The sequence below is a fragment of the Muntiacus reevesi genome, chromosome 5 (assembly GCF_963930625.1).
Source record: "Muntiacus reevesi chromosome 5, mMunRee1.1, whole genome shotgun sequence".
Classification (NCBI taxonomy): Eukaryota; Metazoa; Chordata; class Mammalia; order Artiodactyla; family Cervidae; genus Muntiacus; species Muntiacus reevesi.
The window spans coordinates 107,464,845-107,607,384 of record NC_089253.1 but is presented as its reverse complement, the minus strand read 5'-3'; the positions used below and the strand labels follow the sequence as shown (position 1 = coordinate 107,607,384).

General features: G+C 47.6%; 3 protein-coding genes across 5 annotated transcripts; 1 reads left to right on the top strand and 2 right to left on the bottom strand.

Annotated features, from left to right (window-relative positions):
* Window positions 1-15,315: 15,315 nt before the first annotated feature.
* On the bottom strand, window positions 15,316-34,094 carry LOC136168546 (major histocompatibility complex class I-related gene protein). 2 transcript variants are annotated; one of them, XM_065936161.1, is made up of 6 exons: window positions 33,942-34,094; window positions 23,232-23,501; window positions 22,299-22,574; window positions 20,995-21,270; window positions 20,294-20,395; window positions 15,316-17,514 (listed from the first exon to the last, which is right to left on the bottom strand). In XM_065936161.1, exons 1-6 carry the CDS (start codon window positions 33,994-33,996, stop codon window positions 17,474-17,476), a joined length of 1,020 nt encoding a protein of 339 aa, XP_065792233.1. In that variant the 5' UTR covers window positions 33,997-34,094; the 3' UTR covers window positions 15,316-17,473. The 2 variants fall into 2 exon arrangements, with proteins under 2 accessions (XP_065792233.1, XP_065792235.1); XM_065936163.1 differs by having other exon boundaries at window positions 23,241-23,501.
* Window positions 34,095-42,051: 7,957 nt separating this feature from the next.
* STX6 (syntaxin 6) lies at window positions 42,052-89,645 on the top strand. The gene is made up of 8 exons (XM_065936160.1): window positions 42,052-42,282; window positions 58,924-59,093; window positions 60,914-61,008; window positions 70,500-70,562; window positions 73,588-73,713; window positions 74,936-75,042; window positions 79,179-79,273; window positions 83,941-89,645. Exons 1-8 carry the CDS (start codon window positions 42,248-42,250, stop codon window positions 84,015-84,017), a joined length of 768 nt encoding a protein of 255 aa, XP_065792232.1. The 5' UTR covers window positions 42,052-42,247; the 3' UTR covers window positions 84,018-89,645.
* Window positions 89,646-97,947: 8,302 nt separating this feature from the next.
* Window positions 97,948-140,513, bottom strand: KIAA1614 (KIAA1614 ortholog). Of its 2 annotated transcripts, none has more exons than XM_065936159.1 (10): window positions 139,775-140,513; window positions 137,159-138,105; window positions 136,242-136,305; window positions 125,042-125,185; window positions 113,521-115,007; window positions 110,773-110,899; window positions 108,894-109,152; window positions 105,491-105,618; window positions 104,634-104,818; window positions 97,948-99,106 (listed from the first exon to the last, which is right to left on the bottom strand). In XM_065936159.1, the coding sequence occupies exons 1-10, from the start codon at window positions 140,095-140,097 to the stop codon at window positions 98,913-98,915; spliced, it is 3,858 nt and encodes a 1,285-aa protein (XP_065792231.1). In that variant the 5' UTR covers window positions 140,098-140,513; the 3' UTR covers window positions 97,948-98,912. The 2 variants fall into 2 exon arrangements, with proteins under 2 accessions (XP_065792231.1, XP_065792230.1); XM_065936158.1 differs by having other exon boundaries at window positions 110,773-110,929; window positions 139,775-140,512.
* Window positions 140,514-142,540: the final 2,027 nt, after the last annotated feature.

Sequence of the window (142,540 nt, the reverse complement as noted above, 5' to 3'; positions counted from 1 at the left end):
TGAAGCCTGCATCTCTGTGAGATCTTGAAGGCAGAGGGAGAAGCCCAGGGGATTAAATTAGCAGGCAGCCCAGGCTCCACCTGGAAGGGAAACAGATAATAGGCTTTAAAGACAGGAAACAGCTTGTGCTCCAAAATAATAATTTTCGAAAGCAACACATGATGGATGCTGGGAAGGTTTTCTTCCCACCTCACACCCCCATTTCATAATTTCGAAGCAAAATCTCTGTTTAAGAGGCCATTCGCGGTGAGTGAGTCAAGTCCTCTGGTATTCCTGTAATTCTGCTCCACGTCGCCCCCATGTTGGGAAAGACCATTCCAGCCAGCTTTTTTCTAAACCTGACTCCCAGTGACAAAAATTGCTCAACACCAGGTCTGGAAAGATCTGATTAGAACTGGGGTTGCTACTTTTTTCTTTTTTTTTTCCTCCTTCCTTCTCAGCCTTGTCCTCTTTTTTCTCTTTCTGCTCTCTCAGCCTGCCATTTTTACCTCTTCCTCATGCTTTTCAGTCAAAGATGACCTCTCCCACTCCCACATGTCAATTTGTCCTGCCAGCCGGAGCTCTCTGGGGTCCTGAAATGTCTCCTGTCATGAGTAGGGACGTGGATGGGAAGGGAAAGCACAAAATGCCCTAAACAAAGGAAACAGACTAACAACCTGCCTTCGACAAGGTCGGGAGCCTGAAGGTAAAGGAGAGAAGCAGAGAAACAGAAGGACCAAATATGCCCCCAAAGGATTAAATGTTTATACATATCAAATTGGATTCTAGGTTTTGCTGTTTCTAAATTTCCTTGGAAATATACCCAAAGGGAATTAAAACAGTTATCAAGAACTGTTCCATGAACTAACTCACAATCAGCCTCAGCTGCTAGAAGCCATGGGCTTGGTTCCTTTTGTGTTGAGTACATGCTTCCACTCTAACAGTGATGTTCCGGCTCATGGTCTGATCATACAACCATGTCCCTCTGGACTGGAACTTCCCTGAGGTTGTTAGCAGATGCGTGTGCATCCTCAGTGCCTAGTACAGCATTTGGTCCAAAGGAGGCAACAAAATGTTGGAAGTCTTGGGGTGAGTGGATGGACAGATGGATGGCTGGATGGATGGATAGGAGAATACATAGTAGAGGAAGACACTTGGAACATTCGGAAATTATCCCTTTTTTCTCCTGATACTTTAGAAAAGGGATTATACAATTGGCAAACTTTCTTCTAACAGATAAACAAAGCAGAAAGTGATGTGATTAACTTTGACCTTCCAACAAGAGTTGTTCCCCATGTATATTCTTCAGCACCTAGCACTGTACATGGCATGCACAGAGTTACACTCAACACACATTTGTTGAATTAATGATTTAGGAGAAAGACAGGTAACCTCCAGTGAGGAAAGTTTCCAGGGAAGAGGCTGGAGGAGCGGTATATAGCTCCATAAATGTAAAGTGTTTTGTGCCTTTATCTTTTTCAGCCTTGACTTTGTCAAACATCTTAAAGAAGAAAAATACCTTATGAAGAGAAGGGATATTCTGGAGACCAGAGGAGGGCTTTTAGAGTAAAGAGAGGAATATATGCTGTTATATTTCCAAAGGACCCTCCCACAAAGGCATCTGTGGCTGACTCAAATGTTAGATGTTAAGATCCAGAGATGCTTATGTTCTTTTTACCTTGGCAAGGACCCTGCCTGATGCAGGGATGTTAATTAGAGAGCAAAGTTAGTGCCAGAATTAACAGTCAAAATAGAGTACGTGCAGCTCAGAGAGCACTTCTGTGCTGACCCAAATTGGGTGGAGGGGAAGGCTGTGTGAATCCATAAAGGACTGGGATGATGCTAAACAAATATGTGATGTTCTGATATGTAACCAGGGCTTCCTTGGTACCTCAGATGGTAAAGAATCTGCCTGCAATGCAGGAGACCCAAGTTTGATCCCTGGGTTGGGAAGATCCCCTAGAGAAAGAAATGGCAACCCACTCCAGTATTCTTCACTGGAGAATCCCATGGACAGAGGAGCCTGGCGGGCTATAGTCCATGGGGTCGCAGAGAGTCAGACAGCACTGAAGCGACTTAGCACGCATGCAGTCAGTATTTGATATAACAACAAGGTAGCTTAAATTGGGATTTGTCACTCAGCTAACTTTTCCTTTTCCAACTCCTCTCCCACTCCCCAAGCCCTGCCAAAAAAACAACAAAAACCATAGGAGAGCTGAGATATACAAAGGCTAGGAGATTTACCAAGCTCTGAACACAGAATATGCCTGGGAGGTTTTAGAAAGAGCAGTTAATTGGTTGGCTCCCGAATGTGTTAATCCTGAGCAAAGCTGTGTTACTACCTCATTAGCACATTAATTCTACTGACTGTTCTCTGCAGTCCTGTATCACTTAACATCCTGGGCATTTCTGGAGGTGGTTTTACAAAATCAAGTTGAACCGACTATAACTGCAAATTAAGACTCTTGGCTCGAAAAACTTCCTTTAGGAACATTGTAGATTAAGAAAAGATAAGAACGTAAGTATGTGCCTGAAATATTGAGCCTGGTTCTTTCTTCTCTGTTCAGAAAACCTGTGGTTGGCCTAGACATTGTCATGGTTCCTGGCCTCTCCTGTAAGAAGACAGTAAGAGGTGAGCAGCGTTCCAACCCCACCAGCTATGCTGGAAATGGTCTCTGGGACCAGTGAAGGATTTGACGCCCTCACCTCCACACACCCTCAACCACTCTCCCTATGGCGCAGAGTGGGCACACACTTAAGATGTCACATTTGCTCCAAAGTCTTCTCCCATTCAAGTTGAAGTTTGTGGTCACATGGATTTCCATGCAGCCTATTTTTTGCATGTATTTTCTAGAATTTTCCTCAAATGTGTCTTTCTTTCCATTCATTTATAAAATTGTTCAAGGTAGGGACCTTTTTTCAACCTGTCTCTCCAGTAGAAACCACCAACTTACTTCTTGTATCTAATTGTTCAGCTGCTAAGTATCTGACTCTTTTGAGACCCCATGGACTGTAGCCTGCTAGGCTCCTCTGTCCATGGGATTTTTCCAGGCAAGAATACTAGCGTGGGTTGCCATTTCCTTCTGCAGGGGATCTTCCCAACCCAGGGAGCAACCCCAAGTCTCCTGCATTGGCAGCTGGAGCGTTTACCACTCAACCACCAGGGAAGGCCTTGTATCTAATAGGTACCCCCCAGAAACATCTGTTATTTTGAATTTTTGAGAGAGAAAAACAGCACAGGATTGTGGAGAGATCACTGGTGAGGAGTTAGATTCTCACAGGGTTCTGCCACTAGCTGGTCAGGTGACCCTGAGCAAGCCATGGGACTTCACAGTCTAGGATCCTAATCTATGAAACGATGAAGTTCATCTAAGGTCCCTTCCAGCTCCAACACACTAGAAAAGGAGGAACAAAAAAGACTTCGCATAGCCCAATTTTATTTGCTGAGTTAGTGGTAGTGGAGAAATATTTTAAGGAAAAAGGAGTTGAGATGTTTCCTGAATGTTTCCAGCATTTATTAAAATCCCTGAAGTTCGGGTTCTAAACTAACAAAATATGAGAGAACAGAAAGAGCCAACACAATATTCTAGTTAACTCTTAAAAATATTTATTTGACATCATTCACCCAGTGAAGAGGCACTGTAGACTCATGCTGGGCCTCATACTGGGCCCTGGGAACACCTGGTTTGTCACCATTCAGCCCCATGCAATATATGACATGAATTAACATCACTGAACATACTTTCTTCCTTGAAATCGCCTTTCTTGGCTCCTGTGATGCCACTGTGTAACACTCTGAACTGATGGAAAAGTAGTTAGGGATAAGGTGATATAGAGGATGAGTTTTAATGTATTCTTTTTATTCGTTCATTCAACAACTATTTTTTTGAGCACTTCTACGTGCCAGCTACTGTCCTCGGTGCTAGAGATACCTCAGTGAACAACACAGACACCTGTAATTCCCTGTTTCGGGGGCAGTTGTTGCTTTGTTAAGGGTTAGACAGTGGCTGGAACTCTCCTACTCACTCCTATCTTATTGTATATTATCTTCTTCGGCAACTACTAGAAGAAAAAGCAGCTCAAGCCTCTTTCTATGACACCATGAGCCTTGGTCCCCAGCACTCCCCTTGCCCCGTTCTCAAAGAATTTGCCGTCTTCGATCCTTCCTTTGTCCTATGGGAGGACCAATCACGATGAATTTCTATTGTGCCCTTACCTGTCTGTCTCCCCTACGAGGAGATGAACTGCATCACACCTAACCACGTATGCAGATCAATTCCACGAGGATCTGCCCCTTAAGGAACCATGCACTTAACTGAAGTTCATTCATTAGGTTGACCAGGACAGTCATAGTGGAGAGCATTAGTCATAACTCTTAGGTCACTAAGAGCCACAGAAAATGGGTGATGTATTTGTAGACTCAAGGTACAGCTGTGAGCAACTAGAAAACAGTCACTGCAAGGGAACTAACTTAAGAACCCAACAGTCAGAATGGCTGAAGGATAATCAGTCTTAAGACTGTGCAAAAAGAGGCTTAACATTCAAATCATCTTGAGCTCCTCACCACCAAGCGTTGAGTATTGTTGGTCATATAAGTCAGTGACGCTTACCTTGCCTTGGGTGAGGGCGCCTTCAAATGGCAGCAAGATCCAGGCCCCAAATACCTTACACTTCTTCTACGGGGTTTTTAAACAGTGGAAATGTTCCAAACATTCCCCAAACAAATTATTTTAATGTTGTAACATGAAATTAACAAATTCTAGTAAGATAGCTTTTTCAGATTATTCCATTGTTAATGGGTCTCCTTAAGTGTCTTAATTTTACAATCTTACTGATTGCAAACACAATGGAATTTTTCGAAAGGAGTCTGGGGGTAGCTATGATAACAGGCACAGATCACTTTAACAAGCTAGGAGTATTAGTCTATTATCTGGCCAATATCTATGTGGAACTTCTTTCAAAGAAGCCAAATAATTATGAGTATCATAATTACAAGTGGCTTTCATTTAAGAAATATTTTATTTTGAAATAATTATAGATTTACTGGAAAGCACAAAGATAGTACAGAGAAGTCCCATGTACCCTTCACCAAATTTCCTCCATGGTTACAGCTTACATAATTATGGTCAATGTGGAAGCCAAGAAACCAGTACTTATACCATATGTGAGTATAGTTCTGTTATTTTATCACATACGTAGATTTCTGTGACCACCACTGCAGTCAAGACACAGGTCTACTATCTCTCACATGCTACAACTTTATAGTCACATTCAACCTCTTCTCCCCAACTACCTCTAACCTTGGCAACTACTAATCTGTTTTCCATCTCTCAAAATTTTGTCATTTTGAGAGTGTTGTAGAATGGAATTATGTAGTATGTGACCTTTTGAGATTGGCTTTCTTCATTTAGCATAATGCTTTTGAGGTTCATCCAAATTGTTGCATGTATAAATAGTTTATTCTCTTTTACTACTGAGTAATATTCCATAGCATGGATGTACCATTGTTTTATGGAGGGACCTTTTGGTTGTTTCTAGTTTCTGGCTATTACAAATAAAGTTGCAATGAGTAATGTGTACAGATTTCTATGTGGACATAGGTTTTCATTTCTCTGGAGTAAATTACTAGGAGTTTCACTTCTGGGTAAGTATATTTTTAGTTTTTAAAGAAATGGCTGGAGAAGGAAATGGTAACCCACTCCAGTATTCTTACCTGGAAAAGTCCATGGACAGAGGAGCCTGGCGGGCTGCAGTCATGGGGTTACATGACTGAGCATGTGTGCACAAGGGTGGAGGGAGATGGGTTGGTAGCAATAAAGTGGTAGAACTAAAAAAAAAAAAAGAAAAATAAAGAAATGGCCAAACTATTTTGCTTTTACCATTCTGTGTTCTGTAAACAATGGGTAAGTGATCTAGTTTCTCTTTCTCTGCATCCTTTCCAGCATTTGGTGTTGTCACTACTTTTTATTTTAGTTCTTCTTATAGTTGGGTACTGATAATCTGTGGTCTTAATTTGCATTTCCCTAATGACTAAGTGATGTTATGTTCTAAAGATATAAAGTTTATAATTAGTTTTAGCATTTCTTTTGTCAAATCATTTTATTCTAAGCCTCAACTTTCTCATCTGTAAAATGAGAGAATTTAACTGTATAACCCCTAACCTGACATCCCAGTTTGAAAATCCTTTGTATCCCTAGATCTACCCTGGATGAGTTTGTTTGCAAGTTTTCAGTTTTCCCTTTGTCCATCAGCTCTTCCCATCTGCCAACAATTGCCAAGGAATGAATCTTATCCATGGCCTTCACTGACATTTCCATGAAACGCACGACAATCCCTATGTATTTCATTTGGCCCTATTCAGCATTTAAGTCACATCACCAAAGGCTGAGCAAAAAGATCCAGACTTTCACAAATTTATAAGGAACTTTATTAATTTTCTGATTCATTGTAAAGTTGTTTTGATTCCTTTGTTCCCAAGATTCACTATGGAACATAGTTTTTTGCTTTTTTTTTTTAATTTTCATTTATCAATTTTTGACTGTATTAGGTCTTGGTTGCGGCTCTCTCTAATTGTGGCGAGTGGGGGCTGCTGTCCAGTTGTGGTGCTCAGGCTTCTCACTGCAGTGGCATCTCTTGTTGTGGAGCACAGGATTTAGTAGTTGCAGCAGGCAGGCTCAGTACTTGCAGCCCATGAGCTCGGTAGTTGTGGCACATGGGCTTAGTTGCCCGATGGCATGTGGAATCTTCCCAGACCAGGGATCAAATCTATGTCCTGCATTGGTGACCAGATTCTTTTTTAAAAAAGCTTTTTATTTTATATTTGCATATAGTTGATTAACATGTGTGTATATTTACATACATATACAGGTATCCAGGCTGGTAAAGAATCCGTCTGCAATACAGAAGACCTGGCTTCAATTCCTGAGATGGTAAGATCCCCTGGAGGAGGGAAAGACTACCTACTCCAGTATTCTGGCCTAAAGAATTCCATGGACTGTATTAGTCCATGGAGTCGCAGAGTTGGACATGACTTTCACTTTCACTTTCACAGGTATCCATTCTCCCCCATAAATAGATATGTATCCATTCTACCCCAAACTCCCCTCCCATCCAGGTTGCCACATAACATTGAGCAGAGATCCTTGTGCTATTTCATAGGACCTGTTGGTTTTTCATTTTAAATATAGCAGAGTGTACATGTCAGTCCCAAATTTTCTAACTATCTCTTCCTCATATTCTTCCCCTAACCCCAGCAACTTTAAGTTTGCTTTCTAAGTCTGTGAGTCTGTTTCATAAATAAATTCATTTGTAGCATTTCTTTTTATATTTCACATATAAGAGATGCCATATATTTGTCCTTCTCTGTCTGACTTGTTTCACTCGTCTTGACAATCTCTAGGTCCATCCATGTTGCTGAAAGTGGCATTATATAATTCTTTCTAATGGCTGAGTAATATTCCATTATGTATATATTTACCACATCTTCTTTATCTATCCCTCTGTTGATGAACATCTAGATTGCTTCCATATCTTGGCTACTGTAAACAGTTCTGCAGTGAACATTGGTGTGCATCTATCTTTTTGGACTGTGTTTTTCTCTGGATATCTGCCCAGGGGTGGGATTGCAGGATCACATGGGAGCTCTCCTTTTAGTTTTTTAAGAAAACTCCATACTGTTCTTCATAGCGGCTGTTCGAACCCTCATTCCCACCAGCACTGTAGGAGGGTTCCCGTCTCTGCACATCCTCTCCAGCATTTACTGTTCGTGGATTTTTTGATGATAGCCATTTTGACTGCTGTGAGCTGTTACCTCATTGTAGTTTTGATTTTAATTTCTCTAATAATTAGTGATGTTGAGCATCTTTTCATGTGCCCTTTTTTTGGCAGGTAGATTCTTTACCACTGGACCACCAAGGAAGTCCTAGAACATAGTTTAGAGTAGTGAAAGTGAAGTGAAAGTGAAGTTGTTCAGTCATGTCTGATTCTTTGTGACCCCATGGACTGTAGCCAACCAGGCTCCTCTGTCCATGGGATTTTCCAGGCAAGAGTACTGGAGTGAGTTGCTATTACCTTCTCCAGGGGATCTTCCTGACCCAGGGATCGAACCGCGTCTCCCGCATTGTAGGCAGACGCTTTACCATCTGAGCCACCAGGGAAGCCCTTAGAGTAAATGATACCTTATAATTTTCATCAAGCATCAGTTGAATGCCTACTATGTGCAGATAGGGTGAGGTACTGAAAAGAGCGCAGCTCTATATGGAGAAGGACCTGGGTTTGAATCATGCATCTGTCATTTATGAACTCTGGCCTCATCAAGAAATGTAACTTATCTGAATTTCAGTGACATGGAGATAAGACCTGCTGCTAAAATTATGAGGAAAAGAGATCATACATGTAAAGTGCCTAGTTCATAGTAAGTATTCCATAAGTGGTAGCTATGATTATGTGGGGCACAAGGAGTAGTCCCTGGAGAAAACCTAGAGGAAGAGACACAGCATGTGGCACGTGCTGTGCCAAGTGCTTTCACACACACACACACACACACACACACACACACACACACACACACACATCTCCTATGACTCCCACACTAACACCAGGAAAGAGGTACTTAACTGTTTTTTTGAAACTGAGGCTGAGACGATAAATAACTTCAAGTCCCCCTGATGCCAAGCAAAGGAGGTTGAATTCAGACTGTGTCCTTAAGCGGCGTCCAGTCTAGCCAGAGAGATCAGCTGTGCAGAAACATAAATTTCAGCTCAGAGGAGCCAGTGTCCTTTGAGGGGCAGAGCCAAAGGGCACTGCGGGGCTGAGAAAGGGAGTGGACTCTGAGGACCGGCCGGTTGGGGAAGGCAAAAGGAAATTAGGGGATTAGAGCTTCCTCTGGCTCACTGGACATCTCCTGGTTCCTCGATGTCACCACCACAATTGCCGCTTGACCTTGGAAGCCCAGCACAGCTGCTGCGGCAGGGGGAGGGGGGTTGAAGGGGGGGAGGGCAGCCCTGGGCTCTTCCAGCCCTCCCCTCTCTCTCGTTCCTCCCCTTCACTAAAGCAGTACTTATATACAAGCCTTCCTATCTCCATTAGGCTCTGGAGTTCTATCCAACCTGTGTTTTTCTGCATTATCCCTAAAGGTCATTGTCAGAATTGTATTTCTTCTATTAACATGAAGCCCAGGGGCTATTTTACAGAAATACATTCCAGATTATCTTCCCTAGAATCATTCTCTATCATGTGAGCTTGACTTGCTTATAAGCACATGTTTGGGCCATTTCTGCATTTGATTTTCAAAACATCATTGGGTTCCATTTTCTATATAGTCTGGCTCATAGTAGGTATTCCAGAAAATCATTTAGTCAATATACACAGCTATTGAATGTCTACTATGTGCTACTATGTGTCTACTATGTGCTACTATGTACTACTGGCGTCTTGGGCCTCATGGAACATACATTCTATGAATGACTGATTAACTAATGAAGGACATATGAATTTGACTTGAGTGTCAATATCCATGGCAGATTATTAGTGAGAAACTGGAATAAATAAACTCTGGCTTTAATGAAAGTATGGTGTATGCAGTGCCACACAAAGAAATGACTAATTCATTGTGGCAGAGGCCAATCCTTGAAAATGGCATCACTGGGCCTAGAGACTTGTCATCCTGTAGATGTAGACGAATTTCTGTTGCAAAGACCTAAATTGGGTTAGAGCAGTTTGCCTTTCATCCTCAACCCTCCTTGCTCCTCAGGGATCAATGACTAATTCAGTTTTTTAAAAGTCAGATGGCAGGCAGCCCAAGTTCTCAGCCTCTGGGGGTTACATCTGGTTTGGTGACTTCCTGTGGTGCGTCACGCAAGGGCCACATATCTGTAGCCATTATGTCAGTGACATGCAGAGTATAAGCATTGGAATCTTTTCAAGTACGTCAAGGGGCTGTATTTCGGCAGCTGATGGGACTCCAAACGTTTTATTTTTTATTATTCCAGATTTTTCTGGAATCGTCTCACCTTTTGCGTTTGTGTCATCTCTGTGTGTTCCCAGAATTCTTTATTTAGGTTACTGTCATGTTGCTGTTAAAAAAAAAAACAAAACAAAAAAAACATAGAGAGAGCTTTTACTCAGTTCAGTTAACAATGTCACCTTAGAATCTACACTGATTCTTCAAAAAGGGAGAAAAGCAGGCTGCTTTAGCTTGGGGTGAATGTCTCGTTTCTCCCTTGGTTTCACTTCCTTTTCCATTCTGGTGGCTTCCCCTTTCCTTCTGGAGTCTCCTGTTCCCTGAATTTAGTTTCCATTTAAGAAGCTATTTTCTCAGAACCTGTTTTTCTCCTTATTGTTGCCACTTTCTGGCCCTGGTTTTGCATCTTCGAGGTCGGGCTGCTGCCGCAGCACTTGCCTTAGCCCGAGCCTCAGCTTGCCAGGGCCAGGCCAACTCAGCTTTCCTGCCGCTCACTGCAACCGCCAGCTCCAATGGACTCAGAACCTCCTGGTCCCAAACATTCTCTCATACCCAACCCCCACTGCGGAACAAAGGCAGACGCTCCTCCTGGGTTCCGCTAACCCTGAATGGGAGGAAGCAGGAGAGGAAAATACAAACATGACCAATTCTCTCTAGCACTGTTTCCTATACTTCACAGGTGATGGGGAGGAATGGATGGAATTTGTATTTCAAGAATCTTCATTGAGCTTCCCTGGTGGCTCAGTGGTAAAGAATCTGCCTGCCAATTCAGGAGGCATGGGTTCAATCCCTGGTCTGGGAAGATCCCACTTGCCACAGATCCCACTTGTGTAAGGCTGTGTGCCACAACTACTGGGCTTGTGCTCTAGAATTTTGGAGCCACAACTACTGAGCTCGAGGTCCACAACTACTCAAGCCCTTGTGCCCTAAAGCCCGTGCTCCACAACAAGAGAAGCCACCTCAGTGAGAAGCCTGCACGTTGAAACTGGAGAGTAGCCCCTGGTCACCACAGCTAAAGAAAAACTTGCACAGCAAAAAAGATCCAGCACAGCCAAAAATAAAAATAAAATAAATTAATAAAAATTTTTAAAACTTGCATTAATAACTAAATACTTCTGAGTGATGGTAGGAAATTTCAGAATCCTTAAGAATAAAAAGAAACATATTAAGTATCAGATATTTGGGTCCCCAAGATGGCTGAGTGATAGCCACAGATTTTTTTTGTTTAGTCACTAAGTCGTGTCTGACTCTCTGTGACTCTGTGGACTGTAGCCCGCCAGTCTCCTAGGCAAAAATACTGCAGTGGATCACCATTTCCTTCTTCAGGGGATCTTCCTGACCCAGGGATTGAACCCATGGCTCCTGCATTGGCAGGCAGATTCTTTACCACTGAGCCACCAGGGAAGCCCCCAAGATGGCTGAGAACTCTTTTCTCAGCACCTCTTCTCGGAACCTTCCAGAAAAAGGTGGCTGAAGGTAAGAACCTCTGAAATCTGTCCTTGTCCCTAATGTGTGTAGGGGGGGAAGAGAAGTGTGGTTAGAATGTTTGGGATACCTAATCTCACAGACAAGGCAATAACAGGATAACATATTCAACAAAGACTGTTAATGCTGATGAAACCTTTGAAGAATTCAGATGAATCCTTGGCGTGTTCATCCTGGGCCCCTTGAATGTCATACAATCCTGAGTGGGATATTTCCTCTCTATGACTTCATTTGTAAGATGACACTGTTCTTTTTCACCAGTACATGTGGACCAGCTAATTAAAATACTGTACTGGTTCATTCAAGAAGTATTTACTGAGTTCCTACTACATACAAGGCATCGTGCAAATGGACTGTCTAATATGACATAGAAATTTAAAAATAGATTGCCATAAATAAACTCCATGATAGGGTTATGTAAAACCTTTCAGATAATTTTAGCTGTTTGTATACACAAATAGGACTTCTAATTCTACCATTTGAATGACTTAACCTGTATTTTTCCACCATCACCCCTCCCTTCCAAACCAGTTCATTCATCTTAGTCTGCAGCCAATTTCCATCCATTTTCTAATGGTAGGATTAGAGCTGTCAAGTAAGATTGTGCCCTCTATAGGGACATCTCACCAAAGGGCAAACAGGGTAGAAATACTCTATGTTCCACTGGCTAAGCCATTAAGACCTGGCCTTGGTCAGCGTTCACCCAGAGGAAGGAAATAGTTTTCTGATTTGCACGAAAGTCCCTTATATTTTAATTGTGGCCCTCCTCAGTTGGTTCATGGGCCAGAGATGGAGTAAATGGACAGAGTTTAATATTGTAATTAAATAAGATTTACAGTAAAGATACATGTAATGGCATAAATGGTGTCTATCTAGCTACGTGGTAAGTCACTCATGTAGGTGGCTATATTTGGTGTTCTTTTTACTCAGCCAAGCCAACTATGGGGAAGCAAGAGAGAAGGAGAAGGAGGCCACAGTGAAAGCTTGGTGAGTTCCTCTGGAGCCCCAGTTTGGGCTTCTTCCTCAGCAGAGGGTCCCCATCAGCTCAGTGTTTCCAGAGATCTTGTGTCCAGGGATCTGAAGGCATAGGTAACCTACTGAAAGACACCAGCATCTTCCCTCTGAACCAAAGAGAGCAGGCATCAGAAGCCTCAGTCTCTAAAGGAGAAGCTGTTGGGCAAGTAGATCAATGAGCAGCTGCTTTCACCATCAGGGATGAAAGCTGGAGGCCAAAAATACCTTTCCTTGTCATGCAAAGGTTGGGGGGAATGAGCCTTATAAATGAAAGAAAACCAAGTGGTATGATTTAAAGAAAGGACAGCAGTCCCCCAAACTTCCCCAAAATCATATGCAAAATTCTGCCAGATTCATTTGACTTAACTCCTCTCATGGCAAGTTAAGGTCAGGTGGACTGCTTACGAGTCAGTCTCACTCTGGGGAGAGTTCATTTAATTATTTTGATTTCCTAAGTGCGAGCTGATTCACTGGAGCAAAAGGAACTTTTGCTGGATTGAGAGGAGCCTGTAGAGGTTTGGCAGAGGTGTGCTCTGGGCTAAACTGTGGATACCCCCAATTCAAGTCCTAGCCCCAGTACCTAAGAATGTGACCTTGTTTGGAAATGGAGTAGTTGCTAATGTAGTTAGTTGAGATGAGGTCTTATGGGAGAAGCATGGACCCCTAATCCAGTACAACTGCTATCCTCATAAAAAGGGAAAGTTGGACACAGAGACCCACACACAGGGAGAACACCAAGTGAGGACAGGAGTTACACAGCCACAAGTCAAGGCACTGCCAGCAGCTGGGAGAGAAGCCTGGCACAGACTTCCCTGGTGGCTTCAGAGGGAGCACAGCTCTGCCAACACCTTGATTTTGGACTTCTGGTCTCCAGAACAGTGAGATGGAAAATCTATTGCTCCAGAAGCCACCCAGTTTGCAGTGGGTTGTTATGGCAGTCATAAGACACTAATGCATTGTGAATGGGGAGAGAGTGGTGAGACATAGTGCTTGTGATGGGCTCTGGCTTTCCAAAAGCGACCACAACCGTACCTCCCACCCACATGTTCTTCCCACAACGTGACTTTGCCAATCTTCCCATTGAGTGTTGAGGTCTCTATACCCTCCCCTTGAACCTGAATAGGATTTTGTGACTTCTTTGACTAATTAGAGTATAGCGAAGGTGACATGATGTGGCTTCCAAGGCTAGGCCACTTCTGCCCTTATTTCTTGGGACACTTGCTCTGAGGGAAGCTAGCTGCCGTGTAAGCGGTCTTGCTGCCCTGAGGCCACCATGCTGTGAGGAAGCCCAATCTAACCCACACAGAGAGACCACATGGAGGGCCCCGGAGTCTACACAGAGAGAAAGATGTCTGATCCTCCACCCTGAATTGCTCCAGTCCTTCACTGTTTTAATTCCAGTCACTATCTGACTATAACCCCAAGACAAAACTGCCTACCCAAATCCCCAACCCACAGAAACTCTGAAAGATATTAATGATAAAAACAATTGCTGTTGTTTTAAGTCACTAGGGCTTGGGGTTTGTTACACAGCCTGCAGGGGTAACTGGAAGATGAAAGGACTTTGGAGAAAGGGAGCCCAAAGGGAAAGAGATGCAGAGATGTTACAGTGAGATCAAAGGCTAAAAGATGGCAAAAGTTCAAAGAAAGAGAGATGGTGAAGGCATTTCAGGAAGGACAGTGGTGGCTTTTTCTCCAACAAGGGCAGTGCAGTCAAGTGGAAAACATCTGGGCTGGAAGACAAATGACCCCGCACCCCTCCAGTGCTGCTGCCCACTGGCACTTGGAGCAAATGCCTTTCCCTCCCTGGAGAACGTTTTGTGAACTCATGGTATGTGGAAGAACAGCTCACCCTGGAAATGTGGAGCTAAAGAGCAAGAATTGCACCCCCCCACACACCCGTGCATCAATTCTGGGGCCTCCAGGCACCCTCTGACTGTGATGGGTTGTTCTCATTGTAGACTCTGCTGCTGGAAGATGCACTGATCAGCCGAGACAAGTATCTGACCACTTGGCAATCACAGTAAGTGAATCCAATGACACTCCAGTTTATGCACCCACAGGGATGCTTGACCTACACCTGTTAGGGCAAAGACCCCAGACACAGGTGATGAAAACAAGGTGTGACCACTCGGAGGGACCCTGCCCAAAAATGATCAACTGGCCTCCCTAGAGGACGACTATTCCTCAGGGCCACAACTGCAAAAAAAATCTCTTCTTAGGTTAAAAATAGAAGAGGAAAAACCAAGTATGTAGTTCCTTGGAAATAAGGAATGAGCCAGAAGAACTTGAAAATAGTGGGAGAAGCAGAGGAGGCCAGCTCTCTGATGGGACAGCTCATGCATACGACAGAGGAGCCTGGGCCAGGAAAGCCTTGCCTGGCTTTCATTCTGCTCTTCAAACCGCTTTCCTCCCTTCCCTCATACACTGTCATTTAAGTATGCTATATCTTGGTCTGTATGTGCTTAATGAGAAAATATATAATAAATAGAGTTTAAAAAACAAGATGAATAAGAAGGGAACTGAAGATATTTCTCATCCAGTATTCTTAACCCAAATAGTAGTCTGCCAGGCTCCTCTGTCCATGGGATTCTCTAGGCAAGAATACTGAAGTGGGTTGCAATGCCCTTATCCAGGGGATCTTCTCAACCCAGGGTTGAAACCCAGGTTTCCCACATTGCAGGCAGATTCTTTACTGTCTGTGCTACCAGGGAAGCCCAAGAATTCTGGAGTGGATAGTCTATTCCTTCCCCAGGGGAATTTCCTGACCCAGGAATTGAACCGGGGTCTCCTGCATTGCAGGTGGATTCTTTACCAGTTGAGTTACAAAGGACGCCCAAGTAAAGACAATCCAAAGTCAAAAGATGATTGTGGTGATAGCACAGTTGTTTTTAATGTTTAATTAGGTTATCAAATATTTCATAGATTCCAATAGCTGAGCATCTGTAATCAACAAACACGAGCTAACGAAGCAAGAAGTCCAAAATTATCAAGAAATAATGTAATCTTGAGCCACTTGTAAAACAAAGGTACAAAATCATCCCTTTATATTATATTTATATGATAACTCTCTTTATGTTATAAAACCCCCAAGGGAGAAACAGATATTGCAAGTACGTTACTGGATGTCTCATCACCACATCCTTGCCCTTGCCTCTGCCTTCTCCTCTTCATCCACACAGACATTTTTATTACAAGTGAAGTGTAGGGCAAGGCCCTGGCAGCACAAAAAGGCTTTGACTATTAACATCTTTGATGAGAGTACTGTGCAGTTGGAGAGACAAGACATTTATATAGATATTAGCACCTGAATCACTGTAAGTATTGATTCAAAAATATACTAAGTCCCTAACTATTCTAATTGTAAGAAGAAACCATGCTAGAAATAAAGCTGCTCTCTTCACAGTGCAACACTGCTTAAAAGATGGTATGGAAATCACCCATGGCAACCCTAAAAGCAAAATAAACAAACACAAATGTACTCTTATGCAACTCAGCTGGCGCCAGGAAAGAGATGCGGGGTGGGAGCTTCATCCATGGAAGGAGGTGGGGACAGTAGAGCAAGAAATAGCCCTTGCACACTGAGAATGTCTATACCTGTGACTGTGATGATTAAAGTCGGAGGGCAAATGTCACGGTCAAGAAAGAGCAAAGGTCAAGTCTGATGTACACGCTTAAAGTCAGCTGTCAAAGTTGGGTCTGCCGAAGTATCAGGGCTGAGGTGTGTGGTCAGACAGGGTCAGTGAAGTGGGACAGATGAATATAGAATTGACGGTCAACCAGAGGACCAGTGGCTGCACAGGGGCAGGATGAGAGGAAAGTGATGGTGAGGATTTTAAGAGGCTGAAAAGAGTAAGGAGGATCAAGGGTATCTTAATTCTCACAGTGGGACTTCTGTTTATTTCCAGAGCAGATGTATGGAGAAAAAGCATATATATAAAGGTGAGTTGAGTCCATCTACAACCTGTAGAGGAAGGGTAGAAATTAGAACTGAACCCTCTTCTGAGACATACTATCATTTTTACATTAAAAGATGGCAGTTGGGTTCATGTTTTTGTATTTCCACTGATGGTGATAATGTCTGATTATTATTTTTCTTACTTTCCCGTATAAGGCAGAAGGACAGATCTGACGAGGTATATTTCCAAGATGCCCAGCTACCAGGCAGAGCTGCCACAAGAACAGGGCACTTTTGCTTCCTCTTAGGCCAGGAAAGGTGTGAAATGATCCCACCATTCATAGGCTGTTGTAGGAACTTGCTGACTGCCCTCATGGAAAGATCCCACCTGTCTGTAGGGTCACAGTCATGGCACCCACAGCTTTTGCATAGTAAACATTTTCCTGAAAGAAGAGAAAAGCCTTTTATGATATAGTGAGGTGCCCATCATTGGTGGAATTCAAGTGGAGGCTAGATGCTCAAGGCAAAGGCACTGGAAAAAACATTTTTGGCCTTGGATTGAAGGTTTCTTCCAGTCCCGCGGTTCTCTAATCTACCTGCAAACCACTGTTGACAAATGGGATGTAAGGAAATGTTGTGTCAGAAGAGCAGCCGTATTTAGAGGAAATGTAATAAAGGATACTAGTGGTAAAGAACCCACCTGCCAATGTAGGAGATGTAAGAGAGATGGGTTCAATCCCTAGGTGGGGAAGATCCCCTAGAGGAGGGCAGGGCAGCCCACTCCAGTATTCTTGCCTGGAGAATCCCATACAGAGAGGAGCCTGGCAGGCTAAAGTCCATAGGATGGCAAAGAGTCAGACACGACTGAAGCAACTTAGCATGCACATTCTAAAAAATTCCATCAAAAGAGCCTGATACCCGACAGTCTTTTTAGAGCCAAAGAACAAATAACATTTTGTAGCTCCTATTTTTCTCTCATGTGTAGAAATGCACATAGATTACAAACGCGTAATCCTGTAACATCTGTGTCTGCTGTGGCTGTGGTCAAGAGTTTTGAGTGGTAAACTTGAGTCCATATGGGGCAGAGGAGGCCATGGTTCCTAGAGAAGAGACAGTTGGAAAACAGCCATCTCTCATCAGTGATCTGGTGTAGAAAGGTAGATGACTTTGTTTTTCCCTGAAAGAAAAAGAGTTTGTAGTCAGATATCTGTGCATTTTTCCTTATAGCTCAAGAATAAATTATACAGTGTTCAATAAACTCTGAGATTTAAAGGATTAGATCTGATAGAGTGCCTGAAGAACTATGGATGGAGTTTTGTGACATTGTACAGGAGGCAGTGATCAAGACCATCCCCAAGAAAAAGAAATGCAAAAAGGCAAAATGGTTGTCTGAGGAGGCCTTACCAATAGCTGTGAAAAGAAGAGAAGCAAAAGGCAAGGAGAAAAGGAAAGATATACCCATTTGAATGCAGAGTTCCAAAGAATAGCAAGGAGAGATAAGAAAACCTTCCTTAGTGATCAGTGCAAAGAGGAAAACAACAGAATGGGAAGGACTAGAGATTTCTTTAAGAAAAGCAGAGACACCAAGGGAACATTTCATGCAAAGGTGGGCACAAGAAAGGACAGAAATGGTATGGACCTAACAGAAGCAGAAGATGTTAAGAAGAGGTGGCAGGAATACACAGAAGAACTATGCAAAAAAGATCTTCATGACCCAGATAATCATGATGGTGTGATCACTCACCTAGAGCCAGACATCCTGGAACGTGAAGTCAAGTGGGCCTTAGGAAGCATCACTATGAACAAAGCTAGTGGATGTGATAGAATTCCAGTTGAGCTATTCCAAATCCTAAAAGATGATGCTGTGAAAGTGCTGCACTCAATATGGCAGCAAATTTGGAAAACTCAGCAGTGGCCACAGGACTGGAAAAGGTCAGTTTTCATTCCAGTCCCAAACAAAGGCAATGCCAAGGAATGCTCAAACTACCGCACAATTGTACTTATTTCACACGCTAGCAAAGTGATGCTCAAAATTCTCCAAGCCAAAAAAAAAAAAAAAATTCTCCAAGCCAGGTTTCAGCAATATGTGAACCCTGAACTTCCAGGTGTTCAAGCTGGATTTAGAAAAGGCAGAGGAACCAGAGATCAAACTGCAAACATCCACTGGATCATCAAAAAAGCAAGAGAGTTCCAGAAAAATATTTACTTCTGCTTTATTGACTACACCAAAGCCTTTTACTGCGTGGATCACAACAAACTGTGGAAAATTCTTAAAGAGATGGGAATATCAGACCACCTGACTTGCCTCCTGAAAAATCTGTATGCAGATCAAGAAGCAACAGTTAGAACTGGACATGGAACAACACACTGGTTCCAAATCGGGAAAGGAGTATGTCAAGGCTGTATATTGTCACCCTGCTTATTTAACTTATATGCAGAGTACATCATGAGAAATGGATGAAGCACAAGCTGGAATCAAGATTGCTGGGAGAAATATCAATAACCTCAGACATGCAGATGACACCACCCTTATGGCAGAAGGCAAAGAAGAACTAAAGAGCCTCTTGATGAAAGTGAAAGAGGAGAGTGAAAAAGTTGGCTTAAAACTCAGAATTCAGAAAACTAAAATCATGGCATCTGATCCCATCACTTCATGGCAAATAGATGGGGAAACAGTGGAAACAGTGAGAGACTTTATTTTGTTGGGCTCCAAAATCACTGCAGATGGTGATTGCAGCCATGAAATTAAAAGATGCTTGCTCCTTGGAAGAAAAGCTATGATCAACATAGACAGCATATTAAAAAGCAGAGACATTACTTTGCCAACAAAGGTCTATCTAGTCAAAGCTATGGTTTTTCCAGTAGTCATGTATATATGTTGTTGGACTATAAAGAAAGCTGACCACCGAAGAATTGATGCTTTTGAACTGTGGTGTTGGAGAAGGCTCTCAAGAGTCCCTTGGACAGCAAGGAGATCCAACCAGTCCATCCTAAAGGAGATCAGTCCTGGGTGTTCATTGGAAGGACTGATGCTGAAGCTGAAACTCCAGTACTCTGGCCACCTCATGCAAAGAGTTGACTCATTGGAAAAGACCCTGATGCTGGGAGGGATTGGGGGCAGGAGGAGAAGGGGATGATGGAGAATGAGATGGTTGGATGGCATCACCAACTCGATGGACATGGGTTTGAGTAAACTCTGGGAGTTGGTGATGGACAGGGAGGCCTGGCATGCTGCGATTAATGGGGTCGCAAAGAGTCTGACATGACTGAGTGACTGAACTGAACTGAACTGAACTGAATGTTTGTCAAAATGGGAAAACCTACTGAATTCTTGTAACAAAAGACAAAATCCTCTCAAAAGTGAGTAGTGTGGGATGATTTGAGAGATGAGCATTGAAACATGTATATTATCATATGTAAAATAGATGCATGAAGCAGAGCACTCAAAGCCGGTGCTCTGGGACAACCCAGAGGGACGGGGTGGGGAGGGAGGTGGGAGGGGGCTTCAAGGATGGGGGGGACACATGTGCACCCACGGCTGATTCATGTCGATGTATGGCAAAAACTACCACAATATTGTAGTTAGCCTCCAATTCAAATAAATTAATTTTTTAAAGGTCTGTAGTAATTAACAATAATGAGATCATTTGGAAAAAGACAAATCAATGTCACCATATCTTCTATGAACCAACTGCAAAAAGGACAGTCTACCTGGACAGGAACTGTATTACTTTGTAGACATCAGGCACCACTTAGGAAACAGACCACTCTCCTTTCAAGCATCATCCATGGTGTGTGTTCCCTATATGCTGAGAGGGGTGTTTCAGGTTCTATGGAACAAAATGAGGCCAAACCCAGTTCTAAATGGAGCTTGGAGAGGCAGGTGCAGAAAATAAAAGTCTGGAACTGTAGAGAGACAGTCTGTCATCCCCAGGATCCTTCCACGTGCCTCTTACCTCGGGGCCTCCTTCGCCAGGCTAGGATGCCAACTCCAGCCAGGGCAATGGCGAGGACAATGAACCCAACAGCTTTCATCACCAGAAGCATAGTTTCCGATTCTGAAAGTAAGCAAATAAGGGAGGAAAAAATCCACGTGTCCTCCTGCTCTTCTATGTTATTTTGGGGGACTTTTTTCCTGTGATCATCAAGAAGCCCAATACTACTTTTCTTACTGTGACTTCTTACTTCACCCCTCTGTGGAGAATAATCTGAAACAGGAACAGCTGTTCCCAAAGTATGGTCTGAATGCCTGAGGTGTCCTCAAGACCCAGTCAGAGTCAATGAGATCTAAGTCATGATTCCCCACCCCCCTTTTTTTAATCTCCATCTCTCACATGGGCACAGTGGAATTTTCTAGAGGCCACAGGATATGAGATGACATCATCACTCTGACAGCAAATAGAATGCTATGTTTTCTAGTGTTTACTTTTCTTTAAAAAATTTTAATTTGCAATACAGTAAATAGAAATAGATATAACTTACATAAACAAAAGCTCTTTGGGGTCCTCAAGAATTTTTTGAGCATAAAGGAGCCCCGGGACCAAAAAGTTGAGAGAACCTCTGTTTTAACAGACCCATTCTTAAGTACGCAGTGATCCATGGTTCCCACTCACCCCCTTTTCTCAGGCTCACTCCCCAATCACAACCCCAGCCTTACCCTGGGAACCCTGAAGAACCATGTGGACTCCGTCATGTTCCACGTGACAGGAGTAAATGTCATTGTTCTGAGAATCCAGCTCAACAGACACCCAAGTCTGATAGGTCCCATCCCCACTGGGAAGAATGCCTCCATACTCGGTGTCTTGGATTATTTCTTCCCCGTTTTTCATCCATTTCATGGAAATTTCTGGGGGGTAAAAGCCATGAGCTCTGCAGTAAAGAGCTGTAATCCCTGGGAAAGTTTCTTTGCGACTGACTCTGACTTTTGGGGGCTCTAGAAAAAAGAAGTTCAAGTTAAAATAGAAGTATCTTATGTACTGAGTGCACAATATGAGAAAACAGCAACTGCATTTCCCAATTTTCTTCATTGCAGGAAACATCTAAAAATAAGAATGACCCAGAACCCAGGTTCACCAATAACAAATTCTTTGATCTAAAGCCAGTTTGAGCAGATTTCTGTTACCTGAAACCATTAAAATGAAAATGAGTATTCAGCTAGTGAGTGGGAGAATTGAAACAAACTCCAGTCATCTGCCTCCAAAACTGATGCGCCTGAACAGAGAGTCCATATTCATACCTGAGGTCCAGGTGCGTCCGCAAGGGGCTGCCATAGCTCTGGAAAGCCCCACCATTAAACATCACTCCTGTGGGAAAAGGCACGTTGTGTCTGGGAGTTTCCCACAGCATGATACAGTCGTAATTCATTTTGAATAATGAGATCATACATGAAAAGTTCTGTGTTAACTAAAAGTTGACCAATTGAAACATATCTTTGATGTATAAGAGGAGTTTTTTACTGAAAGGAATCTTATCCTAGCCTCTATAGGAAAGCAAAGACCCTCTGTCTTTTTTCTAATTTCAGATTTTCAACTCATCCTGATGTTCTATGATCTCTTGGTTACTACATAGCTTGAAGAATTGCATTACCTCCCTAAGTATTGCGAAGGGGGGTGGGGGGGTGGCCGAAAAGTTCATTCAGGGAAACCCAGATGAATTTTTTGGCCAACCCAATATTACCCAACTTATCATTAACAGGAGATGGGAGGATTTATCTTACTGAATCCCCCAAAAGGAAGTGTCCCTGGACACACTCCATTCAAAACAAAGTAGAATTGCTGAGTGGTGTTAAAATGCTGATAAAAAGGTAGCTAGGGAAAGTTTTCATGGGGAGTTACAGGTCACTGTAACCCAACTAACAAAACAGATTTCAAAAAAGGATGGCTAAAAGCTAAATTAGAGAAATGTTATGTATGAAACCATTAGTTCTGAGGATGTGGGGACAGAGTCCTCCCTCCTGTTTACCTGTCCTTTGTAAGGGGTCTTTCCCATACTCTAGGAATCTCTTTAACCAAGCAATACATTCTTCTTCTAGCCAATTTTTCTGATATTGTAACTCATGCCGATTGGCCTCCCATGCCCGCCTGATGATGTCGCCCACATTATCCATGGCTATCCAGGAGAGGGTATCTTTATTGAAGATAATGAAATCCTGTCCATCATATGCATATTGGAGAAATCCCGTGGTGCTTCCATCCTCCAGTAACTCACAGCCAATCATTCTCTGGTAAGTGTGAACCCCTGGAAGATACATGAATGGCAGAAAGGGAGGGGTTGACATGGGGATGTAGAGGTGGGTACCCAGGTGATCTGACTGGGGGCATGGCTGGAAGCATCTTCGACCCCAGAATACATCACTGCACAGGCTTGGCATGGCATCACTGAGTCTCTAGAAAGTTCCTGTGATATAAGCCCACCTATACACAGGTATCTACAGAGTACCTACTGCATGTCAAAGGAGTATGATAATTCCTGCCTTGTGGAGTTATCCTATATTGGGAACAACTAACTGATAAACTTTTTACTGCAGTGGAGGAGGGAGAGATATCCAGGAGCCAGAAATATCCCCGGGAAAGTTAATGTAGTAAGTCATTCATTGCCCATAAGCAAGCACCTCATTAAGCCTGGAAATAAGACACGCAATGGCTAGATTTAGGAGAAAGGAGAAGATGCAGGTCAGCAGCCTGAATGGGGATGGGACAAGGACATGAGGGCACAGAGGTCCTGGGGAAGAAACAGACAATGTGGAAGAGGCACAGGATGGACTGCAGGCACTGAACCCCATCAACAAGATTGCCCGAGCTTTGCCCAAAGAATTTAGCTCAGCTCACAGTCACTGTCTGCCCAGGGGCCTCTCCCGGGTTGGGAGCTAGAGAGCAACGCGCCCATCCCTGCTGCCTTCACCACCTGAGTGGTTGTAGTGACGTTGCAGCTGCTTCAGCTCCACCTTGAACGCCTGCTGCCAGCCCCGCAGCAGCTGTGTGTACCTCTCCCAGTGATCAGGCGCCAGGTTCTCCGCCATCCATGGGGCCCGCGGCTCCTTCCGCTGGGAGACACTGTTGTACATGGTGATAGGATGAGAATCCACGTACCCAGCTGAAATAAATTCAGGGATCCCAGAACCAGGCTCTGAAACGCCCAGGCGAAAGTATCTCAGAGAGTGAGTCCCTGCGAGAGAGGCAGAGAAGGCAGATATTTAGAGTCACGGCTGATCCAGATCTATAACCTGCTAGATTCCATCTAAACCCCACGATAGTCCTCCGTGTTCACTTGCACCCATTCTTTCGGGGACGCAGCTGCTACTTCCTCTTATGGAATCACAGAACACCAGGAACTTCGACCTGGAAAGGACTTCAGAGCTTTAGCCAAGACTTGGAGCCTGTTTTGTTCAGGTTGGAAACCTCAGGTCGAACTTTTTTACAGGTAACTCAACTTGTAGGTGAGTGCTCTGGTCTTTTGGGGAGGGGCCCAGGACCACTCACTGGCCCCTCCAGGGAGATCTATCCCTGAGAGATTCTCAGGGTTTGAAAACCCTGATAACCAACCCCCAGGTTTCACCAGCAGAGGCTCTAGGGTGATAAATGAGGGCCCCTATCTCACTGCTGTGCAGGCACATGTACACACACACACACACACACACACACACACACACACACCCCAGGTTGGTTAGTCTGCTTGACAGACCCACAGTGAGAACCCACATAAAGACTCAGGCCTTCCAAGGAAAATTTTTAATTTTTCCTTAAAAAATTTAATTTTCAAATTTTAAAAAGCAGAATGCTTTGTCTATTATATCAAACCAACTCTGAAAACCATTTTCCTATTATTTCTCTACTTTTTTCTTCTAGCCAAACCTCACTGTAAGAATTGTCACAGTCCCTGATGGTCAAAAGCCAGATAAGATGTAGCAAAACTGCTTGACTTTCTCTGCTGCTTTTGCACTGAACTTCTCGTGTCAACCAGTAAGCTCCACATCTAGTGGAGACAGACAGCACAGTCTGGAAGGAATGGGATGGTGTCATAATAGGGTCAGTGCAGGGCGTGAGCCCTCAGGGAAGACTTTCTTAGAGAAGATATGTCCTAGGGGAGATCCTGGGACAGGGAGGAGGTGAGCAGGCAATGAGGCTGAGCAGGGACATAGAAGAGAGGACAGTAGGAGCAGAACAGAAAACAATTTGTACAGACAGAGGCTAGGAGAGCGGGGCTCACTCTGGGAACCAATGGCCTAGGATGCTGGAGCTTAGCAAGCGTCACAGAGGAAAGGAGAAATGATGCCTAAGAGGTAAGCAGAGCCGAGGCAGAAGAGACCAAGGGCCTCCATGTCCTGCCAAAGAGCTGGCGGGGAGAAGGCACCCAGCACGGTGGCTTTCTTCCCCTGCTCTGCTCACTGTTGTCTGGAAATGCCCATCTCTAGCCCTTTTATCTTGTTACCTCTTTCCATCCTGACCCATCAACATCCTCCCCAGTCAGCATCTCTAAAGACAGCCCCCAAGACTAGCCCTGACATTTGCAAGGCTGAGTCAAGTGATCAGAGGAGGCCCACGTGCCAGAGGCCCAAATATCTTACAGGGATAAATCAAGCTAACGAACTGTTCAGTAAGTTCTACCCTCCCTACCTTGCCAAATATCCCTTCAAATGACCTCAAAGTCCAAGTTCAAATTCAAAAATCTGACTTGGTGGCGGTGCAGAGAAAGCTAGCTTCTATCTTCCAGCCCCTGGGCCTTAGCCTGGACCTACCTCCTTCTCTACCTACCCCAACTCCACCCAGCCCTGCTTAGGGCCTGGTGCCAACATGTAGACACCCTGTTCTCTCAGACTCCATCTATAAACACTGCCTCTTTGCCACCTCTTGGACTTAGCATTTGGTCCAAGGCTAAGAGGCCTTAGGAGGCCTTAGGTCCATCCTCTGTAAATTCAAGCAGCCTTGAGTCATCTGGGCAGAGAGCTGCAGGTTCCAGATACCTGTGGTGGGGTGCAGACCCAGGGCAAGCACCTCTACTTGGCCTCATTGGACGCCTTGCTCTGCGGGGAAGGATGTGGGTAAGGCAGTTGTTGGAGCAGGGCCCTCTAAAAGGTGGGGCCACATCCACGGCTTCTCTTGTATGTGTCTTAGAGCTGTCCTAGACACTATTTCCCCCAGTTTTTTCCAGGTAGCTCATCCCATTGTTGTCCCCTTTGTGAATGCTCAGATTGTCAGGCACGGCCTTGGTCACTGTGGAAAAGCTCAGATGGGGGTCAGGCTGACCCCCAGGTTGAATGCCACTTAATGAAGTTTATTCCTTCCTCTTCATTTTAAATATATGTTTAAGAAAAAAGTAAAAAAAAAAAAAAAAAAAAAAAACAGTTCACAAAATAGCTGGGTTCATTTTTGTGCATGCACATCTGGCTATAACTTTTTCTAAAGCTGTTTATGAAAGAATCCATACTGTGCAGACTGTCTTTTAAAACAGGCCTCCCCAAGGCCAGGGAACCCTCACCTCAATTATGATGGGGAATAGGATTCCCTGAGGCCAAACCAGACCTACCCAGCTCTGGCCCCTTCCAACTGATTGTACCAGTTCTGTAACCTGCAGGTGCCTCCAATTTTCTTTTTTCTCAGTTTTCTTTCTCTCTGCTCCTCCAGCTGGGGTGCAGGCAGTTTTTGGCAGCACCCACTGTCCCATGGGCCCCCTCCCTGGAGGTCGTATGCTGCATGTCAGCTGTGGTGCTGAGCAAGATGGAACCTGGTCTCCCCCAGGCCTGGGCAGAGCATAAAGGCCCCATGGTCCCTCTGAACTGCTTTGACCTTTTATTCCCCACCCCTTTCCCTTCCTGTGGCAGTGGGGGCTGGAATGGGGAGGCAACCCAGTGCAAACCTCTGAGACTGGACATAAGACCATCATAAAAGTGTGATTCTTATGAAAACAAGACTGAGGGTAAAACAGAGGCACAAATTCTATCCCCAAAGCAATAATTCCATATTCTGCCTTCTATTCTCTTATCTTTGTTCACCTTCTACCCACTTCTCAGTCCTAAGATGCTTAAGAACTGGGATTGAGCTTCTTCCCTCTGTATTTCCTACAAGGCCTAGCACAGGGAGCCTAGCCCATAGTCAGAACTTAAATATTTGTAGGTATTTGTAAATTGTTTGTAAAACACTATTTTTCTGCTTTGAAATAATTAATTATGCTGGAATGAATGTGAATCAATTTAATTTCGATCTTATGCTTTATTTAAAAAACATTTTTGGCCTCACCACACAGGTATCTTAGTTCCCTGACCAGGGATCCAACTCAGGATCCCAGGAGTGAGAGCTCCAAGTCCTAACCACTGGACTTAAACTTTAAAATAGAAATTTTAATAAAATTAACATTTTATAAAATTAAATTATAATTCCCAGGGAATTCCCAGGAACTTATAGTTTAAAAAATACTTTTCATAAGGGGCAAGCTGGTGAATGGGAAGCAGAGCTGAAATCTAATTTACATCCAGCCTGGAGTCTGTAAAAGGTGAAATATGGTGGAATCTGCAACCCATTTTGCAAACGGTTCTATTTCTCTACATCTGGAAAGGTTTTGTGGTTCCTCCACAGATTATGCAACTGCTCAAAGATGGAGGCAAAAGGAAGAGCAAGTCATGAACATTTTCTCACACTTTCTTAGTCTCCATCTGAGTATTCAACAAACATGTGAGTACCTTCTCTGTGCCAGGCACTGTTCTGGACTTTGAACACATCACAGACAAAACAGATAAAAAACGTCTGCCCTTCTGGAGCCTACATCCTAATGGGAAGACACAAGGAAGGCAGACAATATAAAATAAATACATATAACTGGTCATTTAAAAAGTGCAATGAAAAAAAATAAAGGTGCAAAGAGGACTAAGCAATGTAATTCTAAACAGCGGAAGTTAGGGAAAGCTGCTCTGAGAAGACTTTGAATAAGTGCCTGCAGAGAACAAGGGAGCCAGGCAGATGTCTAGGGACTGCGGTCCAGGCAGGGGGATTTTGTACAAAGGCCCCAAGGAAAGGTCAACCCTGGCACATTCCGGGAAAAGCAGTGAGGCCTGGGTGAATAAATAAATTTAACAGCTGACGTGCAGGAGCTGAGTGAATAAGGGGAAAAGAAATAGGTAGGAATTGCTTCCACACTTCTGATAGCAAAAAGCCTCATAGAAATCAAATCCCAGACAAAGAATGAGAGAGAGGGAGGAAGAAGGAATTTAAAAAGAGACTATGTCATTGACATAGATCTTCCCTCGGAAACTGGGTTTCCTTCTATGACATCTGGGGTCTGCATGCCTAGTAGATGCCAACAAACAAAAAAATAGTATTACCAACTTGGGGTATTACTGCTCAATGGGGTTATTTATTCTAAATGAGTATCACTGACATCATCTCCATACATAATATCTACAACCCAAGTAATTTCACTTTCTTACAAAAATGTAACTTCATAAAGATTTGCATAATCCAGAGTTTAGAAGAGGTCAATAGAAAGACACATGGTCTGTTGCCAGCTGTCCAAGGACGGTGGAATGTCCTTTTCTCCAACCCCCATCTGAGTCTTGTTCCTGTTTTCAGAGCAGTTTTTCTCCACTAGCCAGCCCTGACTTCAAAGGTTGCTCTGCCCCTAAAGGCTGGCCTCCATCTGCCAGTTGCCTGCCCATCCAGTCTCGTGCAGCCAAGGTGTGGCTCTGCTCCAGGACATCACAGCCCTGTCCCCTTCCTCTGCCATGCACTCAATTACCCATCTGGTGTATCCATAGGTATGAGCCACGCTTGCTCCTTACTTGGGCTTCCAAAATGTTACCTTAACTGTGATGGGAAGTTGGTTGACAGATGTTAAGTCAGTAACTCAGAACAGGAAAAACAGGAGAAAATTCACGGTACCCTTTCTTTCATGATACGTTAGACCTTGTGATAAGTTATATTCCCATGGATTTGCTGCCTGGATGATTAGATTTCCATATAACTATGAAGGTTGAATCATTTGGAAAAACCTCTATTGGACTAGTTTTGATCTACCAAAATGGCAATTTCATATGATTCATTCTGACCTTCTGATTCTTTCTTCTTGCAATAATTACCAAATTGGATTTTTCTCTCCCTTTCCATGAACAGATTATTGGCATCAATCCACTTAGTGGACTGAAATCTACAATTTTGAATTTGGTCTTCTGTCTAGGCCAGTCAAGCTGCTTCTCAAAGAGGCTGCTCTGTTCCAACAGCCTCTGATAGGTATTGCTGAAAAGCCTGAACAACACAACTGAACAGCAATCAGACCAAATTCAGTGGTGACTTTATGTCCTAAATGAAGTTCCTTTTAGCCTATAGATGAACTAGCTGGACCATTTTGACAAAAGGCTGTGGAAATAACTGCTAAAGTATTTTCAGATAGTCATCCATGAGGGCAATTGATATCTGAGTTTCTACCATGTAAGAGGAATTATGAGGCAATGTCAGGAAGGGAAAGAGATCAGACACCAGTTCTTTTCCTCCCAGAATTTACAGTATTATTGGAGAGCCAAAGTGAAAACGAAAATGAAAGTCATTCTTCAGGGGATCTTCTCAACCCATGGATTGAAACAGGTCTCCTGCATTGCAGGCGGATTCTTTACCATCTGAGCAACCTGAGACGTCCTGCAGCCTTTTGAGGTAGATCTTAAAATTCCCAGGGCTTCCCTGGTGGCTCAGAGGGTAAAGCATCTGCCTGCAACGCGGGAGACCTGGGTTTGATCCCTGGGTTGGAAGATCCCCTGGAGAAGGGAATGGCTGCCCACTCCAGTGTTCCTGCCTGGAGAATCCCACGGACAGAGGAGCCTGGCGGGCTACAGTCCATGGGGTTGCAAAGAGGTGGACACAACTAACTGACTAACACTTTTCACTTTCTTAAAATTCCCATTTCACAGATAGGAAACGGGTTCAGAGAGATGAAGAAAATTGTCCAAGATCATCCTTAGAATCCAAAGTAGAGGGCCCAAGAATTTCCCTCTGACCTCTCAAGCAGGAAGCCTCTCTGCCTTAGACTGCCCAGCTGTTCAGAAGCAGAGTCACTTCCCCATCCCAGGCTCTGTTTCAGGCTCCTGCCAGGATCACCAGTGCTCTCTCCTGCCCCCTTGTGTCAAGGATCCCAGATTTTCCTGTCCCAGGGGAACCAGACTCCAGACCTTCCTAGAACTGGCCGTGGGTCCTGATTTATGACCAGTTCAACAAAGCCCCAATTATTTGTTGGGCCTCCCAAGTGGCCCTATGCCTTAACACAGTCAAAATGATTATGATTCCTGGGAACTATGCTCTGGAATTTCAGGCATCGTGGGAATGAGAGGGAGAAGTGGAGGGTGATATTTTTAGTTAAGAGGGCCTTTGGACACTTGTCCAACTATGCAGTGATGTGGGTGGCTCTATACATTTCAAGAACTGCCAGTCTCTCCTCACAACTCCTCTCACTACAGAAACTTGTCGAGGGCCAGGAAGTGCCGAATGTGACAGTTTGACTTTTTAGCTACTCTTTTGAAGCTACCCTTTGGAAGTTACCAGTGTCCCTTTTAAATTTTATTCTTTTCTGAACTTCCAGTAGGCACAGTCCTAACTGCTAGGAATACGGCAATGAACACATCAATGTCCCAGCTATCTGAATTCCTTTCTAGAAGGAAGACTGGCAGTAGGTAAGTATATAACACAAGATCAGCTGCTGATAAGGGTTTTGAAGAGAAATAAAGCAGGGAAAGGAAATATACATAATAGTAAACAAAATTTTTTAAATGAAGAAAAAGATAAGGAGAAAAGAAAATTTAAAAAGAGGAAAACTAATTTTAAAAAAGAAGAAAACAAGGAAAATAGAATGTGAAGACGGATGATTTATAGGTAGAGGGACCAGGAAAGGCCATCTCAGCAGGTGGCACTTGAGCAGAGATGTGAATGGAGAAAGGAAGTCAGCCATAGGAGAACCTTCCAGACAGAACAACAAGCCCAAGTCCTCCAGAAAGTTGCCCATTCCATGTGTTTGAAGAATAGCAAGGAGACCACTGTGGGCCATGTAGAGCTTCAGAGAATGAAAGAATGATCGAGCCTTGATGATTTTTACCCCCAGTACTCTATATACAATGATGACCACAGGTCTCCTATTTCCCAGAAGAATTACAGTTTTATGAATTCTATTCTTATAAAATGATTCACTGAAGTGGTAACAAAATGTGATTTGGTACTCATATTCTTGAAAGGTTTTCCATAATGAATATAAACTTGGCTGTCAGAAAGAATGTCCTTTATCATCTGTCTCAACTTGGGTTTCATAAAGCAAGTATTTAAAAAGTCATGTGTTTTATCTTTAACCTAGGCCCCTTCCTTTGAGACCTTGGCAATCCTCTAGGGTGAGAGGATGACCGAGGTCAATGGGTTTTAGTAAGAATAGACAAATATTCCCACTAGTCAGAAGAAAATCTACAAATTAGTTGAATTTCTCGGATTTAGATAGATTCAATGTCAACTAAGAAGAAGACGGCCTTAGGGGAGTAAAACAGTATCTTGGAGAAATTTCTACTGCATGTACCTTGGCAACAGCTCCATGGAAACAGACTGAAGTCTAATAAGGTCTATAGCAAGTGCCCATATTTTTTCATGTTAACTCTTGGAACTCAAGGTCATTTCTTAGCAGATAATTTGCAAGCCTGTCTCTTAACACTAGCCCAGTTGACAATTCAGGGGACTTATCTATCATCAGTCCTTGTCTGTGAAGGACTTCATGAAGCAGATTGATATAGAATATTGAAATATCCACAGAGTTATGAATAATATCAAGAGACTGACCTTGGTGTTTTTCAGGATCAACCATACAAACCACATATGGCTCTGCAAGAGAGATCCCATGCCTGCCCCAACCTGATTACACCCACCACGTCACCAGCTCACAGTTTCCCACAGACTGGAACAGGAGGAGTTGTAAAGCATGAAACCTCTTTCTTTTTCATAAGTATTCTGCAACCAGAATAAACCACAGTCATGAATTTAGTCATTATTGCTGCCCAAGTTCTCTATGGCAGCAGTCCCCAACCTTTTTAACACCACAGATTGATTTCCTGGAAGACAACTTTTCCACAGACTGGGTAATGACGAGGGGTGGGGGACGGTTTCGGGATGATTCTCCTAAAAAGCGTGCAACCTAGATCTCTTCCATGCACAGTTTGTGGCAGGTTCTTGAGCGTCCTATGAGAATCTAATGCTGCCGCTGATCTGACAGGAGGTGAGCTCAGGTGGTAATTCGAGCTATGCGGAGCAGCTATAAATATGGACGAAGCTTTGCTTGCTTGCTCACCTGCCTGCCGCCCACCTCCTCCTTTGTGGCCCATTTCCTAACAGGCCACAGACCAGTACTGGTCCATGGCCCCAGGGGTTGGGGACCCCTGCTCTATGGTATATGGTCAGATCCCTTCAATTTGTTAGAAACATCACCTTGGAACATAAATTCCAGGAGGTATTTATTAAGTGCCTATTGGTCACTAGAATGTACGAGGGAAACAAGAAAAATGGAGATCGCTCTCCCCGCTTTAAGTGGAGCCTTGACTGAAAGATTTTGGTAGATAGAAAATTATAAAACTGGGAGCAAGAGCTATGGGAGTACAAATGCAAGAGCAGTTTACTGAAGGCTATGGAGTCAATGAGAACAACATACTGGAAGCGATGCTGGAGTGATCTTAACATTGCTCTGTGATCTCACACACTCTGGTGTCTCCTCCCTGCATTTCCATCTCTAGAAGCTCCCACTCAGAGCCAGCATTAGGTCCAACTATCAAGTAGACCAAGTCCTTTTTCATAACCCCATCTCCCTTTCCTGTTAGCACTCCTCAATGCTCAGCATGCTCAGTCAGGGTCCTGGCAGGTAATAGCCTTCACTCTAGATGAGTCACATGAAGAAACTTCAGTGGAGGGACTCTACACAGAGCTGTGAGCAAGGTTACAGGAACAAATGAGGGATGTTGGGGAACCCAGAAGCTAGCAGTTATAGGAAGCTGTTACCAGCCCTAGGGTTGTAGCGATGAGAGGAGCAAATAGTGTTCCTGAACCCCAATGGTAGCTAGAACCATGAAGGGGCCATTCATGGAAAACTATATTGCGGAGGGACACAGCTATTATACTACCAGAGGCACTAGAGAAAGAGGGAAAAGAAGGTAATACCTCAGCCTCGCTTTGCTCTCTGATTGCTCTCCCCCAGCGTCTCCTACTGGGTGAACCCAAACAGAAATCAGCCTGTGAGAGAGCCTGGGTGATGTCGTCTGTAGCAGTCAACCTCCCAGGACACAACACAGGGCAGAGAAGGATGCAGCGGAAGGAGCCAAAAGAAGGAGAGCCAGCACAAGGTGACCTTCCCTGCCCTTCAGAGATGACTGGTTCTATTTCTCATCCCGCCAGTTATCAAAGCACCGAGCATCCACATCCAGAGACGCTATGATTTTGTGGGAAACCCCAGGACTGTGGCTGGGAAGACCTGCTGGTACTTCAGACTCTGTTCATTATGTGAGCTGAGTCCACCTCTAGGCCTGGATCTCCTCATCTGGAAATGCGGATATCATCTGAGCCACAAGGGTTAGTTAAACCAACACAAGAAAGATTATATTTAGGGGATATTGTGGCCATATTATTGGTGAGTTCCTTGAGAATCAAATACAGGTAATATATAGGCCTTTTACCTTCTAGAAATATCACTCCTGCCCTCTTTTTATCCTCTGTCTCTTACCTTCACCCTCAATCTTTCCCATTTCTGACTTGAATGGTAGGACTTTTCTGGATTAAGTTTCTAAGGAATTAGACCTATGTCTATCCTGTCCACGATCATGTCCCCAAAAGTGCCAGCACATAGTAGGTCGTCAAAAAACACACAGATGTCTTGAAAGAGCTCCTTCCCATCATGCTCACGCATCGTTGCCTATGGTGGTAGCCCAGACATTGTCTGGCAACCCCCTGGGAATGCTGGACTCTAGCTGAGAAAGCAGTTGCTTCGAGCAGAGAAGCCTGTTGCTTCCAGCCCATCATTCTTCTTGTGTATTTGGGGCAACAGAAAGCAACTGCTTCCCTAGTAACACAGGTTCCCCATAAAGTGAAAAACTTTTTCTACTAAGTTCATAACTCTTACACTCAGTACAAGAGTTCAGAAGCATGGTTTTATCTTTCTGGGATCTTATATTACAGGTAGGGCTTGTGGTGAGGAGGATAAACAAATACATGTGAACAATGGATCTGCTCTACTATTCAGTGGCCCCGAAACCCTGACCACGCCCTCATGAGACTCACCAAGCTAGCAGGGAGGAAAAACAAAAGTAAAAGAAAAGACATGAGCAGAAAAGAAAGGGAACAACGTTCAGAAGGGAAGTAGGAAGTGAGGAAGTTACTCAGAGGGTCTTTCCAGAATGGCTTCCAACCCCTCAGAGAAGGTGGGTAACATAAAGATCCTACACACAGGAACTGGAAAACTGTACAGCTTTCCAGTTCATCGCTCCGACAAGTCCTGGGTTGAATAAACACACTTTCCTGCCCCTGGTTTCTTCATTTCACCAGGAGTTTTAGGAAGACAAGCTATTTCCGAGAGGCTCCCTCAGCTGGGGAGTTTAGAGCAAAGAGAACTTGGGGTACTCACGAGCATCGCTGAGCTTCACCATTAATACAATGATGAGAGGCAATAGGAGCATCATCAGCCCCTCTAAAATCCTTCTCTTCTGATTCTTTTAACTAAAACACTGATAGGTCCCTGTTGATCTTTCAAGAACCTGTACTGTATCGGCTCTCTCAGTTTTTGGTGATTCAGCAACTGAGACATTCAAGGGCTCTCTCCCAGTCAAAACAGTGGAAATGTTGCTATCATCAGTTGCTAGGTAGAATAGAGAGCATGAGAGCCCTAAAGCACCGCCTTCACCAGTGACCTTTAACCCTTTGTTGGTCTGAGACTGTGATTGCTCCTTTTGCTGTTCCTATCTTGGTCCTGTTACCAACTTCTAAATATTTATGGAGCACAGCTATAAGAAAGACACAGGGAGCACAAAGATGAATCAGTTCTGGTCCCCCAGGGAGCTCAAAAGAAAAAGAAGCCTTTGTTTATTCCCTGGAGCTTAGATTTCAAGCAAGGTCCATGAGAAAGAGTCACACAAAGTTCCCAGGACTTGCTGTGGCTTCCTATAATGCTGCAGTCCACATGTCTGATATAATATGTATCCCCTAGACTATCCTGTCATTTTTAGCTTACATCTATCTTCCATGCTGCTCTAGCACCCCCAGCCCAAGAGCTCAAAAATGCTCACTGAATAAAGGAGACCTGGACCTTAAGATTCTGAGGAGCAGCCGGCTTGGATTCTTCAATTAGCAAACCTCAGCACAAAGCCACAGCTACATGGTCATCAGGAGAGCACAATGATGCGGGAAACAGAGGCGTAAGCGTGTTCAGGGAGCTGGAGGACAAGCCCAGACAGGAGAGAGGCTGCAGAGATGAGGCAGAGATGAGCAGGAGAGATGAGTGGAAGCAAGGCCACCAGGCAGGCTGGCTTGGGCTCCCGCTCAGGGACCTGGGATGTTTGCATCCTAGCTACTTGACCTTGTGCAGAATCCCAGATTGTGTTGAGGCTCAGTTTCCTCAATTTATCTATTTTGCTTTTAAACCTTTTTCTTTTGTATTGGGGTATAGCTGATTAACAAGCTATGTTGTGATAATTTCAGGTAAACAATGAAGGGACTCAGCCATGCGTATTCATGTATCCATTCTCCCCCAAACTCCCCTCCCACCCCAGACTGCCACATAACATTTAGCAGAGTGCCCTGTGCTATACCGTACATCCTTGTTGGTCATCCATTTTATTATTATTATTTTTTTTTTTTAATTTTTTTGGTCATCCATTTTAAATATAGCAGTGTATACATGTCCATCCCAAACTCCCTAACTATCCCTTCCCCCCATCCTTCCCTATCGGCATCAGTCTCCTCAACTTTAAAAGCAAATCCTGGCATATCTTTCACAAGGCTTGTTGAAGATTTAGATGAGGTTATGTTTACAGCGTACAAGGTAGATAGTAGAACATACCAGTTTCCTTCTGCGGTAGGCGGAATAACACCCCCTTCCTCACCCCAAAGATACCCATATTCTAATTTCTAGAATCTGTGAATATATTACCTAGCATGGCAAAAGGGACTTAGCAGATAAGATTAACTTTAAAATCTTGAGATGGGGAGATTATCCAGGATTATCTGGTGGGTCCAATCTCAAGGGTTTTATAAAATTGAGACAGTCTCTAGAACTGGAAAGAGAAAGAAGAGATTCTCTCCTAGAGCCTACAAAAGGAACACAACCCTGCCATCACTTTCATTTTAGCCCCTGAGAGCCATTTTTGGACACTTGACCTCCAGAACTGTAAGAGAATAAATCTGTGTTATTTTAGGGCACTTAGTTTGTAGTAATTTGTTATAGGAGCAACAGAAAACTACATGTCCTCCAACTCCCAAAAGAAAAAAAGATGCCAAATAATGAAACAATGATGATCTTTAACAACTCTCGGCATCTCCTAGCACCTTCTCTTCTCGGACCTTTGTGTTTCTTCCTTTCCTTCCTCCTTCCCTTCTTTTCCTTCCCTTAATTTTTCACTTAACAAATGTAGGGCACCCCTGTGCCACTCACTCTCAGAGCCCCCAACAGTCCCAGGGATCTCTCACTAGCACTGATGTCCCACAGCAGTGAATTTATTTCTTCCTTTGAATTTCTGTTCATATCTTGTTACAAAACTGCATACTGTACTGCAGTCTGCAGCATTTACATTAGAAAGTAGGTGTGGTGACCGTGCCTTTCATTTTTAAGTCATTTTATCCTAAGTGCTAACCTTTGTTATACTTTTGCATATGTGGTCTCTTGACCTCACTTTTCTTTCTTCAGTTTTTGTTTCTATTTTTTACTTTTTATATTTCTGATTATCCAAGTATATACTCCATTGTAGAAAATGGTCAAACTTTAAGTACATTTTCTTTTTTCTATGTGTAAAAGTGTTTCTTTATATAAAAATGAGCAGAATTGAAATCATATTATACATATAATATTGTCTTGCTGTTTTCAATATATGTCATTACACAATTTTAAACATTTTTGGTGACCATCAAATGGATGTTTCATAAGTCGTTAATCATTTTCTTGTGTTAGATATATAAGGAAAGAAAACACAACTTGCATGTGGAAATTCCCTATGGTTGGTACTGGGAAATGTAGACATAGCCAGGTCAATGGATGCCAACAAGAGCCAGTGTCTTCTGGAGTGCTCCAGAACAAGCACATGCATCTCAGGGCTTTTAAAAGATTGGGATAAAGATGAAGAATATAATACCTAATGTCTACATAGCACTTTTTTCCCTTACTCAATCTTGTTTCAAAAAGATGAATGCAACAACAAAAAGACAAACACAATTTTTAAATGAGCAAAGAACTTGAATAGACACGTCTCTGAAGAAGATATGTGCTGTGCCTAGTCGCTCAGCCAGGTCTGACTCTTACGACCCCACAGACTGTAGCCTGCCAGGCTCCTCTGTCCATGGGATTCTCCAGGCAAGAATATTGGAGTGGGTTGCCATTTCTTTCTCGAGTTCAACTGTTTAGGACCCCATAGACTGTAGCCCTCCAGGATGCTCTGTCCATGGAATTTTCTAGGCAAGAATACTGGAGTGGGTTGCCATTCCCTTTTCCAAAAGAAGATATACAAATAGCCAATAAGCCATTTGTTTATTTATATAGAAAAACATGTATTTAAAGCTTGGCAAAGGGATGCTGCTCAGTATTCTGTAATAACATAAATGGGAAAACAATCTGAAAAAGAATAGATATATGTAAAACTGATTCACCTGGCTATACACCTGAAACTAACACAGCATTGTAAATCAACTATATTCCAATATAAAATAAAATTTTAGAAAATTTTAAAAAATAAAAATCAAGTTTGGGAATTTTATGCAATGAAATATTTACATGAAACGATGTTCAATAGCACTAATTATTAGGGAAATGCAAATCAAAACCACAATGAGATATACTTCAAATCCATTAAGATGGCTACTATAGAAACAAAACCACACATAAACAAAATAATAAGTGTTGACAAGGATGTGAATAAATTGAAACTCTTGTGCACTCTTAGTGGGAATGTAAAATGGTGCAGCCACCATGGGAAACAGTCTGGAAGTTCTTCAAAAGATTATGATCCAGCAATTCCGATTCTGGGTATACACCCAAAACAATTTAAAACAGAATCTCAACTACATACTGGTACATCCACGTTCACAGCAGCATTATTCACAATTGTCAAAAGGTGGAAGCAACCCAAGTGTCCATCAATACATGAATGAATAAACAAAAGTGATGTATACATACAATGGAATGTCTGCCTCAAAAAGGAAGGAAATTCTGACACATGCTGCAACATGAATGAACCTCGAATACCTTACGCTGAGTGAAAACAGTCAATCAAGAAGAGACAAATACTGTATGAGATACATGTATTACAAATATTGTTTGAGTGCATGACAAACACTTATATGAGGTATCTAGAGAAGTCACATTCATAGAGGTAGGAAGTAGAATGGTGGTTGTCAGGCATGGGGGAGGAGAGACTAAGGACATGTTTAATGGGTACAGAATTTCAGTTTTGCAAATGAATGTTCTGGAGGTTGGTTGAAAATGTGACTGTAAACACTACTGAACAGTGTACTTAAAAATGGTTAAGATGGAAAATTGTATGTGTATTTTACCACAATTAAAATTTTCAAAGCTAATTTTTAAAAGGACCTAGGGGGACATAGAGTATTTTAAACACTTTGCAAAATGTAGTCACATTTAACATTCCAGTTGATCCTTAAAATGACCTAGTGAGGGAGTAGTTTAGACACCATTCCCAGCTGAGAATGGAAGAGATCCCCTTGTAGGAGTGCTATGGGACTCTCACAGCTTTTAAGGGGTTGGAAGTGGCCTGGGTTTATCCCGGCATTCTCAGCAACAGGGTGTGATTTGATCCTTTCTGATGCTCATCCTCATGAGCTCGTGATGGTGGCCTGTGCCGTCTTTCTGCATTGGCATTTCCTATTTCAGCACAAGATGCCTTGCAGGATACCAGTAGTATCCTCCACCACTCACTCTCCTAACTTTGGAGACTTGCTCAGAGACCCAAGGTTTTCACGGCTGACCACTCAAAATCTCAGAGTTGGAATATTAGCCTTTTCCTGAAAAATGGACAGAGTCTAAGTACTATAGCTTGACAAGTCCCGACAAATTCACATACCTGTGTAAACTACAATCCTGTCAAAATACAGAAAATCACTATCCCCCAGAAAGTTTTCTTTCCTAATCATACTCCCCACCCAAAGGCAATTACTGTTTTGATTTTTTTGCTCCATGAGAATTTTTAACTCTTCTTTTTCGGGAGGTAGTGGGGGGTGGGGAGTGGGTAGAGGAGATGACTTTTTGCTAAGTATCCTTCCTGAGTTATTATGTTTTTGTTTATGCCAGGACCTGAGCCCTGTTAAATTTAAAAGAATAGAAGAGAAAAAGAAAAGAAGAAAAAAAGAAGAGAAGAGGGAAAAGAAAGAGCTTCCTTTACTTTTCCTTCCATTTTAGCTATACTTCCCTTCCCCTGGGGCAGCAGAGGCCAAGGTCTGGGGTGGTTTGAGAGAGGGTGACATATTAAAGAAAGAGACACCCCTTTCATGGAATAGACAATAAGAGGCTATGTCAGGCATTGAGGTGGTAGTAACATTAGAAGTCTTCCTGCCTCCACGAGTTTACAGTTCAGTGGGGAAAACTGACATACGTGCTCTATCCCACAGTTGTGTCCGAGTCGTTGCTGCCCCATGGACTGTAGCCCATCAGGTTCCTCTGTCCATGGAATTTTCCAGGCAACAATACTGGAGTGGGTTGCCATTTCCTACTCCAGGGGGTCTTCCCGACCCAGGGATCAAACCCATGTCTCTTGTGTCTCCTGCATTGGTAGGTGGATTCTTTACCAGTGTACCACCCAGGAAGCCCTGGAAAATCAACCCGCTAGCAGTTAATTTATTTCCACCCTAAATCTAGACCTCCTATGTTCCTTTTCTCAATGATTGGAACTAACAACAACCCACTTCCAACTCCAGAACACTCCTTCTTCTTTCATCAACTCCAAAAACACTAAACGCTGAACCATTCACTCACCAAGCCCCTGGATGCTGCCTCTAAAGTATTTCTCAAATATATCCCCCCTCTCCATCCTAGCTGTAGTGAGCCTATCTCAGGACACCCTCATCCCTTCTCTGGACCATGACTTCCCAGCTGACCTTTCAGGCACTGCTGCATCTATGTTAAATGCCAGAATTATCCTGTCAGTGCTCTCAGCTGAGTGTTCACAGTTCTTAACATCACAATCAAGGGCCCCGAGAAACTGGCCCTGCCCATTTCCAGCCTTAGCTCCTGCTGCCACAATCCTATTCTGTCCGTTCCAGCAATGCCCCCTGCCACGGCTCCTCCAAAGGCTGCCCTGCTGTCTCCTGGCTGCCTCTAGCCATTGTTTAGAAGTCCTCCCCACCCTCCCCCACACACAAACAGACTGGTGGCTTGTCTCCACGTTTCTCTGGCAACATATGCCTTTCTTTCATTATGTAACTGGCCTTGCTCTCCTACTAGTCTGAGAATTCCTTGAAGTCAAGGACCCAGACCGTTCATTTCTGCATCCTCAGTGCCTGGCACATAGTAAGACTACAACACATGCTAGTACTATTCTAAGCACTTCTCAGACATTGATTCATTTAATCCTGATGACACTCTATGAGCAAGGTGTTATTACGGTATTGGTTTCTTAGCTGAGGACAGTGAGAGAATAAGCAGCTTGCCCAAGACACAATAGTCAGGAAATAGCAGAATTAGGATTTGAACTCAGGTAATCCGGCTGCCCAGTTGGCAACAGGGCTAGAGAATCTGCCTGCCAGTGCAGGAGACACAGGAAACATGGGTTCAATCCCTAGGTCAGGCAGATCCCCTGGAGTAGGAAATGGCATCCCACTCCAGATTTTACCTGGAAAATTCCATGGGCAGAGAAGCCTGGTGGGCTACAGTCCATGGGGCTGCAAAGTATCAGACACGAATGAGTGACTGAGCATAGCCTGGCTGCAACTATGGCTCTTAATCATTATCCTCATCTTCTCTTCAATTTCCATGTGTTTGTTGAATGAATGAAAAATGACTGATCCCTTTTCAGTTCCCCATCTCAATATGTTCAGAACCAAAAGAGTTCTCTTCCAACAGCTTCTTTTTCCCTACATCTGACCTCCCTCAGCTGCTCCTCCAGGGTCTCAGAGAAGCCTGGAGTCTGACTTTCACCTTTCTCCCCCTTAACCCCATTCAGCCTCTCATCAGGTCTAGGTGTTTTGTTTTTCCTTGAAAACATGTATCAGATTGTCTCCTTCCTCTCCATTTTAAGATTGCTGCTGTCCTATTCTGGTCCTCAGCCCTTCAGGCTGGACAAACACAGCAGCTTCCAGACTAGTCTCCTTGACTTCACTGCCTTACTTCCTTGGGGCCTTGGGGTTTCCATGCATTTTTATTTAACCCTCACAACAATCCACAAGCTAAATGTTATTATACACACTTTACAGATGAGGGGCTGATAACAGAACTCAGGTTCAAGCAGGATTTGTCTGGTTCAAAGGACTCTTCCATCTCCAAAAAGACTGGTACTTTAAGCAAGTCACTTAACCTGCAAGAGTCTCAGATTTCTCATTTGTAAAATGGGGATAACAACAGTAATCACCTCCTGAGAGCAACTGAAATAACACTTAGCACAGTGCCTGACATACAGGAAGTGCTCAAAGATAATCAGCAATTAATGTTCACAAACTCCATACATATCTAGCATATGAAGTTGATAACTGTTCTGACCAAAATGCTTTCTGGACGTCCTTTTGAACCATTTAGCTCAGAAGAAGTTGCCATATTTGGCCCCTCCTTTGTCCCTCAAAAGTTCTTTCTCCCGGGAAGCATCACATGCTGTATGAAAAAATTATCTTACTGGTCACTTTGAGAAAGGCACACAGCAAAAGAAAACACACCCGTCTGGTGGAAAGCGCCCAGATTCTCTGATTGCCCTGTCCAGACTGTATGAGCGCAGGAAATCTTGATGCCTCTCTGAACTTTTCTCATCTACTAAATGGTAATAATAATACCTTCCCCCAAAGAATACTGAGATAATGTACATACAGCCTTCAGCGCATTGTTGAATATAGTAAGACCTATATAAAGTTGTGCAAGATAGTCAGATAATCTATATGAGCAGGCTTTATTGTAAGTGGAGGACGAGATGGATTTCTAAATCAACATGTTATCAAAATCAAATATCAAAAGTAGAGGAAAGGTGAAAGGATTGTGCAAAGGAGATACTAATGCATACCTAGGACACCTGAATGCCTTTCCTGCGAAGGAAAAAGCAGCTCCGGCCCCCGAATCCTGAGGGGCAAGTGGAGAAAGAGCCGCCCTCTTTCACCGCCCCCAGAGCCCCGCCTTCAGGGTCGTGTGACAAGGTGCCCAGGACCCGCCAACGAGGGGCGGGGCCGGTTGTGGTCACGTGTGCACGGGTGCGGAAGTGGTGCGGCGGATGGCGTTCGTGATTGGTCGAGGCCGAGGAACCCGGGGGCGGAGCCAGGCGACCGGACGCGCCGGGAGGAGTCGGGGGAGGGGACAGCCGCGGGGCCGGCTCCAGAGTCTGGATTTGGTCTGCAGTGCCCATCGAGTGCTGGACCAGGGGTTGGCCGGTGCACCCCGCCCTGCGCGCGCAGAGGCTTCGGGACCCCCAGGCCGAGGCGCGGGCCGCTACGCGGGGCGGGTAGGGTGGGCAGAGGGAGACTTGGAGGGCGCGGGCGCCCTGTGCGCGGAGCAGACGTGAGGCGGCCGGGGGCCGGGACGCCATGTCCATGGAGGACCCCTTCTTTGTGGTGAAAGGGTGAGTGTTGCCGAGGGCTCACTGGAGGAGGCGGTGGCCGTGCTGCCTGCCGGCACCTCCCGCCTCTCCTCGCTGTAGGGGGGCTGGGAGGCAAGTAGAGGCTGGCGTGGAGACAGTGGGGACGGCTTAGCCTGGAGGGCCGTGATCAAGTGTCCAGAGACATCCCTTTCCCGTCCCACCTGGACTTTGAAACCCATGCCCCCAATCAAGCCCCTGGGAAGGGGGTCCCCTTTGGCCTGTGCGCTGCTCTACAACTTATTTGGACGGGAGGAGGGGTTCAGCAGTTCTGCAGGTGGGAAGGGAGGTTAGGCGTCCCAGACCAAACCGGGGCTCTAGTGGAGCACGGGGCCCTGCTTCGAAGGGGGAAAAACAGCATCTGGGCAGGAAAAGGGAAATGGCCCTCCTGAGCTTTGTAGTTGGCGTGGACGGGGGTGAGCTCCTATTGTCCATTGAGTTCGGAGCGCTGGCCCCGCAGACTGGTGAGACCACAACATGCCCAGAGGCGTCTGAGCACGTTAGCAGGCTTGGAGGCGGGGGCGCCTGGCTCCGGAAGACGACTCAATTCAGTGGGGGAGTTTTTACTGAGTAATGGGAGGGGAGGAAAGCAGCCCGTTCAAACTCAGTGATGATGTTGGAAGGAAAACAAAATGAAATCAGCCAAACCAAACTTTCCTTAGCTTTCTGTTAGCACCGGGTTTTTCCCACAGTGCTAAAGGAAATGAGCACTTGCTTTTTAACTCCCTGATTTCATCCAGGCTGTTTGACAGGTTTCCCCCATTTCTTCCTCTGCCTTTCAGACTAGAACAGCCTTAAACTTATTTTTCCCTGTGAGCTGTCCTGACTCCATCTTTGATTGCTCAGTTGTTTGCAGATACCCAGAAACTTTAATGGCACTGTTACATAGGCTTTGTAGCCACTAAACAAATTCAGGGAAGATGGATCCTGCTGTTGTTACAGCTTGTCAGCTTTTGTTTTAAATGTCAAACAAACGTTAAAAATCTGAGAACTGCGAAGTTCCTGAGAGGTCAGTGCTAATCACCCTGAAGTACCACTTTGCTTTCAACTAGTTCCTAGCTCCCTATTTCTGTTTCTGTAGGTGTAAAAGCTGACCAGCTGCTTGAGGGTGTATGTGATTATTTTTTTTTTAAGATTCTTCTAAGAAAATTTAAGTGATACTCTAGGTGAAATACTTTATTAATCCATGATACAGTAAGATACATTTATATATATTTTAACATTTCCCTAAAAAGTTTTGCCTTCACCTGACTTTAGATGTGAAAATCTGAGTTTAGATGATTAATAATACATGGATCTCTACCTGGAAAATGTTATTAAAAGATTTTTTTTAGGGGTTAATTTTTAAATGTGAAAGCTGTGTGTTTTTCCTTTAAACGTTCTTAATTCTTAGGTTTCAAAGGTCATGTCTGGCAGTGGAGGCTGTAGATAGTCAGAATTTTTTGTTTCATTTTGAAATGGAATTTGTGAAAATGCTAAATTGCTCTGCCATCTTGACTTTTTTTCCTGATAGTACTTTGCCAGGGCTTGCTCACTGATTAGATATCACTGCTTTATTGGAACATTGGCCAGGAGTCTTGTTTGACTTTTACATTGTTTTAGCTCATGTCCTTAAGCTATCAAAACCTTTTGCTATGGAAAAGTAAAATTAGCTACATGAGTGTCTCCAGATAATGTGGTGAAATATATGGGGAGCCATGTACCTCTGTTTATTAAAAGTTTTGAAAATATATTCACTACATGATGTGGAAAAATGAAAGAAGCCTAAATTGTAACCCTTAGCGTAGGAGCTGATAGTCTTATCTGAGAAACAAGTCACCCAATAATTAAGTATAAATGACGGGTAAAAATGATTAAGTGCTGAAGTGAATCCTACAGATGATTAAGTCCCCTACTAGTTCGGAGAAAGGCAGCCCATTAGGAAAGGTTACGATTGGAAAAGCTTTGGACGTAGTAGCACGTCTTGAATTGGGTTTTGAAGATGGTTATCACTTAGATGATTCAGTCCTGTGTGTCTTTTCTGGACTCATCAAGAAGACTCTAATTGGTCTTCCTGCCTCCAGTCTCTTTCCTCTTGCGTCTGCCTTGGTTTTGTTGGATGAGTGTTCTCCAGAATGCAGTATGAGCCACACATGCCATTTTACATTTCCTAGTAGACACAGTGAAAGTGAAAAACATGTAAAGTTAATTTTAATGTCATCGATAACCTGGTATAGTCAAAATATTTCAACATGTGATAATTATAAAGATTATTAACGAAGACTCTCACGCTTTTTGTACTGTCTTCCAATCTGGTGTGCGTTTTACACTTAAGCACATCTCAATTTGGATGCCGAATTTTCATCAGAGACACTTGATCTGTTTTTAGAATTCATTAAACTTACAGTTGAAAAAGTAGATTCACATACCCAAATTGTTCCAAGTATATTTTTAAAATTTTTGGTAAGTGAATTGAGTATCAGTTTTTAAATTTAAATTAATTAAAATGTAAAACTTAGTCCCACGATCACACTAGCATAGTTTGGCAGTCACATGTGGCGTCCATGTTGGGCAGGACAGGTGTAGCTCTTCTAGAACCCAAGCAGGAGTTCCCTACTTAACATCATTTAGTGGTTGCTTGTTGCCTGGAGGAAAGTCTCAAGACTTCCTGGCCTTGTGATGCAGCCTTCCTCTACTCTTTGCTCACTGTACCTGCCGAGAGCTCCAGGATCTCCAGACTCAGTACAGTGACTGACTGTGGGACTGGGTGCTCTGACCCCATATGCATCCATTCTACCGGAAGCACGCACTCAGCCTTCAGGATTCAGAGTCAGCACTTCCACTGCCTCCAGAAAGTGCTTCCTTGACACCTGTAACACATTATCGCACCTCTTCCTCTGGCTCTCTATCATTATTACTGTGAGCTCTGACGGTTGGAACTGTTTGTTTTTCCTGTATTTCCATCCTGCCACCTTGAATATATAACATGAGTGTTGAATAAGTTCTCTTTGGTGGTTGTGATTGTGGTGGTAAGGAATGGTGGTTTGTGGATGAGAACGCTACCAGCAGAGGCCCTCAGATGGGCATGATGTGTTTAGAAATCAAGGAGGACGTCCCAGGTGGAGTAGGAAGTTTATTTGGAGAAGTAATAATATTAATAGCTGACATTTAAAGGATGCAACACCTATGCCAGGTGTTGCAAGCTCAGTAAGCACTTTATAAGAATTACCACTTTGTAAGAAGAGTTCTGTGGTGTGGGTATTAGCCCCATTTAACAGATGAGAAACTAAGCTACCACAGACGGGTTGAGTTACTTCCCCAGGGTCACAAAGCTCATAGGTGGTAGACCCAGGATTCAACATTCAGCTGTTAACTGATACTGCTCTCTTCATACTGCTAACACTTGACAGAACAGGTAGAATAAAATCAAGAAGAGCTCATCTTGAGGCCATTGGAAGTTTTCAAAGCAGGGAGTTCAGTTCAGTCACTCATTTGTGTCTGACCCTTTGAGACCCCATGGACTGCAGCACGCCAGACATCCCTGTCCATCCCGGAGCTTGCTCAAACTCATGTCCATCAAGTCGGTAATGCCATCCAACCTTCTTATCCTCTGTCGTCCCCTTCTCCTGCCTTCAGTCTTTCCCAGCATCAGGGTCTTTTCCAATGAGTCAACTCTTCGTATGAGGTGGCCAAAGTACTGGAGTCTCAGCTTCAGTCCTTCCAATGAATATTTAGGACTGATATCCTTTAGGATGGACTGATTTGATCTTGCTGTCCAAGGGACTCTCAAGAGTCTTCTCCAACACCACAGTTCAAAAGCATCAGTTCTTTGGCACTAAGCTTTTGTGAAACTATGAGCCATGTATGTAGGGCTACCCAAGACAGGCGGGTCATGGTGGCGAGTTCTGACAAAATATGGTCCACTGGAGAAGGGAGTGGCAAACCACCTCAGTATTCTTGCCTTGAGAACCCCATAAACAGTGTGAAAAGCAGGGAAATGACATGAAATTAAGGTTCTGAGAGTATTGATTTGGCAGTAGTGTTGGGTGCATCAGTGTGAAGAAAGATTAAAAAGGAGATCAGTTAGAAAGCTGTTTTAAATATTCAGTGATTGGTGTCTGAGTGTTTGAGGTTCACTTTGTGAGATTTTGATACTGTCGATGTCTTGTTCAGAGCGGAACACCAGAACATGGGAGAAAACCACCACAGTTGGGCAGCTGGGCTCTTTGGGCAGGTGTAGCTCTACCTGGCCCATACATTGACAGTGGTGTTTTTGCTCCCGGAACTCTTAGCCCTAGTGAATAAACTCAGACCAGCCCTTCACTTGTAGTTTGACTGGTTGACCCTCTTCATGTGTGTTCTCACTGAGTGAGCTTGATTATTCCCATTGCATCAGGTGGTTCTGCGTACATCCCGCACCCTAGTCACTCTGACCCAACTCTCTCCCAAGAGTTCTCCTGTGTATTTTACTAATTGTTTGACATCCCCCATGCTGTGGGATGGGTATCTTACCCCCAATTCTTTTTCATTTCTTTCCCCCTACCTAAAAATGTCTTCCTCCTCTTAGCCCTATTCACTCCTGACTCCACACTCTGCATCAGTCTATGTCCACTTGGTCACCAGGTCCTATTAGTGCATCCCCCGGGTATCTCTGGAATTCCCTTCCTCTCTGGTTTTGGTTCCTCCATCCTCATTCATGTCCTTGTCCTCTCCCACCTGGACTCTTAAGTGGCTTCTTCAGCAAGCTTCATTTGCACTGCTGCCAGATGTGACTTTGGAGACTCGATCAGCTCACAGCTCTATCCAGAATCCTTCATTCTAAAACACACCGAGTGTCTGTTCTCTGTTCGCTTGCCAGGGGCGGAAGGTCCAGCAGTGAACAAATGACATTCCTGTCCTTATGAAGCTTATATTCCAGGGACAGGTGGTAAACAAGTGAACACATATACGGCGTATCAGGTGATGGTAGATTCTGTAAGAAAGACACAGCTAGGTGCAAAGGGAAAGGAAATGCGTGCTCTGGGTGTTATTTTTCTTTTTATGTGACTTCCAGAGGCACTGAGATTTCATGAAGGAACTGAACTTTGTAAATCAGACTGATCTAAAGTTGGAATCTCACCTCTATCCATTATTTGATGTAACTTTTGGCATGTTAAGTATCCTTTCTGAACTTGTTTCTTTAGGTACAAAATTGGCTTAACAATGCCTGCTTTATTGGTTATGAGGATTAAATGAGTTAAGGCATGTATGTTGTCTTGGCACAGTTTGGGGCATCCATCAAGTGCTCAGTAAACATTTTCTTTTAAATGTCTGTTTATGTGTCTCCTTCCAAACAGTTTGCCCTTTCTAAGAGGAAGGACCATGTCTTACTGATTTTTTGTTTTGTTTTTATTTTGGAGTAACATTTAAAGTAATATATGCTCATTTTAGAAAACTTAGGAAATAAAAGTATTTTTAAAAGGATTAAACATTTATTGAAGGGACTCCCCTGGTGGTCCAGTGTCTAAGACTCCGAAGCTCCCAATGCAGGGGGCCCAGGTTCAATCCCTGGTCAGGGAACTAGATCCCACATGCTGCAAGAGTTTGAAAGCTGGAACTAAAGAGCCCGAGTGCCACAACTAAGACCCAGTGCAGTCACATATATAAATTTTTTTTTTAATTAATTGAAATGCCATCATCCAGAAATAGTTAAAATTTCGGTGTCTTTTTTATCTGTTTCTATTAATAGTTTTATGTAATACTACCCATCAGGTTTTGGTCTCTTATCATATATCAGTCACTGTGCTGAGAAGCTGACAGGGGTTGTCTTTTTAATCCTTATGAACTTGGTACTAGTACTATTATTACTATCATTTTACAAATGAACAAAATTAGTTAAAAAAAACTTCCAAGTTCATAAGCTTATAATTGGAAAGGCCAGGATTTATATAAATTGGTATTGTTGTTATTATTAATCATGAAGAAATTGGGATCATACTGTCTTAGAATCTTTTCATCTGTATATCTTTATATCCTTAACATGCCTTTGGTGGGGAGGCTTTTTAATGACTGCCTTTGTATTTTGTCGTATAAGTGTAATATAATTTATCACTTGGGATGACATTTATGATGTTTCTAAATTTCTCTTTATTACAATTATTGTAATGATAAGCCCTGCTTGTCACAGGTCTTCATTGCTGTTCCTGATTATTTCCACAGCCTTTATTCCTCTAGCAGAATTGCTAATTCAGTGGGCAAGCACATTTTCAAGGCCTCTGATACATGTTACCAAATTGCCTTCCAGAATACACTCCTCTCCACTCAACTCCCCACTCCACCACCCAAAGTTTGATGGACCCATTTTCCTTGATCCCTTGCCAGTACTGAGACTCTCATTTGAAGAAACCTTGACTAATTTGCTAGTTGAAACATACCATGTTTGAATCCTGTTTTTTTCATCATTGTATTCAGTAAGGTCTTACAAAGTGTTTGTTGAATGAATGATCCCATTTTGAGTTTTGGGATCTGAGTTTTTACCCCTCTTTTGTTTGCAGCTTCTAATCAAAATAAGCCATTAAGAAATTGAGTGGTGGACTATGAGAATATTTTGTACCAAGTGAGCCTCTCCTATAGGAAAAAGGCATAAATATTGTGTTCCTTTAATATTTTGCTGGTTTGGAGGCTTTGTGTGCCTAAAGAAGGATAGTTTTATTTCCATGTTCTTGGCTGTGGATCTTGTTGAAATAATGGTGTTTAAGTAAGCAGATGAGCAAAACAATATGTGTTACATTGTATTATTCTCTGATTATCTCTTGTCTCTGTGTAGAACCTTTTATGAGCTCCTTGAAGGCAAGCATTGTGCACTTTATTCACAATGTTGAGAAAAGTTATCCTTATTTACAGAGTACTGTTATCCAGTAAAATTGAATAAAAGTCAAGCCTCATTTTCTACTTTTTGAAAATCCATCAGATGTTTGAGATGTTTCTTCTTTTTTTTAAATTTTTGACTTGCTGGATAGTTTGTGGGATTTTAGTTCCCCAACCAGGGCTGGAACCCACACCCTTGGCAGTGAGTGTGTGGAGTCCTAGGCAACTCCCCAATCAGATGTTTCATTGTAAAAATCACTTTACAGACATTTGTTATACATTTGTTGAATTCCTAATACTCTATTTGGCTCCTGAATTATAATCTGGTTTGGAAAACACCATGCAGCTGTGTGAAACAATTTAGGTGGTAGACGATACGGATTGCATGTAAGATTTTGAAATAGGGCTGAGATACTGTGGAGACTGAAAAGACTCCCCGGGGAATGTTGGTCAGAGACACTTTCGTGAAGCAAGTAGGGCCTTAAACTGAGCCATGGAGGAAGGAAGTGTCTGCTTTTCATTTGTAGAGGTGTAAGGACTCTTCCAGACGGGGAAGCGGTGAGCGAAAGTCCAGAGCCAGAAATGAGGAAAGGGAGGATGAGAAGAAGAGCTGCCAACTGAAACAGATTTTGTTTCAGTGAGAAATCAGGTTGGAAATGAAAGTTGGCCCCTTTGTGGGGAGGAGGCGGCATGGAATACCCAGTTGAGGAGTTTAAATTTAATCTGTTTGCTTTTGTAAATTCTTAATGAGGAGGCAGTTTTAACAGTTGTTACCATGCCACTTGCCTGTGGTCAAACAACTTCTGAGGGCTCAAACCCAGGTATTCTGATTCACTAAGAAAATAGATTTGTCAGGAGGCTTTGCAAAGATGGGGTTGAAAATTCTTGTTACTAGAAGGTACCTTGTGCTCTGGGTCAGAAGAACTTGAGGCCAGAAACCAAGAAGTCTGAGCCCCTGTGCTCTTATCTGTTTAATAAATGCAGACTGGTTATTGTGAAAGTTCCTTCTAGATCTAAAATCCAGTGACACAGCTTAAGTAGAGGTTGTGCAAGGTGAGAAGTAAGAGGAAGAGTCAAAGATGATGCTTGTCTAGACAAGTTTCAAATCTTGGAAAATAGTGTCACTAATAACGAGAATGAGGAAGTTAGAGAAGGAAGCAGGGTTTTTTTTTTGTTTTGTTTTGTTTTGTTTTTTCTGTTTTATTTTGTTGTTTGAATACTCGCTTTTTTGTAGGGAGAATATGATTAGTTTGGTTTTAGGCAAACAGAATGATCCAGGAGACAGCTAAAATATAGGAATTAGTCCTGGGTGGCTGGTTAGGGTTGGGACTGCAGTTGGGGAGTCATCAACTTCAAGGAATCGTGTGAACCTACTAGTGTTGATGAGTACCTAGAGGCTGTAAAAGTAGTGCTGAGAAATACTGGGACCAGGTGGAAGAGGAGGAAGGAGAAAATTAGTAGAAGCTAAAATAGCACAGTATCACAAAAACAAGGAAGTGAGAGTTTCAAGAAGATAGAAAGGTTTCAGTACACTGAAAATGGGGACGGGTTCAGGTCACCCGTGACTTGGACCTGCGGTGTCATTGGTGGCAGTAGTCCTATCCCAGGGGAATTGTGGAAGCAGCAGCAGGCTGAGGTCAAAGTTGTCGAGAACTGTAGGTAACTAAAGGCTTTTTTTTTCCGCCTCTAGGAGAATTATTGCAAAAGATATTATCACAGTGAAGTTGGAAATGGCAGTAAGGTCAAGTGTGTGTGTTTCCCCTTAGAAATGGTTTGAATGTGTAAGTCAGGCAGTAAAAAGAGCTCCTCCTAACCTAGCCTGAGGGGCTGGTGGTGGGACAGGCCGTTGGGGTACAGGGTAGGAGAACGATAGGGTTGCAGAGGCTTGCACATCAGAGGTTTTCCAGGTTTCTTCAGTAGAGTGGAAACCATCTACCTTCACTAGCCTCTCGGTGCGTTGGTGAAACAGGGACCCCTGTTTCATACATACAGGATGACATACAGGATGGGTGCTGCTCCAGACATAGGTGTTGCAGCCTATGGTGTTTTTCCAAAGGTGGCCGCCCAATATCTCTCCTGTTCCATTTGCTTTTCTTAAATTGTGAAGCTGGTTTTCTTCTATCAAGCTGGGATCCTCGTTCCTTTTCTTTGAACCCAGGCAGACCTTTGTAACTGCCTTGACTGACAGAATGAGGCAGAAATGACACTGCTTGACTCCTGAGGATTAAGTCACAAAAGACACCCAGTTCCGCTTCCCGTCACATCTTTGTGACTTGGGACACAAGTCCAGCTCTTCTGCAGCCCCTCTGCTCGAGCACTCATGTGGAGAGACTGCGCAGGCACAGAGATGCTACTGAGGAGCGCCTCCTCTCGCGGCCCCCCGCCCAGGGGGTCTTTCAGCTGAGGCTCCAGACAGTGTGGAACAGGGCAAGCCACCCCTTCTGTGTTCAGCCCGAATTCCTGACCCACAGAGTCCATGCACATAAGAAATGTTCGTTTGATGCCACTGATTTTGGGGGTCATTGTTATACAACCAGAGTGACTGGAACAGATGCCAATTCAGAGCCTATCAGCATGGTCAGAGAAGAAAGGAGAAATCAAAAGGCTGGTGGAGGCTGCACCTCTGATTATCGTGCCATTTGTTGGCCCAACTGAATGACAGGTTCAGGGAAACTGAAGCTCCCTAATGGCTGAAACACTTCTTCCTCCCATCTTACCAACAGATTTGGTGAGATCCAGCTAAGAAATGATTTTATGGTTATCTGGATGTATTGCCTGAAACCCAAACAAAGGGTTGGCTGGGATGGTGAACTTTTCTTCATGGTGGAACAGACTGGGATGTTGTATCGTCATTCAGTCATTCAGTTATGTCTGACTCTTTGTGACCCCGTGGATTGCAGCACACCAGGCTTCTCTGCCTTTCACCATCTCCTGGAGCTTGCTCAAACTCATGTCCATTGGGTCAGTGATGCCATCCAACCATCTCATCCTCTGTCATCCCCTTCTCCTGCCTTCAATCTTTTCCAGCATCAGGGTCTTTTCTAATGAATCAGTTTTTTGCAGGAAGTGGCCAAAGTATTGGAGCTTCAGCTTCATCATCAGTCCTTCCAATGAATATTCAGGATTGGTTTTCTTTTAGGATTGACTGGTTTGATCTCCTTGCAGTCCAAGGGACTCAAAGAGTTTCCTCCAACACCATAATTTAAAAGCATCAATTCTTTGGCGGAATGATGTATGGTAGGCGCATAACCAGCAGTGACTAGGGGTTAGTGCTGGGTTAGCTTCAAACAAACAGGGGGACTTCCCTGGTGGTCCAGTGGTTAAGACTGCTCACTTCCAATACAGGGAACAAGGGTTCAATCCCTGGTCAGGGAGCTAAGATATCACATGTCTCATGGTGTGGCCAAAAAGAGAAAAAAAAAAACCCACAGAAAAACTGGGTTGGTTTAGTCCTGTCAATGTCAACTCTTTTTAAGGAATGGAAGAATCCAGTTTTGAAAGCTTGGATTACTTTATTTTTACTTGAAAGATACATTCTTCAAAGATGTGGGCTGTGTTTTCGTTTTTGACGTTTGCTTACTGGAAAGAAGCTTTGTGTTACAGGTGGTCCCATGGGCCCTGGTATGACTCTCAGTGAAGAGCCTTCATTCTTGTGGTCATAGAAGTTGTTATCCATGAGGATATGACGGGGCTCATCATTTTGATGGGCCGTTTGGTAGACAGCAAGGGGAAAAGCCTCTTCCCTGGTATTTCCACACTGTGACTCTTGTCATCCATGAAATGTGTGAGATGAGACTGACTTTGAAGCATCTGCAGCAGATGTGGGAGTAACATCTGCTTGACCGCTGTGGGAGTTAACCATCTTTCTCCTTCAAGGGACTGAAAGATTTCTCCCGGTCAGGAGCTAAACCTGTAATGCCTAGGGAAGCGATTAGCAAGACTTTTGTTGAAATGGTGTCAGACATGATACCCAAAGCTGTCCGTGAGCAGATTACTACTTACCAAGAAGATTGCTAAGGTGAAGTGAAGTGAGTGAAGTCGCTCAGTCGTGTGCAGCCCCATAGACTGTAGCTTACCAGACTCCACCGTCCATGGGATTTTCCAAGCAAGAATACTGGAGTGGGTTGCCATTGCCTTTTCCAAGGGATCTTCCTGACCCACGGATCGAACCCGGGTCTCCTGCATTGTGGGCAGATGCTTTACCGTCTGAGCCTCCAGGGAAGCCTCTGTACCAAGAAGCTAAGCCGAAGAACTCCAGAAACTCAAGGTATACATGACCCCTCATAGAAAGTTCTGAGCATCAAACTTTAATCATTCCCATTATGCACTTGGAAGAAAAACCTGAAAATAGCTAAAGCAGACTTTATAGGAAAAAGAGGCAATATCTTGTGATTCTGACCTTTCCAGAGACCTCAGATGAAAGTGGGTCACCGTTGACTAAGGAGTCGGCAGTTGCAGAGCTCCTCACGGGGGGGCAGCATGCCCACAGGGCTCAGTGTGTGGTGGGCGCTCACCACAAGCAGAGGATGGTGCACATACACGTGTGGGAATGCACACCATTTCATGTAGAAACAACCCCTGTACCTTTCCTGAAAAAGTAGGTGAAGAAAGCTCCACCAGCTCTTCTCTGTTGAAATCCTCCCAAATACCAAACAGCTGGCCTGGTTATATACTCCTGTGTCCTGTTCATCAGTTTACTTGGAATGACAGGTGATTCTAAATATTTAGTCCCAGGTATTTACAAATAGTTCTGAGTTGAGTGGGTTGTGTCACTAGTTAGCATCTTGTACTTTTTGCATGTGTCTTGAAACTGTTGAAATCCCAAGTTTTTTTGGATATTCTGGGTACCATTAATATTTGGCTTAAAAACAAGTTTTGTCTATGACACACATTTTCTCTCCATTCACTTTCTTTTTCAGGCTAATACTAAGCTGAAATGATGTTAAAAGAAGAAAAATTGGGAGGTGTTATAAACTTTGAGGGCCCCTGTGAGATGCTATTAAGATAGGATTCCTTGACATACTACAGGTTCTCTGGCTTTTCAGATCAGAACCACTGCTGACCGTTCCCACTTTTGTGATCCCTTAAAACACATCTTAGAAAAGTAAAATAAGACTACTTTGACTTTCTTATGTCTGTGCTACTACTTGAAAACTAAAAATGAAGCCTCTTTTAAAAGTAAGAGATTGAGAGTTATATGAGCGAGGTCACTGGCCGGGCCTGTGGGGTTTTGAATGTTATCCTGGGATCGCTTTGTAGCATTTTTCTAATTCCTGCCATTTCTTTCATTTCTTTTTTAGGACATACTCAAGTTCTTGCATGCTTTAGGACACTTTGATTTCACTCTGTGTTGCTAGAATTGAATCCACCCACCTGCTCCTCCTTCCCCTCAAGTCTGAGTTGTCAGCGTCTTTAAGGTTGTGGTGATGAAAGTACGGCCCTTGGATCCCAGTGTGGGGGCCACTTCAAGATCCCTTCATACAAGAGCCCCTCAGCTTCAAATGCTTTTCATGATGCTACTCAGATGTTACTTACTTTTTTTCATCATGTTACATTTAAACTGACGGTGCAAAAGCGGTGGCAGGTAAAACTGCTGGTGCCTTTGCCTAAATCAAGGCAGTGGCACCAAAACTGTTCCTCCCTCATGGTGAAAAATAAAAAAGAGAATCACATTCCCTTCAGATTGTTCTTCGTGAAACAGTAAAAGAAATAATAATTTTATCTTATATTGATTTCCATTAACACTTTTCCTTTTTTTAAAAAAAGCATAGTCTCTCTCTCTTTTTTTTTTGGCTGTACTGTGCACCCTGTGGGATCTTAGTTCCCTAGGCAGGAATCAAACCTGGGCCCCTGATGGAAGTGCAGAGTCCTAACCACTGGACCGCCTAGGAAGTCCCAACTTTTCCTCACTTTTTAAAGGTTGTAATTTGCCAACAATAAAACTGACCCTTTTTAGTGTGTACTTCTGTGAAGTTTGACAAGTGCATGTAGTCAGTAACCACCACCTCCACAAGTAACTTGCAGGACAGATCCATCAGCCCTAGAAGTTTCTCTCTGTCCCTCTCCCCCCATGTCCAGCACCTGGCAACTACTGATCTGTTTTCTCTCCCTATAGTTCTGCCTCCTCCATAATGTTACAGAAATGGAATCATATATTGTGTGACCATCTAACTTCTTAGACTTTGCATAGTACGTTTGGGATTTGTTCTTATTGTTGCACGTAGGCATGGTTTGTTCCTTTTTATTGCTGAGTAGTATTCCATTGTGAAGGTGTACCAGAGTTGTCCATTCCTTGGTTGAAAGACATTTGGCTTGTTTTCAGTTTTTGGCTATTATGACCAAAACCACTGTAAGAATTTGCAGGTTGTTGTGTGAGTGTGTGTGTATTTTTGTGTCATCTTGAAGTGGCGTTGTTGGGTCATATGGTAAATGCATGTTTTGTATGTTTAATTTTAAGAAACAACTACACTGTTTTCCAAATGGTTGTACAATTTTGTGTTCCCACCAGCAATCCTTGAGCATTCTAGTTACTCCACTACCTGGTCAACACTTGGCATTGGGTGGTGTGTGAGGCCATTCCAAGTTTGTAGTGGTATCTCATTATGGATTTACTTTGCATTTTTCTAGTGACTAATGGTATTGGGCATCATTTCAGGTACTTACTTGTCACTTGTATGTTATCTCTAGTGAAGTGACTCTGCAGATCTTTTGCCCTCCCCCGTTTTTTTTTTTAAGAAATCAGCTCAGTTTTCTTATTTAAAGATTTATTTGTTTATTTTGGAATGCGCTGGGTCTTCATTGTGCCCATTTTTTTAATTGGGTTTCAGTTTTGAGAGTGTAATATATATATATATATGTATATTGTGGATACAAGTTATTTAATCAGAAGTGTAACTCACAGTTGTTTTCTCCCATCTCAGTACACATTTTAATATTCTTTGTGACAACATGAGAGAGTGCATGAGGCACTTTTGCTGTGTTATAAGATGACTGACTCCAGGGAAGGCACTTCTGTGATGCAGTTGCAAGCTGAAATAGCTCGCTTTTTCCTCCACAGAATCTCATTTTTTTCTTCAAATAATGACTTGCAGACTGGTTATTGAGACTTGCATCAAAATTATCCATTAAAAACCTTGAGATGTTCTCAAAAATGAATGAGGTGAACCTGTTACTTCCTGGAGAACAACTGACAATACTTTTACAGATGATGAAATTGGAGCCTTTTTTAAGAAAGAATTTTGGGAAGCTTGATTCAACTTGTATCATGTTACAGATTCCAAGTAGTTAAGTTTTTCTGGTGGGATTGGTGGTGATATTACTGTATGATTTTGGATGTTGTGTAATGAAATGAGTCAGCATTTGGACGATCTCTGATGCTCGGTAAAATAATACTTTGTAAATGACCAGTACGTGATGGGTAAAAGATTCAGTCACTGTAGAAAATGGAGCAGTGAGTTGTAATGTATGAGGGTTCACAAGGTCTTTGGTGCAGTTTCAGCTTCCATACTGCCGCTAAGCTTTAAGAAACTGCCACTTGTTGAGTTTTCTTAGAGTGTCAAGAAAGAATATTCACAATTATCTGAAAAGACTGTTAAAGTACTCCTCCATTTTCCAACTATATATCTGTATGAGCCTGGATTTCTGTCATATGCTTCAGCCAAAACGTATGTAAACAGTCAGTGTAAAAGCAGTTGTAAGAATATACCTGTCCTACTGTTAAACCAGATATTAAAGAGATTTGCAAAAATGTGAATCAGTGCCAGTCTTCTCACTAAATATTTTTGTTTTAGAAATTTTTTGGAAACCGTTAACATACAGTAATTTCATTGTAATGTTTTATTAAGTGGTAGCTATTTTAAAATATCTGTTTGAATTTCTAATACGGTAAGTGGCAACAGATAAAGAGCTCTCATCAAAATAAGTTCTTTGGGGTCTTCAGTAATTTTGAAAAGTGCAAAAGAGCCCTGAGACTGAAAAAGTTTACAGATCACTGCTTAAGAGTTTAATTCCAGCATCCTAGTTGTCTGTTGGTGGTGGAGAATGTGGTATGTTCCAGCCTGAGACTTCTGGTTTTCAAAAAGCAATTCAGAATTCAGGTTTCCTTTACAGAACTGGTAAATTTTATGTCCTTTAGAATGAGATGTATCATCTTCGATAACTTTTTGACTCTGCCTTCTATCATCAGAGAAGATATTCAACACAATTCAACACAAACTTCCCTTCATCAAGTACTTCATATTATGGGAAATGTATGCCCTTTTCTTTACCAAATCAGCCAGAAACCTCAATAAAGTGTAAAAATAGTAGATTTGCATCTCGGTTACTTACTTCTTCCTCTTTTTGTCTCAGATAGAGTTTCTCTTTAGTACTGAAAGCATAGGGCTGATGTGAGAGGGAGGAACAATGAGGGGACTTGGTTAACCCACGAGCTGGGTGTGAACATCGTAGAGTGTTCTCGGTAGATTCATTGTTGGCCACATAGCTCAGTGATTTATTCAGCCGGCTCCAGTGTCTATATTCTGTATTTAACATTCAGTTCTTTCGCTCTCATCAGTATTCACAGTCCAAGATATTATAAGGTACTTTTTTCATTTTGTTAGTGCTGTCTCCTCTGACACTTGAAATGTCAGAGGGTATAGGATGCGCGTAGTTCCCTGTGTTAAAGCCATAGGCAACAAGCGCACTGATTGAGCACCCAGAAGAGTTGGTTAAGAAATCATGGAAGGATCATAACAGATATCTTAGTTTAGGAGCATGAAGGTTATAATGTTTGTACACAAGAGACCATGATTATAAAACGACTCTTTTTTGGCTTTTATACATGGTAGTGTTAGAGTATAACATTTAATGGTAGATATTGGCCCAATGGTGGGGAGAAAGGTTTTTAAGACCTTGTGGCTGTATCTATAGTCTAAAAGAAAACAGACCACACTACTTAATAGCCTAGTCTCACCCCCTGAACTTGAAGCACACTAATCTTCTGTGCAGAGTAGAAAGTACAATAGAGATATTTAAAGCTAATACTGTTGGGGAATCTTCTAATGAGATTTTGAATTTTAAAATGTCTCAGGTTAAAATACTTACCTCCTAAAAGACAAGCTGTGTAACAGTAACTCTTCTATCTACCCTTTTTTACCCCTCTTTCACAGCAGTCTTCCCAAGGAAAAGAAAGTTGTTTTAGAATCTTCATCTGAATGCAAATTACTTTGCACCAACTAGCAGCATGTATGAATGTTAATGGTCCTTTAGTTAATTTGCATTATAGCTTCCTAGACTACTTTTAAGTATGGTCTGTTAGAAAAATTAAATTTTGTCCTTTACAAAATTTAACGAACACCCTGGTGGCTCAGACGGTAAGGAATCCACCTGCCAACACAGGAGACACAGGCGATGTGGGTTCGATCCCTGAGTTGGGAAGATCCCCTGGAGAAAGAAATGGCAACCTGCTCCAGTATTTTTGCCTGGAAAATCCCACCGACAGAGCAGCCTGGGGTTGCAAAGAATGAAATGACTGAGCAGCTAACACTTTCACTTTACGAACAAACTTGATATTATAGGTGCTTAGGTGGTGGCTATTTTATTTTGAAATCAGCTGAGAGCATACTCAGACTATTATTTTAAAATTTTGAATTTTGATATTTGTCCATGAAGAGCCTTCTGTAACAACTTAGAAACACTTTGAGGAATGGTGGTTCATTGCTGAGGGTGGGGCCTGATTGTAATGGTTAACATAAGTCTTGTATTAACTTGTTCATAGTAAGTGTTGTCTCATTTCTGTCCTTTCCCTTCACCTGGTTACAGAGAGGTTCAGAAAGCAGTCAACACTGCACAGGGATTGTTTCAGAGATGGACGGAGCTCCTCCAGGACCCATCCACAGCCACGAGGGAAGAAATCGACTGGACCACCAACGAGCTGAGGAACAACCTCCGGAGCATAGAGTGGGACCTAGAGGACCTCGACGAAACCATCAATATCCTTTTCTGAGGCATCTATACCATGTGAGGCAAACAGACAAATGGACAGGTTTTCATTCAGATGTCTCGAATACATAGATGAGATACTTCCTTTTATCATCGATTGATGCTCCTCTTATTTGTACCTTGCACACTTGCAGTCGTTGCCCAGGAGACTAAGGCAGAGTGACCAATACTGCTTCAGTGCAGGAAGCGCCCACAGCATAGCGGCCGCACAGTGCAGCGGCTTTGAGCTTGGGCCCTGTGGTCAGACCGGGTGTTCAAGTGCTGCCTCTGCCAGTTACGCTTTGCTTCTCAGTAGGACGTTAGGTACTAGTTGTACCTAGCTCATATGATTGTTGAAGGCTTATCAGATAAAGAGTTTAGGATGGTGCCTGACACAGTGAACTTTTTTGTTGTTGTTGAGTCATGCAGCCTGTGGGATCTTAGTTCCCCAACTAGGGATCAGACTGTGCCCCCTGAATGCCTGCATTGGAAATTCAAAGTCCTAACCACTGGACTTGCATGAAGTCCCCATAGAGAGCTTCTGTGAGTATTAGCTGTCATTATTTTGAGGAGGTGTATACAGATCAGTATCGTACATTGGTAATTAGAGGTCAAAAGAAAATCCTTCCCCGGACTCTTTCCCGTTCATTGCCAGTGAGCATTACAGAGGCATCTTGTCCCATGAAACTGCACTTACTAAAGCAGATCTATTATGCCAAGTCATGCTATTGATGTTAAGTAAGTTCACTGATATGATGGGTGAACCAGGGAACTGTAAATGTTGGATTACATGGCCATTTTTTCAACTGGAAATATTAAATCAGAACTTTAGATTGAAGATATGCCATTTGCATGTTCTGAGGCCTGTTTTGTTTTTTGAGTGTAATGACACATAAAGGAAACCAGATTTTGTTAGAACCAGTCTGTAGTCAGCACACAGGTTCATATAGAGTTGATGTGTGGAGTGGATAATTTCTTTTCATCAAAATGACCCTAGGATGCCTTTTAAATTATTTAAAGACAAATGTGTCCTCTAAAACTAGTGGAAGAGAAATATGTGAGGGAGTGGGAGCAAAAGCACCCTTACAGGGAGATATGTCCTACCTTGAGATAGGAGGGAAGAGAAAAAGATTGGGGGAGATAGAGAAATTGTGAGATAAAGAGAACAAAAGTTTTAATAGATATTCGTCATTCAGCAAATAGTCATTGAGTGTGCTATGTGCTGGACATCTTGCTAGTTAACTGAGATTGGATTGATAAGCAAAAGTGTACCAACCCTTGTAGGACTTATGGTGGGGGTAGAAGGGGGCTTGGAGGAGGGAGAACAGACATTAGTCAAATAATATCACAAGTGCATCCTTGCAGACAATAAGAGATGAGTACAGAGAGTCATGGAGTGACCCAAGGTCGGGGTGAGAAGAGCAGGGAAGCCTCTCAGAAGAAGCCTCGATTTCTAGATTAAGAAGCAGAGTTAGCATCTTGACAGAAGCGAGATGATTGGGAATGGCAAATGAAAACGGCTTGCAAATGCTGTCCTAGGAAAGATGATCTGGAGTCAAAACAATGGCAGGCATGTGGAAGAGCCTAGCTTAGCTGTGGCTGGACACCCATGGGTTTGTAGTGAACCCAGGCAGGTCACTTCTGCCTTGGGTCACAAGGACCCTCGTATAGCTATGGGCAGAGAAAGTTTGAGGATGATCTGTGTAAGTTGACTGTGTGTTGAGAAATTGGGCCAGATTTTATTGCTTGCCTGTGAGAGATCTGTGGTTTAGCACTGATGTTGGGTAGGTTTTTGCTGATGAAATTGCTTTACCTTGACCTTTTGACCCACGCATAGTTGAAGCAAATCCTAGGAAATTCAACCTCGATGCAACCGAATTGAGTATAAGAAAAGCCTTCATCACAAGTACTCGGCAGGTTGTCAGGGTAAGGAATGAAATCTTATTATGTTACTTGTGCAAGAAAAAGCCAGACTGCTTCAAACTCTTTCCCTTATTGTAAACTACTAGGTCAACTCTGAAACTCCTTTTTAAATGAGTTAAATGACAGTTTCCACATATAATTTCTCTGATGGAAAAGAAATCTGTTGTTAATATCATCAGGCTTATTTCTCAGAGCAAAAATGAGCGAGGAGACTGCTGGCTTTGGGAAGGTTATTGTGTCCTTATGCATCCATCTCACTCCTCCAGACCAGTTGTCTTTTTTCCCTCTTTATTTCTTAGTATACTGTGTTCCTAGACAAAAAGAATAACTGCTATGGTAGAAACCATTTGGTTTCCTGATTGATTGATAATCACTTTGCATTGTGACGAGTGCTCTTACTGGGTTTGGATGGCGGCCTCTTCTACCATCTGAATTGCTTCTGGAACTCTTGCAACCCAGTTACTGACATTTCCATATACAACTGCTTGACAGCCTTTCGGGAGTTATCCAGAGCAAGCAAGCAATCATCAGCCTATAAGAAATCAATCCAAGGGAAAAAATCTTTAGTCTCAGATTATTTAGATATTGACCTATTGTTAAAAAGACCTGAGAGAAAGTAGCATGTAAGTGAAATATCATTAAGATATCTTTGTATTTTGAAACTATATGGCTAAGCCAGTTGATTAGCATAACTAGATGTAAGAGAACCAGCTGTCTTTAACATATGTACTAGAAAGCAGCTTCCTTGAATAAAAAGACTTGGGATCATACCAGTGCTAACATATGGCTTTTTAAGAGTCATCTTAGGCAGGAACCTTGCTATGTGTTTGCCAAAGACTCCGTGTCATGTGATTTCCTTTTGAAATTATTTCAAATGGTAGGTTATCACTGAGCTTTAAAAGATTCTTATTCCTTGCTTTACTCATTAGTTGCCTTTCTGTATCCATCTACCTAAAAATTGTTTAGAAATAAACCCATGTTTTAATGAAACAGTAACCTTTTTAGATCTAGGAGCCCCATCTATTGGTTTCCCTGGTAGCTCAGTTATAAAGACTGCCTACCAATGCAGGAGACTCAGGAAATGTGGGTTTGATCCCTGGGTGGGAAGAGCCTCTGGAGGAGGAAATGGCAACCCACTCAGGTATTCTTGCCTAGAAAATCCCATGGACAGAGCAACCTGGGGGCTACAGTCCTTGTGGGGTGGCAGAGATACTTCTGAGCGACTGAGCTTGGTTTAGACATTCCTAGTCTCTAGCCAGTTCAGAGGATATTCTGATAAGGAAGCCCTGTTGTTAGGTGGTATATTTTTGTTAAGGTAAACAATTTCCCAGTTACTTACTTTATAAATATAGTGTGTGCTTTTTAAATTTTTTGTGATAGGTTTTTCTGAAGATGACCTCTGTAGATGTTGATATTTAAATGATGCCTTGCAGTGATGCATATATTCTTGACTTTAATCATTATATTTATTCTTTCTGCACGGTAGTACTTATAAATTCTGCACATTGAAATTCAGAGGTCAATACAGTAAAAGTTAAGTGAGTTGGTATAATTGAAAGTGTAATCCAAAGTTCATTTTCTAGTATTTGAAAAGCTTTTTAAAGTATGTTCTTTGAAATAAGTATTCTAAATCATCTATACTTCACAATGTTGCAGAATCCTTTTAGAGTTGAGAGCTAAACTAGACTCAACGGTGTGATCCAACTGAATGTTTTAGAGTTTTTGATCCTTCTTCTAAGTTGGAAGCTGTTACTATTTGCCAGTTGTGGGTTAATAATACCTAACTGATCTTTTGCTTCTCTGATTTTAATAAATTCTAGTTGAGGTTTTGTGGAAGAAAAGGAAGTGGTAATTGACACTAACTTGACTTTTTTTTTAAAGCATTGTGTTGATTCAGTATTACTACATTCAACTAGACAATATTTGTTTCCAGAGCTTTCTGAGTTCCACTTCAAGGACACTGATAGCATGGGTTCAGAGACTTAGCATTTTGGGAAAATGAAGCACAAGACCAGACTCAGATTAGGACTTGGTACAGCACAGCTTATGGAGCTCCTTTGTTACCGTTATCAGTTAGATTCCATTCAGTTGCTTAAAGGACTGCATTTTGATGCATTTGTGCCAACCTGTGCTTTCTCCTTCAGGCAGGCAGTGATATGCTACACATTTTTTGTAGCTGTTCTGTCTGAAGAACTAAACCTTTCTCTGGGTTTCTTCTCAATTAATGTCCACTATTTTTGCTTTTTAATAAGTCTTTTTTATTTAAAGAGTCTTCTGTATGTTTTTCCAAGTGTCTTTTTAGTTTGTGCAGTTTTTATTAAGTCTTAGCAGCTTTCACTTAGAAAGCAAAGTGAAGTGAATTCGCTCAGTCGTGTCCAACTCTTTGCGACCCTATGGACTGTTGCTCCTCATGCTCCTCTGTCCATGGGGATTCTCCAGGCGAGAATACTGGAGTGGGTTGCCATTTCCTTCTCTAAGGGATCTTCCCGACCCAGGGATCAAACCCGGGTCTCCCACATTGCAGGCAGACTCTTTACCCTCTGAGCCACCAGGGAAGCCCAAAGAAAGCATTCATTCATGTTTTTGTGTATATAGCCTTGGTATTTTTGAGGTAATCATTTTTACATTTGTGGAGTTGCCTATAATCAGAGATTTCACATGTGATATATTTGTGTTATGGAGCTCTATTGCAGAAGTGATCTTGGGTTAATTTAATAGTGAAAGGTTTTTGCAGTCAGTGGCAAAATAGTGAGTAAGAAGTGAGAAGACGTGAGTTCTAGGCTCCCCTGAGACCTCAGTAAATTTTCAGCATGGCAAGTCATTTAACCTCTCTAGATCTCAGTTTTCTTTAACAAGTAAACGATCCTCACTAACAGTCTGCAACTTTTTGAACTTTCAAAGGCAATCAAAACTATAGCACCCTCTCCCAAAAATCCAATCTCTTCAAATCTAAGAATTGTTTATAGTCAGTTGTAAGTCATGATAGAAATGGCTTTGGTTAATCAAAAAGGGTGAGGCATACTGTGTCCCTACAAATGACGCTGGGATGTGAGTCCTCTGAGCGGGAAGCGCTGGGATTTACAGTGTGTTATTCACTCAGCTTGGAAGATGACGCAAAATGGAAACAGCATAAACAGGAAGTTGTTTCATTTATTTGTTGTTTTTTTGACAAGTGACCCACATTTTATCAGTACTAATTGCTTCTTGACTTCTTATTCTAAACTTCTTATATTAGAAAGAAGATGAGTTTTAATTATGTTTTTGCCATGACAGGTATTACAAAATACTCAAAACTGTTCAGTGATGTAACTTAAAATCCCAAATCCTAATAAGAAGGTGATCTGTGGCCTGGTATCTGGCAGTTTTTACCTTGCATAAAGAAAGGACCATCCTGAAACTGAAAGCCACAGCTCTTTGCCTTCTGACATGTCACACACAGGATGTGTACCACACAGCTATTGAGGTCACTGACTATTGGAGCTAACATACACCCACACATACACACATATTTTATTAAACGGAAAACTTAAAAATGGAAACTTTTAAATGTGTATTTCATTAAAGTAATGCATGCCCATTTTAAGGGCTTCCCAGGTTTGCTAGTGGTAAAGAACCTGGCTGCTAATGCAGGAGACATGGGTTTGATCCGTGAATTGGGAAGATTCCCCTGGAGGAGGGCATGGCAACCCACTCCAGTATTCCTGCCTGGAGAATCCCCAAGGACAGAGGAGCATGCGGACTACAGTCCATGGGATCGCCAAGAGTCAGACCCAGCTGAAGCGACTGAGCACACACACACATATGCTTTTAAAGAGAATTAGAAAAATTTTGCAAAAACAAAAAATAGAAAAAGAAACCTAAACTCAAAATACAACACAAAAACAGAACTTTATTTGTACATAGTTGTGAATTTATACTATTATGTAATCATAAGTGTTTTTAAGTTTTAAAATTAAAAATCTGTACTTTTTAAAAAATGCAAATAATTTTGGTGAATAAGAAAGGTGAACATGTGCCTCCATTCTATAATTCCACTCTATAAAAATAGTCAGTTTTATATATTTTTTCTAGCCATTTCTATAAAATGAAATTGAAATATATTTTTAAAAGAAATGACATATTAGTCTGTAATTTTTTATATGAAAAAACATTGTGGACATAGTTTTATATCAATACATGCTGTCTGATAGAAATACTAAAGTACAAGCTATCTTTAATTTTCTAGTAGTCATATTTAAAAAATAGAAACAGGTAAGGAGAAGGGGGCAACAGAGGATGAGATGGTTGGATAGCATCACCAGGTCAGTGGACATAAGCTTGAGCAACTCGAGGAGATAGTGAAGGACAGGGAAGCTTGGTGTGCTGCAGTCCATGGGATCTCGAAGAATCAGACACAACTTATCGAATGAACAGCAACAAACAATGTATTTTATTTAACTTAGTATACCCAGAAGACTGTTACTTAAACATGTAATCAATATAAAAATAATTGAGATTTCTATAAAGTTCTTAAAAATTTTTTCTAAAACTTACAAATTTGGCATATATTTTATATTTAAGCATATCTCAATTCAGAAATGAACTTTTCATTGGAGATACTTCATCTGTATTTAGAGTTTATAAAACTTACAGTTGAAAAGGTTGATTTACTGGAAAATACCCAGATTTTCCAGACATATGTGAAAGTTTTCCAGTAACTAAATTTAAATCTAAATTAATTAAAATTAAGCAAAGTCAAAAAGTTTAATTCCTCCATTACACTAACTCCATTTGACGTGCTCAGTACATAACCGTAATTGGCTGACCGCTATTGGACAGAGTAGATTTAGAGTATTCTTTGTCATAGTTGCGTTCTTTATTAATCCCCCACAATGACCCTATAAAATACTATCTTATATAGAAGAAATAAACACTTGGAAAAATTGAACCTTGTATAATTTTTAAAAATTATAACTAAGCTTGAACCCAGGTCTTTGACATGAGAGCCTGTGCTCTCTTCTCTAACCTGCTTCTATTATGATTTGTTTGATCATTGACCCTGTTGGTACGTATTTATGTGGTTAATTTTTGGCAATTACAAACCACACTTCAGGAACTATCTTTGTGAGCATATCCTGGATATTTAAGTACTAAAAAGTTCAATGAAAATGCCCATTTTAAACACAGATAAATATTTTCAAAGTATCAAGACCTTATCAGTGATATTTCTTAGTAGCAGAGTGCATATTCTGTATTTCATAATACCTTAGACAACTCTAGGCTGTGTTCATCTTTTTCATCTTCCCCACTCTAACCAGGAAAAATATTTCTTAGCTTGTACTTCTTTGCTTACGAATGCATTAGTGCATCTTTTCATCTTTGATCATTTGTATTTTTCTGTGAATTGTTCACTGAACTCTCTTCCTAAGTGTAATATCTGATACAAGATATTACACTGTATGGATTTACTATCAGTTACTGTTCTCTTGCTTGGATATGGTGCTTATTTATTCTTTCATATTATAAATAAAACTGCAGTATACATCTTTGTATATCTGTTTTGGTAGATATTTTATATTATTTCCTTTAAGTAAATCCTATTAGAATTATTATGTCAAGACAGTGGATATTTGTTACAAATATCAAAACTGTTAATACAAAATGCCAAATATATTTTCAGAGGGTTGGTTTACCTTCCAGCCATTGTTCAGGAGCAGCAGTTTTTTTTGTTGTTGTTGTTTTTAACATTTTTATTAAATTATATAACAGTATAGAAAAGCATATACACCTGTATAGAAAAGCATATACACCCCAAGTATACAGCTTGAAGAATTTATAAACTGATCACCACCATGGAAGCAACACCTGGAAGCATTCCAGAACATTCCCAGCAACCCCCAGAAACCCTCTTATGTACCTTTACAGTCATTGCTCCCCCCTCATTGTCTTACCTTCTAACAGCAAAAATACATTCTACAGATAATGTTCAGAGTTCAACTAGAACTTCAAAGTCACTTTTCCCATACAGGTGTGCTGCTATTTTTATTATGCAAATAGTATTCAATAAGTGGAGAAGGAAATGGCAACCCACTGCAGTACTTTTGCCTGGAAACTCCCATGGACGGAGTAGCCTGGTGGGCTACAGTCCATGGGGTCTTAAAGAGTTGGACTTGACTGAGCGACTTCACTTTCACTTTCATGCATTGGAGAAGGAAATGGCAACCCACTCCAGTGTTCTTGCCTGGAGAATCCCAGGGACGGGGGAGCCTGGTGGGCTGCCGTCCATGGGGCCGAGCAGAGTTGGACACGACTGAAGCGACTTAGCAGCAGCAGCAGTATTCAATAGGGGGCTTCCCTGGTGGCTCAGATGGGGAAGAATCTGCCTGCAGTGCATCCCCTGGAGGAGGGCATGGCAACCCACAGTATCCTTACCTAGACAGAGGAGCCTGGCAGGTTACAGTCCATCGGGTCACAAAGAGTCGGACATGACTGAGTGACTAACACACACACAGTGCTCAGTGTTTTTAAAAGGTTATTATAAAGTATATTGAATGTGTTTTTTAAAATTATTTTTATTTATATATTGTGCTGGGTTTGAGTTTTATCATGCAGGATCTTTCGTTGGGGCACATGGACACTAGTTGCACTGTGCAGGCTCAGTAGCTCCAGGGTTTATGGGATCCCAGTTCCCGGTCCAGAGATTGAACCCACATCCCCAGCATTGCAGGATGGATTCTTAACCACTGGACCACCATGGAGGTCCCCGTAAATGCATTTTTCAAAAGCATATATCATCCCAGCCAGTGAACAATTCAGATATTTGCTTTGTGTCACTATTGACATATACTAAATAAGTTAGATTATTATACTATTCATACTGTTTGATCGAAAATCAGTCATCTTAAACTCTTAATTGATAATTAGAAAAGGAATCCTGCAGTCCAGGAGGTAATAGCATAGCAGTCTCCTTTGAAGGCTTCTAGAATTTGTGTGGATCAGAGTTTGTCAAACAGCTTCTCATCTGGGAGACTTGCTAAATTGTTCCTTAAAGTCTCATTTAGTAAGTCGGTCTGAGTGGGAGCCAGGGACCTGCATTTTTAACAATACCTCAGATGACTGACTCAGGTAGATCTCAAATATTCAAAAAATATGGCTTATCTCCCTGTTTCCCTTGTTTTAAGTATACCAGTATCTGGATCTTTATGGAGAATACTTTTTTTACTAAGTAAATTTTTCTCAGTTTCTATGGGTGGCATTCTTTTTTTTTTCTTTTGAGGTTTGTGAACAGATGAACTAGGTAAAGAATCCTAGAATTTATGGGTTAACTGGACTCCAGGTGGAGCACCCTCAGATGCCCTACCTACTTGCCCAGTATCACATCCAAGAGTTCCCATGCCCTCTTGTTGAGGCTTCCACCGTAAGGGCACTTCTTTCCCATCCTGGACAGCACTTTAATGTGTGAGAACAAGATGAACTCTTTACTTCTGCTCTGCTTAATTACCAACATTTTTCCCACTGAATAACCAGAGTGATCTTTTAAAACATGACCCAGAATACTCCACAGCCTTTCTCAAAATCCTTTAAGGCTTCCCGTTGCCTTAGAACAGGGGCCTGCACTCTGTGGCCCATGAGATCTAAGAATGGTTTAACTTTTTTTTTTTTTTTAGAGGGTGGTTTAAAAAAAAGCAAAACATGACAAAGGCTGAATATTTAATATGTACTTCTTTACAGGGCTAGTGTGCCAGTCACTGCCTCTGTATAAATTCTAAGCAGCTTGATGGCCCTTGCCTGTTTTGGTCAGGGTTGTCTTACAACCTCCCTCCAACTCCCAGCACGCAGTGGCTCCTTCAGCAACGGGTCTTCCTTCTCAAAAGCTAAACCATTGAGCCTTTTTGCCTGCAGGCTTTTGAGCTTGCTGTTTCCTTTGCCTGGAATTCTCTGACCTTGGACTTGTTCCGTGGTGGTCTCGTTCTAGGCCCTCAGGTCTCTATCAGGTATCATCCCTGTCTTTCCAGAGTGGCTCTAACCCACTGGATTTCAGCCCCATTGACTCCCGTCCTTCCCAGAATGGTCGTCACCTTGTTGAAGTGTGTGTGTGATTGCTGTTTGCTTCTTCTTGTCCACTGTGATGTGAGCTCTGTCAGGCAGGGGCCCTGTCCATATCATCACTGCTGTGTGTGGGCACACATCAGTCAGTATCTGCTGAGGGAGGGACCAGGCAGACTGAAGGTTTCAGTGAGGTGGTTATCATTCAGACTTCCCATAGTAGAAATTAGGAAAGCTGTGGCACCCTCATCTACCATTCCCTTATCACGCATCCTGCAAGAAGTCTGTAAAAGCCTAATACGTCAACATTTGCACCTCTAAAGTAGCTTATGAGCCAACAGAAAAGAATATTTTGGCATCCTTTTTTTTTTTTTTTTAAAGAAAACTTATAGTAATCACGTACTTAGCTGAAATCATTTTAAGGTATATCGGGTTGTACTTAAATATGCAGCTAATGGCTCATATTTAATAAAGTGTTTTGCATTAGATTAAGTAATGGGTACATTCCTTTTTCCTTCCATACAAAATTTTTTTGATACCATTCTGGAAAATACTGGTGTTAGAAATAGTCTATATGTCCCATGAATCCAACTCAGAAATAAAGTGACCTGTTCATCACTATTTGAAAGTGTTCTCTGGTGTTTAATGGTAAGTATAAAGTATGTATTTTTTTTTTTTTTTACATGTAATATACTTGAAGATGGGCTTCCCGTGTAGCTCAGCTAGTAAAGAATCCGCCTGCTGTGCAGGAGACCCCAGTTCAATTCCTGGGTTGGGAAGTTCCTCTGGCGAGGGGCTAGGCTATCCACTCCAGTATTCTTGGGCTTCCCTGGTGGCTCAGATGGTAAAGATTCCGCCTGCAGTGCAGGAAACCTGGGTTCGATCCCTGGGTTGGGAAGATCCCCTCGTGGAGGGCATGGCAACCCGTGGACAGAGGAGCCTGGTGGGCTACAGTGCATGGGGTCGCAAAGAGCCTAACAGGACTGAGCAGCTAAGCACAGCACACACATACTTGAAGATACAGGCGTTGAGCACAAGCTTTTGTCTGTATGCCTAGGATTGCCACTTACTGACTGTGTGACCTTGAGGAAGTACCGTAATCTTTTTCGATCTTAGTTTTGTCAACTGTAAAACGAAGGTAATACCAGCTTCATAGGGTCATTGTGGACAGATTACATAGTGATCATATGTGTACATGTTTAACAGTGTTTTGGCTTATGGTAGGTACTCAGGGTATACTTTCTCTTTCCTCATATTTAAATTTAGTATCCTGGTTTCCTCTTTTTAAGGGGATATCCTTCTCTTTATTTCCTTTATTCTTGAGACTGAAAATAGAAGGCAAAAATTACTGCCTTTTTGTTTGAAAAGTTAATAATGAATTATGTATATTTTGCTAGTGTGCAGAATACTAACCACAATTTTGTTTAAGGATGTTCATTTGTTTTCTGGTCGTCTACTTATCTCATTAGGACATGAAGGATCAGATGTCAACTTCATCAGTGCAGGCATTAGCTGAAAGGAAAAATAGACAGGTGAGTAAACGTTGGAATATACAGTATCACAGAAAATACACAGATACTTGGACTTGAAAACTTCTGACATCTGTGTATCATGTATGCAAGCAGAAGACCTTGTGTGCTGAGCCCGCAGTGATGTTGACAGCAGCCTTCCCCCGTCCCCTGGCACACTCTCTAGTCCTCTCCTCTGGGCTCCCACTGCACCCTCTGTGTACCTCATAGCCCTTGCCACAAGCCATTTATTCTGCACCTGTTGAGCACATTCTGTGTGCCAGGCGTTCTGTTAAGAGCTGTAATTGCTTGCTTGTCATTTTCTCTGCTGGACCTCAAGCTTCTTTGTGAGTGGGGAGGGATTGTGTCATGGTTTTTCTCTTCTTTTTTTTAGATTTCTAGCTGCCCACACGTAGAACACTCAAGACATTTAATGATTGAAACTTTACATAAAGCGTTTGTGGAAACTTAAATATGTGTTAAATCTTTCACTGTTTTATGTATTTTTTTTTTGATGTGAGGTCCAGTTTTTTTAAGCTATAACAAATAAATTATGAAACCTAATAAATTTCAGAAACCAAAGCCCAGATACTGACGTATCAAAAATAAAAGTTACAAGAGACCCAGTCTTTGCATTTAGTAGACTGATAATTGTAAGAACAGTTCACCATTTTTAATTAACTAGGAATCAGTAGTTTATGATATACTCTTCACTTTACACCTGTAGGTGTTTCTTGACCCACTTAATTTTGAAAACAAGTATTCTGAAAGCTTGAAAAGGGAAAAGGACTCTCTAAATATCTCCTAACTTAGTTTTCCTTTTTTCTTTCTCCACATGCCATTTTCCAAGTCACTGTTGTTGTTTTTTCTCCCCCATCCACCCTCCTTGCTTGTAACAGTGCAGACAGGAAGAGACATTAGCTAGCCATCCCATCTGCCACTGACTCTTGGAAAAGCTAGTGAACTAACATAAATAAAATGTGCATTTATGCATAGCTTCTCTGACTGTGGCTGGGAATTTTGTTTTAGGCAATGAGTAAAATGTTTTTGGGCTTCCCAGGTGGCTCGGTGGTAAAGAATTCACCTGCCAATGCAGGAGACTCGGGTTCAATCCCTGGGACGGAAAGATCCCCTAGAATAGGAAATGGTAACCCACTCCAGGATTCTTGCCTGGGAAATTCCATGGACAGAGGAGCCTAGTGAGCTAGTTCATGGGGTCGCAAGAGTTGGACACAGCTTAGCGACTAAACTACAACAAAATGTCTTCGAGTCACAGGCATTCAAGGAATGGGAGGTGGGCAGAGTTCTGTAGACACCCATGTGGGCAGAGTCCACCTTACTGCTGCTTCCAGCACCAGGTACTGGGTTGATCCTCGCAAAGCCAGGGCCTCCTGCTTTGGCACCTGCACTCAGGCTGGTCCCCGGTGCTCTGGGCCCTCTCTCTGTCTTCTTTCTCACTAACCAACTTCTGGAGGTCAGACCAAGGGAATCTAAACAGCTTCACGGGTGACTCTTAACAGCATGACATATGTCTACCCAAGTGTAGACCATGGATAAGCTAGGAAAAAAATAGCTGTGACTGTGGCCCCAGGAACTCTAGTTCTCTATCCATAGCCTAATGATGCACTGTAGCCTTTTTCTGACTTTGAAAAAATTGTCACTAGGTCCCAGTATCCACCATAGAGTCATTAGAGTCTTTGCATCAAAACGAGCAGGATTGTTTCAATCTTAACAGCCCCACGACCAAATGGGGGCAGAAGCATCCCCCCAACACCTTTTGTCTGCTCTACACCGGAGACAGTCACCATCCAGACTCTTGACTAAGGCTCTGGGCTGTGGAAGTTCTCAGGTATCCTGGTCCTCTTCTCATATCTGCCTCAGAACTCAACATACATCCTGAACTTCCCTGAATGTAGCATCTGAAATGTGGCCATTTGCCTGAATTCATGTCTGAAAGTCAGGCAAGGCTAGTGTGGGTGTTGAGGGGCTTTGCAGACAGAGAACCAAGGAATCAGTTAGACTTTTAACAGTTCCAGAGCTAAAGAGTACCTGGTAAGAAGTTTTAGCAACTCTACAAGATAGAAGAATCCTAGTCACTAGCTTAGTCCAGTTCTTTGGTTAAAAGGGCTTGTGGGGATCCCAGGTAGGGTCAGCTCACATTCCTGGTTGGCCTCTTCAGTGAAGGAAGACATTCCCAAACTTATCCTTTTCTGACTACAAAATTCCTCAAATTCATACTAGGAAACCCGACCCTGGCATCTGGGGGCCCAGGTGGAGAACTGACATCAGGGCCAACCCTTGCTTGGGTTATCAGGGTCAGGCCCCCACTGTGGCCATGCTGCCTGCTGAAGCAACCCCTATTCCATCTGGGAAACCTCTAGCCTTTTAGTTCTGCTGAAGGGCATTGGGATTTATCTGTGGGTCGCAGTGAGCAGACGCTGGTGGTTCTTGTGCCTGCAGTGTATGAGGGACTGTGGCTTAGTTTTTTTTGTCACTTTAGGGAACTATCTCCTCCCTCCTCCGAATACCAAAAATTTCCTTGGTCATACTTAAATAGAAAGGACTCTAGATGTGTGGAGGCTGCCTCTTCCCCAGCCTCCACTTCTGTGCTCAGCTTTTTGTTCATTTCAACAAAGGCACTTGGAGAAAAATTGAGTCCTTGTTTTTTCATTGCAGAGTTAGATTTACCTTCAACAGGTCTCCAATAAAATTCCAAGGGTGCTAAGAAGAGCTGGTCCTATGAGAACAAGTGCTTTACGATCCACAAAGCAGTACACAGAGGGGCTTTAAGATTGCTTTAAAGTTGACTCTCACTTGCATTTTTAATGGGACAGAGCTCATTTGTGAGTCCATAGAAAGTGCCCTTCATGGCATTCTTTCATTTGTACTCCGCAGGCACCAACCTGCCCCAATCCATAAAAAGCTGACCCCTGGAAGGACAGCTTATGAGCAGTGGGAGAACTCTTCATATCATGGTGATGGGGCCCTTGTTTAGTGAGAGTAACGGTTTGTTCCTCCTGCCTTGCTGCCCCCGGCCCCACTCTCGCAGGCCCTGCTAGGAGACAGTGGCGGACAGAACTGGGGCACTGGAACGACGGATAAATACGGGCGCCTCGACCGGGAGCTTCAGTTGGCCAACTCCCATTTCATCGAGGAGCAGCAAGCACAGCAGCAGGTACCTAAGTGGAGGACAGGGAGATGGGAGGCCAAGCACCACCCCCCCCTCCTCTGCCAGCCGGGGCTCTGTTGCTAATGACAGGCAGGATGGACCAGAGCTAGCCCCACAGCTGCCGGAGTCTACCTGTGTGATGGTTGCATACATAAAGGGTTTTTAAGACGTCCTTCAGAGCATGACAGTTTTAGAACCAAGCTTGATTAGACTCTTAGGACAAGCAGACCAGACACCCGCAACTGACAGAGGAGGCCATTGATTTAAAAACACAGCAGCCTCTTCCCCAGCCTCCACTTCTGTGCTCAGCTTTTTGTTCATTTCAACAAAGGCACTTGGAGAAAAATTGAGTCCTTGTTTTTTATTGCAAATTATTGTTGGTTCCATTAGATGTAAAAATCATTGCTTTGGTGGAGGTTAAGGGGTAGAAGGAAAGTGAGGTCGACTACATTTGTGTGGTTGCTTTTGATTTGTATTAATTAAAGGAAGCTAATAGTAAAGTGTCTGGGCATTTGAGCGTTATCACCCCATCAGAACTATTGGTTCTTAAATACTGTGTTTTATATATACATATTGGTCTTTTTCCATTAACATGTCAGCTTAACCATTTGTCTACTTAATTGCTATTAATACAAGCAAACCTTTTTTTTTTCCCCAATAAAAAGTGAGGCTACTACAGCACAATTAAAAGTAACTTGTGCTCAGAAGTTGCCTGCAAGGTAGCTTACTGCCACAGGGCCTCCTCGCATGTGTCCTTGAGGAGGGAGCAAAGGACTCCGTGTGCGTCGTTTTCCCATGTCCAGAGACCTGCCAGACTTTCTCTTACAGTTAAGTTGTGGTCGGCTGTTGCCAATTGAGACCCTGACCCTGGCAGCAGGCTTCCTCTTCCCAAGCATCCCGACGTGTCCGTGGTCACCGCACAGGTGCTTTTGGCCATTGTTTGTCCCTTGCTGGACTTCAGCCAACCAGGGTAAATCTCTCTGGGTGGTTTCAAGCCCCGCTGACTGTTTCACAAGTTGGATCAGCAGGGGATATCAGTAGCTTGACAGCCCAGCCTTTTGAGCAGCGTGTTCTCTGAGGCGGACGGTCTGGTCCTTTGATTTCTGGGCTTTGCTTCTGAATGTGAATTGTCCCGAGTTGGCAAAGAAGCTAGCAGCTGCTCGAGTGCTGGGCTTGGAACCAGGTAAGATGGATTTTAATTGCTTATTTCCCATTTCTCTGGCACCAGCTGATCGTGGAACAGCAGGATGAGCAGTTGGAGCTGGTCTCTGGCAGCATCGGAGTGCTGAAGAACATGTCCCAGCGCATCGGAGGGGAGCTGGAGGAGCAGGCCGTGTGAGTACTGGGATGCCCCTCTCGCCGCAGAAAGGTGAAGGGAAGAGCTGTCTCAGAAGACCCCTAAACAGCCTGCCGGTTACATGGCTATTACACTCAAAAGCTGTTTTGTTTCTAACTGCATCTTTACTCTGTTTACCGACTAGCCTCTCCAAAAAAAGGCAAATCTGTCAGATACAATTTTCAAAAAGGTTTAGGCAAAGTTATTAATATTTTTAAACATCTGCAAAAGAGGTGCAGATTCCTCTAAACAGCTGACTTCAAGTGTTGTTATGAATAGGAATGTGAAACTGTTAGGGCTGTGTAAGCTCCATGGAGATTTTTGCCCCAAAGAGGATAGGACATGGGCTAACTTAACTTCATCATTGCATGCTTTCCTGCTGTATTTCCTGTCTTAAATTTTGATTTTATGGGGGGAAAAGTGCAAGTTTAATTCCAACTAGTAAAAAAATCTTCTCTACAATGAAAAAGTCTTCTCCTAGAAAAAAGCACAAGAAAACATATCTGGATTTGTTTTTCCTTAAGAATAGTCTCCGTTTGCACTCATGAAGTATGACACCAAAAACAGAATTCTTAAAATGCTACCTTTACCATTTCACAAAATATTTTTTCTGGGGGAAAAAAAATCTAGTAGGATATTTCAGAAACTCTGCTACCTTGATTTTGTGTTCAGCCTTATGGATTCATTTATTATAAATTTAAAATGGGCATCTTGTTCTCCTGGGAGACCCCAGGGTATCCACAGAGCAGCCAGGAGAATAGACAGGGTCTCTGCCATCAAGAGTTTACTGTTCATTGGGTGAAACAGATATTATAGAAATGATGCAAGTTGTGAAGTGGTAACAGAAGTGGAGGGCTGCTGGTGGGGGGAGTGCGTGGTGCCTTGAGGGCCCTAACAGCCTGAACTGGAGACCTGACTCAGTCTAAAATCCCTGAGAAGAGAAGAGAAGTTTAACTGGGACTGAAGAACCAGTAGAAAGTTCTAGGTGGGATGGGAGGAAGGGGTGAGGGGAGGATCTACTGGAAGGAAGAGTCCTTGTAACAATTTAGAGGTGATTTGTGCACACAACAGAGAGGTTTAGTGTGTCTAGAGCAATGGGGGTTGAGAGGGAGGTTACAGAAGTCAAGTCAGGGAGGCAGAGCACAGATCAGGGAAAGACCCCGGAAGCCACAGTAAGGAGTTAGGGCCAGTCATTCAAAGGGCAGTGGGAAACACAGCCCCAGGGAGGGTTGTGTTAGTAATGCTATGATCAGGTTTATGTTTGGGGAGGCCTGTCTGTCTGTGGTTTCGATGGTGAACCACAGTGGAAAAGACTGGAAGCAGGGAGACCACGTAGGAAGGTGGCAGAACAGAAACCTAGGCATGCAGTTTAATTTGTCTAAAATGCATTCTTACCCTAAAATTCACTATGCGGATGGGAAAGAACTAATTATTTGAGCAGTTACATTGGTTGGGTAGATGATAGAGCCTGGCAGACTTACAGATAAAGACGGTGAACTGAGCACAACCTCTTTATCTCCGTTACTACTCTGAAGTCCACCAGAACAGTAATAGAGGGTTTTGGTTTTGGTTGTTTTTTTTTTTTAATGGCATAAAATCTATGGGGACAGAGAGCTTGGAATAAGAAACAGTGACCTTAACATTTTAGCTCTTGGAAAGCAGAAAGATGAATGGTGCCTGACTTAACAGATCTGAGAAAACGGGGTTCTCAGTGAGCAGAGGGGAGAGCCCAGAGCGGTGTGATGCAGGCCCCGGACCCCCAGCTGGGAAGAGCTGTCACTCGTGACAGTGGGAACCCTGGATGTCGACCTTATCCAACCAGGACACAGTTCTGTTGGAAGGAAAGAAGGGGAAGAGAAATGGAAAGGATGCAGAGGTGGGGAATGGAGTGGGAGGGGGCTAAGCCCTAGGCTTTCACTGTGCAGAGTCAGTGGGATCTGGACACTGAGCTGCCAGTGTGTAGCTTAGAAAACTGGAGAATGCACCCAGAGAATAGTGGAGGGGCTGAAAGCTGTGGCCCTCAGGAATGGGGGACAACTGTGGTTTTTTATACAAGGGCTATTTAGCTCTACAAACTATGTATGTGTATAACTAATAAAAATAGGTAAATGAAAAGGAAAAAGTAGGTCTTGCACTTAGACTCGTGCTGTTCAATACAATAGCCACCAGGCCCCACACGGCCATTGAGTACATGAAATGTGGCCAGTCTAAACTAAGAAATGCACACCAAGTTCTGAAGGCCTTAGTGTGAAAAAAATGCAAAATTGCATGTTTAAATGATCATTTTTTTTTAGGTATATTGGGCTAAATAAAACAGGTTATTAAAATTAATTTCCACTCCCTTTTTTTAAATGCGGCTACTGAAAAATATTAAGTGGCACATGTGACACACACTGTATTTCTCTTGGACAGCACAGAGGTAGGCTCGAAACCTGGGTTTTTAATTTTGTTGTCCTTTAGTCACTAAGTCATCTCTAACTCTCTTTTGACCCCAAGAGCTGTAGCCCACCAGACTCCTCTGTCCATGGCATTTCCCAGGCAAGAATCCTGGAGGGGAGTGCCATTCCTTCTCCAGGGGGATCTTCCTGGATCAGGGATCGAACCTGCGTCTCCTACATTGGTAGGCAGGTTCTTTACCACTGAGCCACCTAAGAAACTTGGTTAGTGAGTGGTTAATGAGTGTCCTTGGACTGGAGGTTGGCTGACTTACCAGTTTTTGTCTTGAGTAAGAAAGGTCTTACACAGCACACAGAGGTAGCTCTTGTTTATCAGCATTTGCCCTGTGTGGATAGGTCTGCCAGCTGCAGTGCCAAGATGCTACCAGAATCTAAAATGAGCTAAAAAATGTTTTGAAAATTCAGGTAAGGGAAAAAGGCTTGTTTGTTTAGTTGCCAGCATGGAGGTTATTTAATGATTGACTTAATGAGGAGTTGGTTGCCTGAATCCTGCAGGGCTCTCAGGTGCCTTGTGGGCCCAGACCAAAACCAGAAGTGCTCGCTGCCCTTGGTGCTGCCAGAGGAATGAATAAAGCCTTGTTAATAAGCCCTCTGGTTACTGATTAGTATGTCATATTCTAGCCTCAGGATAATCATATATTAATCCAAAGTTGAATAGTCTGGAATGCTTAGTAATTTATGAAATAAACACTGTTGGTGTGAGTATTGTGGTGTTTTCTTTCCTAGCCACACCTTGGGCAGCAAGCACTGTGAGCCTCAGGAAGCTGGTTCTCTGTGTGTAGACGAGGCGCGCGGAACTCAGTCCTGAGGCTGCCCAACTTTATGGTAAAGCACAGGATGACTTAAAGCAGATGATTTGATCAAAATGCATTTCTTAACTCACACAAAGTAAAGTGCTTTGTGTGGGGTTTCCCTGGTGGCTCAGGCAGTAAAGAGTCTGCCTGCAGTGCAGGAGACCAGGGTTTGATACCTGAGGTGGGAAGATCCCCTGGAGAAGGGAATGGCAACCCACTCCAGTATTCTTGCCTGGAGAACTCCATGGACAGAGGAGCGTGGGGAGCTACAGTCCATGGGGTCCCAAATAGTCAGACCTGCCTGAGCAACAAACACTTTCACTTTTATGGGAACCCTGTTGATAGGATCGCCTCCTTTTACAGGTAAGGAGACAGGGTCCCTTGTCCAAAGTAGCAAGTGGCAAAGCCTGATTGTCTGATTCACACAGCCTTCTTTCTGCTACACTGCACTGCAGCTGAGTTTGTATTATTGTGTTGTGTTCAGGTCCCCATTGACCTTGGCTGCAGTTCTGCAATCTAGAAAGCTCTAAAAAATTTCACAGCAAGCTCATGTTACAGAGGAACCTGACCTGAACTGACTGCAGCCATGACTCCTCATAGTTTTCTTTGCAAAAATATTAAATTGGGTGTTTGATGACAGTCCCAGACTCTGCTGGGGATGTTGGCTAATACACAGTGTATGTAACTTAACTACTTTTTCAGATTTCCAAAATTCCGAAATCAAAAACAGATCTTGTCCCAAGAATTAAAGATTGGGGGGTTTGAATCCCAGTGTTGTCTGTTTGGTATTGCTAAGACTGAGGCCGGGATCCCGGTAACTTAACTCCATGGCCACTGGATCTGGAGCTGTGCCGAGCAACCTCCTCCTGTGTGCTTGTCTTCTAGTATGTTGGATGATTTCTCTCACGAGTTGGAGAGCACTCAGTCTCGACTGGACAATGTGATGAAGAAACTTGCAAAAGTATCGCATATGACCAGTGGTATGTATGTGCTTTTAAGCTCCAGAATTCTTATTTAATTCTACAGACACAGTCTAGGGGGTGTCTCACGGGTACGCTTGTTCATATCCCTTTCCTCTGGCACATTTTTGTCAGACTTCGGGGTCAGGAGATGGAAGGCTAGCACACGCAGGCCTGGTCTCTGGCTTGCGGCCTTCGCCTGGGAAGAGACTTCGTGGTCCCCGCCATGCGAGGCTGGCGCTGACATTTCTTCTGGTGGAGTAACTTTCTTTGCACTTAACAAAATCTTTCATTTCCCTTTTTTCCTATTTCCTTGCCAAAAGAGGGAATTGATTTTAATTAAGTTACTAATTGTTTCTCCTGAATTGACTTTTCATTGAAAGAAAAACCTCTACATTTCAGAAGATGGCTTTGCAGATCTCATTTAAACTGTTTTTATTTGAATCTGTAGTAAACTATTCGGCAAATTTGTACCAGGCAGGGGATGAAGAAGTTAACTTTTTTCAAATTAGTTACTGGGTAGGAAGATGTGTTCCAGTGACTATTTTTTGTTACTACAACCTATCTTCTCTAAGATAAATAACATTTTTTAGATCAGAGAAAGTAGAATATCTTTTTTTTCTCTATTTGGTGGGAGTCTGTGGGTGAAGGGAGGAACTGAGACATCCTTTAAGGTCACCTAAGTGTTCTTGAACCAGAGCACCTCCTCCCCCATCAGAGCATCCCCTGTGTCTTGACACCTTTCTTCAGTTGATTTCCTCTTATTACATCTATATGACAGAGTCTTAACAGTCCACTCTTGCCTTTTGAGGCAAAATTTAAATACAAGTGTATATTTGCTTTTCAGCTGTTTAACTCATAGTCAAGTTACATAAGACTTCTCTTGGGCTCTATTTCTTTTATATATTAAAAAAATAGGATGATGCCTACCTCTCAAGGTCATTGTGAGAATGAAATGAAATAATAATTGGTATACAAATGTTTAACAGTGTCATGTATCAGTACATAGTAAGTGTTTGAAAAAAAAGAAAGAGTAAGACAGGCAGAAGATGGCCCTGGGGGACCAAGGACCTATTACATTTAAGACAAAGGGAAGCTCCTAGCCCAGCTGGTTTCCTTCTTCTCTCTAGGGGCAAATATCTTCATGCTTCTAGCAGGCTCTTCATTGCCTGCGGCAGGCCCCAGCTCACTTCCTCTTCCACACATCTAGGGGGAGTTTTGTGAAGTCCTCATCCCACTTCTGTTCTCTCTCCTTCCACTCGTCTCCTCCTCTTTTTTTCTCCTTAAAAAAAAAAACAAAACTTTTTACTGAAGTATTATATAACCAGTTTCAACCAGATCTTTCTCTAGTGTATATATATTAGTCTCAAAGTCAAGTAGCTACTTCAGCACCAGTTTTGTTTGGAGAAGAACAGTGTAACAAAGATGCACTGTGTCCTTGTCTCCAGCATTGTGGGAATGAATAATTTAGAAAAGTACTTGCATTGTGATAAGCCGCTTCGTGTGTATAAATAGCACTGAAGTCTACTCATGCAGTCTTCTACTTTTTTTCCCCCCCAAAAAGTTTGGGGAGCAAGTAAGAACTTGAGGTATGTCCTGTCATACCTCAAGAAAGAGAACCAAGAAACAGAGCGTTTACCCTGAAAGGCCCCTGGGTTTGGACAGCTTGCCTGTGGTGTTCATTGTCATCTCTGCTCCCCGAAGAGAGCCGCTGCTTGGGGCCTCCTACTTGGCTCTGCTGGCTTCAATTTGATGACGGGGCAGTTTGGTGTTTGTCTCTGTTCTTCGTAACTTTTGCGAAAGTTACGAAGGTGTCAATTAAAATTGGAACCATTGAAGAGATGCTCCCTGCTTGTGGTGACATGGGTACAACATGTGCTTGACAAGAAGTTGTTTGGCGGTGGCATAAATGTAGGAATGAAGGACAAGAGTTAAGTGTACAAGGCAGAATGGCAGGTGGGCAAAAGCTCAAAGACCCTTTTCTCCATTCTAACATGCTTTTGTTCTGCCCTGGGGAATTAAAGCAGTCACCCGGTCACCTTACAAAGAACCTCAATTTCAAAGAACACTTTCAAAAGTTGAAAATAGATTTAGAGTTCTTACTAAAGTTATACCGAGATGTCAGTGGGGAAAATAATTTACATTTTCAAAAACCAGGCTTCACACAACGGCAGGCACTAAACTGAGTTCCCTGTGCTCATGGTAGAAAAGCTGAGACTGATCTTAATAAAGGCTCGTCTTCTTCATGATGCGCAGGAACTCCTGCTCATTGACTTCTCCATCTCCATCTCGATCAGCTTAGTCAATCATTTCCTGCAACTCCTCATCAGAGAGGTTCTCACCCAACTCCTTGGCCACACGTTTGAGGTTTTTGAACGATATCTTCCCAGTCTCATCATCATCAAAGAGCTTGAAGGCTTTCAGGATTTCTTCTTTGGTATCCTTCTCAGACATTTTCTGAGTCATTGCTTTTCAATCAAGCCTACATATAAAGAAAGAGTAGCAGGACACACTGGAGTTTGATTAGGCAGTTAGTGAATGCCCACATTCACAGGCCTGCAGAGGCGAGACCCCTGCCCTCCCTGTGACTGGCTGCTTTCCTGGGCAGAAATCTGCCAGGGTGCCATACTTACTTTTTTGAATGACACGAGAGAGACACTGGTCTTGTCACTCTCCTACGCAAAAGAAGTATGTTCTTTCGAGTGGATACCCAGGTTTTCTCCCCCTCACTTTCCAAAATTCTGTTGTTCATCTTTTCTCTTTAGGGGAGGAGACTGTTGAGAGCAGGAAAATCCTGTAGAGTCCCCTCTGGGGTTCTGCACACCACCACCCCCCACCCCCCGCCTCCTGACTTTCTGAGACAGGTCTGAGCTTGCAAAAAGGCTGGTTAGGACCATTCACTTGGGGTCACAAAAACCCTTGTGGTTAGTACCCACTCCTTCTGGGGAGAAGTCCGCTAGGCTGACAGCTCCCTGGGGTCACCCAGTTCACGCTTCATAGAAGCAACTTACCACTTCAAAGGAAAGTGGATTTAAAAGCACATTCCTGGATTGTGCTGGCTTGTGTTCTTTTTGATGAAAACCCCTGTTCAGTGCAGTTGCAGAAGAGAAAGTGATTGGAGGTGGGAGGAGGGCTGGGTAGAGGCCGATGGGAAGGAAGCTGCTTCAGTGTTGGAAGTTCAGGTCTAAGATGGCAGGATGCCTTGGGCAAGGCAGCTAGGAGGTATTTACCTTGACTGTATCATCCTAGAAGAATATAGATTAATTATTTTAATGAGGATTTTTAAATTATTGTAAACATTTTTAAGGAGATGAAAGAAGGCTAGATATTTGAGTTTTCTGGACCGTTGAAGTGATAGTTAAACAGGTGAATGCTGTTATCTAGAAAAGGCAGGTTCTACCTCCCCACGCCCGTTGGACTAGCCCTATCTCAGAAAGGAGCAGGTGGACCTGAGGTCTTGACCCTGATCCCACTTGCTAAGTGAGCTTCTAGCATGTGTGGTGGAGAGCACAGTGAGCCACTGGAAAGGTTCTTGCTTTACTTGCTGTTGGTTGGTAGAGTTCTGTTGACTGGTTCTAAGACTGTGCTGTCTGCAACATTTATTTTACTTATGTGTTTTATGGACCTAGCATTGCTTTGTGCAAAGTTCCATGGTCTATTTTCCTAGATTCAGACCTTTTTACAATGTGATTCTCAATAGCAGTGTTGTGCTAAAATCTTTCAAATAAACTTTTGAATTGGTAGATGCACCTTTTTACTTAAACAGAACTCTCACTTGCAGCAGCTGAGCCCCATTGTCACAGGCTTTAATCTCAGCTTGACCTTTTGTGCAGAGTGGCAGGGGGGGTCCTCTGTGGGGAGCCGGCTCCCTCTTCCCACATCTGCCCAAGCAAAGGGCGCGTCCCGAGGACGACAGCATCCTGTGCCAAGTGTGGGCCCACAGAGTGTGCGTGGTCCTCACGGCAGCCCTGTGAGTTGGGGGCACTCAGCAAGGACTGTGGACCAGAGCCTGTGGGGGCCTTTCTCTAGTCCGTCCCTCGGGGCCTGCTTGCTCTAGGGTCATTTAGATGGGCTCTGACTACTTTGTTTCCCGAGACTGTTCTAAATTGTGAGTAGGGCAGAAAGTTTCAGAAAAGACATTCCACTTTGATTTACAAGATGTTCATGTCAGTTACTTTAATGTGGCTAAGTGATCTTTCTTGCCCAGGATGGTGTGAAGCCTGTCACACACGCATGATCACTACAGCTTGCTTTTTCAGCTTTTTGTTTCCTAAAGTGACCACCAGCAGCTTTCATCTCCTTTCTGTTCTCCCGTCATGCTCCTTGAGAAAAGACCATGATTATTTAGTTAAATGATGTGACTTTGGTGGGAGATTAAAGCAGATGAGCTTTGACCCGTAACACCAATGCCAACACCTTTTCCAGGGATGTGATAACCACCAGCAGAAAGCTGCAGCCTGTTGATCTTAAGAGACTGAGACACAAAGCCAGTACTTCTTTGAGGCTGGCTTTTGGGGTACGGGCAGGCCAGGAACAGCAGCAGCTGAGTGCCAGGCCCGGGCAGATTGGGGTGTCTCTTTGCCACCATTTGCCCATTCTGTACGCAGGTGTTGCCTTACCTGTCCTGTAACTGTGTCCTGGGGAGTGTAGGGCCTTGGGAGAGCTGACCCCCGTGTCCTGCCTTCCAGATCGGCGCCAGTGGTGTGCCATCGCGGTCCTCTTCGTGGTCCTGCTCGTGGTGCTCATCCTCTTCTTAGTGCTGTGACGGCAGGGCCCCGGCTCGCTTCCTGCTGCACACATACCCCGGGGCAGAGGGGGAAGCAGCGCGCAGCGGGCTCCTCGCGGCCCTCTCCTGGAAGCACAGCCTGAGCTGACTTTTCTCTCTGTGACCCCACTGCGGAGACAGCGCCTCCAGCCCAGCGTGGGGAGGGCCGGTGGGCAGAGGAAGTCGACGACTATGCGCTCCTGGCTCCCCGGCTCCCATTCCGAGGACAGCTGGCCCTGCTTTGCTCCCGCCCTGGACCTCGCTTCCCCCGGAGGGCCTTCGAGGAATCCAGGAAGCTTCGCGGACTCGGCTCCCGTTGGCTGATGCTCATTCCATCCGTCTTTGGCAGCTCTTTTCTCCCATTCAGACCCTTCGCCCATCAGACGGCTTGCGCTGGCCACTGCAGAAACACCCGCAGCAGGTGTGGGTGCCTGGATAGGTCTCGCATCCTGTCGAGGCAGCGCTGTCGCACTCCTGAGAGCTGGTGGTTAGTGGGACAGAGAGCTCCGAAGTGCTTTGTGATAGAAGATGCAGTGACTGGTTTTTCAGGGGTAAGTGCTAGGGTGAAAATGCTTCTCTAGGCGCTGTTTTTTGTGGTAGGAATAACCAGTGGAAAAGAATGAAAAGCACTGGGCTTTGGGGCTGCTGGCAACTTGTGGCTTGAATCAAAGGGAGCATGAGGCAGCAGCGTGGAGGGCGGGTGAGGTCGCCGGGGTCAGGCCCTTGCTGGATTCATTCCACTGTCCTACAGCCACCTCCCCAGAGGGGCAACTTGCATTCCCAGGGGGACCCTGAAATGAGCGGCTCAGCGGCTCACGTGAGTGGCCTGAGGTCCCAGGGTGGCATCCCCAGCAGTTATTTTATTCCGGCAGCACTCCGCCTTGAGGGCTGGCAGTGGTCAGTACGTTAATGACATTTATCAGAAACCATGTCAAAAAAGGCTAGTTCTGGACCATATTTTTCTTACCCTATAATTGTAAGGATGGGTAGGTAAACGTGGTTCCTTTTTCTGTAAGACGATGTGGTTTATCATCCATTCAAATAACTGAGCTCTTCCGGATGCTTTCATTGGGTTTTAGTTGCTGACCCTGCTGAGACACTGTACACTCCAAGCTTCTGGTGACTTTTAAAATGCCTCCAGTGTACATGTGTATATAGGATATTTTTGTAACTTCCCTGATGAAAACCTAGGATTGAAGTAGCAGCTGAGCCTGGAGCCAGTGTGTGGCGGTGGCGGCTGCCGGTCCCTCCTCACCATCTCCCTCTGCACTTATGAAGCAACATCTGGGAAGAATTCTGGCTTCAACTCCCGTCTCTTCATCTTTCGGGGTCCATTCCTCAGCACAGTAACTTTTCTCCCCTTTCTTTCTTTGTATCTTGTTTGTGTTGAGCTTCTCTTTTCCCTTTTTCGTGTGTGTGATTTGCAGTGATGTACTTGCCCAGCTAACCCTTGAATTGCACTTTGGAATAAATTCTTATAACAATTTTTTTAAAGAAGGGTATTTTCTCATGTTTAGGATCGTGGTAGGTCAGGAAATCTGCCTGTGGATGAAAAGCTGAAAGCAGGTTTATAAAATTAAAAGGGTGATTGACATCCACGTTTACACTCCACTCTACTTGATATGTAAGTTGTTTTCAAATTAGGGAAAAAAGTGATTTTTACAAATGGCTTCAGATGTGGGGTACTAGATTACTTCTCCAAGTTTTGAGCTTGTTAAAGTAGTCTCCTGCAAGCTGAAGACACAGCTGGTCCTTAAAATGTCTTTGTTAAACATCCATGTGGACCCAACCTCAGTCCTATGATCCCCACCTTCCACGTTACACAAAGCAGCCGGCTTCTTGAGTGCCCTGTTTAAATGCCATGCTGTTCTCCGGGTGTTAGCAGATTGATGGTGTCCTGCGAAACTGACATTATGTCTGCAGGGCCTGTCGGGAACACGCTGGTCATTAGTAAGCTTCTCCCCAGGCTTCAGGAACCAAATTTTGTGATGCCGAAACTTAACTATTAACTGTTTGGGGATATTGAGAGTTGGCAGACTTGCTCATTTAAGGTGCTTGCTAAACTGTGGCTATTGCAAACCAGACTGAAGAGGAATCTATTTAGAAAGTTTACTTAAAATCCAGGCAGTGCAGCGTTTTCCCTGTCTCTGGCCTTGGAGGAGCTGTTCTCTGATAGGCCACCTTTTAATGTGTTTGTCGGAGCCACACAGCCCCAGGTGACCTGATCCTGGGTCTGACCCTGGCTGTTGAATGTCAGGACTGGGCAGTCACTGCAGACCAGTGTTCATTTGAAGGCTCCCCAGTGAAATTCCAGACTTGCAGACAGAGCTTGCCGGGGGCTTAGATTCGTTTCTAAGGATAAATGTTTCCTCGTCAGTGACCTAATGTTGTGAGTTCCCTGCTGTGATCCACTGACCCTCAGTGGTGGAATGGGGGGTGGAGCAGATGCCCACGATACCTCCATGAGGCTCAAAGGCACTTCCTGTAGCCATGGGGCCTTTCCCCTCCTCAGCATGTACTTCATCCGTACTCGTCATTGCTAAAAAAACTGGCAGGATACGATGGATAACAGAAAGAGCTCAACTTCTGTTTATTGGGAGAACATTTTACTGATCAGTTGGTTGGGCAGGGTGGGTAGAATGGGAGAATGAACCACTGAAAGAATTTGCCAGAGCAGGAATCCAGCTGGGAAACCCAAAACACCTTTAGTTTTTAGTCCTGGTTTTTGATTTTGTCTTTGTGTGAACTGTGAAAAATCACAAACACACTCTGTGTGCCTCTGCCGCGTGGCAATTGGATGTCACAGCATGTGTGTTACATGAGGCTCTCCACGCCAGAGCCGGGGGAGAAGCTTGGTAACTTGCCCATTATTCTCTGCGTTTAGCCAGAGTTAGACAGACTGATGGGTCTGGTAGCCAACAACTTGGCAACTTCCAGTCCTTCTCACCTCGTGAGATTAAGGGCTGCGAAGAGAAATGCAGTCTTAACTCCAGCAGAAATCTGTCTCTGTGAAGTGTTTTACCTTCTGTAAGTGAAGGTGGCGGAGCCAAGATTTTCTTTTGGTTATTTCCCTGGCTGTCAAGTGAGACCATTACCACCTTTCTCGAGAATTCATAGCATCCGAAGATCTAAAACCAACTGATAAATACGAGTTGCTTTTCCACGCTGGAATTTGGACCATGTGGTGTTACCTGGTACACAGGACAAATTTGTAAACAAAATTCGGACCGTCTAGAAAGCTCAAGTTCTAAAATATGGGACACAGTACTACCAGTGCGCCCTCTCTGTCTTCCTCTCACTGGCATTTCTCCCCCTTCCAGGTTTTTTAAGAAAAAAAATTTTTTTGAAGACTGTTATTTGTCTATCAAGTGCAGAGAGAAGGTGAAGCCAAAGGGCCCGCAGCCCCACAGTCCAGCAGCCCCGTGCCCGAGCCCAGGGCACAAGAACGGTGCCCAGGGTAGGACCCTGTGGCCTCCCACTCCCAGCCTCTGTCTGTGGGGCAGGGGGGAGCTCCCTGGTGGGGGGAATTAGCCTTCCTGCCCCATTTGGTTACCCGTACCCAGCTCCCAGTCTGTGCTGAAACCAAGGAGCTCCTTTGGTCTGCCTGGTAACGCTCACAGGGAGACTGCTGACCGCTGTCTGCTGTCGGGTCCAGAAACCCAGGAGGGTTCTGAGTCGAGAGAACAGCCCTCAGAGACCAGAACAGCCCTGCTGTGAACCTGGAGGCCAGAGCTCCAAGCTTGCTGACTTCTGGGGTGTTAGTGTCCTTAACAGCAGACTCGGAAGGACTTAGGGTCACTTAGCTCAGTCCTCTTGTTTTCAGAGCTGACACCCTTTCAGCTCCCTGAGCAGACGGGAGTCACTGGGTGGGCTGCAGTCCAGGCTTGGCCCCAGGAAGCCCACCCGCTCTCGGGGACAAGCCGAGCTCAGTGACGGGACAGAGGCTCGTAGTGACCTGTGCTCCCTGCTGAGCTCAGCCACGTGACATCTTTTGCTTTTGGATGAGCTCGAGGCTCTGAATGTTACAGTGGCGCTCTGGCTGTGTCGCTGCGATGTCCGTGGGTTGGAAGTGCTTTGTTAGGTGATATGACCGTCTCTTTACTAGGACAGACACCTGGGGAGGTGAGGAAGAAAGGACGAGAACTTGGCTTCCCCCTGACACACGCTAACGTGTTGGTGCTGTTTTCCTTCGCATGTGACCTGTGTCCAGAAATGCCCTTCCCCGAGGCCGTGCAGAGGGGAGCTGTGCTTAGCGTCCAGGCGCCTGCCCTGCTGCTTGGGCTTCACATGAACATTTCATGGTCCTGACCCTTTGTGAGAAAGTGTATTTTGCCTTTTTTCTTTTTTTCTTAAAAGTTACGAGTTATCCAACCTGGAAGCCACTTGATTTTCCAGGGGGGTATTAGAAACAAGACCACCCAGCTTCGTTGTCCGCAGACCGGAGCTCGTGGGCTTGTTCCCTGGCGGCAGCCCAGCGCCCGGCTCCAGCCCAGCTTTCTGGCAGCCCCGGGGGTGGGGCCAAGTTCAGGGAGGTTCTTTTCCTGCTCTGCAGAAAGTAGGTTTTGGCTGAGACTGGGTTACTGAATGGGAATTGTGACCCCACAGCTAGTCGGTTCCGGGACAGGCAGCCGTCCTAATCCTCAGGAAAACAGTGTGAATGTACCCTGTTGTCTGTGCGGGGTGAGGGGAGGCCAGGCAGGTGTCCCATTAATAAGGCATTGGAACTGCTTGTGAGCACCATGTGATGACGTCCTGACTGCCCCGGGCTGGGAGAACACCCAGGGTGGGGGGCGGCCTGGAAACCAGGAGAGGGCCAAAGCAAGCAAGCTGTAAATGATGATGAATTCGGGTTTTGTAAGTGGAAATACGCTTTCACTGGCTCACTTGTAATCAGAAATTAGTGTAATTAAAAGTGTAATACGTGGCAATGCTCAGCAGGACTAAACCATTGTTGTTTTTTTTCTTTCAAGGATAAATAACCTTAGAGCATTTTATTTTTAATTAGCTAGAAGGTACAAATGAAAGAAGTGAGACCAGTGATTAGAAATGCAAAGGCCGTGGTGACTTCCAGATGGTGCTTCCGCCCCAGCTCCGGCACCCCAGGAGAACAGTGTCAGAGCCCTGGGGCCAGCAGTTCCAGCCTTGCTTAGGTCTCGCTTCCTCTACGCAGTGGCTCGGCAAGTGTGGAGTGGGACCAGCGGCGGCCGCACCCGCTGGGGACTTGCTCGAAATGCAGCTTCTAGGGCCCCACCCCAGACCCGCCGACTCACAGACTGGGATGGGGCCAGTGGGCTGTTTAACAAGCCCTCCAGGGGATTCTGATGCCCGCCCAAGTTTGAGAACCACTGCTCCTGCATTGTGGAATTTAGGCTACAGTAAACCACCCCTGTTGTAAAATAAAACAGCTTCATGGCCTTGATTGTAATCCTGACATTAAAATTTGATGACACAATAAACTTGAAAACTTTTGAAAAATACTTAACGTTTAAAAAAGCCTCCACTAGCCATCCTTAAAAGTGATATTTTTACACCCAGAAGTTTATCAGTAATGTTTCTTACTTCTACTCTTGAAATCATGTTACAACTGTACAAAGAATACTGTTCAGTATTAAAGAGAAATGGAGAGACCATGAACTTTGTCCTGGTTTTTGATTTGGTTGGTTTTTATTTTTAGTTCTTTTCAGACCGAAACACCAGCTGCCTCCCCTCCTCCTGCTTGCACTAATAAACATGGACATGTGCATATGTCTGGGGTGGGAAAAGTGTGTCGCTGGTGTGAGATGTGAGTTCTAAATTGTTTTCTGTGGCTGAGTAAGTTATATATGAATTCTTTTTATATATATATATGAATTCTTAAACCCCCAGACAGTCATACTATGCATTCACAATATCATACAGCACAGTTTCAGTTGGGATGAAGCACCTGGGGGTCAGAGAGACTAGAACACAAAGGAATCAAGTCCCTGACTTGCTCTTCACTGAAGTGTTGGCATATAAGAATATTGCCCACGCCAGTTGGTAGTCAGAAGAGCTTGCCTTGAGCTCTGTGGGACAAGGTCGGGCTATGTGAGCTCCTTAAGTACAGGGGTCTTCACTTCTTTTGCCATCATCGTCCTTGCTCAGGTTGAGCACGTTCTATATATGTGCCAAGCACTGTTCTAGTACGTTCTGTTACCGCATCTAGTACTGGAAATGCCTATGTGAACTGGAGAAGTTTCCTCATTTAGTCTTAACCGCAAATCCGCACATAAGGAAACCGAGACACGAGTAGTCTCTCAAGGTTCATCCACAGCTGGTGAGGGGCAGAGCTGTGTACTTTGTCCCCCGCACCTCGCTCGGAAATTGGCCCAGCAGTGCTTCCTGAGTCCTCAGCCTGATGACCCCCTGACCTGATAACTAGAAGGGGCAGAGGTGAGTCACCATACTCAGCCTCACTAGAGGAGTGAGTGGTGAGTTACAGTAACTATTTCAGGAGGAGGAAATGGTTCTACGTATCTCCTGATAAAAGCCGATCACCTCCCCACCCCTCAGGGGACAACATGGACCCCATGGCGTGGACCAAGGGCAGATGTACATCCCCATAGCTAAGAGGTCCTCTTCCCCCAGCGCCTTGATGCTACTCCCAGCTCTGCTGTTGTTCCAAAGGTCCCACTGGCTGCAAGTCTTACACAAAACTCATACTGGGAATGTTAAAAGGGAACGCTAGAGGCAAAAATGGAACCCACAGGAAGGCAAGACCCATCTCTGCCACCACGGTGTTTTCACTGTCAAAGAGGACACATTTCAAATGTGTGCCCCCATCCTTGGAATGTCCAGGGTGTCAATTGTCTGGGAATAGGGTTCCCCTCCACCCCCCACACGAGGTGCTGCCAGCCAGAACGCAGCAGTGGCTCCTGTTTGGTACGGGCAGAGCCTGATGGCAACATCCCCACCAGCACCCCTCAGGGAGGGAGTGATAGGCTCCAGAAATCGCCCTGGACTTAGACGTGGACTCCCAAAGCCAGCCTCTCTGACCTCTGCAGGGCTGCTTCCTCCCTCCCGGTCTCTGTCCACCGTGATGTGCACCATTAAATGGCTTTGCCTCCATTCACAAAAGCTCACAGGATTGGGCAGCCTTCGGGAAGGATCATCAACTCTTCCAGGACAGCAAATTTCCAAAGTTTTTTATCTCATTAGTAGCTTATAAAGCTAATACTTTGGGCCAATATTTGATGATAATCTGGTATGCCAGCAGGTCTTTGACCAAGGCCTTAGGGACTGGGTCTGTTTATTCTCACAACCCCATGAGGGAAATACTGTTGAGGCCCATTTTAGTGTCTGAAAACTGTGGCATGGAGCAATTAAGAATCTTCCGCAAGATGACAACCAGTGCATGATAGAATGGGAACCAAGTTCTGACGGATGATGCAGCCTTTCTGAGCAGTCACTATTTAGGTTTCAGGGGTGGTGAGCAGATGTTTCTCTCACCAAGCCATTGTTCTAACCAGAGAAACAGCAGGTCAAACTGAGGAGAGGAAGAAGGCTCATAACCTGCAGTACAAGCAAGCAGCAGGTGAAGGCATTGAACTAGAAGTGCCGAAGATGGTAATGATGGACGCCAGCCACCTTGAACTTGACCATAACTCAAACCCTATAAGCCTACTATAGAGTTCAAGAAATCTGGTCAAGGACCTCGGGCAGGTCAGCCTTGCTGATAAAACGTTCTGGAGCTTTTGTTCCTTTGGCTGGAAATGTGTAAAACAATAAGTGAGCCAAGCTCATTATATAAACTCAGAAAAGTCTGGAGACAGTCTTGAGGAGCACAGGATGAGAAAGCTGTGGCATCCAAAGGTCACTGTGATCCCCTGTGGCTGCCAGTGTTCCTTGTTCCTGAGACAACATTGAGCTGGGAGGGAAGCTGGGACTGCCTCTCCTGGGAAACCTTTCTGCTCACCAGGTGCAGAGGGGCCACCTGCCAGGGGCTACTACTGTAGCCCTTGGCACACTGGTTTGTCTCTCCACACAGCTGTAACTGCTTTCACCCTGGGGATATGGGCATCCCAAGGACAGGGCAGGCCTCGCCCCAGGGCCCGGCATCGGGCCAGACCCCTAAGAGCAGCTTCACACTGTGAGTCGGGGCCCGAGTCCAGATTGCAGAAGGACAAGACAAAGGCAGGCCCAGCAGGCAGCTGGGCATCCACCAGAGAGCCCGGATACCCTCCAGGCCTGGCAGGACAGCTGTTAAGTCCTGGCTCTGTGGGCAGAGTGTCAGAGCCAATTGCCACAGCCCCTTCCTTGGCGCCCAGCACTGCGACCTGGCCAAACCCCAGCCTGAGAGAGCTGGGCAGACCTGCCTGCCAAGGAAGGCTGCTGCCATTTTCAAGCAGGTGCTCTTCTGGCTGCCTAGGAGAAAGGGAAACTTCAGAGAGGATGATGGAGAGGGAGGGAAGGAAGGGGATCAGGTGACAACCTGGGGTGGGAAATGGGCAGATGAGCCAGGGAATTCTAGTTGTTGCCAGGTAACTTTGGTGGAGGATAAATAGGCAGTTCTATGGGGAAAAAACCGCAAGGAAGAGCCCTTGAGATGAGATTCTACAGGAGTTCAGCAGAGGGGGCCATAGTCAGCATGCAGGAGTTGAAACTGAGCAGGACCCAGTGGGGCTCCTGGACATGGAAGCCTTTCTGTCCCCCTTTTCTTGTTCGTAGGGAACAGACTCCAGCCTCCATGCCCCTCCCTGAGTTCCAAAGGGCAGATTCGAATAGCTGCTAATCAGGGAAGAAATGGAAGACACACACAAGGAGGACAGTCAAGAAAGAGTTGTGCAGACTTTCAGCAGGGTCCTGGTTCCTTCTCAAGGGATACACGTAACAGTATCTTTGACTAAGTGTGTTAGTCGCTCAGTCATGTCCAAGTCTGTGATCCCATGGACTGTTGCTTGCCAGGCTCCTTTGTCCTTCCAATTCTCCAGGCAAGAATACTGGAGTGGGTAGCCATTCCCTTCTCTGGGGGGTCTTCTTGACCCAGGGATCGAACCTGAGTCTCCTGCACTGCAGGTGGATGACTGAGTGACCAGGGAAGCCCATCTTTGACTAAAACTCCCAACAAATGAAAGATGTTAGCATTCTTCATTCCAGAGAAGACCACCTGAGGCCAGATTGAAGGAACCAGAGAAGCTCATCCTGAGATTACCTGGGACCAGATTAAAGGAGTGCAGGCCCTGGACACACCCTAGTCTTATCAGCAAACCCACCCTTGAACCATTACTATAAAACTCTGCACCAGATCCTTCCAAGTTGGCACACACAGTTTTCAAAGGAAGAAGCCTGCTGTGTCTCCCATTGCTTGGCAAAGCAATAAAGCTATTCTTTTCTCAGTTCAGTTCAGTCGCTCAATTGTGTCTGACTCTTTGTGACTCCCTGGACTGCAGCATTCTTTTCTATGTCACCCAAAATTCCAGATTCGGCTCTGGTGCACAAGTTTTCGAAATCAGTGTCATGGAATGTTTCTGTGGGTGGACACGTCTAACATATTTGAAGGCTGTCTGGGGTCCACGGGTGGACATGGGGGAGACTGCCCCAACAAAGACACACAGATAAGATAAATGGGTGGATGAGTGAGTGTGTGGAGTTGGGATGCAGTGGAACCAAGAAACCAGCAACTGAAGTTTGAAGTTCAAGCCAAAAACTGCCCTTGTGGGAATCCCACTGCCAGTGGCCAGCCTGGAGGACCAGGAAGCCCTGTCTCGTCACAGTGCCCCACCCCGGGTGCAGGCCTCCTCAAGGTGACAGGGATGTAGGAGCAAGGATGCCTCTTGCCCCCAGGAGCCCGGCCCATTCACACCAGCCCTCAGGCCAGGATTCAGCAGCTCCTAAATTGGGGAGCGCTGGGCCCTGAGGGCAGAATGGAGGGGCCAGCCTCCCAGCCTCAGCCCCAAAGATGGTTCTATGCCACCCTCAGAGCAGAACACACTTCAGATTACAACTCTGGGACACACACGTCTTAAAGGAGCATTTTCCATACAAAACCTAACCTTGCCTTGTGTGAAGCACTGTTCTTTATTTTTTAATGCTGGTCATTCTTTAAAATATTTTGTGACCCACTAGTAGTTGTGATTGCAGTTCAGAAACACTGTTCTGTAAAATGATTTGCCCGCCCTGCTCCATTCCCCCAGCCAGGAGGTGGGAGCACCAGCTCCATTTCCCTGAAGGAGAACCGAAGCCAAGCCGCCCAGGCCTGCTATAGTGAAGGTCATTGCAGAGCTGGGCCTGGAGAGCTGATCACAGGCTTCAGGGGTTGGGGGTGGGGGGCTGGCGGGGTGGGAGGGCGGCTCGGAGGCCTCCAGAGGTGAGCCCCATAGGATCGCTGGAAGGGCAGAGGCAGGCTGGGAGTTGCAGAGGGCCGGGTTCAAATCCTACCTCTGTTAATTACTTGCCGTGTGACCTTGGATAAGTAATTTAACCTCTGAGTCTAGGAGTCCTAATTTGCAACTCGGAGATGAGTAGTCCCTCCAGGATTCTGACCTTCCTGTCCCCAGCAGAGCTCTGGGGTATTTGAGGAGCAGGGTGGGGGACGGCACAGTGAATGCACATCCCTGGATTCCCAGGTCCACCCTGGTTTCCAAAATTCGACTGGGGCCTGCGGTTCCTCCACGTGAGAGTGCTTGGGGCACTGCACGCACCGGGTCCCCAGGCCCCCGTCACACATGCCGCCCGGCGTCACCTTGCTCCCCCTCACCCCAGCACCGGCTCCAGCTCGTCCCCCTGCAGCGCCGCCAAGGCCGGGAGCGGTCTCCAGGCAGTTCCCCAGGCTGCCCTCTTCCCCCCCTCTCCCGCCCCCAAAGGTGCACTCCTCGAGGATAAAGTGGGCGCCAAACCGAGCGGGGTCCCGGCTGTGCGGGCTGCGGGGCGTGTAAAACCCCCAAGACTCCAGCCCCGTCAGACTCCAGGCTCCAGCCCTCCCGCGGTCTAAGCGCGCCCCGACCTGCTGGACCTCCCCGAGAAGACAGCGCCCGGGCCCATCCCCGGCCCCACGGAGGCGAGGACCAGGCGGCCCGGAGAGCAGCCGGCCCCATCCTCCTGCCGGCGGGACAGGGGCCTCCGGGGCCGCCGAGGGGGCGGGGAGGGCCGACCGGACTTGCCGGCGGCGCCTGAATAGCCCAGTCGGTAAAGAATCTGCCTGTAATGCAGGAGACGCCGGTTCGATTCCTGGGTCGGGACGGTCCTCTGGAGAAGGAACTGGCAACCCACTCCAGTATTCTTGCCTGGAGAATCCCATGGACAGAGGAGCCTGGAGGGCTACAGTCCATGGGGTCGCAAGAGTCGGACATGACTTAGCGACTAAACCACCACCACCATCTGGAACAAAGTAGCCTCGGGGCAGTGGGGTGGGCCTTGGTGGGTGCCCTCGACAGACCTCGGACCCCAAGCCGGAGACACCCAGCGGCGCTCTGCCGAGGAGACACACTCTCACTTCCCAGGTGCCCCTCCAGTATTGAGAAAAGGCGACCCTAAAATAAAAAGCCCAAATAGGCGTCCTTCCTCCATAAACCTGCCAGACCAGCTCAATGCCCACGGCTTTGGCTGGGGGCTCCGAGATTGCCATCCCACCGGAACAGGCTCCTGGCTGTCCTAAGGATAGTGGCCTGAAGCCAAAGTCGGGGCCACTTTTTGTTCTGTGCGGTTGCAGTCAGGTGCCTACCTGTACGAAGAGACATCTGGACACACAGCTTACACGGCCACTGGAGGGATAGAGGGCAAATTCAGGAGAAATCCATACTTTTGAACAAGCTGCTTATTTTCTGTCTGAACATCCTTTCCCTTACCTTCCTGGGAGTTCCTCCTCTTTTTTACAAGAGCCTAAGAACCTTGCCTCCCCCTTCTTAAGCAGGCCTCCCCCAGCTAATCTCAGATCACTGTCAGCCTCTCTTCCCCAGGGCGAACCAGTTGCCTCCTCTCTGCACTATCAGGCCAGGTAGTGATGCTTGAGTCTTCCCCTAGCCTCTGGCCAGGTAAGGTGGAGCCTATCTTTCTCATCTGAGCTCCTGCATCTCCCATGGCCTGGTTCCTAGTTAACACAAGGGCTTCCCTAGTGGTTCAGCTGATATAGAATCTGCCTGCAATTTAGGAGACCTGAGCTCAATCCCTGGTTTGGAAGGATCCCCTGCAGAAAGGAATGGCTACCCACTCCAGTATTCTTGCCTGGAGAATTCCATGCACAGGGGAATGTAGGCGGGCTACAGTCCATAGGGTCGCAAAGAGTCAGACACGTCTGAGCGACTAACACTTTCTCAGTAAGAAGGTTCTGATGGCCCTGTGGGAGGCATGGATGCCGCAGGGCTGGACCTAGCTTTCCAGGTCAGCAGTTCCCCAGGCAGAGCAGAAGGGGAAGCTCACAGAGGAAGCTGGAGAATCCAAAGCCCCCTCCTACCCACACAAGTCGGGGCCCAGCATCACTTTACTCCAGGAGGGAGCAGCCTCGGCCTCTGTGGAATTACAGTAAAGCAGGTCTCCTTCACACCACAACCCATAGCACCTCCCTCCCTCCTCCTTCCATCCAGCCTTTTTTTGGCATGGGGGACAGAGGGAGGGGGCTGCAGTAGGAAGAGTGGGCCCCCAGTCAGAGTACTAGGTCTGAACAGCCTGTCATCGCTGCTGAACTTGGTTCTCCATCTGTGTAAAAGAAGACAATAAATGGGACATCCCTGGCAGGACTAGTTTAAGGATGAAGATGAAATAAGATGTGTTAGAAGCCTGATCCCGCACCTGGGATCTAACAGATGCAGCTGCTCAGGGCTCCTTAGAAACCTTCCCCTACCCAGGCCCAGCCCAAGCACCCCACTTCCCAGCTGCGGCTGAAGAGGCATGTATCCTGGTTATCCTCACCAGACAGAGAAAACAGCGGGCCTTTTTGCCTCTAGAAGCATCTTTCAACATGAAATTTCCTCAAAGTCTTATGAACACAAGGCCACAAGTTGGGGTGCAGGAGATGTCAGGGTTTCCCCACTCCTGTAGTTCCTGTTTTGGGGCCATCTCTATGCTGTGGGGGCCCTGGGCTGGTGTCTGAGTTATCCCAGCGCCCTGTTCATACCTGGAAGACCCAAGTAGTTGTTCCACTGATCCCGCTGCTCAACCCCATCATCCTGACCCCAGGCCGACCCAGCCTCCCCAGCCTGCCGTGTTAGGGGCTCTGGGAGCTGTCCTTCCCCGCTGGTCTCCAGGGAAGTAAAGAGGGGTTTTAACCGGCTGCTGCTGCTAAGGCCCTGGGAGAGGAGAACACTCACCCCCACACGCACACGACTGCCTGACCTCCCCCCCAACTGCCCGTCATCTTTCTCTCAGGCCACATGTCTCCTGGGAGAGAACACTCACCACACACACACACACACACACACACACGACTGCCTGACCTCCCCCGCAACTGCCCGTCATCTTTCTCTCAGACCACATGTCTCCTGGGAGAGCTCACTCACCACACACACACACACACACACACACACACACACACACACACACACACACACACACACACACGACTGCCTGACCTCCCCCTTCCCACCGCCTGTCCTCTTTCTCTCAGGCCACAAGTCTCCTTCAGCAACCGTGCCTGCTAAGAGTTGCAGCCACACACATGGTAACCTGATTCTGCAGTGTTTTCACCACAGCCTGCCCCCAGCAGCCCCGGGCTGCACACCCCTGCTGATCCCATCTGAGGAACCTTAGCTGTGGTCTGTCTCCTGCTCCTAAAGGCACCTTGCCCAGCGCTCCTCTTCCAGCCAAAGAACAACCTCTGGAGGCTTCCACCTCAACCCTGGCATCACCCCGACTCCAGAGGCCTCCCCGGCCCCCCCTCTGGCATGCCTGTGTCCTCCCTCCCCCTTCCCCCCAGGCCCCTGCCAGGCTAGTGAAGCTCAAGTGAACATTCAGCCCAAAATTTAGCGACTCAAGAGTGGGAGACGTTTTGGCTTTGCTTTTTAATAATTTAAGACTACTTCCAGAGAGTCCCAACACTTTGGGCAGTGGAAGTGCCAGGCAGGAGGGCCCCTCCCCCTGCCCGAGTGCCCTGCCGTCTCCCTGCCAGCGACCCACCCACAGCTGCCCCCAGGGAGCCTGAGCTGAGAGCTTGTGGCTGAGGACAGCCTGGCACCAGCCTCACTCTGGGCAGGAGCAGAGGTCAGGGCGGTGTGGGGCAGGGCTGGTCTGGCCAGTCCCACTGGCCACAGCTGCACTTCCCTAAAGTTGGTCTCGGTTTCCTTTTGTTCCTTCAACCTCATATATCAAAAAGATTTCCCAGAAATCCTTAATATTCTGACTACCAGATAACATCTCTCAGATGTTCTCACACCAGACACATGTTGCCAACTTTTGGTTTGGGATATATGGTCCATGGCTATAAGGACACTTGGTCCATTTTTGGAAAAAGAGCAAAGGTGTCAGATGGGAGCTGGGAGAAATGAGACTGAAAAAGGCAGGCTCAAGGCCAATATGGCCAAGTACTTTCTTTGGCTCTGGAGTGAGAGGAGCTGGGGGAGCCCCCGACAGTGTGGGACGGGGCCTGGGGGTAAGGCGATGATGCTTAGGGACCAACCGAAGGATCCACCGAATCTCTCTCCTCCTGCTGCCAACAAAGGTGCCAGAAGACGGTGACCCCACCTCAGGCCTGGTCAGGGCCGGAGACCCATTCCCTTCCCTGCTTCTGCATAAATTAACATCCTTAAACAAAACACACAAGCAGGCTCCTTCCCTCTGCAAGTACGGTCAGTCACCGAAGCCCGACCGGGGCCGAGGGGCTGCACGCCACCGCGTTCATTTTCAGTAGACAAAGCAGCTTTGTGAAGCACATTCCCAGCCACCCCCGGGGGCGGTTCGGGGTTTCCAGCGGGGTGAGGGGGTAACAGTGAGGGCCAAGGCACCTCTGCGTCACCGTGGGACAGGCCTCTGCCTCAGCACCCGGATTGACAAGCTCTCCGCGTGGGCCAGGAGCTCCCTCACGTGAGCCAAGCCCAGCCCTGCAACCTTGGCCCCGTTCACCTCAAGGATCTCATCCCCCACCCCCAGCAGCCCCGAGTAGAGCTTGGCTGTGCTCTCGTCAGCCATCTCCTGCACGTAGAACCCTGCAAAGGAAAACAGGAGAATTAACGCAGGAAATCCAAATCAAAGACACGCAGCTCTGTGGAATGCCGACCAGCTGGGTGGCATGGGGGGTGGGGGTGGAGGGGAGGCAGGTGCTTATACAAGGTGCTTCACGCATGCATGCCCGCACATTCCCTCATTATTCCACTTCTCAACCACAACTCGCTTTATGATAGAGCAGGCCCGCTTCCACTTCATTTTTCCTTTTTTCTCTTTTAAAATGACCTTAATACAAATAATGCCTTAAGCTGTTGTTATTCATGTATACCTCAGTGTGAATGAGCTAACCTTATCTTTTTCTGGGAGAAGCTTTGATTATAAAATAAGGAGGAAAATGTTAAGACCTACGACATGCCCGGCCCTGCTCTAGGTGGCATTCACAAATAAGATGCAGCTGCTGCTCTCAAGTAGCTGGGAGTGGATGGTATCATTGGAGCCACAAACAAGTGAAAGTGTTAGTCGCTCAGCCGTGTCCAGCTCTTTCGACTCTGTGAACTGTGGCCTGCCAGGCTCCTCTGTCCAGGGTTGCCATTCCCTTCTCCAGGGGATCTCCCTGACCCAGGAATCAAACCCATCCTGCCTTGGCAAGCAGGTTCTTAACCACTAGCGCCACCTGGGAAGCCCAAGGAATAGCGAACAGGCTGAGGTCAAATCCAAACCTTATTTGCTTCACCACATTGTCTAGGACCAGCCCTGGCTTCAGTCTTCCTTGGATATGGATCCTTAGAATTCAGAGGCATCTGGGCAAAAGCCCAGGAAACACAGAAATTCTGGTTGGTTGGTTGGTTTAGTCGCTAAGTCGTGTCCAACTCTTGAGACCCCATAGACTGTAACCCTCCAGGCTCCTCTGTCCATGGGATTCTCCAGGCAAGAACACTGGAGTGGGTTGCCATTTCCTTCTCCAAGGGATCTTCCCGACCCAGGGATCAAACCCAGGTCTCCTGCATTGCAGGCGGATTCTTTAGCAACTGAGCTACGAGGGAAGCCTCCATAGAAATTCTAGCCGCCTATTTCCAGTCAAGGTGGCTCACTTTTCCTGTCTGCATACACTCTCCCCTCCAGTGCCCCCGAGGGGCCCCACCCGGCTGGGACCATTTAACTGGGTGTCTGAGGTAGGGTGAACCTGGGAAGGAGCTGCTTCTCCTTTCCCCAGTTCAGTATGAGGAACTCATGTCAGCGGAGCAGGCTCTGGGGGCCTCGGGTTGGCTGGGCTGGGCTCCCTGGCCACACAGTGTAGGACAGTCCAGCTGACCGAGTCCCTACTTCTGCGGAAAACCTTTCAAACCCTCCCCTTCAGCTGTCTCTGCCTGAGGGAGCAAGGGAGCACAGGCTTTTCCAGGGAAGACGGGGTGTCACTCACCCATGGGTGCCCCCCACCCACCGAGTCGCACCAAGTGAGCAGAGGTGTGCAGAGCAGGAAGGCTGCAGGTGGGGGAGCCTGTGCGGTGATGGCCCCTGCAGGGCGCCCTGGGACACGCTGGTGTAGCTTTAAGCATCCTCGCTGCTCCCCAGCCTGGGCTTGGCTGGCTGATTAGAAACACTTAGCAGCTGTCCACACCGGGCTCTCTACTTCCTCTTAAAATCAGTGTTCTTAGAAGGGACCTGAAAGAGTGTCTCCTCTGTGGCTGGAAGTCTTTTAAGACGTCTTGGATGAGTGGGAAGTCATCTCTCCAGTCCGCCCAGCCTCGTTCTGGTCCCAAGAGAAGTCAAGCTTTTCAAAGCCCACCCTCGAAAACTGGGGTTTGAATGTGCGCGGAAATCTCCTCTAAGGCACCCGAAGGTCTGCAGCTCTTGGGTTTAGCAAAGCCAATCTGTTGACATGTTCCGGCTCCCCGGTCTGAGCTGTGGAACTTGCTCTTGGTGCTTCTTGGCTGAACTGAGCCTTTCCTGCAAGGCCGGCTCCCTCCTGGCAAGGCCTGTCTGTCATCTTGGCTGCATAAGGCTTTTCTCGCAGCCCTTGCCCTAGCCTTCCCCTCTTCTTTCTGTGTTCTTTAGCAGCTTGCCTGCCTTGTCTGTGTGCTGGCAGTAGGGGGGGAAAGGCAGGTAAGGAGGCAGGGGAGGAACCTGCAGAAATGGCTGCTGTCCAGCAGAGCATGCCAGTGCGGAGGGATGAGAAAATCCAAAAGAATGTAGTTGGAGGACCAGACACTGCGGTCACGCCTGCCATGTAGGGGAAAGACTCCGGGGTACGTTTCACAGTTGGAAGTCATGACACAGTATGACAAAGAGACCATTGTAGACATTTATTGTCTGCTGGAAATGGCCTTTGTTAAGGATGTATGATCTCTGTTGTTTTCAGCGAGAAGCAGAAGGCAAAGCCTGCCGTTCTCACGTGCTTGTACAGACTTTGATGTGATAGCCAGCAAGGAATGCCCACATCAGGATGTTTTAGTGAGGAATGCAAACCAGCCCCAATTCACAGCCCCTCTGAGGCCCAGGAGAAGCGACCCTGGGGGGCTGGAGCACGGCCTGAGGCAAGGATGCCCCAGTACCAGCCGCATTCCAAGGGTGAGGGCATCTCTGCAGGACAGCCGACAGCCAACCGCAGTGGCCAGAGGAGGGTGCCACCTGGGCAGGACAGAGAAGACCTGGCACCCACCCAGGCAAGGGGTGCCCGCAGAGCAGGCCAAGGCAGAGCCCAAGAAGCTCCTGGTCACTGGAGACCCCTGCTCATCAGCCGTCCATGATGGGTGATGGGGGAGGGAGTCCCACTGCCAGCAAAAAGGCCTAAAGGGACGTGTGGGAAGGATGGGGGGCACAGGAGAATGCCTGGTTGGGTGTGAGCTCGCACTGGCAGCTGGTGCAGATCATGTCTTGGCCCCCTCCCCCCCGCCCTCTGTCTGGATTTCTACTCCCCAAATACACATTCTTTTTCTGAAGAGGGAAGGAACAACATGTGCCAGATACTTTCCTATATACCCCACTGACATGACTTTACCAGGTAGGGTTTCATTAGCTCCATTTTACAAGTTAGGTATTGTTTATTTATATATGGGCTTCCCAGGGGGAACTAGTGGTAAAAACCTGCTTGCAGACACAGGAGACATAAGAGACATGGGTTCGATCCCTGGGTTGGGAAGATCCCCTGGAGGAGGAAACAGCAACTCACTCCACTATTCTTGCCTGGAGAATCCCATGGACAGAGAAGCCCTGTGGGCTACAGTCCATGGGGTCACAAAGAGTCAGACAAGACTAAATCAACTTAGCAGCAGCATTTACTTATTTATTGGATCGCATTGCCTGGCATGTGGGATCTTAGTTCCCCAACCAGGGATTGAACCTGTACCCCCTATAGGGGAAGCAGAGAGTCTTAACAGTTGGACCACCAGGGAAGTCCCTCATTTTGCAAATTAGAGACTAGAGGCTCAGAGAGGGTAAGTAACCTGCTCAGAGGTCACACAGACAGCAGAGGCACTGGAGCACAAACCATGCTCTGTCGTCTAACTACGCCTGCATGCTGCCTCTCTGGCAGGGCCTGACCCCCTCACCAAAGGGCAGAGGAAGCTGGAGGAAAGGGCAGAGTGGCTAACAGCCTGTGGAACGCTTTATGATGGTCAACACATGCTCACATCCACCATCTCCCTGCAAGGACAGATGGGGACCCTCCTAAGGCCCAGGGTGGGGAGACCCTTGTCCTCCTTTCCTTTCACACTCGTGTAAAATCCACCAGCAAACAGTCAAAACTACCTTCAAGTCAGATAGAACCCGGCCACTTCTTACCACCTCCACAGCCATGCCAGTCCAAGCCGCCACCACCATGTCTATCCCAGACTATTGAAATAACCTTAAAACTGGGCTCCTTGGCTTCACTTGCATCCCACTAGGGTCTATTCTCAACACAGCAGCCAGGGATCCTGGTAAAAGCATTAAATCAGAGCATGTCGGTCCCGGCTCCAAGCCCCTGGTAACTCCTGTCTCATCTCAAAGAAGACGGCCCCTTCTGAGCTCAACTGTCTCTCTCCCACATTTGGAGGCTCAGCCGTCCCCCGACCTTCCTACCCTCAGCCTAGTCTCTCCCCCTTGCCCCCCTCTGTCCAGCTTGACCTCCTGGCAGTTCCTCCCACAGGCCAAGCTCATTTCCAGCCCTCAGGGCCCTGCCTGGACTGTTCTCTCTGCTTGGAACTCACTGCCCAGACATCACACGGGGTGACCCTTACTTCATGCCAGTGTCTGTCTGCTCAGGGGTCTGTTCTCAGAAAAGCTGTCCCATCAGGACTCCCAACTCACTGCCCTTGGGCCTTATCCTGTGATAGATAGATAGATAGATAGATAGATAGATAGATAGATAGATAGATGATAGATAGATAGATAGTCTAACTCCCTCATGAGAATGTATACTCCTGAGGACAAGGATTTCATCTGTTCCATTTACTGCTCGGTCCCCAGTATCTACAACACCTAGTGGATGCTCAACGTATACTGTTGAAAAATAAATGATGGAGCATATGCAAGAACTCACTTCAGTCTGCAACTCCAGCAGCAGACAGTGTTCTGCCACCTAAAGAGCTTTGACTCGGGAGATCAAAGCACAGGACTGAACCCACCGCGGCACAATCCACCCAGGGCAGCTTTGCGTGTGTCTTTCTGTGTCTGCCTCTCCGTTTTTCCTCCTCTTTCTCCTCTCCTTCCCACTCCTGCATGTCTGTCGTCCTTCCCTACTCATCTCAGCTGAGAAATACCTTTCAAGGTCCCCCACCCTGTGATGGATTCCTAGTGGTTCAGCTGGTAAAGAATCTGCCTGCAATGCTGGAGACCTGGGTTCGATCCCTGGGTTGGGAAGATTCCCTGGAAAAGGAAATGGCAACCCACTCCAGTATTCTGGCCTGGAGAATTTCAGAGACTGTATAGTCCATGAGGTTGCAAAGAGTCGGAAACAACTGAGCGATTTTCACTTTCACTTCACTTTCACCTTGTGATGGATCCTAGCCCACAGACCTTGGGTAAAGGCCTGGGCAAGTCGTTTTTTCCCTGAAACATTCATCAGCAGTGCTGAGAACTGGCCAGGGTGCAGAAGGACGTCCAGAGGCCCGCCCTGATCCTGCCAATGCTGAATCGGGACCTAGCAGGCCCCCCCGGCCAGGGGCCTGCAGCCAGGATCCATGTGAACATCCCCAGCAGGAGCCCGTCCTGAGGGAGGGGCCTGGGTGCACAGCCAGGCAGGCAAGGTCCACGTGCCGGACACACTCCGCAGCTAGAGGAAGGGAACCACACCAGCCACATCAAAGAGATCCGGAGAACCAGCCAACACAAACAACCTCCCTCTGACTCTCCCGTGAAAAGATGGGAGTCGGGAGTCTGATTTCAAGATGGACCGAGGGACAGTGGGGCAAGCCTGCCATCTCCACCGCCTGGAGGGGAGAATTCCAGTCCCTTCACTGAGAGGCTCTCTGAGTCCAGAGCTCTTGCTCGGTGAAAACCCGGAAACGGAAGCGGCCACGACCGGAAGGCACTGCGGCAGTCTACTGATGCCTGGGGGGCCGTGGAGCCGGTACAGGGGCCGGGGCCTACCTGAGTCCCGGCGTCCATTCCCGGAGGCCACGTTGAAGCCGAAAGTGCCCTCCGGGGGGCGCTGTAGCTGCAGCTGGCTCGTGCCGTCTGGGAACACCTCCAGCAGGCGGCCCACGGCGCGCGCCGGGCCGGGGGCACTCACGTCCTCCACGCTGAGGGCGCGCCGGGCTGGCGCCTTGCCCGGCCTGTAAGGGGCGAGAGGCGAGGCCGGGCAGAGGGGGCGGGCACTGGGGCCTCTAGGCCTAGAGGAGGCCTCCGGCCAGGGCCGGGCCTGGCGGCGCCCCCAGCTGTGTGAGGTTCCACAGAGCCCCCTCCCCCAGGGCTTTTTAATCATTTTAATTAGAGAGATCGCTCTAAGAATGTGACGAGGTTTTTAATTTTACACAGAGATTCCAGGAATTAATAGACCCCCTGAAGCCCCTCTGTGGAGCCCCCGGTGAGATCAGCTATAGCCTAGCGGGTCTCATCAGAGAGGGCGGTTTCTCTGGGCAGGCCTGGTCAGGGGTCAAGGACCTCTTTGGGGACCCTGTCTCTGGATCTTTAATCAAATCTTCAGCTGGACTAAGGAAGCTCTCTGAACATTCAGATTTCAAGATGTCATTGGATAGTAAAGGGATGGAGGAATCAAACCTTCCAACTCTACAGAAGCCCCAACCCCTGTCCAGTTGCTCAGGACAAGGGCACTGAAGTGTGGGCTCTGAGACCCCTGAGGTACCTGAAGCACAGGTAGCCGGCCTCAGTTTCTCTTTTAAAGGGACCCTCCCCCGGGCCATGCTGCTAAGGCAGGAAGGAGTTAAGTGTATAGCTCCACTGTCCATGCTCTGGGTCTCCCCTCCAAAACACTTGCCCACGCTCACCTGTCAGCAGCACTGTGATCCCCTGGCTCCCCTACCAGGTAGAGGTTGGAGCGGTCCGCCTTGCCACTCAGCAGAGAATGGAGGTTCTGAAAGGAGGTGGCTTTCCGATGCTGGCGAGAGGGTGACACCTGGTGGGGAAGACCCAATATTGCAGGTAAGAAAAGCCAAGGGGGGTTGACAGGGATTCCCTGGTAGTTCAGTCCGTAAAGAATCTGCCTGCAGTACAGGAGACCGAGTTCAATCCCTGGGTCGGGAAGACCCCCTGGAGAAGGAAATGGCAACCCACTCCAGCACTCTTGCCTGGAGAATCCCATGGACAGAGGACTATGGCAGGCTACAGTCCATGGGGTTATAAGAGTCGGACACAGCTGAGTGACTAAGCCACCACCAAGGGGTTGACAGGGATGGACCCCCAACCATGAGCCTGAGGGCCTGCTGAGAAAGTGCTTAACAGAATAACCATAACTTACTTAAAGAGATGGGCCTCTGCAGGCACTCTGAAGCTTCAAATAATGAAAAAAATGTGTTAGCTGAAATAACAACTGAATAGGATAATGCTAACTATGTCACTGATTAAGAAAATCTAACTTTCTCCTTGATAAACAGAAAAAGGTAGGACTTCCTTGGTGGTCCAGTGGTTAAGAAACCACTTGCCAATGCAGGACACGGGTCCGAGATCTGGTCCAGGATGATTCCACACGTCACAGGACAAATGAACCTGTGCACCACAACCACTGAGGCCTGCATACCTAGAGCCTGCACTCTGAAACAAGAGAAGCCACTGCAGTGAGAAGCCACCGCAACTAGAGTAACCCCACTCCCCACAGAGAAAGCAGTGAAGACTCAGCACAGTCATAAATAAATACATTTTAAAAAAAGGTAAGATCAAATAATTACAGAATCATGAACACAATTTTAGAGTTAAAATCTTTGTTTGTGATTCTTTAGTATCCCTTTTATGATCGCTGACATTAAAAATTTTATCAAGTATGCACCTAAAAACACCGTGCATGATGGATAAGACTGAAGTTCCTCAAGGAGTTCACAGCATGGCTGGGGGTGGGGTCAGCATGGACAGGTCAGAAGCCCTAAATGTATGTTGTAAGTGTGAGGCTAGAAGCATGGATGACACTGTGCAGGGAAGCAGAGCGACTCAGCTCAGGAGGCCTCGGGGCTCTGGAGGAGCCGCTGCCTGCGCAGCACCTGAAGCAAGAACTCTCCAGGTGAAGACAGGGGCAAGAAATAGTAGAGGCAGGCGGATAGAGATGGAAGAAAGCATGAGTGTTCTGGAACATACTCGTGGTCTGGGTGGCTGGGCTGCAGAGGTGATGGGCGATGGGCTGGAGCCAAGGGCCAGATCTGGAGAGACCTCATATGACCTGCAGAGGAGCCACTGAATGATACTAATCAGAATAATTACAAGGTCCGATCTGTGTTCGAGAAACTGACCCAGTGAGGAGGCTATTCTGAGGGTGCAGGTGGGAGGCAGGGAGAGGCAGACTTCTAAACAAATACAGCACACCTTATTTATCACATTGGGAATCCATGCTCTCAGGAAGCTGTATTATCTAAAAGCTTAAGAGGGGACCCTGAGCTTGCCTTGAAGTTCTGGAGGGCTTCCTGGAAGAAGTCATGTTCAACTCAAGAGTGGAAAGGCAGGGAGGAGGGGGAAGGGAGGAACGAACGAGCCACAGTCACTAGAGGACGTGGGAGCCGCCCGCGTGGTGAGGGTGCTCACTGCCTACTTAGAAGGGCAGAGTGAAAACCAAGCCCATCTGCACTCTCACCACGCACACCCTGAGATAGGTCATGAATATACCAGGGTGAGGTGGAGTCTTATTTTAGTTCTTTTTTTAGTTCTTAAACAATTCTTTCTGCTGCTCAGTCCTCCCAGCACTTGCTCTCACCCTTTCTTGGCCAGCTTACTTCCTAACTTGGCCCACTCGGATTACATGGCAGATAATGGGCTGTCATCTCCCTTGGGTACACAGACTGAAGCTCTGATGGCCATACATCTGAGCACCATGGCTCAGACACACCGGGGACAAATCTAACTTCAGGAGAAAAGCAGCAAATTCCTGGAGCACCATGTCACTCTAGGCTTTTGTCCCCAGCTTGAGATCATTTTGCTTTTGTTTTTTTGCCTTCCAATTCATCCAACCAGCAAATATTTATACTATACGTGATGCAAGACGACCAGTGGAATGTTCATTCAGCCTGCATTCTCTTCCCTACTTCAGACTGAAAAATGAAAGGCTCCAATGCCCTAAACTGCAATCGCCTGCTTTGTTCTGCCCAGGGGAGAGGGCAGGGGAGAGAACAGACATGATACCTGGAAAACCTGGACTAGAATAGCACTTTCAGAGACCTAGCTGAGACTTAAGCGCTGCTGTTGGTTTGCTGTTGGTTTATCCTTTAGCACGTGAGAAGGGAACTTCAGAAGGCTGCCTGTGTTCATTCACTCTCTCGTTCATTCACTGTGTACTGTGTATGTCTACTATGCTAATTATCATACTATTTGGAATCTAAAGATCAAGTAGTGTTCCCTCAGAGACTCACATTCCACTGATGAGAGACAGACAAAAATCAAAATACTACATGACAAGTTCCATGAAGGAGGAAAGCACAGGATGAGAAGGAAAGATGGAGCAGAGGTGCCCAGCTCAGCCCAAGGAAGGGCTAGAGGTTTCCTGGAGGAAGTCGTGCCTTAAATGAACAGGAATTAGCAGGCGGAGAAGATGGGAAGAATATTTCAGGTGAAGGTTCAAACTGTGTGGCCTGATTTCAGAACTGCAAGGTCAAGGATAACTGGAGTTGAGTATTAGGGGAATGATCAGTCAGATTACTAAAGCGGTCAGATTATAGAAACCCTTTGGCAATGTCGAGTGACCTCAAAGTCTTTTCCTGGGGGTGGTAAGGGACCAATGCTGGATGTTCCACAAGGGGGGCAGCAAGACCAAATTTGCATGCAGGAAGGACCATTCTGGAAGTCACATGGGGAAAGACAGGGCAGGGACGCCAGTGAGGAGGCTGTGGAGGCAATCCAGGTATGCAGTGATCTGTGCTAGACTAACAGAGTGGCTGTGGCCACGGGGAAGCTTCCAGAATAATCAGGCAGCCGATGCCAGGCCTTGGCAGAGGTGTCGGAGTGAGGGAGGGGGAGGGGTCTAGGCTGAGCCCAGGCTGAGGCAGTGGGGTGGAAGGACAGAACTCGCTCATCACACCGTGTCCAGGGAGTCCACGTCTCCCAGATGGACTGTGGGGATGCCAGGAGCGTCCCTTTCCCCATCCCGGGCTCCTCAGGAGCAGCCCCAGCACTTCCCTTCTCCTTCACCTTTCATCTCAGTGGTGGCTACCACCCCCCTGCCCTCACACACTCCTCGGCTGGGCCCTTGGCACTCACCAGATGCAGGGATTGTAAGGACGGGGCTCTCTTCACTTTGGGGGTGCCAGTGTGTGAATCCGGGCCGGGCGCCGGGGGCTGCAGCTGCTCCACGCTGTAGCTGCGGGACTTGGCCATCTTGGGCCGCGTGCCATGACTCAGCGCCGAGAAAAACTTCTTCAGCCCCAGGGCAGAGGCGATGCCTCCGCTGCTTTTCTTGCTCTTGTCAGAAGCGGTGGCGGAGGGCGGGCTGGGGTCCGCACTGACCCCCGACGAGGCACTGAAATGCAAAGGTGGATGTGAGGTGCATGGGAGAGGGCTGTGGGAGGCAAGAACCTTAGGGTCCCATGGGCCAGGTGGGCCAGCACCCCGGCTTCGAGGAGGAGGTGACAGCCAGGCTGCAGACAGCAAGGCCGAGTGGACTTCTGCAGGAGCCTCTGCTTGGGCAGCAGAGAAGACCCTCAGGGTCACAGCCCACTATGGGTTCACCAGTCATCCGTTCACCCAGAGATTCCTCAGAACCTCTGCGAGGCTTCCTGCCAGCATGTGGCAGATAATGAGGGTATGGGATACACCAGACAAGGCCCTTCCACTTGGGTGCTTACGAACAACAGGCTAGTAAACAGGAAGAAGCCCTCTGAGTGACCGATGAGCAGGGTGAAGCAGAGGGTGACAGGGTGGCGGGGGAAGGCCTCTCCCACAAGACGACATTTAAACCAAGGGCTGAATGGCAGGAAGGAGTCAACCCTGCCGAGCCTGGAGGTGAGAATTCCAGGGCGAGGGAGCTGCTGAAACCACAGGCCTAGGCAGGAAGAGGCTCGCTGTGTGGTGGGTTCGAGAACATGACAGGGCTGAGCCCTTAGGACTTTGACAAAACGAGGAAAGAGGGATCAGCAGGGATCTGACAGGTGAGCGAAGCTGAATTTCATTGAGTGCTATGTCAGGGTAAGGGGTTTGTGTCAGGGTGAGGTGAGTAAAAGGACAGAAATGACATCACTTAATTAAGGTTTTCAAAAGACACCTCAGACTATTGCATGGAGAGGGAACTGAAGGGGCAGGAGGAAGGCAGAGAGCAGATAGAGACTGTTAGGTTTGCACAGAAAGGAGGAACAGTCTGAGACCAGAAGAAACGCCATACAGGTGGCTGCAGGGGCCAAAGAGGACGTGCCAGTGGATGAGGGTGGGAGGGAATGGGGAGCGGGCAGCCAAGACGGCGGAGTGCGAGCACCGAGGGGATGGCGGGGTGCTGTGTGTTGGCCGGGGGGAGGACCCCGGGAAGCAGCTTTCATCAGGAGTGATCAAGAGTTCCACTAGGCCTTTCGGGCACCCTAGTGGGGATGTCAGGGGAACTGGATACTCAAATCCAGAGTTCCGGGGAGCATATGGGGCAGGAGATGGAGATCTGGCTGCAGTAGCGTGTGAAGCCCTGGGCCACATGTCACCAAGGGTGATGTGTAGTGGAGAAAGGAGGGCCTTGCCAGAGGACCAGCTCACCAAAGCTCGGCAGCCCCAGAGCAAGGACTCGGAGCCTCGGGACTGAAGGATAGCGTGGAACCATGAGTGCCGGGCTGTTTCCCACCCCAGGGTCAGGAGCAAGTCCTCTGACAGAGGGCCCATCCTGGGAGCACCTGGAGGGCTGGGACTGTATGCACAGCTGTGTCCAGAACAGCGCCTGCAGCTACAGGCCGTTGAGGGAAAGCTTGCACAATGAATAAGCACGCACACTAGACTGAACAGGGCAGGGAGCGGACTGCTGGGGTGCCATGCTTACACCTAATCTAGAAGCCCTCTGAGGATCTGGGAGTAGTTAACGTATCCTGCTGCCACTCCGGGGGCTCCTTCCCCACCCAGCACCCCACCCCCCACCTCCCGAGTCAGGGCTCTCGCTCCTGTCGCTCACCGGGATGACACGTGCCGTACAGAACTCGGCTCTGTCCTCTGCAGGCCTCTCTCTGCTTCCTGGCTGGCCTCGGGCTCCTCTGAGGCCGGGGAGAAGGTGATGCCCACGGAGCTGATGGTGCCAACAGCTGCTGAGGCAAGACAACCCTGGAGTCCTCCTGCAACAAGCACAACAATCCTCCCGTGGCACTGATCCACCCCCATGGGTCATGGGGGCGAGGGGGGCAGTCCCAGCGACAGGGGCAGGAGAGCTAGAGGAAGATGTAGCGAAGCGGGAGCCCCACGAGAGCCATGGAGGCGGTGGTGAGACCCACACGCAGCAGGGAGGGGTCCTGTTTCCCTGGGCCGAAGTCCATCACCCCCAGCATAGCACCTGGCACGCAGCAGATGAGAATAAAGATCTGTGAAATGAAGGGTTGGACTTCCCTGGTGGTACAGTGGCTAGGAGTCCGCCCGCCAACGCAGGGGACACAGGTTCAATCCTGGGTCTGGGAAGATTCCACATGCCGCAGAGCAGCTAAAGCTCATATGCTGCAACTGCTGAGCCCGCATGCTGCAACTTCTGAAACCCATGTGCTAGAGCCAGTGCTCGGCGACAAGAAAAGCCACTGCCAGGAGAAGCCCGTGCCCAGCAACCAAGAGTAGTCCCCGCTTGCTGCAGCAAGACAAAGCCTGCACGCAGCAACGAAGACCCAGCACAACCGAAAATAAAAATAAATAATTTTTTAAAAATGAAAGGCTGCTTATAATAGGTCATGTCCCTCCTGTATCAAGAGGTATATGAAAGGACTTGTGGACACAGTGGGGGAAGCAACGAGTGGGATGAATGAGAAAGTAGCATCGACATATGTACACTACCACGTGTAAAACAGATAGCTGGTGAGAAATTGCTACATAACACAGGGAGCCCAGCCTGGTGCTCTGAGATGCCCTAGAGGGGTGGGATCGGGGGTTTGGAGGAAGCTCAAGAGGGAGGGGATATATGTATAATTTTGACTGACTTGCATTGCTGTATGGCAGAAACCAAGGGCTTCCCTGGTAGCTCAGCGATAAAGAATCCACTGGCAATGCAGGAGACACGGGTTCGATCCTCGGGACAGGAAGATCCCCTGGAGGAGGGCAGGGCAACCCACTCCAGCATTCTTGCCTGGAGAATCCCATAGACAGAGGAGCCTTGCGGGCTACAGTTCATGAGGTTGCAAAAGAATCGGACACAACTTAGTGACTAAACCAACAACAACAGAAATGGAAGAAACCAACACAACATTGTAAGTCAATTTTCTTCCACTGAAACAAAGGAAAGAGACATATATGGCGGTGGGAGGGGGGGCAGGGAGAGATTTGTGTTCCTGGGACAAGAACCACAATCCGGTTGGCTGTGATGTCTAACAGCTAAACGATAGCCACCATTTCTGGAGCATCTGTGATACGCTAGGCAAGAGTTAAACCCTCTTCAGGGATTCTTGCCTAAGCTCCTAGGAGATGGGTTCTAATGATATTTTCAGGTTAGAAAGAAGGAGAACTGGAGACAGAGGAGTGATGTGAGGAGCCCAGGACCTCGTGGTGAATGAGCCTCACCTGGCCCTCTGTTCCAGCAGGTGCAGGCCGGGCTGCCCAGAAAGGTCAGCAACTCTCAAAATAGGAGCCCCACAGGAAGTGGGTAGGGGCAGCCAGCCTAGCGCCCATCGAATGGAGGAAAACCACGCTGAGCACAGGGCAGGCGGGAACTCAGGGTGGGGCCTGCTTCCTCAAGGCTCCTGTGAGTATGGGAGGGATAGGGCGGCGTTGCCTCCCCGTGTGCAGTGGAGGGGTGGCGGCACCCCGGAGGTGGGGTGGGCGCTGGGCACCTGCATCCTCAGTAAGGTCAGCACGGCCCGTCACCTCTCTGGCCTCTCCCCCCTCACTGTTCCCAAGCCCTGGATTCCTCCCGAGCCACCACAGCGCCAGGGCTGCCAGAGCCACGGGAGCGAGTGGCCGAGTTCCTCAGCTCAGATCACAGCATTGGGGAAGCTCAGGATTTGCCCACGACACGAGGACCCCTTCCAAGGGTAGAGGGGATACCTCTGGCCTTCAGCAGCCTTGCCTGCTGAAACACCAGCATGCCCAGTAGGCTTGGGGCTCTAGGAGAGCTTGGGCACCAGGGAACAACCCCAGCACTCCTCGTAGGAGCTCTGCTTACTGGTCACGGTGTCATCCGGACAGCACCTGCTTGGCCGTTGAGGGTCTCAGGGGGTAGACTCCCGCTGAATTAATTCACTTATGCTTCCCCTGAAGGGCCTGGGATGGTGCCTGGCCTGTAATGGGTGCTCACACTGTACTGAATGAATGAGTGTATGAAGTGACCATGTTGAAGGGGAGGGACCTTAGCCATGGGATTATCTGGCATTTGCTGCTCTAAGCAAGTAGTAAATCCTGGAGCTGCTGCCTCTTTCTGCTCTGTTGGTAGTAAAATTCCTTCAAAGCCCAGGCCTCCCACAGCCACAGAGCTTGGAGCTCCTTTAGCAGCCCTACCACCACCTCCCCGGGGGGTGGGGGGGAGTTGGCTAATCTGCCTCTAGGCTGATGTCGAATCCTGCACCCGCTCACAGACTCTGCCAACTTCCCCAACATCTGCCGGGCTCTGGGGGCTGCTAGGAGCAATGCACGGCTCTGTCATCTATTAAGATGAACAGTTAAGTGCCTGATGGGCCACAAACCCAGCCCGTGATCTCCGGTCTAGCACCACCCTAGCCCCAGGGCCATCCCTTACCTTCTCTGCAGTCCTCCAGCGGTGCTGCAGGCTCGGGGCTTCGGGCACCCGTCTCCCCCACGAGGATGGCTCCTCCGCAGGGCTTCTGCAGCCCCTGGGGCACGCTGCTGTTGCAGTTGTTGGTGGACAGGGCCCGCAGGGGGTGCCTGCTGTGGGGGCTGTGGAGCTGGGGCTGTGGTGGGGTGAGCTCGCGGGTCCTGGGAGCTGCGCTTCTGGAAGCAGGCAGGGGGCTGTCCACGGGCTCTCCCTGGTTGTCCAGCCTGCGAAGCCCAGCCAGGGCTGCCTTCCTGTGAGACACGCGTGAGGCGATTTTCTTTGAAGAGGGAGGGGTCGGCACCCAGCCGTCAGGGCAGAGGGAAGCAGTCGGCTGTAGGGCCTGGTGGGGGGCAGAGGGCTCTGCCTGGCTCTGTTGAGGGCAGTCCGTTCCCAGAGACTCGTGGCTTTCTATAACCGGGCCTTGTTTGCCTGGCTCCGAGCACCCCAGCTTCATGGGAGAGGCCATGGCGTAGGCTGTCTGAAAATCCCCGAGGTGAGCCCCGTGATTTTCCAGCCCTGGTCCAGCCTGCCACGGGGACCCGGGGAAAGCCCTCTTCAAGTCCTGGACAGGAGGCTTAGAGAAAGCATCTTCTCTGGGGAGCAGAGTCCCTTCCATCGTCTGGCCCGCGCCTTCTGTCACCTCATCTGACACCTCCAGGAGCTCCAGCCCAGGCAGATCGTGCGAAGGCTGAGAGCTCCGGGGCGGCTCCATCTCAGCCTTGCGCAACCACCTGTGTCCTCCCCGAGGCCTGGGGGCCCGCAGACGGGCCCTGCTGGGCTGAGAGGTCCCGGCCTCCTCACTGTCGGTCCGGCAGCCGTCGGAGGTGTCGGTGCTGTCCAGGGCCGAGTCCGCCTCCTCGGGAAGCGCCTGGTCCCCGATGTGCGTCTCCCGGATCCACTCGGTGTGGAGCCGGGGCTTGGCGGCGGAGAGGAGCCGGAACGGGGCGCTCAGGCCCCGAGAGCTGAGGGGTTGCGCCGACGTCCCCTCGCTCCCGCAGGCGGGTTCGCGCTCCCGGGAGACCCTCAGGTCAGGGGTGATGCAGTGGCCGCAGGCTCGGCACCTCCTCTCGCTGCCCTGAGCGGGCGGCGGCGCCGAGAGGCCCCCGGGCTGCAGCCCACCTAGCAATGGGTGCAGAGCGCCCGCGCCCGCGTCCCGGCGCCGGCAGCCCCTCTGGATGTAGTCGGCGAGGTCGGGCTTGGAGCGCAGGGGGCCCTGGTCCGCCGTGCTCAGCACCTGGCGCTGACGTTGCTGCAGCCGCTCCAGGTAGCGGGACTCGGCGTCCCGGGCGGACTCATCCTCAAAGCGGACGTGGGACGGGGAGGCGCCCCGCTTCGGCCACTGCCCGCTGCTGGACTCCCCGCTGGAGGAGTCGCTCGTGTTCCCGTTCTGGAGGTTGTCTCGGCAGGCGAAGGTCATCCTCGGGTCCAGGGCTGGGCTTTTCCGCCCATCTCTGATGGGCAGGCAGGAGGAGACAAGTCATGAGCAGGAGGAGGTGAGGAAGGTACAAGCCTCCTCCCTGGATGCGCACCAGCCCTACCCGTCCACCCTGGGTCACGGTCTCCCACAGCAGCGCTCCGGGAAAACTACAACCCAAAGTTGCCCAAATCGGGTTCCTCGGGAGTCGGGCAGCAGAGAAGCCTACAGGCCCATCCCCATCCTGAACATAGTGCTGAACAAATGAATATGACCTTCTCTACTTTTGGCTTTGCCTCTGTTGCCTGTCTCCGCCTGAGTTAAGATGAAACACTATTAAACGCAGGACTGTAGAAAGGATGATACCGAAGTCCTGGTGTGTGTTTAGAAGTGAGTCTGGCCATCATGGGCATCTGGTGAACTGTGATGAATTGTGGCAGTATTGCATCTGTTATAAAGGTTTAATGGGAAGAGCATAAGTTTCCATGGAGACCGTGTGGGACCTGCAGTCAGAGTTTCTAAGCATTCCTGCTCTCAAAAGTGTTCACTCAGGGTTCCTAACCATCTTGCTGGGGCAAAATTTAGACAGAGTGACACTGGTATTTCTCCTTGGCCTCTCCATCTAGTCTGTTCCAACGCTACCTCCTGAATCTGCCCCTCCCCAGACCCTCTCACACACTCTGTCCCAAAATGCTGTGACAACAGTTAACTATGCTAGGAAGAGTCCTCACATTCTGTCTCCAGCCTTTACTCTGGGAGACTCTGTGAATGGTGGTCAAGTCTTGATCAGCTCAAGAAAACACCTGCACAAATCTCACACCAGGCCCCCTGGAGCCAGGTAACCTGAGTTTCAGATCCCTGTGTAAATGGACCCTACCAGCCCTTGTCTATCAGAGGCCACCTAAATAAGGACCATATTTCTCCCTGCCTTTCCCCGCAGCACCTCGCCACCAATCTACTGATGAGCAGCTGGGACTTACATCGTTTCCTGCTTTTATCACTCACCCTGGACCCCTGCAGTGGCCTCCTATTCACTGGTCCTCCTGGATCTCAGCTTCTTCACATCATCTCTCAAGGGGGCAAAGGATCAAGTTCACAGTCTTTGGGGTAAAGATACAGGCCTTCCACATTCCTCTCTGCCTTCCTTTCCAGCTTGCAAGGCCTCCAGGCTTCTCACCCCATTTATCTTATGTAACCCTCCTGCCACTGTTTCCTAGCATCTTTCTTCTTAACCTGTCTGCCTCTGATTATCAGTCATTAAATCATACCTGTGTATAGATGCCATGTGTAATGTTTAATTTTATGTGTCAGCTTGGCTGGGCCATGGTGCCCAGGTTCTTGATGTTTTTGTGAAGGTTTTTTTTTGGGGGGGGGGGATAAGATTAACATTTAAACTGTGCTGTGCTTAGTCATCAGTTGTGTCTAACTCTTTGTGACCCCATGGACTACAGCTGCCAGGCTCCTCTGTCCATGGAATTCTCCAGGCATGAATACTGGAGTGGGTTAGCATTTCCTTCTCCAGGGGATCTTCCCAACCTAGGAATCAAACCCAGGTCTCCTGCATTGCAGGTGGATTCTTTACCGTTTGAGCCACAACAGAAACCCAAGAATACTGGAGTGGGTAGCCTATCCCTTCACCCAGGGATCTTCCTGACCCAGGAATCAAACCGAAGTCTCATGCATTACTGGCGGATTCTTTACCAGCTGAGCTACCAGGGAAGCTGATTTAAACTGGTGGACTTCAAATAAAGTTGATCATGGAATGGTGGACCTCGTCCAATCAGTTGAAGGTCTGAATAGAACAAAGACTGCTCTTCCCTGAGCAGGAAGGAATTCTGCCAGCTGATTGCCTTTGGATTTGAGTAGCAACTCTTGCCTGGGTCTCAAGCCAGCCAACCTACTCTGCAGACTTTGGACTTACCAAGTTTCCAAGGTACCATGAGCCAATTTCTTAGAATAAAATTTTCTCACTCTATAAGCACACATTGTGTTGATTCATTCTCTGGTGAACCCCGACTGATACAGCTTGATGCTATCTCCTCTTCTGACTACCCATGCCACTCATTTGTCATCAAAGACTCAGGAGATGTCAGGGTTGGAAGGGACTAGCACGACCAAGTGACCCCTACTTGTTTCCACAAAGGAGAGGACACATAAGACCAGTTTCTGGACTGACCGGCACCTGAACAGCTGGGAAAGGCAAGCTGCAGGGAGTTTTTCTCTTTCAGAAGGAGCCATGAATATAGAACTAGTCTTTGACCATGCTTATGGTCAGGTTCTGACTGGAGACAGGGGCTTGGATTTTAGAGACCTGTTACTTCTTTCCTGCTATGTCATCTCACATGCTGGCAAAGTAATGCTCAAAATTCTCCAAGCTAGGCTTCAATAGTATGTGAATCGAGAAATTCCAGATGTTTAAGTTGGACTTAGAAAAGGCAGAAGAACCAGAGATCAAATTGCCAACATCTGTTGGATCATCGAAAAAGCAAAAGAATTCCAGAAAAACATCTAACTTCTGTTTCACTGACTACGCTAAAGCCTTTGACTGTGCGGATCACAACAAACTGGAAAATTCTTAAAGAGATGGGAATACCAGACCACCTTTCCTGCCTCCTGTGAAACCTGTATGCAGGTCAAGAAGCAACAGTTAGAACCAGACATGAAACAATGGACTGGTTCCAAATTGGGAAAGGAGTATGTTAAGGCTATATATTGTCACCTTGCTTATTTAACTTATATGCAGAGTACATCATGCAAAATGCAGGACTGGATGAAGCATAAGCTGGAATCAAGATTGCAAGGAGAAATATCAATAACCTCAGATATGCAGATGACACCACCCTTATGACAGAAAGCAAAAGGAACTAAAGAGCCTCTTGATGAAAGTGAAAGGAAAGTGAAAAAGCTGGCTTAAAACTCAACATTCAAAAAACTAAGATCATGGCATCTGGTCCCATCACTTCATGGCAAATAGATGGGGAAACAATGAAAACATTGAGAGATTTTATTTTCTTGGGCTACAAAATCACTGCAGATGGTGACTGAAGCCATGAAATTAAAAGACGCTTGCTTCTTGGAACAAAAGCTATAACAAACCTAGACAGCATATTAAAAAGCAGAGACATTACTTTGCCAAAAAGTTCTGTCTAGTCAAAGCTATGGTTTTTCCAGTAGTCATACATGGATGTGAGAGTTGGAATATAAAGAAAGCTGAGCACTGAAGAATTGACGCTTTTGAACTGTGGTGTTGGAGAAGACTCTTGAGAGTCCCTTGGACTGCAAGGAGACCAAACCAATCCATCCTAAAGGAAATCAGTCCTGAATATTCATTGGAAGGACTGATGCTGAAATCCCAATACTTTGGCCACCTGATGTGAAGAGATGACTCATTTGAAAAGACCATGATGCTGGGAAAGATTGAAGGCAGGAGGAGAAGGGGACAACAGAGGAAGAGATGGTTGGATGGCATCACTGACTCAATGGACATGAGTTTGAGCAGGCTCTGGGAGCTGGTGATAGACAGAGAAGCCTGGCGAGGTGCAGTCCATGGGGTCGTAAAGAGTCAGACACAACTGAGTGACTGAACTGAACTGAACTACTTCTTTCGAATTACCGAGAAGAGTACCCACACAGACAGTTATCTGTGCCGGCATACTTTATGTGTTGTTACTGCTTTTAGTCCTCAAATGCACCTACAAAGGCTTCCCTAACTATACTCTCCTCCTAGCACAACTCGTTCAAACTTGTCTTGACACTCCCACAACTTATTATAAATGAAATGTATGTCAGTGATTGGTTGATTTACTTATCCTTCCTCTAATTGGATGCTTCAGCTATTCTGGAGGAAAGATGTCAGTGCTCTCAAAAAGGTTGCCTTCACATGAGTTCTTTCTTCACCAAATTTACAGCTACCCAACAGAAAGACAGGTGTGGTATGCAATTAAAAGGAAAGGAGTTCAATGTGGACACAGGGTGGGTAAGAGGAGGGTGGGATGAAATCGGAGAGTAGCACTGGTGTATATCCACTACCACGTTTGAAACAGGGAGCTAGTGGGAAGCTGCTGTATCACACAGGGGGTTCAACTTGGTGCTCTGTGATGACCTCGAGGGGTGGGATGGGGGCGTGGTGGGAGGAGATATAGCATACATATAGCTGATTCACTTTGTTAACACAACACCATGAAGCAATTATAATCCAATAAAAAGAAAATTTTTTTAAAAGGGGGTCAGACAAGGGCAGGAAGAAACCATCCATGCTTAACAATTACTGTTAAAACATGCCAGCCAGTGGGGAGAGTGGCCACTGAACTGGTTGACTTCCTTAACTACACATGGCATTGACTAGCCTGGACAGTGCATGCTTCCAGGCTGTGCTTTCTGCGTGGATAAGTGGCCTTGCCTGCCTGACTCAGGTGGACATGTGCTCACCGGGGCCTGAGGGCATCCCTGACCATCCCGATGCATCCCCTTCCTGGGTGCCTCGACAGCCAGGCCGCTGACTGATCTCAAGACCCTGATGGGTTAGAGCGATCTGGATCACAGATGGCATGGAGTATGGCAAATAGAGGCTACCCTTGGGGATCCTGGGGTTGCCTGAGATGTCAGAGTCAAATTGTCCAAGACTGATTCCCTGCAAAGCTCCATGGGAAGCAGCTACAGCTGAGAGCTTACTCCCTCACTTGTGCCATGTCAGCTCACCACAACCTCAAATCGTGGACCTGGGGCCTCTGGTCACAGCAAGAAAGGGGCTGGCGCTCACCCAGCCATGAATGCTGAGCTGGCAAAATAAAGCTAGAGCCAAGGTCCTGCTGTGTCATACTGCATTGCACCCTAGCCCCCAGTTGACACCAAGGAGTGGGTGAGTACTTCCTAAATCAAGGATGCTGCAAAGTGCTACGGTGCGAGCTCTGGGGGCCTCCCTGAAGCCTGACGCTGGGTGTTCCCTGGTGTTTACACTGCCCTGGGTGCAGCCTGCACATCAGCCACCAACCCCGACTCCAGTGTTTTCCCCAATTGGCGCTAATCCAGGAGTGTTGTTTGTTTTTAAAAAGAACTACTTCTAAGTAAGTGGATCTGCCTGCTTTGAGATCTGAGCAGATCCTGGGCTGCTCTGAGGATACACTGTCAGTCATCCTGTTTCCTGGAACCCATATGCAGAAAGGGCCATCTTATCCATCAGGCACAATAGCCAGGTACCTGGGAACCACAATTCTCCTGGGGCCAATGAAAATGTTTCAGTTTCTTTTAAAGTCAAAAGAGAATAAACACACTTATCAGTCAAAGAAAACATTCTCAGATATAATATTAATATAGTCACCTTTTACCCAGCATGGTCATAAAATTTAACTTCGTTTATGGGGAAAGGGCTTCCCAGGTGGCTCAGGGGTAAAGAATCTGCCTGCCAATGCAGGAGACGCAAGAGACATGGATTTGATCCCTGGGTCGGGAAGATCTCCTCAAAAAAGAAATGGCAATCTACTCCAGTATTCTTGCCTGGGAAATCCCATGGACAGAGGAGCCTGGCAGGCTACAGCCCACGGGATTGCAAAGCATCAGACATGACTGAACACGCACACACATAGTATGGAGGAAGGAGTCATGAAGGCCAGAGTGCCTAGGACCCCCAAAAGTCATACTGTGGGCCTGCCTTTGGAGAGGGCTGTCTGGCCGAGATGGAAAGCTCCTGGGTAGAATCACCCCCGGTGAGGAGGTGCAGTGTCTCTCTCTGTTCATCTCAGCATGGCCGGGAAGTCCCTCTGACCCCCTCCTGGTGACCGTTCTCTTGAAGTGACTGTGAGGTGCTGCAGTCCTTGGCACCCAGGATAAGGACCCATCTGCAACTGCATCCCTTGAGCCTGTCAGGACCGGAGAAGGGGTGGCGAGACAACCCCTCTGGCGGGCTCACTGACAGTGTGGGGCTCCTGGGTCAGGTGTCCAGAGCATTCCTGCCCAGAAAGGAAGGCTCCAGCCAAGGAAACAGCACCATCTCACCCTCTGGAAACAGGAGGAGCCCCTCTGAGCAGAAGCTCTGCCCCTGCTGGACGGGCAGGGCGCCCCGGTCAGCCAGGCCCGCCCAGTGCAGGAGAGGCCCCTGGACTCTCAGTGCACCAGCGTAGACACAACACCCCACACTGGGCCCCGGGGGCAAGGCCCTGCTCTGCTGACAGCACACGGGCTATACTTTCTAAGAGGAAGAACACTCAGCTTTAGAGGTGGTATATTCCTCATCTAAAAAGGAAGTCCAGGTTCTCTCAGCTACATAAATGACCTTAAACTATACAGTCAAGCTGGTGAACTCAGTCATCCTGGAATTCATGCCAAAGGTAGAAATAACACTTTTGTTCTAAAAGAAGTAATGGAGGGTCTTCCCTGGTGGTCCAGTGATGAAGACTGTGCTTCCAATTCAGGCAGGGAGGTGGGGGTGGGCGGCGTATGTTCTGATCCTGGTCAGGGAACTAAAATCCCACATGCAATATAGCATCATGCCCAAAACAAATCAAATAAAATTCTCAAATACTGCCTTCATTAAGAAGAAGAAGAAATGAAGACATGTGGAACAGCTTAATCCCATGAGGTATGCTGCTGCGTGCGTGCTCAGTCATGTCCGACTCTTTGCGACCCCATGGACCATAGCCCACCAGGCTCCTCTGTCCATGGAATTCTCCAGGCCAGAATACTGGAGTGGGGTGCCATTTCCTTCTCCGGGGAATCTTCCTGATCCAAGGAGCAAACCCACATCTCTTTCGTCTCCTGCATTGGCAGGCAGATTCTTTACCGCTAGCTCCACCTGGGAAGCCCCAATCACATAAGGCACCTTCAGCTCAATTACTGAATCACCGAGGTCCCCACCAGCAGTGCTGGGACCCGTGCATAAAGGTACGGTGAGGATCTTGGAGACAACTGCGGAGCAAATAAGGCACTCCAGCAGCAAGCAGACCCCACACCATGTCAATATGAGGCACTGCCAGCGCCTCCGCGACCATCCATCTCTGAGAGGATCCTGTCTGCTTGGACGCTGGTACCAAACAGCCTCTGCGGAAAGGCCCCTTTCCACCACAGTGCTGTCCGAGCCACACAGGCAGCCTGACCCGGCCACCGACACAGGACGCCAGCCCTTGCAGTGTCCCCCCCCAGGTCCTGCCTCTCATGGGCGTGTTCTGCCCTCCTGGCACCAGGAACACCAACCCAGCTGTGCCTGTCCCCCCAACTGCAAGAGCCTGCGCTTCCAAGAGCTCTCCATTTCTGCAGATGCGCTTCCAGAAAATGCAGCTGCGGCTGGCCCCCTCCTCACCTCCTGGAAAAGACTGTCTGTTCAGGATGGCCCCAGCCACCTCCAGCTAGACCTGAGATAAAGAAGACCTTCTGGGGGCTGCTGTGCCTGTCTGTCCCACTCTTCCGTCAGCTTTCATCAGGCTGCTCTTTGGAACGAGTGATGTCTCTGGGCTCAGGGGGGTGGAGGAGGGGCTCCTGCGTCTAATGAGGCCCCGGGCCTATGTGGCATCGCCACGTTAGCTCAGCACGGCTCTCCAGGGTGATCTGACAAGCGTAACCTTTAGAAGCATCTGCAGCAAGCCATCTGGCGTTGATTTTTCAGCTATACCCTCTGAGGATTCACCAGTGCTGCCAAGTCAAAGTAATTCTTTCCTGGACACAGCAGCTGCTAAAGTGGGTCACCTTGCATTTCAATTGCATTTCTACTGCCAGAGAACAGCCTGGTGAGAGGGAACCTACTTTAAGGTTAGTGGCTGGGGTTGTCGTGAGCTGCTGATGCAATGTGGGGAAGAGGAAGTGTCCCAAGGTACATTTACATCATCTGGTCTGCTTTGCAGATTTTTGCTGTTATTGTTCAGTCGCTCAGTCATGTCTGACTCTTTGTGACCCCATGGACTGCAGCACTCCAGGCCTCCTTGTCCTTCACCGTCTCCCGGAGCTTGCTCAAACTTATGTTCATTGAGTCAGTGATGCCATCCAACCATCTCATCCTCTGTTGCCCCCTTCTTCTCCTGCCTTCAATCTTTCCCAGCATCAGGGTCTTTTCTAATGAACCTGCTCTTCGCATCAGGCGGCCAAATTATTGGAGCTTTAGCTTCAGCATCAGTCCTTCCAATGAATATTCAGGTTTGATTTCCTTTAGGATTGACTGGTTTGATCTCCTTGCAGTCTAAGGAACTCTCAAGAATCTTGCCTGTTTTGCAGCTACCCAACTCAACCTCAGTACCTACAGAAAGTGGAACAGGAGGGCTCCATGGAAGTCTAAGGCTCTGGGCCACGTATACATGCAGAGAAGAACAGTCAGGATGCTTCAAAGGAGCTTCCCATTCCTAACTAGTGTCCTCCAACCAGAAAGAAACAAGACACAAAATGCAGAGATAACAGGGGAGCTGGTGGGGTACCTCTCGCCAGGATTTAGAGTCTCCTGAGCCCCTCTCCTAGAGTCACAGTGATGCTGAACCCAGAGGCAAGCAGCAGCCCTCTGTTCTTGCTGAAGTGATCTCAAAGGTGCCAGGAAGGTCCTCAGTCTTTAATAAGCCAGCTCAGCATCCCCGTCAAAGAACACGGAGTCCAGTTCCGCTGAGAATCCTCGCTCCCTCTAGTATCCACTGCGCCCAAGAAGCCACAGGCCTGGTCAGCCACAGATGGTCCCGCTGGGGCCTGAGGCAGTTGGACCTGGGCTGGCAGCCTCACTGCAGGTCAGGTGCACCCGCCAACTCCACCTGTAAGTGATTCCTTGGGGCGCATCATACACGGAACAGGCACAGAGATGGGGATGGGATGTCACGCAAGGGGTAGCTACCCGTGTGGAGTGCTGAACATCCTTCCACTTGTTCTTTTCTCATCTCTTCATCCCTGACGAGCTCACCTGCCCTCATGGCCCCAGCACTGTGAGATCGGGATGATGCCTACATCTACAGTCTGACCTCTGTCCTCCTCCTCAGCTCCTGTATCCAACTGCCTGATAAGCATCTCCAGTGGGTGTTCTGAGGGCACCCCTCCCAAGCCTAATCCTGCACTGAGGGTTCCTGAACCTCCAGATACCAAGTCAGAACCCTGGGCTCCATCCTGGATGCACCCCCTTCTCATGCTCCCCTCATCCAGGTGATTGCATGATTCACTCAGAGGTAACACTTGTAGGGTACTCACTACATGCCTGGGGCTGTTCTAAACACTTTATATGAACTCACAGAACCCTCACAATAACCCTGAAAGACGGGCTCTGGTATAATTCCCATTGTGCAGAGAAGCAAACGAGGCACAGGGGCTTTCGCAAGAGCACACAGCTGAGAAGTGGCAGAGCCAGAACTCAGCGGTCTGTTTCCAGAGTCTTAACCACTTCTCTGCTGCCTCATTAAGCCTGTTGCTCTGGCTCTGGGCAACCTTGCGTCTCCATTCTCTCCCTCCATCACTGCACACTGTCCCCCTAGTTCCCCAGATCCAACCGTCCCTGCAGCCAGAGCAGCTTTACTGGAATACAAAGGTGATGGTGCTACCCAGCTGCTTGAAATCCTTTGGTGGCTCCGAGCTATTACATGAGGCTTCCAAACTGTCTATCAGTCCTAGAGGCCTCCGTGACTGGCCTCCACTGGGCCTTCTGGCCCAATGCCTGAGAATACTGCTTCTGCTCAGTTTCTACCTGGGGATGTTCACCCCTGCCTCCCTCATCTGCCCAGTAAACATCTATGTTTCCTTTAAGCTCCAACTTAGAATCCACCTCCTCCAAGCTTCCCCTTCCTTTCCAGGTGGAGTTACAGTAGACTCCCAGCCCTACACACACATCTTTCCTCTCCTACACCACAGTCCGCAGAACTGTACTGACCCATCTGCTGGTCCTTCTCCCTGGAGACTGTGACACCTCCGTTGCCCCAGGGAGGCTCAGGTTATGTTCCCTAACATGCCATCCATAGGCTCTCAGTGAAGATGTACTAACTGACTAAAAGAATGAAAGTGATGCCTGACATGGGAAGAGCTCCCACACGGACCACGGGGGAGGAGTGAGCGGCGGCATTTTGGCTGGATCCCATCTCTTCTCCTGCCGTAGCCCATACCAGCCGGCCTGGCCCGGGCCCCACTCACCGGCTGCACAGGGCAAGGGCGGGCACGATGTCGTGGCTGGCACGGACGGGCCGGGTCCTGGCCTTCATGCGGGCTCTCTGCAGCAGATGCTTGGCTTCTTCATGCCTGGGGCTCAGCACGGGCTCCGGCTTGGGACCGAAGGTCCTGCAGCGTGGCACGCGGGCCAGAGCGGGTGGGGGGAGGGATTAGAAGAAAATAACAGGGATTAGGAGGGCTTTAACAGTGTCGAGCGTGGCTGTGCCAGAAACAGCCCCGCATGGAAGCCTTCCTTGGCCAGCTCCCACACGGAGGGCACCAGCCTGGGACCTGGCGACTCTGGAAGGAACTGGCCCACCCTGGACAGCTGCTCAGAGACCGGAGGCAGAGACCCCAGGAGGATCTAGAAAAGGGTAGGGGAGAATCTGTATTACTCCATTGTTCCTTTCCTGGGCAGACAGCAGGAGTTATCTGGGAGGAGGGGAAGGAAGGGGCCCAGGGCTGCTGGGCTGGGCCTGTGCCCAGCAGATGGTCTCCACACGCGTCACCTCCCTCTCTCCTTCTGTCTCTCGGCACCCACACACACCCACTCAAGCTCCCAGCGCACCGTCCTGAGCGCTCGCCACAGACACAAGGCGTCAGGACCCTGCCCATCTCCGCTCTGCTCCTCTGAGAGAATGACATCTTTATAAGTCCCGGTGATTTCCTGCCTCAGTTCCAATCCTAACCCAACAGACATCAGGTCAGGTCCGAGAGGAACTAAGCTGGACCCACACCAAGTCAGCAAACAGCTCCCTCCTCATCATAACGAGGGTCTTCTTCCAGCAGCCCTCACCACCACCCAGCTGCGCCGCCTCCCCGGCCAGTCCAGAACTGCCGAAAATGACAGCAGCCTTTTTTCAAAGCCATCTCCCGGTGACAGAGTGGCAGGTCGCAGGGATAATAGCCGCCCCACAGCCTCCCGCTGACCGGAGGGCCCTCTCCGCAGGCAGGCTGACCCGGGGGCAGGAGCGCTCTCTGCCTGACAGATGAGGGTGTTTCTGAGCAGAGAGGAACATGTGGTCTGTCGCTCAAGGTTGAACATCAAGTGAAGCGGAGCAGACGACAGCCAGTCCCACTGCCTCCAGCATCCTTGCCGCACCCTCCAGCTCCCCCCCGCCCCGGGTCCCAGAGCCGGCCGAGCCTGCTGTGGCTGAAGCCAGACACACTCTCTGATGCGATGTCTGCACCGCCCGCGGCTGCCCTTGCCCTTCCTCGCTGTCACACACGCTGGGCTCTCCTCGCCAGGGAGGGTCCGCAGGAGGACTTGGGCGGCTAGAGGCTCAGGCCAGCCTGCATCTCAGTCTGCAGCCCGCCAAATCCCGTGCCTTCCCCAGCCCATACGTCACCTGGAGAAAGGGGACTCGTCTTGACAGGGGGGATGGTACCAAGTCGTTTCCTAGGTGACAGATGATAGAGATGTGAGTGGAAAACGGCCCAACCCTGAGGCCTCCTTGGGACAACCTTGGACGAGCGCTGGGCAGTCTATGATTTTTCTTTCTTTCTTTCTTTCTTTTTATTTTCCCATTATTTGCACCTAATCCTGCTTTGGGGCCAAGATAAAAACTAAGAACTGCCAGAATAAAGGCACCATCTGTGCCTATGGACCCTGGCAGGGCCCAGGCATGGTTCTGGAACCAGGAGGGCTTCCAGGAGAGAATGAGGAGTGAGCTCCCAAGGCCCGCTGCCCTGGGAGGCGAGGAGCCCTCTGTGCAGCTTCCCGAGCAGGCAGGGCCTCCAACGCACTGCTGAGAGCAGCTGTGCTCCCCGGGGCTCCGGCTCCGCCAGCAGAGATAATGAGGTTACCAGCCCGGAGAGACGCCTCTGCAGCCACGGGCCTCTGGCTGCCAGCCCGCACGCTCAGAGCCTTCCGGTGACAGCTGTGGCCGCCCGGCTGTCGGACGGCATTTGTCACAAGACCTGGTGGGCAGGCAGGGGGGCTCCAGGCAGCTGGCCAGATGCTGTCAGGAACGGCCTCGCCCCAGGTTTCGAAGCCATTTTCCAGCTTTGCTGTTTTTTCTTTCTGCTCCCTCTACTTGGCGCTGTTTTTTTTTTTTTTTCCTTTTCATCAGCTGCCCTGCTTTGGTTTCTGGCAGACAAAGCTGGTTTCTCCACTGATTAGAAAAGCAGGGTTTTTTGGAGGCGCCTGGAGGCATCCATGCAGGAACAAACTGAGCAGGGAGGAGAGAGGCAGCCACCTTCCCAGACAGCGGCCAAGGTCAGGAGGGCAGCTGGCTCTCGGTCATGGTGTGCTCTGGAGTAGGTGGGCCCTGACAACCCTGTGGGTGGAAAGGGGTCTTTCTCCCCAGCGGCAGGGGGCAAGCAGGTGCAGCTCCAGGAACCGCCCTAGTCTCCCCCCACCCCCACTTCGCTGCATTGTCCTGGTCCACCCAAGGGCCGCCGACCCCGCCAGGCAGACAGCTTCACACTCCGCTATCTGAGGGAGACCCTCCACTCGCACGTGCCCACAGCCCTGGAGCCAACCCCTCCCCATCATGACTACAGCCCAAGGTCCCCGCTCCCTCGGTCCCTCTGCAGATTGCCTGGCAGGGCTGGGGCGGTCCCTGCGTGGCTAGGCAAAGACTTTCCACCTGAGGACAGAGAGCTGATGTCACTTCCGTGAGAGCTCGCACACCCAGGGCTCGTGAGCTCAGCGGGTGGGGCACAGGGTTAAAGAGGCTGAATGTTTCCCCTGGGCCTCAGTTTCCCTGTCTGTAAACAGTTGGATTTGGACAGAGAGAGAATCCACATTGCTACCCCATGAACCTACGTCTTTGACCAGGTAGTCTGCAGTACCACAAGGCCAGGTGGGGAATCTTGAGGTCCTTCCCTAGGGGGCTCACCCAGCAGATGCTTGGCCCTCAAGAAGCAGCAATGCCTCAAACAGCTAATTGTGGGGGACAACGGGAGATCCACGTGAGTCTCCTGGCCCTTCCAGCCGCCCTTCCAACCATAGCGTCCTAAGCTGCCCCCAGGACAAAGAGCAGCAGGAAAGCCCCGCCCACTCTGATCTCTCCATCTAAGCCCCGCGTCCTGGTAGAGAGACCAGCTGAGCCCTGCCTGCAGCTCCCCTCCCAGCCAGGCACAGCCAGATCAAGATCTCCAGTCAGGACCACCACCGTTTCCTCCCAGTCAGGGAGGTCAGGGAGACAGAGCAGCCTCCTTCTGCAGCCACCATAATCCTGGATTAAAATAATAAGCTCCAGCCAGTCTGGCTTTAACCCTTTCATCCCAGGAACATGAATTAGGAAAACACTTTGGGATGGAAAGGGATCTGACATTTCCCAGAGTCCAGGATGCAGCAAGGAGAAGGAACATCTGTAGTGACCAAACACACATTCACCTTTCTGCCCAGCCACTGTGCCATTTTTGTACATTAGCGAGCTTTCACATGACCAAGCCTAGAGCGTTCCTCTGTCATACTGTGTGCAGCTCCCCAGGTGAGGGCAACAGTGGGCTCAGAACCTATTTGGACCACGTGTTCCATGTGGGCAGGGGCCTGTGAGCTCACTGTTATAGAAGCCTTCTTCCCAGGGCTGCAGGACATGCACAGAACAGACCCTAGAGTGGAGGTCAGAAGTGTGTTTCCGGGACAGCTTGTTGTCCAGTCACCAAGTCCTGTCTAACTCTTTGCGACCCCATGGACTGCAACACGCCAGGCTTCCCTGTCCCGCACTGTCTCCCAGAGGCTGCCCAAGTTCATGTCCACTGGGACAGCCTGCCCGGCTTCTCATCCTAGGCTGCCACTTAGCTGTGTCATCCTGGCAGGTGACTTAGACGTTAAGGTTCGGCTTCCTCCTCTCATAAAAAAAGAGCTCAGTTGTTAAGTGAAACCGACCACCTCAGAAGAACTGAGCACAGAGCCGAGCACTTGATGAGATACAATCAATGTCAGCATTTATTATCATCACTGCTTTTATTATTTGCACCATTATTTTGTTAAGTTCCTCTCACCCCCTTGCTGAGCGAAAGATGGAATCCCTGAACGTGAACCAAAATCACCTGCCAAAGAGATCCCCTGTCATCCTGGGGATGTCACACAAAGGCATGTTCAGAAGTGACAGGCTATCTTGAAGCTGGAGAGGGCTTGGTGGGTTTCGTTCTAGACCTTTGGAACCCTGCACAGGGCTCAACAGAAAAGGCAATTTCCATTGAACAGGGAGTTGGAGGAGGCTATTTGGTAGCAGAGGGAAGCTGCTACCCAGAAAATAAATGGGTACTTCTCTCAAAATAGAAGGAGGAGTGGCATCCTTAAGAATGGCACATATCCAGAGAAAAGTATAATCTGAAAAGATATGTGCGTCCCTATGTTCATTGCAACACTATTTACAATAGCCAAGACATGGAAGCAACCTAAACATCCATCAACAGAGGAACAGAAAAAGAAGATGGAGTACATATACACAATGGAATAAAAAAAGAATCAAATCATGCCATTTGCAGCAACATGCATGGACCTAAAGATTATCATACTAAGTGAGGTAAATCAGAAAGAAAAAAACAAATACTGTATGATATAATTTACATGTGAAGTCTAAAATACAAATGAACCTATCTACAAAACAGAAACAGAGTTACAGACACACAGAACAGACATGTGGTTGTAAAAGAGGAGGTGGGGTGGGGGAGGGAAGGATTGGGAGTTTGGGATTAGCAGATGCAAACAATTGTATACAGAAAGGATAAACAACAAGGTCCTACTGTATAGCAAAGGGAACTACATCCAATATCCTATGATAAACTATAATGAAAGAAAAAATGAAAAACAATATATGTATAACGATCACTCTGCTATACACAAGAAACCAACACAACACCGTAAATCAACTATACTTCAATAAAATAAAACAAATAAATAAAAAAGGATGGCTGCTGTGGGATACACCTTATTGAACACCTTTGAAAAGACGTGTGCGGAGGCGTGCAGAGCTTCCCTAGGTTGTCGACTCCTTACTGGGAGAGCAAAGTGGTTCTGTCCTTGCCTTCTTGAAGAAGGAAAAGGAGAACAAATCCCTGTGGGTCTCCCCCTTGGTCAGCACTGCATGGGTGGAGGCAGGTGACCACAACACCCCCAGGTAGGGGGACAGTGGCCTATTCCACTCTGAAGGCCAGGGAGGAAGGCTTCCTCTTGAATTTCAGCCCAGCTCCTCACAGATGAATGATCTGAGCAAATTAACTTTCCTGGGCCCCTCTATTCATAAAGATTGGGACCCCAATGAGATTTTCACGTGTGGGGTGTATGACTGTGACAGTGACATGGAGGAAAGTTGCAGGCGACACTCGCTGTGAGGGAGGGCTTGAAGCGATAGCATCCTTCCTTCTCCATGGGGACTCAGAACCCTAGATGCTTCAGGGGTGTGTTTGTAGTTGAAAACACTGGTGAGTGGCTAAATGTAATTTTCTTCTTTTTAGTTCTAGTCTTTGCAGGTTTGAGAGTGACAAGGGGTTTCCTCTAAGTTCTCCTTCGTGTCTGTATATCTGAGTTGGGGGAAGGATTGAGCATGGCGGGGGGCAGTATGCAGGACGGGCAGAGGCTCAGCTGGTCTTCGTTACACCTTGAACCGGGGGGAGCCCTCAGGTGCACCTGCAGCCCTGCGATTCCTGGGAGCAGGAGAGCTGCTTCTCTCACGCTCACGCCCAGGACTCCCTCCTGCCACACCACACCCTCCCTGGTAGGAGGACCCCGTCTCCTGGCAGTGCTGGGACACTGCTGTGCACTGTGGCCTGGTACCCGGGTAGCCTGGCAAGGGGGTTTGCAGGTCATTCTGGCTCCCCAGCCAGGTTCTGGACTTTCTGGTTCCCTAGACTCAGGGGGTCATGAGGAGTCCTGGAGGTGAGCATGAGACCCCCCCAGGAGTCACAGGGCTGCAGGGATACCTGAGGACAAACCTAGGAAAGGGTGTAATGAAGACTAGCTGAGCCCCTGCCCATCCTGCGTATACCTGGCCATTCCCTATCCTGCCCACCGACAAAGGTGTGTGTGTGTGTGTGTGTGTGTGTGTGTGTGTGTGTGTGTGTGTGTGTGTGTGTGTGTGTGTGTGTGTGTTAGTCAGTCGGTCATGTCTGACTTCTTGTGACCCATGGACTCCTCTGTCCATGGGATTCTCCAGGCAAGAATGCTGGAGTGGGTAGCCATTCCCTACTCCAGGGAAACTTCCTGCTCCAGGAGTTGAGCCCGCGTCTCCTGCATTGCAGGCGGATTCTTTACCATCTGAGCCACCAGGGAAGCCCGTCAGGTCTGATACACAGACACAAGGGAAAACTGAGGAAACCCCTTGCCACTCCCAACCTTGTCAAGAGGAGAGAGACAGAAAATGTCCCTCCATTTCCTCCTACCTTACTTAAAATCTAAATTCCCAGGCTCTCCAAAAATGGCCTCAGCCCACACTCCCACCCTGTGTCCTGATCGTATCTTCCATCAAATCCACCACGTACCTCTCCATGTCTGCAGGTCTTACCCATCTGGAATGTCGTCTCCTGGCTCCAATCAGATCTGATCAAGCCCACAAGGGCGTCCACCCCCGGGTGAGCCCTCAGTTACACTCATACACGTGTGCTTCTGGCAAACATATTCTAAATGCCTGTACCGTGCTGACGCTTGGCAGGTCCCAGGTCCCAGAGAGAATAGCACGGTCCTTGCCCGACAAGGAGCTCCAGGGGAAGATCCACCAGCAACAGCCAAAGTTGGTGGAGGCAGAGTGGGCAATGAGGGCAAAGTGGGAATTCCTTCTGAAATTATACACGGTGTAATGCTAGGTAATAAATTAAGTTTTAAAAGCCCAGGGTTTTCTCACAGTTGTGGGCCTGACCGCTTGAGCCACAGCCCAGGCCTCTGAAATTCTTGAGGGTTCCCTGTCTGCCTCTCCTGTAAACTGGAGCCTGCAGACAGCTTCGGGGCAGGGAGTTTTGACTGCTAGCCGTCTCCATGGAGGCCTGAAAATCGGAACCCAATGTCTGTTCCTTCTTTTCTCGTGATGAGGTATACACACTGAGACCGGGCTCCCTCTGAGCCTCCGTTTCTGCATCTAGAAATGGGCACAACTCCGCCACAGGGATGGGGGCAATCAACAACCCAGGAAGTCCTCTGTGCTTCCTTCATCATCACAGCACAAACGAAACAACCCCAGAGACCCTGGCCCCTCCACTGACCCCACAGCTGAGCAGGGGTTAAAGCTCCTGCAGACACACTTCAGGGTCTGCCCCTCTGCCCCCTAAAGATGACAGACATGGAAGGCCCTGATTAGAAGCGGAGCAAGCCTGGGTCCCACAGCACTGCCTCCCCAACCAGCTTGCCCAGGCAGGCCCCGGGCCTCAGGGGGTCTCCCTGGGGCCTGCAGCAGCCCAGGGCTGAGTGCTTTTTTGTAAAGAGTCAACTCCCTTCCTGTGCAGGGCCTGGGGTGAGGATGGTGCTGATGGCAGCGGCTTCTTTGGTTTCATGTACTTTCTGCACAGGCAGGGTTCATCTAGGGTCCTAAGGCAATGTATAATCCTGCTCTGCCCTCCCAGAGCCTCAAGACAGTGGACAGACCGAGCAGTCCTGGCCGTTTGACAAACAGCAGGGACGGGACACCACAGGCTTCTAAGAATGGATGAGGGCGGAGCCCCCGAGCAGAGTGCCCTCCCCCTCCCATCTCTGATGAGTCCAGTGCTCACACACGGCCGTGAGCGAGGTCATCGCTGACAGTACCGACCCCCACGGGGCCTCCCTGAAGTGCTTTTGTTGTGTTGTTCAGTCACTCAGTCGTGTCCAACTCTTTGCGACCCCATTGGCTGAAGCATGCCAGACGTCTCTGTCTTGCATCAACTCCCGGAATTAGATCAAATTCATGTCCATTGAGTCAGTGATGCCATCCAACCACCTCGTCCTCTGTCATCCTGAAGTGCTTACCCGTCACCTTGTCTTCTCCCCGCAAATCAAAGCCCCATTTCCCAAATCATGTCAACGTGACTTAGGAGAGAAACAAGCTTGGTCTATACTTGAGAATACCAGGCTGGGGGAGGGGGCCAAGGACCCCCAGACCCCTAACCCAAGGCGTGACCTGGGGGGACAGCTTGTAGCAGTGCAGCATAATGGTTAGAGAACAGCCCTTGGTGCCAAGCAGTTTGACTGTGAACCCTGACTCCAACGCTTAATAGCTTTATCACCAGGCAAGTCGCTTAGCCTCTGCCCAGAGGGGTCTCCGTCAGTGAAATGGGAACAGTTAACACGTGGTTATCAGGATAATGTCAGGATGTGATACAGCACAAGGGCTGGAACTGAGTGTCAGCATGGTCTTCTGGAAGGAAGGACCACAACGTGGCTTGTCCTCTGGGATGGAGTCTCCTTTCCTCCCTCAGTGGACGGGACAACCATTTGGTTCTGGGACATTTCTGGTGTTCCCTCGGCATCTCGAGGGTCTCGCCTCCACAGCTGACTCTCTTTGTGACCACCTGCAATGAGTTGGGCTAACCCCGCCAGTCAGACAAGGTCTGGTGTCTTGGGCTCTGCTGTTTCACCATCATTTTGGGTTTCTTGTCTTACCACCATACAGAGCAGTAACAACTGAGGACATAAATACATGCTGGGCTGACCTGGTCGTTATTGACCAGATTAATGATCAATCGTCAACCTGGTGATTATTTGGTTGTAACACTGAACTGCACGGATGCTAAACTTGACTGAGTGTGAAACCAGACCTTTTATGCCTCAAACGCTGAGAAGATGTAAGGGGCTCACTGCCAGAACACGTCCTGACTGATGTCCTGACCCTTTCAGGATGGCCATCATGACGGCCGCCATGGTCCCAGAGTCTACACTGTCCAGGGTCCTCAGCCCCTCCATGCAGACCATGTGGCCAGGGGTACAGGGCTGAGGGAAGTGTGCCTTATTTCAAAGGCCGTTCAGGAAGCTCAGATATAGAGAAGGAGCAGCAATAAAACCGTCCTGCTTAGGGGAGAGATGGAACCTGCAAGGTCTCAGGGACTGCTTTAGTATCTGCCCGGAAGTCTCGGGAACAGAGCCAAATGAGGAACCCTGTCCCCAGGGGCCTCTGGACATGGCTGAACTTCCTCCCATCCATGAAGCAGGCATGCTTTCTGGCTCTTCAGCCAGAAAGGGTGTCTACTCAGCAGGGTGCAGATCACCAATAAAGGTCCATGGGGCACTGTGAATGACCTTCTAAACAAGCCAAGGGGACAGCTTTCCCTTGGAAAGTCAGAGACAGGCCAACTCTGTGCCTGGATATATGCTGGGCATCCACCTCATTCCACATATAAACACATATGAGATCATCATACAATATACATATGCACACATCTTCACAGTCTACACCTCTACACACACACGTTGTGTGTGTGTTTAGTTGCTAAGTTGTGTCTGACACTTTGCTACCCCCTAGACTGTAGCTCACCAGGATCCTCTGTCCATGGGATTCTCCAGGCAGGAATATAGGAATGGGTTGCCATTTCCTTCTCCTGGGGATCTTCCCAACCCAGGGGTCAAACCCACATCTTCTGCATTGCAGGCAGATTCTTTACCTCTGAGCCACTGTAAACTGCACACCTAACCCACTGCAAATGGTCTGGTGAAATAATAGTCCAGAAATTCCTACCCTGAGCATCCTACACAGACCATCTCCTTGCAGGACTAGGGGAAAGCCCCTCCCGAACCCCCATGGTTGAGGTTCTTGTCGTTTAAGATGTTGTTTTAACTACCTAGTATCCAAAATGCAAGTCAGGAGCTTCAGCTTCTTTCAATAGTGACCTCTGGACAACCCCCGTGGACATCTAGCAGTTGAGCCTTCCTCCCACCCAGGGAAGACAGAGCCGGGGCGGGGGGACGTGCAGCTGCCGAAGAGGAGGCCCCAGCTCCTCTGGGCACAAGTTATGTCTGCGCAGGCAGGGTGTCTCCTTTATGGCTCCCCAGGAAGGACGAAGGGACAGGGCAGGGGACAGGGCGTCACTGAGGACTACGGCCACAAGCCTGTACACTGCGGCTGGGCTAGATGCCAATGTGAGGAGAGGCTGAGCACAGTGGCCAGGGAGGCGGGAAGAGACCCCTGGAAGAAGGGGGGGCAGCTACGATCCCAAATCACAAATAATGAGGGAAGAAGGAGCCAGACAGCCCCCTCTCCACCAGGCTCTCAGCCAGAGCCAAAGTCAGTGAGAAGGCCAGTGGCCAAGCAGAGATGGAATCTCCTGAACCTGGGCAGCCCTCACTGTGTGGAAACAGAACTGGGGGTCCACATATTCTGGAGGGGAGATCAAACCAAGTGGAATTTAGTGGGCAGGGAATTTGCAGAAGAGACACTGCTGCCCTCTGCGCTCTGCAGAAACCACAAGACCCGCAGGAGGGTGACGTCACTGCACAGAAAGGGGAAATGCAGCTGCCCCCCAGCCCTGAGACCCCGCTCAGCTTCACGTGCCCGGTGTGCAGTGAAGACAGAGGATGAGGATAAGCCCTGGGCAGCCACCGATGGAGCCACAGACGGCCCCCCTGCCCTCCCGGAAGATACTCCTCTCACCTGCCTGGTCATGACACAGCCCCGTGGCCACCCACCCCCACCCCAGGTGCCCAGCTTTCCTCGGACATCAACGGAGGGGCTGGAACAAAGTTGGGGAGGTTGGGGGAGATGAAGACCTTTACATCAGCCAGCACATCCCTTGACTGGGAAAGGAACTGTCAGAGTAAAAGCCTTGCATTCGCATGCTTTCCCCAAGGATTTTCACATCCATTGAGTAAACTCTGGGAGTTGGTGATGGACAGGGAGGTCTGGCGTGCTGCAGTCCATGGGGTCGCAAAGAGTCAGACACGACTGAGTGACTGAACTGAACTGATCTTGTGTTCAGTCCCACAACAGTCCGAAAAGTACATGACACAAGTATTACTCGGCCCACTTGAAGGATAAAGCAAGAGGCCAGGGCAGGGAAATGACCCCAAGTTGCAGAGCAGGTGGTTTGCAGTGCTCCAAGCATTGTGCTCTGCACCCCGCAGTTTTGCACAGACAGCAGGGCCACCACCTGGGCATCAGGGGGTGATGGGTGCCTCCGAGGAGGTCTCCGGGAGGAGCCACGGCTGCCTGCGGGGTGCAGCTGCTTCGTCCCCTCCCCCTCTCCAGGTCTCCTACTCTCCTGCCTCAGAGCAAATGAAGGAACAGGGACAACGGCCAGGAGAGACGCAGAGAAGATGTGTGCCCTGAGCGCTTACCTGTTCTGGTCCGAGTCCTGAAGGGAGATGCCGGAGTCCCAGTCCACGTCCCCGGCTAGTCGCTCTAGGACCCAGAGCAGAAGCAGAGATTAGGGCAGAGCCAGGAGCTGGGCTCTCAGCTGCCGCTTAATGAGCACAAGCACGGAGGAGAAAGTTTTCTCCAGCAGCCATTTACTCCCCTGATAATTCCGACCCCCCAGGTGGAGGCTCAGCCTGTCGCAGTGACTGCTGGTGGGACAGTCGTGAGCTGAGGGCCCACGGGGGTCTTCTCAAGCGTTGGGTGTGGGAGGAAGGAAGGGCAAGAGCATGGCTAAGGCCTGAACACTTGCAGCACCACGGCCACCTGAGCTCAGCCCGCCGGCCTGGAGGCTGGGTCTCTCTGTGGGGAGGGGCTCCTACCCGAGGACAATGAAGTCCACCGCGGGCTGAGGACATGTCATCGTCAAAAAGCCACTGTCGAAAGAACCACAGGGAAGAAACTGTGGAGGTTTTCCAAGTGGTCTGGGACAGGGGTCTCCAACCTCTGGGATCTAATGCCTGATGATCAGAGGTGGAGCTGATATGGTAATAATAGAAATAAAGTGCTCAATAAACATCATGCGCTTGAATCATCCTGAAACCATCCCTACCAGTCTATGGAAAAACTGTCTTCCATGCAACCAGTCCCTGGTGCCAAAAGTCAGAGACTGGTGGTCTGGGGGGTCTGGGGGTGGCCTTTAGCAGATGGGGCTGGCTGTGAGGTGATAAAGAATCTGTGTCAAAGCCCAGACTAAGAGGACAACCGAGGAATCTGGTGATAAACAGCTGTGCTCTCCCACTTTCCCATCCCTCCCCTCCAAGGTAACCCCCATCTCCCTTTCCTTCTCCTGGACTCCCCCCACTGCCCCCACCCCCCAGACCCAGACAGTGGGCCTTACCTGGCACAGCTCTATCCCAGCATGAAGTCCAGCCTGGGACTCCCACCTTGGAGGGGCCCTGCCCCGCAACACTTAGCATCTCCTGCAGCAGAAGGCGGTTCCTCTCCACGCGGTCAGACAGGGACAAGGTGCTGCCCCCGGTGCCAAGGGCCCCCAGGTCCCTGGTTTTCCAGAGATCCCCCAGCAGGGCTGGCCTGGGGACAAAGTCCTCCTCGGAGGTCGGAGACAAGCTGTCCGGGTCTCCCTGGGCGAAGAGACCATCCTGCCGGGGGTGTGACCTTCCTTTCCGCAGGGTGAGCTCGTGGGTGGTTTTGTTACAAGGACCAGAGCCCCTCGGCCGGCCTGGAGTGACCGTGTGGATGGGGCCCTCTTGCAGAGAGCTGGGCCCGGGCAGCAGAGCTCTGTCGTGCTCAGGCCGGGTTTGAACACCCTCTGGAGGCCACGGGCTCCTTCTGTTCCAGCACTCGAGTCCGGGGGCAGGAGACCTGGGCGGCTCCGCGTCCCCGTTCCTGGCGGGCTCCTCCTCAGTGACACTGTGGTCCAGCCGCCTGTCATTCAGGTTCTGCGTGTGATGGACCACCACAGCCTCGGGTGGGGAAGGTCCCTCTGACGGAGGCTTGGTCCCAACCACCTTGACTCGTCTGCTCTTGGGTTTCTTGAGGGCCGGCCGCCCGTGGGAAGGGAGGCCGGGGCCTGCCACCTGTTTGCCTGCTGTCATCTTCTCCTTCAAGGCCCTCACCTTGGACTCCAGCACGGAGGGGCCCTGGAGCTGTATCCCCCGTGCCCCGGGAGGCCGGGGGGCCATTGGGCTGGGTGTTCCATCTTCTCCAGGGCAGGGCCAGGGTCTTGGGAGGTGTCCATTCTCCGGCTGTGGCTCAGGGCTGCTTCTCTCCACAGCTGAGGTCACCTCCATGGAGCTGGCCGTTCTGCTCCCTCTTTGGGGTTCTCTGGAGGAAAAAACAGACAGAGCGCCTTAGACCCACTACCTGGCCAGCTCCCACGACCTCCTGGGTCTCCATAGTGCCTTGGTATAGAGCCCTGTCTGGAGGAAGACAACTTGGGGTCAGATCAGGGGGTGCCCCTGGACAATGTGAAAGCACCTTGGGGAGCACGAGTCTTTGGATGGTACAAATAAGTCACTACTGAGTTTTTTCTTCCAAGTCGGAGTAGTCTTATTTTTCTATCCCCAGTTTACAGGTGGGGACAGTGAAGGGTCAAGCAACAGTTATTCTTCTGCCCAGTCTGGACCAGAGGGAAAATGGGGGCTGGATTCCCAGCCCCTGGCTTCGTGTTTTGCTGACAGGTGTCAGGCTTCAGGGGAGGACGGCAATTTCTGCTCATGCCCACAAGCTCTTCCCTTTCCAAAGGGAACCAGGGCAGAGGATGGACTTCAGGACCTGACCTGCGGGTGGAAGGTGTCCCCCTTCCCTGTCCTCAAACCTCAGGCCTGAGCGGAGCTGTGCCCACAGGGCGGCTAGGACCAGGCACCAAGGCCTTTCAGCATCTGCTCGGTGCTGGGTGGGCCTAAAGGTACTTTCAAACACTCTCAAATTCTTACGCCATTCTGCTGGAAGAGGGTTATGACCCTCATTTTTACAGAGAGACGGAGGCCCAGAGCCATTAGGAGACACCAAAGCTGAGGGAGGCCTGGCTAGGAATGCAAAGCTTCTCCTCCCAAGGTCAGGGCCCTTCCAAAGCACCCAGGGACCAGGACTGGGTCCTGGTCCCAACTCCCCTTCGTCCTACAGGAATATTGGTCTAGACAGGTGACCTGCACAGACGACCGCTCCTTGGTGGCACGCTTGATGTGTCAATGTCTTCACAGGGAATACAAGTGAGCACGAGATTTTACTCGCCAAGCAGTTCTGTGCACACATACCAGCCACAATGTCTTCATATTTATCCTGCTCTCCGAGACCATGCCCCTTCTACACCATACATCTAGATATGTCCCACTGCATGCATAAAAATCCACATTTACATAAATTACAAACTAGGGGTTAATTATTCACCTAATACTGACTAAAGATTCACTACAGAATTCTCTTAAATGCCAAGCTCCTCTACAGTCATTTATTACAACTCAGTTTTTAATACATTTCATGAATGCACATATTCCATAAAGCAAAACACACACACGCCGGTGTGCTATGTCCGTTTTAAGCCTGTGACGTTTAAGGCCTGTCTTTGGGAGAACGAGATCATTGTCTCTACCAGTTCATCAAGAATTGATCAACTTTGTCGTCACAGCCCAGCCACTGAGTCCTCTCTTCTAAGGTTCAATCCAGGAAGCAGGGGATTTGAAGGGTATGGGAGCAATTTCCGTCACATTACAAGAGCTTTCAGGTAAAGTCTGGAACAGCATTGCAGAGATCACCCTTCTCTAGAGACCTGTTAGGATGGATGAGACTTTCCTCGGGGGAACAGCGGGTACAGACTTGTGCGGCTCGGAGCCGCTGAAGTCTAGGGCCGAGCGCTGTCCTCCTCTAACCCCAACCCCGAGACGCTGAAGTGAAGACGGTCGTGACGGGCAGGCCTCCCCCGAGACCCTTCCTTCTCGCTCCCCCGGTCCCGCCATCCCCGGCCCGCCCGGGGCCTCGCCTCCTCCGTACTCACTGAAGGCTGCCGCCGGCAGGTCTGGGCGCCGCCTCCATCCCCTCCATCCCCGGGGAGACCAGGCCCTCCTCTCGCCCCCTCTCCCTCCCGGGTCCGCGGCGGGGAGCAGGGCGCGCGGGCTCCGGCCCGGGGCTCGGGGAGTGCGGCCCGCAGGCCTCGGCTCTCGGGGCGCGCCCGGCTCGGCTCCGGGCTCCGCGGGCCGCCCCGGGGTCCGGGTGGGGTCGGAATCGGGCAGCCGCCCCGCGGGCCGCGGCCTCCCTCCAGGTCCGGGGAGGGCGACGCGGGGTCGGACGGGGAGGGCGCGGGAGGGCAGGAAGCGGCATGGGCGGCTAGCTCATGGCTCGGCCACGGAGGGGGTGAGAGGCCAAGCCCGGCGCCTCCCCCGGCCGGGACGGGAAGAGGGAGCGGGAGAGCAGAAAGGAGGCGCGGCGGAAGGGGCTGGAGGAGCGGCCCTCGCTCGCACCCCGCCCCGCCGCCCCGCGCGCTCCCCGGGACCCGGGACCCAGCGCCCTGCGGGGCCGCCCCTCCCGGGGCTGCCCAGGCGTCTAAGCCGCCGGCCCGGCCGCGAGCTCGGAGCCTCGGACGGGGCGGGGGCTGCCTTCCGGGCGGCCGGACCTCACCCCTCCCGGCCCGGGTCGCCCCGTCCGCCGGGAGGGCGCTCGCAGCCCAGGCTTCGGGGAGAGCGCGGCGGTGAGATGCGGCTCCACGTGAGCCGAAGCTGCGGAAACACCGCGCTCTCCCCGGAGCTTCGCGGCGAGGCGTGTAACCCTACACCCGGGGCGCGGTGGGGGGAGGCTCGGCCGGCGGCTGGCGGCTGTCGGGGTGGAAGCCGAGGAATGCCCTTTGTCTGGACGACTTTTCCGGAGGAGGCGCCCTCTCCGAGGGGCTGTCTCCTTGGAGGTCAAGGTCATTTGTTTCCGCTTTCTAGCAGCGCGAGGGACACACGTGGTGGACGCGAGTCCCCTCTTCTTGTCCAGCTAAGGGGAGAGCCAGGTGCCTGCGTGGCCAGACGCCTTGGATAGGGACCGGTCCGGGGGGGACTCTGGGGACTCCGGAAGGCCCCTTGTCACTTTTCCCAGACGTGGCAGGAAGGTATTAATATGCCCTGCAGCGGTGGCCCCAACCAAGGGAGCACGCTTTCTCTTTCCACCCAGGGAGAGGGGACGGAGCCCCAACTATTTCCAAGCCTGTTTTTCCACAACAAACTATAAGAGAATTAGGACCCAGGAGATTCCGGAAATCTCTACAGAGGGAAAGAGCTGATCATCTTTCCTTCTGCCAACAAGCTTCACTCTCCAGCGCCTTGCTCTCTGCTTGCCCTGAGGCAGTAGAGTCACCATCTAGATGACAGACCTAGCTGCCTAGGGTATGGACCGAAGCCTGCGGACTGCGCAGAGGGGATGGGGTGTCAGGGGAGGATGGGAAAGAGGCCTGCCCTTGAGTGAATAAGAGTCACTCTGCACAAAGTGGGGAAGAGGGCATCTGGGCAGGACAAGGCATCCAGTCCTGAGAGCGGATGTTCGGGGAGCTGTCTGTGGGTGGACTAACCTTTGCTAATTTAGGCACCTGGGAGATTATCTAGGACACACCCTCCCTGTTACAGAACAGCCCCAAGGTCACACAGGTGGTCTCCAGGGGCGTGGGCAGTGCTCTTGCACCCCACCCTCCACCCCCATATTCCCACATCGAGCAGATCCTCCAACGGGGACTTAACCATTCTGTGCTGGTTAGTACTGATCACTTCACAATACAGTAACTGGTACCATTTATGGAGGGCGTCCTGTCACCTGGCATTGCTGCAGTCCTCAGAGATGGGTACTGTTTCCTGTCTTCTTTGTACAGATGAGGAAACTGTAGTTAGATGATCTGTCCAAGGTCGCAGAGCTGGCAAGTCCAAGACCCTCCATTAACCACCCAGAACAATGCTGTTGCCAGCATTCCGCATATTCAAAGTGGAAAGATTTTGTTTAAAAACATCAAAAGAATTGTGAAGTACTGTGATAGTCAGATTATGTTGCTGCTATGGTCCGGCCCTTCCTTTCTGGATCCTCTCTGCCTTCTTCTTCTGCCAGCCCAGATAAAATCCTGTAAACCTCGAAAGACTCCTTCCTCTCCTCCGTGCGCAATGTCAACCCTACCGGTAACACTATTACTATTATTGGGGACCTGTTATGAGGCAAAGCACTCTATGTTGGATGTTTTAGATCATTAGAACAACTCTGCAAAGTAGGTACAGTGTATCCCCACTTTAGGAATACAGAAACTGGGGTAGACCCAAGTGATGGGGCTTGCCCAAGGCTACACAGCTAGTATAGCCAAGAGTCTGAACCCGGTTCTGTCCAGGTCCAAGACTCTGCCTTGTTTCTTCCTTTCAGAGTCACTGCTTTGGAGCTCAGACTCTTAATTAGAGATTTCAGCTCCAGGACCTCTGCTCCCCGCCTCCCCCAAAAGTTAATGATCTGTGAGGTAAGTTTCTGAAAGTTCTAGCAAAGGCCTAGTATTTAAAGGAAACCTGCCCTCAGCCTTTTTAACATGCAAATATTCACCTTCAGTATACTCATTAAATTTGTTACTTTGCATTTAACAGGGGGATGAAGTGTCACAGCTATACAGAGGCTTTAATAGGCACCTGCAGGAGACGTAAGAGACACGAGTTTGATCCCTGGGTCAGGAAGATCCCCTAGAGGAGGAAATGACACCCTACTCCAGTATTCTTGCTGGGAGAATCCCATGGACAGAGGAGCCTGATGGGTTACAGTACATGGG

Bases quoted from the DNA above. Each gene is read 5' to 3' on its own strand.
- STX6 (XM_065936160.1), top strand. From the start codon at position 42,248: ATGTCCATGGAGGACCCCTTCTTTGTGGTGAAAGG. The intron at 59,094-60,913 runs ATATCCTTTTCT...CTTTTGACCCAC, and splicing joins GGACCTCGACGAAACCATCA to GCATAGTTGAAGCAAATCCT. The intron at 73,714-74,935 runs GTACCTAAGTGG...CTCTGGCACCAG, and splicing joins AGCAGCAAGCACAGCAGCAG to CTGATCGTGGAACAGCAGGA.
- KIAA1614 (XM_065936158.1), bottom strand. From the start codon at position 140,097: ATGCCGCTTCCTGCCCTCCCGCGCCCTCCCCGTCCGACCCCGCGTCGC. The intron at 138,106-139,774 runs GTGAGTACGGAG...TTTTTCCTCCAG, and splicing joins CCTGCCGGCGGCAGCCTTCA to AGAACCCCAAAGAGGGAGCA. The intron at 105,619-108,893 runs GTGAGTGCCAAG...CTTCCCCACCAG, and splicing joins CCTTACAATCCCTGCATCTG to GTGTCACCCTCTCGCCAGCA.
- LOC136168546 (XM_065936161.1), bottom strand. From the start codon at position 33,996: ATGATGCTCCTATTGCCTCTCATCATTGTATTAATGGTGAAGCTCAGC. The intron at 21,271-22,298 runs GTAAACAGGAGG...TCTTTTTTCTAG, and splicing joins AGACCCCTTACAAAGGACAG to AGCCCCCAAAAGTCAGAGTC. The intron at 20,396-20,994 runs GTAAGGCTGGGG...GCTTACTTTCAG, and splicing joins GGTTCTTCAGGGTTCCCAGG to AATCGGAAACTATGCTTCTG.